This window comes from Ranitomeya variabilis, chromosome 1, assembly GCF_051348905.1.
Source record: "Ranitomeya variabilis isolate aRanVar5 chromosome 1, aRanVar5.hap1, whole genome shotgun sequence".
Taxonomy (NCBI): Eukaryota; Metazoa; Chordata; class Amphibia; order Anura; family Dendrobatidae; genus Ranitomeya; species Ranitomeya variabilis.
In genome coordinates, this window is record NC_135232.1 from 659,686,982 (window position 1) to 659,831,160 (window position 144,179).

The 144,179-nt window shown below is 47.6% G+C and overlaps 2 protein-coding genes across 4 annotated transcripts; one reads left to right on the plus strand and one right to left on the minus strand.

Annotated features, from left to right (window-relative positions):
• The first annotated feature begins 14,551 nt into the window (after window positions 1-14,551).
• LOC143775208 (exonuclease 3'-5' domain-containing protein 2-like) lies at window positions 14,552-120,863 on the plus strand. 2 transcript variants are annotated; one of them, XM_077263090.1, is made up of 4 exons: window positions 14,552-14,983; window positions 16,494-16,842; window positions 21,228-21,502; window positions 120,586-120,863. In XM_077263090.1, exons 2-4 carry the CDS (start codon window positions 16,507-16,509, stop codon window positions 120,590-120,592), a joined length of 618 nt encoding a protein of 205 aa, XP_077119205.1. In that variant the 5' UTR covers window positions 14,552-14,983; window positions 16,494-16,506; the 3' UTR covers window positions 120,593-120,863. The 2 variants fall into 2 exon arrangements, with proteins under 2 accessions (XP_077119205.1, XP_077119196.1); XM_077263081.1 differs by lacking the exon at window positions 120,586-120,863 and having other exon boundaries at window positions 14,554-14,983; window positions 21,228-21,603.
• On the minus strand, window positions 51,520-119,531 carry LOC143775185 (exonuclease 3'-5' domain-containing protein 2-like). Of its 2 annotated transcripts, XM_077263038.1 has the most exons (5): window positions 119,083-119,531; window positions 63,798-64,146; window positions 59,974-60,230; window positions 57,817-57,943; window positions 51,520-51,895 (listed from the first exon to the last, which is right to left on the minus strand). In XM_077263038.1, exons 2-5 carry the CDS (start codon window positions 64,131-64,133, stop codon window positions 51,581-51,583), a joined length of 1,035 nt encoding a protein of 344 aa, XP_077119153.1. In that variant the 5' UTR covers window positions 64,134-64,146; window positions 119,083-119,531; the 3' UTR covers window positions 51,520-51,580. The 2 variants fall into 2 exon arrangements, with proteins under 2 accessions (XP_077119153.1, XP_077119144.1); XM_077263029.1 differs by lacking the exon at window positions 119,083-119,531 and having other exon boundaries at window positions 63,798-64,840.
• Window positions 120,864-144,179: the final 23,316 nt, after the last annotated feature.

The window sequence follows — 144,179 nt, forward strand, 5'->3', positions numbered from 1 at the left end:
ATTTAGGGTTAGGGTTAGGGCTAGGGTTAGGGTTAGGCTACTTTCACACTAGCGTTTTTTGGCTTCCGTCGCAATGCGTCGTTGGAGAAAAAACGCATCCTGCAAAAGTGCTTGCAGGATGCGTTTTTTCTCCATTGGCTTGCATTAGCGACGCATTGCGACGGATTGCCACATGTCGCATCCATCGTGCGACGGATGCGTCGTGCTTCGGCGGACCGTCGACACAAAAAAAACTACATGTAACTTTTTTGTGCGACGTGTCCGCCATTTCCGACCGCGCATGCGTGGCCGGAACTCCGCCCCCGCCTCCCCGCACCTCACAATGGGGCAGCGGATGCGTTGAAAAAACAGCATCCGCTGCACCCGTTGTGCGGCGCTTACAACGCTAGCGTCGGTACGTCGGCCCGACACACTGCGATGGGCCGAGTACGACGCTAGTGTGAAAGTAGCCTTAGGCTTCTTTCACACTTGCGTCGGTACGGGGCGGTCGCAATGCGTCGGCCCGATGTACCGACGCACGTTGTGAAAATTGTGCACAACGTGGGCAGCGGATGCAGTTTTTCAACGCATCCGCTGCCCAGTCTATGTCCTGGGGAGGAGGGGGCAGAGTTACGGCCACGCATCCGCGGAAATGGCGGACGCAACGTACAAAAAAAAGGTTACATTGAACTTTTTTTGTGACGACGGGGGCTAAAGTTATGGTTAGGGTTGGGGCTAAAGTTAGGGTTGGGGCTAAAGTTAGGGTTAGAGTTGGGATTAGGGTTAGGGTTTGGATTAGGGTTGGGATTAGTGTTACGTTTGGGAATAGGGTTGGGATTAGGGTTAGGGTTGGGATTAGGGTTAGGGGTGTGTTGGATTTAGGGTTTTGATTAGGGTTATGGTTAGGGTTGAGATTAGGGCTGTTTTGGGGTTAGGGTTGTGATTATCGTTAGGGTTGTGATTAGGATTATGGATCGGGTTGAGATTAGGGTTAGGGGTGTGTTGGGGTTAGGGTTGGAGTTAGAATTGGGGGGTTTCCACTGTTTAGGTACATCAGGGGGTCTCCAAACACGACAGCCAATTTTGCGCTAAAAAAGTCAAATGGTACTCCCTCCCTTCTGAGCTCTGCCGTGCGCCCAAACAGTGGTTTACCCCCACATATGGGGCATCAGCGTACTCGGGATAAATTGGACAACAACTTTTGGGGTCCAATTTCTCCTGTTACCCTTGTGAAAATAAAAAATTGGGGGCTAAAAATCTTTTTTGTTGGAAAAAAATATATTTTTTTATTTTCACTACTCTGCATTATAAATTTCTGTGAAGCACTTGAGCTTTCAAAGTTCTCACCACATATCTAGATAAGTTCCTTAGGGGGTCTAGTTTCCAAAATTTGGTCACTTGTGGGGGTTTCTACTGTTTAGGTACATTAGGGGTCTGCAAACGCAACATAACGCCCGCAGACAATTCTATCAAAGTCTGCATTCCAAAATGGCGCTCCTTCCCTTCCGAGCTCTGCCGTGCGCCCAAACAGTGGTTTAACCCCACATATGGGGTACCAGCATACTCAGGACAAATTGGACAACAAATTTTGGGGTCCAATTTCTCTTGTTACCCTTGTGAAAATAAAAATTTGGGGGCTAAAAAAATCTTTTTTGTGGGAAAAAAAATATTTTTTATTTTCACTACTCTGCATTATAAACTTCTGTGAAGCACTTGGGCATTCAAAGTTCTCACCACATATCTAGATAAGTTCCTTGGGGGGTCTATTTTCCAAAATGGGGTCACTTGTTGGGGGTTTCTACTGTTTAGGTACATTAGGGGTCTGCAAACGCAACATAATGCCCGCAGACAATTCTATCAAAGTCTGCATTCCAAAATGGCGCTCCTTCCCTTCCGAGCTCTGCCGTGCGCCCAAACAGTGGTTTACCCCCACATATGGGGTACCAGCATACTCAGGACAAATTGGACAACAACTTTTGGGGTCCAATTTCTCTTGTTACCCTTGTGAAAATAAAATTTTGGGGGCTAAAAAAATCTTTTTTGTGGGAAAAAAAATATTTTTTATTTTCACTACTCTGCATTATAAACTTCTGTGAAGCACTTGGGCATTCAAAGTTCTCACCACATATCTAGATAAGTTCCTTGGGGGGTCTATTTTCCAAAATGGGGTCACTTGTTGGGGGTTTCTACTGTTTAGGTACATTAGGGGTCTGCAAAGGCAACATAACGCCCGCAGACAATTCTATCAAAGTCTGCATTCCAAAATGGCACTCCTTCCCTTCCGAGCTCTGCCGTGCGCCCAAACAGTGGTTTACCCCCACATATGGGGTACCAGCATACTCAGGACAAATTGGACAACAACTTTTGGGGTCCAATTTCTCTTGTTACCCTTGTGAAAATAAAAACTTGGGGGCTAAAAAATCTTTATTGTTAAAAAATATATATTTTTTATTTTCACGACTCTGCATTATAAACTTCTGTGATGCACTTGGGCATTCAAAGTTCTCACTACACATCTAGATAAGTTCCATGGGGGGTCTAGTTCCCAAAATGGGGTCACTTTTGGGGGGTTTCTGCTGTTTAGGCACATCAGGGGCTCTCCAAACGCGACATGGCGTCCGATCTCAATTCCAGTCAATTTTGCATTGAAAAGTCAAATGGCGCTCCTTTGCTTCCGAGCTCAGCCATGCGCCCAAACAGTGGTTTACCCCCACATATGGGGTGTCGGCGTACTCAAGACAAATTGTACAACAGCTTCTGGGGTCCATTTTCTCCTGTTACCCTTGGTAAAATAAAAATTTGGAGGCAAAAAGATCATTTTTGTAGAAAAAATGCGATTTTTTTATTTTCACGGCTCTACGTTATAAACTTCTGTGAAGCACCTGGGGGTTTAAAGTGCTCACCACACATCTAGATAAGTTCCTTAAGGGGTCTAGTTTCCAAAATGGTGTCATATGTGGGGGGTCTCTACTGTTTAGGCACATCAGCGGCTCTCCAAATGTGACATGGCGTCCGATCTCAATTCCAGCCAATTCTACATTGAAAAAGTAAAACGACACTCCTTCTCTTCCAAGCTCTGCGGTGCGCCCAAACAGTGGTTTACCTCCACATATGGGGTATCGACGTACTCAGGAGAAATTGCACAACAACTTTTGTGGTCTAATTTCTCCTGTTACCCTTGTGAAAATAAGAATTTGTGGGCGAAAAAATCATTTTTGTGAAAACAATGGTGCCCATAGGGAGTGTCCTTGCAGGGGTTTCACCAATGCCCACAGCATCTCCATTAACATTAGCATTCCCGCCGTTGCTGTCTGCTGCCTCCATTTGGTGACAGTACCCTGCTCGCAGCGCCACTTGAAGCGATGGCTGGGGTACCACCACGGTGCAGGAAGACTACTGTACACAAGATGAGGTGCAAAAACAACAAAGGGTAGATTTATTGGAAGGCAAGGAATTAAGTGGATAAGGAAGATGCAAACAGGGGTATGCAATGGCAAAAGATAATTTACAAGAGTTATGTTCTTTAGCTTGTCCGTAAAATAGCACGGTGCTCCAACTGTTACAAACTCAATATATGTCACACAAGTAAATGCAAACAATAAACAAAGAATGATGCTACTCTACGTATAACCTCCCTGGCCTTTACTAAGCAGGCCTCACGGCTGCCGTGTTCTGACTGTTGAAGCCTACACTAGGCCCTGACATGCACAAAACAGGAACAAACTCACAGTGATGTTGGGGACTCAGGTCCAGTCCCCGGGGCCCCCAACAGTCTAATACGGTGGAGCGCCTGGCTTTCTGTCAGCTCCGTGAAACGTGGTCTTCTCCTTGGTTCTGGGTCATAGTGGTGCTCCTGGAAACTGTAAATCCCTTTCTCGGTATCTTCGTGGCTCCTCCAACTAACACAGGACAGCCACCCTTGCTGCACCCGGAAAAGTCTGTCAAATCTCACAAGTCCACTTCGTTACAGGCTGGGGGTCTTCTCTTGCAGCTATATCAAGACACAGTTCTCCTCTCTTGCAGCTATCAGCACAAAGTTTTCTCTGCAGGAGCCTCAGCTCACACAGGCTGTTCAGGCTCCACCCCTGCCATCTGCACATTCCAGTTCATTCACACAGTCTATTGCAGGGGAGAAGCAAAACATTCCATCCTGCCAGACAAGGGGAAGCAGTCTCTTAAAGTAACAGCGTGTTCCTTACTGTCCATAACAGCTGCACCCTCCTACATACCCATGGTGAGTTTTTGTATGTAAGTAGCTTTTTGTTATTCCTGTTTGTCTTACAAGTTTATATACTAACATATGTCATAGGCCTCCTGGGGGAGGGGGCAGATTAGGACACTAACAGGAGCATAGTAAGGTCAGAGACTTGGGCTTTTCTTCCTTTTAAAGAATGCCCAGGACAGGGATACTTAGGGTCCCATTTCCAGGGTTAGTGTGAGGCCCCCCTTCCTTACCGAAGACCACAACAGCATGACAATTCACCAGCGTATCTAGTTAAATCTGCTAATGGAGCGCCCCCGTGGGCTATGGGTTACTCGGTACCTGGCCCATCGGTTCTCAAGGGGGATGTCACGGTGGCTGACCCGGTCCGTGGCCCTAGGGACGTGTGTTGTAAATGGGGGGGAAGGTCTTTAAAGGAATATGTTCGTGACGCCACCTGTGGTATTCGGTCAGAGTGACCGACGTTGCATTAAGGGGTCCACTGGGGTGATGTTATGGCAGCTAGATGGTATACCTTCCCACAGGTGACGTGTATCCCCAGGGCTTCCCAGTGTGTAGATGGAGGATGGTGTGAGGCGCAGTGAAAAACGAGGACACAAGGTTGCAGTCTCTTTACCTTTTTACTGAAGGATTCAGCATCCACAGTCCAGAGCACCAGATCACAGGGCAGGCAGAGTCCAGCCGGTCCGAAGGCAAATCCAGAGTCCCCTTATCCAGGTGGTAATCAGTAGCCTTTCTCTAGCACCTGGGTGTTGTAGTACCATATTGCTGAGCCTCTCATAAGGTCCTCACAACTGTTGTAGATGTTCTAGATGTTATGTCTCTTTCTCTGTCCCCCTGATGGTAAGGACAGGACAAACCCGTATGACTGATGGCCTGAGGCTTTTTACAGGGACTCTAGCACGCCCCGGCCCCCACAAGTTGCCACCGTGCCCAGGGCCGTATTTAGAGTTTCTGCTGCCCTAGGCACTTTTAGTGCTGCCTCCCCCTTTGGTGAGTATGACACTATCGGCAGTGACTTTGGCAAGAATCGCTGATGTGAAAGTCGCCTTTTGCAGCCGATCAGGCAGTTTTTCTGCATCTGCCGCGTAACGGATCACTTTACGGCAACACTGCGTTCAGCCTCATTCATTCCCTATGGGATTTGCGGCACCTTTTACAGCTCCTCTATCTTTTCATCGGTGTATGTGGCTGTGTTACCCCTGATGAACCCCCGTTATACCCTAAGAAAAAAGGGGGGGAAACGCGTCGGGCACTGTATGGGGACTGCTCGAGAGAGTTGATTACTGAGACCATCCTCATTTGAGGCAGTAGTGGGACGAACAAAATGGGAGCTTCCAGCATGCTGATAAGTATATTTTGTGCAATTGTTCTGATTTGCCTATATCAGCAGGATGATTGAGTCCTCTAATATTCATATGTAATTGAACTGGTAATAGTCTCCTTGATAAATGTTAACAATAAGTGGTGGATAGCATGTCCCTACTACCTGTAAATCGTCTCTCCCAACTACTTATACCCTTGTCTTGCTCTGACAGATTTGATTTTGGCCATTGAGCCAGTAGGCTATCAGACTATTAGAGAGTCTAGTGTTATATAATTTCCAGCTTTTCACTTTCTGGACACTATATTGCAAGATAAGGCTATACAAGGCTATACTTCTCTAAGACAATAGAGGAATGCTGATAGCATCTTTTATATTTGCATGTTATAAGGTATCCTTGTGCTATAATTATATATGATTATCTATTCGGATTAAGGTGTATTGATACACTCTGGTTACCCGTGATCCCTTATGGGACTTGTCAGTCTACTGTCTACTTAGCAGTATACTTTATAAATCATTTTTCTGGGCTGCAGTAGTCTGAAGTATATCTACATTTTTCTGTTAATTTTTGATTATTTTTTTTGTTATTTTTTCCATTTTTTTCTGTTTTTTGTTTCTTCACGGGTTCCTGTGGTGTATTGGGACATTTATCTTTTATCTTTCCTGAATACAGGGCGAGTAAGGGACCCTAGGGTCAGCCGCCGCTGAGTAGGGGCGCCTACCGCAACAACTTAGGGTGCCTACCTCCACTGCTAGGTAGGTGTCATTATAGTGTTCTGTTGTAGTGCTTACTAGGTTTCCTGCATTTTAGGGAGTCCTGAGGGCAATAACAGGGTTAGCCTTCGAGGAGTGGGGGCGCCTACCGCGGTAAAGTAGGGTGCCTACCTCCACTGTCAGGCAGGTTGCACTAGTATATTACACAGGGTGGTTCAGGTACATTTTATGCCTTCTTACCTTTTAAAATTTATTGATTAATAAAGTCTACTTTTAAATTGCCCTATTAAAGGTTATATTTTAGGGATCCTTGTTTGATTTAGGTTAGTTGTTGGTTCTAGGATTCCGAATTATAGTAGTTTGGTTTTTTGTTTGATTTGCGGCACTTGCCATGATCTGGCAAATGCGGTACCATACCTCCCAACTTTTGAAGAAGGGAAGGAGGTATAAAGTTTGCGGCGTGCGTTAGCAGCAAATTTTAGGCCACACCCATTTCACAACTAGTCACACCCATATCCACGTCCCAACCACAACCATTTAGCACTGCTGATCACACTGTTTTATATACAATAAATATAAACAAAAAAAAAATATGGCCACAGTGCTCTATACTGTATAATGACCGCACAAGATGCTCCATACTGTAAAATGGCCACACTGATGCTCCATCCTGTATAATGGCCCCACATGATGCTCAATACTGTATAATGGCCACCACACATGATGCTCCATACTGTATAATGGCCACACACAGTTCTCCATACTGTATAATGGCCACACATGATGCTCAATACTGTATAATGGCCACACATGATGCTCCATAGTGTATAATGGCCACACATTATGCTCCATACTGTATAATGGCCACACATAGTGCTCCATACTGTATAAAGGCCACACACAGTTCTCCATACTGTATAATGATCCCACATGATGCTCAATACTGTATAATGGCCAAAAATGATGCTCCATACTGTATAACGGCCACACATGATGCTCCATACTGTATAATGGCCATTGGCCACACATGATGCTCCATACTGTATAACGGCCACAGATGATGCTCCATACTGTATAATGGCCATTGGCCACACATGATGCTCCATACTGTATAACGGTCACACATGATGCTTAATACTGTATAACGGCCACACAGTTCTCCATACTGTATAATGGCCACACATGATGCTCAATACTGTATAATGGCCACACATGATGCTCCATAGTGTATAATGGCCACACATGATGCTCCATAATGCATAATGGCCACACAGTGCTCCATACTGTATAATGGCCACATGATGCTTAATACTGTATAATGACCACCCCTCCTGTATGCATGGCTCATATGCCCCCCCTGTATGCATGGCTCATATTCCCCCCTCCTCTATGCATGGCTCATATTCCCCCCTCCTGTATGCTTGGCTCATATCCCCCCCCTGTATGCATGGCTCATATTCCCCCTCTGTATGCATGGCTCATATTCCCCCCCTGTATGCATGGCTCATGTTCCCCCCCTGTATGCATGGCTCATATTCCCCCCCTGTATGCATGGCTCATATTCCCCCCTGTATGCATGGCTCATATTCCCCCCCCCTGTATGCATGGCTCATCTCTCCACTCCACCCCACCCCCTGCTGCCATCTTGAATGGCGCGGCTTACCGTCCTCCTTCATCCCCCCTCCCCTGTCCCCCCATCCCTCTGTCCCTCATACTCACCTGAAACTCACCGCGCGGCCGTGCCGACATCCCTCTGGCTCTGTCCCGACTCCCGGCGCCTCACCTTCTTCCTGCGTGAGTGGTCATGTGATACCGCTCATTAAGGTCATGAATATGCGCATATTCGTGACCTTAATGAGGGGTACCACGTGACCGCTCATTCAGGAGCACTGCAGAAGCCGAGACCAGGCATCGTTGGAGCAGGGTGAGTATCGTCTTCAAGGAGGGTGGGTGGGAAGCGGTTGGGAGGCGGGCGGGCAACCGGGGAGGCGGGGGGTTGGGCGAGGTCGGTCGGGAGGTGACCCAGCTTTTATAAAAAAAAAAAAACCTTGCTCAGGTGCCGCCCCCTGCATTGTCCCCGCCCTAGGCACATGCCCTCACGTGCCTAGTGGCAAATATGGCCCTGGTGACATTAACCCTTCATTACCCCATATCCCACCACTACACGGGAGTGGGAAGATAGTGGCCAAGTGCCAGAATAGGCGCATCTTTACAGATGTGCCTTTTCTGGGGTGACTGGGGGCAGATGTTTGTAGCCAGGGGGGGCTAATAACCATGGACCCTCTCTAGGCTATTAATATCTGCCCTCAGTCACTGGCTTGAGAGCGTGGGAGCCCACGCCAATTTTTTCCGCCATTTCACCCTTTATTTTACAAGCTACAGTGCCCAAATTTTGCACATACACTACTAACATTAGTAGTGTGGAATTTTTCCAAAAAAAAAGGGATATGAGATGGCTTACTGTATGTAAACCATGTCTCATATCCTGTCGGGTTTGTGAAGGAGAAATGAAAAGCCGGCTATTGAATTACCGGCTTTTCACTAACACCGCTGCGTATTTCTCGCAAGTCACACTGCTGGTCCGTGTGGAATCCGTATTTTTCTCGCCCCCATAGACTTTCATTGGCGATTGTTTTGCGCATTACGGTGACAAACGCAGCATGCTGTGATTTTCTACGGCCGTAGAAGACCGTATAATACGGATCAGTAAAATACGGCTGATAGGAGCTGGGCCATAGAGAATCATTGGGCCGTGTGTTATGCGTATTTTACGGGTGTATTTTCTGCGCTCATACGTCCGTAAAACTCGCCAGTGTGACGCCAGCCTTAGGGTATGTGTCCATGGGCCGTTTTACATCCGGAATAGCAGCGGATTGAGCGCTGCGTGGAGCCGCAGCATTCAATCCGCCGCATCCAGATGTTACAGCATAGTGGAGGGGATTTTATGAAATCCCGTCTCCACTATGCATGCTAACACGCACCCGACGGCCCTGCGATTTCGGACATGCGGCGTGTCTTTTTAGATCGCAGCATGTCCGTTTACCTCGCTGCGCCGCTGCAAGGTAAATCACAGGGCCCTATGTGTGGGGTGCGATGATGCCGGATGTGTGCAATGAACACATCCGGCATCATCGCGTCTCCAGAAGGGGGCGGGGCTTAGGGCAGAGCGAGTTTTCCGCTCCGTCCAAAGCGCCGGCCATCCTGAACGTGGACACGCACCCTTAGGATCTTCTTGTGTTTTTAGGGGGTTGATTTGTGGTCTGTTTATTTTATACTTATTATTGGTAATTGTCATGATTTCCCAATGGCAAGGAAATAAAAAATAACAAAACGGACTAGCTCTCGGGTGATGGAAACTAAAGTTGACCGTGACCTGAACCTGACACAACACTTGAAGCAGCCAGGGAGTGTTCCTACGATGCCCTAGACACCACGCGCCAGCCGGAGATCTAACTACCCCTATCAGAGGAATATACAGGCCTGTCTCACCTCCAGAGATGTACCCCAAAAGGAGATAGCAGCCCCCCACAGATATTGACGGTGAGTTAAGAGGAAATGACATACGTAGGATGAACAGCAGGTTTAGCACAGAGAGGTCCGCTTTCTAGATAGCAGAAGGATAGGAAAGTGTTACTTCACGGTCAACTTAAAACTCTACACAAAAACACCATCCTGAAATTACTTTAAAACTCCAGTGACAACTCATGCCACTGGAGTGGCAATTACAGTCCACAAGAGCTTCCGGCTGCAAAGAGTCACATTACTGCAAGCTGGACAAGAAGTTAGCATAAACTCAAAACAAAATTCAACTTAGCTGAACAGGAACTTGAGGCAGGAGAATGCAACAGAATGCTACTGATACATTGTTGGCCGGCATAGGACTAACAGCCAAGCAGCCTTAAATAGGAAACTCCCCTAATGGGTGGCAACAGGTGAGCAGGGATAGCAGAAAGCACACAAGTGACACTACCATCAAACACCACCGGGGGAGCCCACAAACAGAATTCACAACAGTACCCCCCCCTTAAGGAGGGGGCACCGAACCCTCACCAGAACCACACCCCAAAAATACACTTTGAGCCCTTCACAAAAAGAGAATTAGCCCGCAAAACCTGAAAAACTCTCCTGACCTGTTGAACATGAGATTCCCAGTCCTCCGAAAAAATCAGAATATCATCCAGATACACAATCATAAATTTATCCAGATATTCACGGAAAATATCGTGCATAAAGGACTGAAAAACGGAAGGGGCATTCGCGAGACCGAAAGGCATTACCAAATACTCAAAATGGCCTTCAGGCGTATTAAATGCGGTCTTCCACTCATCCCCCTGCTTAATCCGCACCAAATTATACGCACCACGAAGATCGATCTTAGTGAACCACTTAGCCCCCTTTATGCGAGCAAACAGATCAGTCAGTAAGGGCAAAGGGTACTGGTATTTAACTGTAATCTTATTCAGAAGTCGATAGTCGATACAAGGTCTCAATGAACCATCCTTTTTACCCACAAAGAAAAAACCTGCCCCTAGTGGAGACAAAGAGGGGCGAATATGACCCTTTTCCAAAGATTCTCTGATATACTCCCGCATAGCAGCATGTTCAGGTACAGACAAATTAAACAAACGACCCTTAGGAAATTTACTACCGGGAATCAACTCAATAGCGCAGTCACACTCCCTGTGAGGAGGGAGAGAATCAATTTTAGGCTCCTGAAAGACATCATGAAAATCTGACAGAAATGCTGGGATCTCAGAGGGAGTAGATGAAGAAATGGGAACCAAAGGAGCATCCCCATGAATCCCCCGACATCCCCAGCTCAACACAGACATTGATCTCCAGTCCAAGACTGGATTATGAATTCGTAACCAAGGTAATCCAAGCACTAAAACATCATGTAAATTGTATAACACAAGGAAACGAATAATTTCCTGATGGTCTGGGGTAAGATGCATAGTCACTTGTGTCCAGTATTGTGGTTTATTGCTAGCCAAAGGTGTAGAATCAATACCCTTCAGGGGTATAGGAACTTCCAGAGGCTCCAAATCAAACCCACAACGCTTGGCAAAGGACCAATCCATGAGATTCAGAGCGGCGCCAGAATCCACATAAGCATCCACGGTAACAGATGATAATGTACAAATCAATGTCACGGACAAAATAATTTTAGACTGCAAGGTACCCATAGAAAAAGATTTATCAACCTTTTTATCAACCTTTTTTATGCGTTTAGAGCATGCTGATATAACATGAGCTGGATCCCCACAGTAGAAGCACAACCCATTTTTATGCCTGTGATTCTGTCGCTCGCCTCTAGACAGAACACTATCACATTGCATATGCTCTGGTGCCTCTTCATAGGTCACCGCCAAATGGTGCACAGGTTTTTGCTCAGAAGATACCGCCAAATGGTGCACAGGTTTGCGCTCCCGTAAACGCCGATCAATCTGGATAGCCAATTTCATGGCATCATTCAGACGTGTAGGCACAGGGAACCCCACCATGACATCCTTCACGGCATCAGAGAGACCCTCTCTGAAATTTGCTGCCAGAGCGCACTCATTCCATTTAGTAAGCACCGACCATTTATGAAATTTTTGGCAGTAAATCTCAGCTTCGTCTTGCCCTTGGGAAAGGGCTATTAAGGCTTTCTCAGCCAAAATCTCTAAATTAGGTTCTTCATAAAGCAACCCCAAAGCCAGAAAAAACGCATCCACATTTAGTAACGCAGGATCCCCTGGCGACAATGCAAATGCCCAATTTTGTGGGTCACCCCGCAGTAGAGAAATAACAATTTTAACCTGTTGTGCAGGATCACCAGCGGAGTGAGATCTCAGAGACAAAAACAATTTGCAATTCTCTCTGAAATTCAAAAAACGGGATCTGTCTCCGGTAAAATGTTCAGGCATAGGGATCTTAGGTTCAGACATTGGAGCACGTATAACAAAATCTTGTAAGTTCTGAACCTTTGTAGCAAGGTTATTCAAACCTGCAACCAGACTCTGTGGATCCATGATTCAAACAGGTGTAACCAAAGCCATTCAGAGATTAAGAGGAGAGAAGAGAGAAAAAAAAAAAGGCTGAAGACTGCAGTTTAAGCAAGAAGTACAAATGAACAAACTAAGGAGCAGTTTCAAACACAATAGGAAAAAAAAAACTTTTCTTATCCTTTCCTGCTTTAGTGCATGGTTTTAACACATGGCCGGCCAAACTGTCATGATTTCCCAATGGCAAGGAAATAAAAAATAACAAAACGGACTAGCTCTCGGGTGATGGAAACTAAAGTTGACCGTGACCTGAACCTGACAACACTTGAAGCAGCCAGGGAGTGTTCCTACGATGCCCTAGACACCACGCGCCAGCCGGAGATCTAACTACCCCTATCAGAGGAATATACAGGCCTGTCTTACCTCCAGAGATGTACCCCAAAAGGAGATAGCAGCCCCCCACAGATATTGACGGTGAGTTAAGAGGAAATGACATACGTAGGATGAACAGCAGGTTTAGCACAGAGAGGTCCGCTTTCTAGATAGCAGAAGGATAGGAAAGTGTTACTTCACGGTCAACTTAAAACTCTACACAAAAACACCATCCTGAAATTACTTTAAAACTCCAGTGACAACTCATGCCACTGGAGTGGCAATTACAGTCCACAAGAGCTTCCGGCTGCAAAGAGTCACATTACTGCAAGCTGGACAAGAAGTTAGCATAAACTCAAAACAAAATTCAACTTAGCTGAACAGGAACTTGAGGCAGGAGAATGCAACAGAATGCTACTGATACATTGTTGGCCGGCATAGGACTAACAGCCAAGCAGCCTTAAATAGGAAACTCCCCTAATGGGTGGCAACAGGTGAGCAGGGATAGCAGAAAGCACACAAGTGACACTACCATCAAACACCACCGGGGGAGCCCACAAACAGAATTCACAACAGGTAATTTTTTAAATATATTTATTTGTGTTAATCATTTTTGAGATATTATATTACTACTTTATTTTTAATACAGATTGTTATATGGAAAAAAATACATTGAAGAAAAAAAAACCTGCTATAAACAATAGGTCATTTTGTCATGAGGCCTTCAGCGTAACCTCATTATAATGTGAATTTTGCAGGTGATTCATGTTCCGTCCTGAAGGTTTAGAGCTGGAGTGGCCTCTGCTGGTAACAACTAGTACTGCACAACAGATGGAAGCATTTTATTGGTTTCGCCAGTAGGTGTCAGTAGCGCTCAGTGTAACGGCATCACAGAGAGATAAGGAGACGTAATATCAGAATCTGGGGAGATAGGGAGAAAGTACAAATACAGGAGGAATATATATATATATATATATTTACATTTTCATGTTTTGCATAGTTCATTATTTTTACCTTCAAAGCAGCAACCGAATAATAATTATTGCAGATGTGACTGAGGGTTAATAATGATCTGTTGAAAAAAGAAAAAACAGCTCCGACTCTAGGGGCATTGTAGCACGGAAGCCAAGGGATCAAATGTAGAAAACATTCAGCGTCTTAAAATGTCGATGTTTATTAGAAAATGAAGTACAAAGTTCAATGCATAGACAGTCTTGAATGTTTGCATTGAATTTTCTAATAAACATCACAATTTTAAGAAATTGGATCTTTTTCTACATTAATAATGATTTCCCGATGTAAAATGAATATTTTCTGTGTGTATAAAAAGTGGATGTCACGCTGTATTGTCCAGTCCTGCCCTGCATTGTAGACTAGTCTACAACGTGGTGCTATCACAGGCGCGGCTACACACGTCGGTCGGCATGGGGTCTCTTGGGCCGTCCCGGGCCGGCCTCCTCCCACTTTAGGACACTGGTTCGCTCTAGTTCCCCCAGTGTCACAAATACCGAACCTAGTGCAGCGCCCCGAACGGATTGGCACAGAGCAGTCTAGAACCCCTAGACTCAAAGCGATCCAACACTCAGCCTCCCTTGGTGGCCGGGATTACAGGCGCACGCCACTGCGCTCGGCGACGTCACATGCTGCTATTACTGCCTAGAGGCTGCAAGGAGCCGTGACGTCATCGGGAGCCACAGCGCCATCTAGTGTCTGCAGGATGAAACTGCCATAAAGTCAGTAACATAAGTGTAGAGCTGCATGTGTTAGTTTATACCTGTTAGCATGTACACACCGTCACTGAGTGTGAGATTGGTGGGGGCAGACACCCATTCATGTGAATTTCAGCTGATCGGTGGCTGTGACCCCAACTCATCTCATATATCGATGACGTAACCTGTGATCTCGTCCCTGGAAGCCCCCTTAACCGATACAGATAACTCTCCCACCCCATCCCGCCCAGCACCATGACCGACAGTTGTCAGGATCCGCTGCTACCAGGCCACATAGAGCCCACATTATGGCTTCTGCACAGATTGCTACTCAGCTCTCCCAACTTCCTGAGTGGCATCTGTAACAGATCTCTACCCACTTAGTGACAGTAATGGTGGGCATATTAGTCGTCACCCAGCTTTCTGAGAAACAAATGTGAAAATCCATATAGTTTAATGTGTTCAGGCGGTGAGTTTCTTCTATGGCAGCGCTCGGGTCTTATCTCCAGAGAAGACAGTGCTCTGCTCTATGGAGCAGGTTCGGTTCCGGCCCTGCGTGACAGGAAGGGGTTAAACAAGAACGCCGGTCTGTATAAGAGGATCACTAGGGTGCGTGCTGACGTCACCCCGGAAGAGGAAGTGTATGAAGTGGTGGAACGCAGGCGGCGTGCAGGTACTGCTCCTCCGTGTATGGCGCTGGTTATGGCTGCTGCTGCGGCGGCTCTCTGCGGACGGCTGTGTGTGGGGTTTATCTTTGTGGCCGCCATTACCGGAGACCATTGGATTGTGAGGGATTTCTTTCAGTGTTTAGTGCTGCTTAATCCCCCCTGCTGTGTGTTTGCTCCTTGCATACAAACCATCGGTATGAAATCCAGCTCTGTGACCTGGCCTCCTTATGTAGGCCTGAAAGCTGCCTATGGTCTGCCAAATACAAAGCTACTTCTACTACTACTACTAGCGAGTGCTGGTCTCCTGGGTTGTAATGGTGGAGATGGAGTGATGAGCACATCCAGACTTCCTATCTAGCCCTTTATAATGCTTCAGGTATCGGTGGGAATAAGTAACATGATGGTTTTAGGAGCAATGTTAATGGATTCCAGGTTGCTGTACAGTTCTGTAATAGTGTGGATATAAACTACCTTCTCAGATCCAGATACCCTGTCTTTGACAAACCAAACAAACCCCTTGTCAAGTGTACAGGTTTTGTCCAGTGCTATGGATCCTGCTTAGGAGGGTGGTTGGGAATAGCACAAGGAAGCCATTCATTTACTAGTGTCTCACGGAGTCATGGTTTTTGCACAAGACCTTAGATATATGCATCAAAATCTCTTTTTACCACTCTGTGGGGTTATAAAGAGTCGGCTTATAAATAAGTCTTGTATGAGAGGATTTAACCCCAACTGAAACACGGGGGGGGGGGGGGGGGAGAATCCTAGTCAAAAATACATCATGTTAAATGTGCTATCATATGCTGAAGCTCTTTACAGATAATTACAGTCCCCATTGGAGATCCTGGAGGAAACACACTCAAGCACGGGGAGAACATACAAACTCCTTGCAGATGTTGTCCTTGGTGGGATTTGAAACCTGTGCTGCAGAGCTAACCACTGTCACCATGCTGTGATTTTTCAAATATCACAGTTCACCGACTGTGAACATACCTTAAGCCTCAACTTCCTTTCTCTCACCTGTTATTCCTATATGAAGTTTGAAGCACAGGAGAGCAGTAGCTGAGACGAAGGGCAGGTGCAGATGACTATGCTCTCATCTCAGAGAATTGGGTGACACTGATCAGACTGTGATTAGAGTGTGATCTGATTCTTTTGGAGGGCAGCAGGACACCTGCTAGAGTCTGTATATTCTCCTTGTGCTTGTGTGGGTTTTCTCCCACACTCAAAGGACACACTGATAAGGAATGTAAAGAGCTGTGTAGTTAATGGAGCTAAATAAATTATATAAATGAGAAAAACCCTTTCATTCTATGGTTTCCACGGGCCCATTGATTTGCATGGATGAATATGATCCAAATACCGGATCAAATGTTTTGTTTTTTTTCCTTTACACCGCCCCCCATCCCCCGGTTGGACTGGATTTAGATACAACTTTTCAAAAATTGTGATTGGTCTGTACTTAAAAGCAAAATGAGACACTGTTTTCATAATTCTGTCTTGACTCTTTACCAGGTCTTGCAGCAGAATGCCCAGACATGCAGGTATAACCCTTGGTGTCGCCTCTCTGGTGGGTACTACAGTTGGATGTCTTGTTCTGTGGAAGCTTATCAATCGCCGGAGGCAGCAGCTGTGTACTAATGTTGACCACAAAGACTTGTGTACTGCGTTGGCCGCAGAGATCCATGGATCGGATCAGAAAGTGCATCAATCTTTAGAAAGAGAACGATCTGTGTTTTCTGTGGAAAAACTTCTGCAGGCTCCAATAAAAATAGTCTCTAAGGCTGAAGAATGGGAGGCGGTGTGGCCTTCATTACAGCGAGACCTTGACGAATACCCAGTACTTGGGGTGGACTGCGAGTGGGTACGTTTTCAGATGTTTGGGCTCTCCTAGCCATTGTTGCTACCGTACATCTAAAAGTTTTGAAACTTTCGAGTATAAAATATTTATCTTCAATTCCCCAGCACGTGAACTTTGACTTGCTTACAAGTTCATTTCTAATAGTGCCTGCTTTGCCCACTTTATATTAGTCATGCAGTTTTCCCCCACCCCTCTGTAGTAATCTGGCTGCATTTACTGGGCACATGTTATCTAGACAAATTAGGCCAACTTCGTAGTCGGCGTTGTCATCAGCGATGTCCCTTTTCTTGGCATGTCAGTATGCAGTTGGAAAGGTGCATGCGTAGACAAGGCACATTATTCCAGAAAACTGGAAAAACTGATTTGTGGCCAGATCACAACTGAGGGGATACGTGACTGCTGTAAAGTGAGCAGAGAAGGCATGTCTGCAAATGTAAGTTAAGTTAATTGATGTGATGAATGCTGCCCATTTCAAGATGTTACTTTATCCTTTACTATACCTCCTTTTAAAGGTAATCTGTCAGTTTGACAAACCCTCCTAAGCCGTGTGTGTTCTGTTCTTCCCTCCCCAACACTGCCTATGAGATCAGCTGAAGGTATTGGTTGTAATGGTGCCATCAGCTGTGCCTGGAGAACAAAAGTGCTGCTGGAGATGAGACTAAGCTAATTTCTGCTTTACTATGCAGTGAGAGTAGACTGTCAGTCATTACATGTCTCACCCTGGTAACATCGCTTTCATATAAAATGAGCTCTGGAGGCAGATTTTCTGGCGATCTGTGTTCAGTCCATGGATCCCGAACAACTCATCTAAATACTAGGAAGATGTCCTTTTATTCATCTTCTATGACAATATAGACACCTTAACTCTTTCGACCATAGGTATTTTCATTTTTGCATATTCCTCTTCTGCTCCCCTTCCCAGAGCCATAACAATTTTGTATTTTAAATCTTGGTTAGTATGGTCATTTCAGGGCTTTTTTTTTTTTTTTTTTTACCTTTTGCATGCTTCAATAGCCTCTATGGGAGACTAGAAGCTGCACTACTTCAATTGCCTCTACACACAGGTGATGATCACATCGCCTGTGTAGCAGAAATGCTCACTAGAAGTCTTATAGTTAAAAATGTTTTAGTTAGGGTGCCAAAGGGACAAGAGGGTAAAGGGTTCTACTCTCCGTTATTTTTAATCCCTAAACCCGATGGTTCATTTCGAACAATTATAAATCTTAAAAAACTCAATACGTTTATTAAAAATTATACGTTTAAAATGGAGTCTATTAGATCGGCCATTAAGCTCCTTTTTCCAAATTGTAGAATGGGCGGCATTGATTTAAAAGATGCCTACTACCATCTCCCTATCCATAGTAGGTATCAAAAATACTTAAGAGTGGCAGTAACTCTTGAGGGGGAGATTCATCATTTCCAGTATACAGCCATGCCCTTCGGTCTCTCCACGGCACCCAGGATCTTCACGAAGGTAATGTTAGAAGTAATGGCCTACCTTCGCCAGAGAGACACATTAATCATTCCCTACTTAGATGATTTTTTAGTTGTAGGAAATTCATCCCTTCAGTGTGCGGAACGATTAGCTGACACTGTCTCGTCCTTAGAAAGCCTGGGCTGGATCGTCAACTATAAAAAATCCAGACTCATCCCACTTTCTCTTCAGACATTTTTGGGATTTAATCTAGATTCCATAAAGCAAAAATGTCTACTTCCCCAAGAAAAAATATCTCTTATAGAGGGTAAAGTTGTGGCGGCCATTCACAAACCTCAAATGTCCCTGAGAGCAGGAATGTCCTTGCTAGGATCCCTCTCCTCCTGTACTCCAGCCGTTCAGTGGGCACAACTTCATACTCGAACATTACAACATCAGATACTTCGGGAACAGAGAAAATTTCTGGGGCACCTTGAATCGAAAATAACTTTATCCGAGAAAGTCTTATCCTCCTTAGAATGGTGGCTAAATAAAGACAACCTAGCGGGGGGTGTCCCTTGGGTAATATCACCATCCCACACGATAACTACGGACGCTAGTCCCCACGGGTGGGGCGCACACATGGGAGATAGATTCTGCCAGGGAACCTGGGATAAGAATGAGGATTTATATTCATCAAACCTGAAAGAATTGAATGCGGTAAACTATGCACTGCGTCAATTTCTCCCACAGCTACGAGGAAACCACGTCAGAATCTGTTCAGACAACAGTACGACAGTGGCGTATTTAAACAAACAAGGCGGCACAAGATCAGACGCTCTAATGTCTTCCGCAAACAGTACCTTAATCCTGGCCGAAAAGCATCTGTTGTCCCTCTCGGCAGTCCACATCAAAGGAGAGGACAATCAACAAGCGGACTTTCTAAGTCGACACACTCTTCATCAAGGAGAATGGTGTCTCAATCCTCACATTTTCCACAAGATAACATTGTTATGGGGCAAACCCCAAATAGACCTGTTCGCTACAAAACAAAACAAACAAGTCCACAAATTCGCATCTCGGTCCCGTGCAGATCACCCGGACATTCTAGATGCTCTTCAAACACCATGGCAATTCAAGCTGGCGTATGCTTTCCCTCCGATAATTCTGCTTCCACAAGTAATACGGAAAATCAGGGAAGAGCAGGCCAGGATAATACTGATAGCGCCATTCTGGCCCAAGAGACCATGGTTCTCGTGCCTGCGGTCAATGTCGGTGACGGATCCTTGGGTCCTTCCCTCAATTCCAAACCTTCTCTCTCAGGGACCTTTCTTCCACCCTCAGGTGGACAGCCTCCACCTGACGGCCTGGAATTTGAAAGGCAGATATTAAATTCCAGGGGGTTTTCAAAAGGCCTAATTGATACACTCCTGCTTAGCAGGAAACCATCTACGACAAAAATTTACACCAAAGTATGGAAGAAATTTCTACAGTTCCATACTAGTTCAAACCCCTCTGAAGTCCCAATAAAATCTATATTAGAATTTCTACAGAAAGGGAAAGAGTTAGGTCTGTCAGTTAACACATTAAAGGTCCAGGTGTCTGCTCTGGGTGCCCTCTATGGCCATAATATTGCTGGTAATAAATGGGTATCCCGCTTCATCACGGCCTGTGAACGAGTTACTCCTGTCCACATACCTAGGGTAGCTCCTTGGGATCTAAATCTAGTCTTAGACTCTCTAACAGAATCTCCGTTTGAGCCTATAGACACAGCATCTTTAAAACACTTGTCGTTAAAAACAGCCTTCTTAGTAGCCTTAACATCGGCTAGAAGAGTCAGCGACATTCAGGCCTTGTCGATAGATCAACCTTACCTTCTCACATTTCATGACAGACTAATCTTAAAACCGGACCCCCTATACCTTCCTAAGGTAGCAGGGAAGTTCCACAGGAGATACATCTTCCTACCTTCTTTAAAGACCCCTCTACTCCTGAAGAACAAAAATTCCATACTCTAGACGTCAGGAGAGTAGTTTTGCAATATATTGAGAAAACTAGTAGTTGGAGGCAGAGTAGGGCTCTGTTCATATCCTTCCAGGGCAAAAAGAAAGGATATGGAATCACAAGAGCAACATTATCCAGGTGGATAAGAGACGCTATCCGGTTGGCCTATTCCATGAAAAATGAAGAACCTCCGGAGGGCATCAAAGCACATTCCACCAGAGCCATGGCTTCTTCCTGGGCCGAAAAAGGGAACGTGCCAATCGAAGATATATGTAAGGCTGCAACTTGGTTGGCTCCTTCCACTTTCTATAATCACTACAGGCTCGACCTGTCTTCCGACTCTGACCTACACTTTGGCAGGACTATCCTCAGCACGGTGGTCCCCCCCTAGGTGTTGGTCTCTGGAAATCTCTCCAGTGGGTGCTGTCATGGCGAAGGGTAAATAGCCGGATTACTTACGGTAATGCTCTTTTAATGAGTCCATGACAGCACCCAGTCACATCCCTCCCTAATAAAAGCCAATGTAATTACTTCTATGAAGTTTATATTCTGATGATACATTGTGATGATTGACTAACACTGGCGGTCCTCCGGGTACTCTGAAATTAAACTGAGGAGGAGAGGGGGACCGCCCCCTTTTATGTCTCTGTAGGTTTCCTGTTCCTTGGGGCGGATCCCTATCTCTCCAGTGGGTGCTGTCATGGACTCATTAAAAGAGCATTACCGTAAGTAATCCGGCTAATTTTTTTTATGAAAATGACAGCAAGCAGCTCAATGACATTGCTGTTATCGGGGTCTGTACCTCTTACATTATGTTGCTCTAATGGGGTAGCAAAAACCTGGTGACAGATTCCCTTTAAGCTTTTCAACAGTGTGGGTGAGAAACTTTAAGCATCTTAAAACTGCAGCCGAGTTGGTCAACTAGGATCCTCTAACATTTTTATTTTTTTTGTTTTGTTTTGTTTTTCAGGTGTTTTATGCTGCCAGAGATGCCCAGGTTTCTGTAGCACTTTTCCTACAGCTACTTGGCTTCTTCTCCTCTGATGATTCGACCCCATGGGATTTCATTCTGAGCAAATGCCAAGGGCTGATTGATGTTCCGTTTAAAGGAAAAGGTGTAAATGGAGATATAAACATCATTCCCAGACAGAAGAAGGAAGGTCTTCTAGAACAGTCCAGCACAAATTCTCAGGGCGATCCCCGCAAAAATAAGAAGAAACCTCTGGGAGTGGGATATTCTGTGAGGTATTTCAGTTTGACTATCACAGAAGAATTTGATGGTTGATAAGTCCTATACTAACCCTTGTATAAGTTTATGTACATAAAGAAAATCTTGCTTGTCCAGATTTGGTGACCCCTCTCCAATGACAATGTCCATTCCTAGATGCAGACAAGCTCAGTACACCTCTGTTCCTTACTCTGTAACAAGGGGTACTGCTACTGCCATATGACTACTTGTGCATGCACTATTTTGCTGTATGAGAGGCCTCAACACAGAGTAAGGGCTCATTTCCACTTGCTAGAGAAAAAACGGTCCGTAATCTGGACCGAAAAAAAACGGATGTAATGTATGCGATTGTTATGCGAGTGCAAAATTATTATATATATATATATAATGAATAAATAAAATTCGCGCTGGTAAACCCCCAAAAAATCCCAAGAGCACTAGAAATACAAACTAGATCAGTGTGGTTGCTTCACACAATGTATGATCTAGTGTGGAATAATATTCAGGACACAAGGTCCATAATAGACTCAATCTGTACAGAGGGCTATAGGGAAGTACTCCGCTGCCCTTGGCACTGGTAACGCATTCAGTGAACTAAAAACAAATCATGATTAATACCTTTGGGAGTTGAAACAGATGATCTGTTGCCTCTGTCGATTTTCCGGGAGGGCAAGATGATGCGGTGAGAAATCTTCAGAGGGTGGTAGTCCTAGAGGGCTGTTCCGGCCGGTAACAGCAACTCCGAGTGTGGAAGTCCAGCAGAGGGCGGAGATGCACCGTCTATGGCCGGCGGCGCTACAACGTGTGAGCGGTGTGAGCGGCGCATACAGGACCTGCGTGACGTGTGAACCAGGTGACCGCCCCACGTGACCGCTGGGTTAGGTACGGATCGCGGTAAGGACCAAAACAAACCAACGCGTTTCGAAAACAACTGGTTTTTCTATTCGCCACGACAGCACCCACTGAGAGAGGGGATCCGCCCCTAGGAACAGGAAACCTACAGAGAGATAAAAGGGGCGGCCCCCCCTCGCTCCTCAGTTGGTTTCCTGTTCCTAGAAGGAAGCCCACAGAGAAGATCTCTGTAGACACTGTACAGCGGTGTCTGAGAAGAGGAAAACTCGCCTGGATGCCGCCTGTACGTCTCTGCTGAGCGGCAGGGGCTCCAGAGCGAGTAAAAGCAGAGTCGGGGATTCCTGATGCTTCCCTCCTCGTCTGCACCGGCCGAATAGTGGGGCCTGAAAAGTTCCAACGATCTCCCTGCTGGGACATCGTTGTTGAAGAACGACCATGGCAGTGTAAAGTTACCTGGTCGAACCCGGTCTGGAACGGTGTGGCGCTGAACAGCTGTGGCTCCCCCCGGTCCCTCAGGTACGATGCGTGGGGTTGCAGTGCCGGAAAAATGCGGCAGACGCCGGCGCATGCGCAGTGCGTCCGGAATCCCGGATGTAGTATGGCCGACCCCCTGAGGTCCATTTCCGGGGGAACCGCCATGTTGGATTCCTCCTGGCGGTGTTCGCAGGTCTCCTGATGCAGGTAATTAAAAAAAAAAAAAAAAAGGGGGATTGCAGCTGCGGGGGCTGGGATTGATAGTCTGCACTATAAAAGTCCGTTAGGAAGGGAAAACAGTGTGCATTATGTCGTCCCACGAGGAAGTCAGTGAGCACCCTGTAGAAGAGCCACTAATGCAAAGTGGTAATGCTGCAAAAAGGAATAGTGGACACTCCAGGAAGAGTGATTCCACTGATAAATCGGGAAGGAAATCATCCCGTTCCACACCCCAGACCGGACGATCCACCCAACAATCGGTATAGTATGCTTCAGAATGTTTGGGTATACAGCTCCTTCAGAGCTTATATTGGTCTCCTCTGCTTATGTCCCTCTAGGCAAAAAGCAAGGACAAGACCAAGCACAAGCAGTGTGCTATATGTATTGAGCCCCTGCCTGACCCTTATTCTAAAAGGTTGTGTCAGGCATGCATAGATAACACCCTGCGGCAGGAGGAGTCCGTTAAAATGGACGAAATACGGCTTATGATTCGGGAGGAACTCCAATCGTTGAGTGGTGGTCCCTCAGGCAGTGTTGAAAAGAGGAGTAGGAGAAAATCCTCACCTAATGCTGACACGTCGGCGGAAAGTGGGGAGATTGATTCAGACGTCTCCCACTTGTCTGGTTCTTCAGATGAGGAGGAACATGTCTGTTTCCCGACTGAGGGAGTAAATAGTCTAGTCAAATCAGTGAGGAAAACGATGGGGGTGTCGGAGGTTAAAGAACCCCAAACGGCCCAGGAGGTTATGTTCGCAGGTCTATCTCAGCGAAAGGGCCACGTATTCCCAGTAGACCAGACTATAAAAGACCTCATTAAAAAAGAATGGAGCAAGGGGCAGAAGGGGTTTACACCAGTATCCTGTAAAAGACGTTACCCCTTTGAGGACGAAGATTTAAATACCTGGACTAAAGTTCAAAAGGTTGATGCGGCTGTCGCATCCACTTCCCGCCGTTCTTCCCTACCAGTGGAAGATGCAGGCTCCTTATCTGATCCCATGGATAGGAAATCGGATGCACTTTTGAAAAAATCGTGGGAGGCCTGTGTCACTGCGTTTAGGCCGGCAATCTCGACCACATGTACCAGTAGATCTATGCTGGTTTGGTTAGAGCAGCTGGACCAGAATATCAAGAGTGGTATATCTAGGGAGAAATTGCGAGCATCCATCCCCTTAATTAGGAGCGCTGCGGCATTTATATCCGATGCCTCCGTGGATTCTCTCCGCCTGGCGGCCAGGACAGCTAGCCTCGCAAATACTGCCCGCCGAGCCTTATGGTTAAAGAACTGGAAGGGGGATGCCCAGTCCAGATCCAAGTTGTGTGCCATACCCTGTCAGGGTGAGTACCTCTTTGGAACTATTCTGGATGAGATACTCACTAAGGCGGGTGAACGTAAAAAAGGTTTTCCTAATCCCTTTGTTCCTGCTTACAGAAGGGCATTTAGGAGGCCAACATTTGGCAGAAAGGGAAGCTTTAAAGAGCAATGGAGGAACAAAGACTTCAGGCAGAAAGGCAATTTGTTTAACAAACGTCCCTTCAAACCAGCCGAAAAATTCCGGGAACCCTATTCCACCAGTGGGCGGTAGACTACTGGGATTTATCAATCAGTGGAGAGAAATAACTGTCAACCCATGGGCCATAAAATTAATATCCTCAGGCCTCACCCTAGACTTCATCCGAAAACCTCCGGATTACTTTCTGCTCACCTCCCTAAAATCCAAACTACAACAAGAAGCATTGGAAGTAGAAGTTAAGTCCCTTCTTGCAAAACGGGTCTTAATAGAGGTTCCGTCATCTCAAACGGGGCAGGGGTTCTACTCCCCCTTGTTTCTGATTACAAAACCTGACGGATCCTATAGAACTATATTTAATTTGAGAAAACTAAACATGTTCATAAAACCCACAACATTTAAAATGGAATCCATTCGATCAGCCATTAAAAATTTGTTCCCTAACTGTTACATGGTAGTACTTGATCTCAAAGATGCTTATTACCATCTTCCTATACACCAGTCACACCAGCAGTTTCTTCGGGTAGCAGTGGTTATAGACGGTCAAGTTCGTCATTTTCAATATAGAGCAATGCCCTTTGGTCTATCTATGGCTCCTAGGGTCTTTACTAAGTTACTTTTGGAAGTAATGTCCTTTCTACGATTAAAAGACACGTTAGTCATCCCATATCTGGATGACCTACTAATTGTGGGGAAAAATCTCTTACAGTGTGAGCAAAGGTTGGAGGAGGTAGTATCCTCTTTGCATAAGCTTGGATGGATTGTTAACTGGGAAAAATCCAGACTCCAACCCGTCACTTGTCAGAGATTTTTAGGTCTCCTTCTGGATTCAGTAGACCAAAAATGTTGGTTGCCTGATGATAAAAAGTTTTCGATCATTAGCAAAGTGGATTTAGCTATCAAAAAGCGTAATATGTCACTGAGAAATGCCATGTCATTGTTGGGTTCACTATCATCATGTATCCCTGCGGTTAAATGGGCTCAATTCCATACTAGGCATCTCCGAAAATTGGTATTACAGGAGGACACTAAAAATAGGGTACATTTAGATCGAACAATTTTCTTAATGGCAGAGGTAGTACACTCCCTTACATGGTGGTTAGATTGGGGTAATCTGTCAGAGGGGGTACCATGGGTCATTACCCCTTCTACCGTAGTAACCACAGATGCTAGTCCGGAGGGCTGGGGAGCACATTTTGGTGATCAGGTGGTTCAGGGCCTTTGGTCCAGGTCAGAATTGGCTAATTCCTCTAATGTAAAAGAATTAAGAGCCATATATTATTCCCTACTCCACTTTCTTCCCCAGCTACGAGGCTCTCACACAAGGGTCCTCTCAGACAACACCTCGGCAGTAGCCTATTTAAATCATCAAGGAGGTACACGGTCAGAAAATCTTATGGAAATCTCATCGGACATCATGACGTTAGCCGAAAGTCATCTGTTGTCCTTATCAGCGGTACACATCAGAGGTATAGACAACATTCGTGCCGATTTCCTCAGTCGCCATACCCTTCATCAAGGGGAGTGGATGCTCAGCAGAGATATTTTCCGGCTGATAACAGACCGATGGGGCGTGCCACAAATAGACCTATTCGCAACAAGGTCCAACCGTCAGGTCAAAACATTTGCTTCCCTTTGCAGACTGGACAACCCCGACATAGTCGATGCCCTTCAGGTGCCATGGACATACGACCTGGCCTATGCATTCCCTCCATGGAATCTATTACCTATAGTAATAAGAAAAATAAGGGAGGAGGGGGCAAGAGTTCTGTTGGTAGCCCCATTCTGGCCCAAAAGGCCATGGTTCTCCTGGCTCAGGGCGATGTCAACTACAGACCCTTGGATCCTGCCTCAGACCAAGGACCTGTTGTCTCAGGGACCGTTTTTCCATCCTCGGGTAAAAGGCATGAATCTGACTGTATGGAATTTGAGAGGCACTTACTAACTCTAAGGGGTTTTACCAGTGGGCTTATAGATACTCTTATGAAGAGTAGAAAGCCTTCCACTACCCAAATCTATGTCAGGGTTTGGAAAAAATTCCTTCAATTTCATACTGCACAACTTTCCGCTGAAGTACCTATATTTCCAATATTGGAGTTCTTACAAAAAGGACTTGAATTGGGACTGTCTGTAAATACTCTAAGAGTCCAGGTTTCAGCTCTAGGAGCCCTCTTTAGTTATGATGTGGCGGGAGATAGATGGGTTTCTCGTTTTATATCAGCATGTGAACGATCAAAACCTATTCATATACCACAGGTGCCTCAGTGGGATCTATCTCTGGTCCTAGATGCCTTGACACAAAGCCCGTTTGAGCCTCTACATGCGGCCTCATTAAAGAACATCTCGCTAAAAACAATACTGTTAGTAGCGTTAGTATCCGCTAGAAGAGTGAGTGATCTCCATGCCTTGTCAATTGACCCTCCTTATCTATCCGTGACATCTGATAGAATAATTTTAAAAACGGACCCTTGTTATCTCCCTAAGGTAGCCACTAGTTTTCATAGATCCCAGGAGATCTTGTTACCTACCTTCTATAAAGACCACTCGACTCCAGAAGAAGCCAGGCTTCATACCCTAGATGTTAAGAGAACTATTCTAGCCTACTTAGAGAGGACTAGGGACTGGAGGAAGAGTGGGGCTCTCTTTGTCTCTTTCCAGGGAAAAACCAAAGGTTCCAGAGTTACAAAGAACACGCTATCACACTGGATTAGAGATGCCATAGTCCTGGCGTATAAAGCTGGAGGAAGAGATCCTCCAATGCATGTGGGAGCACACTCCACAAGAGCAGTGTCGACCTCCTGGGCAGAGAGGGCGAATGTGCCGATAGACCTTATATGTAAGGCTGCGACTTGGTCTTCACCAAATACCTTCTATAGACACTATAGATTAGATCTATCTGCTGCTTCTGACCTAACCTTTGGGGTTTCGGTTCTTGATTCAGTTAACCCACCCAGTATATAGTCTCTGAAAATCTCTCAGTGGGTGCTGTCGTGGCGAATAGAAAATATCGGATTACTCACCGGTAATGCTCTTTTATAGAGCCCACGACAGCACCCATTCACATCCCTCCCTTTTCTTTATTTAGTCGCACGTGGTGTCTTAATAGGGAGATGTATATAATAGAGTAATATGGTATGAAGTTGTAAATATGTATATATGCCTAAACCTGTTAAAACTAAAAAACCTGGCGGCGGTTCCTCCTTTTTCTCTGTAAAACAACTGAGGAGCGAGGGGGGCCGCCCCTTTTATCTCTCTGTAGGTTTCCTGTTCCTAGGGGCGGATCCCCTCTCTCAGTGGGTGCTGTCGTGGGCTCTATAAAAGAGCATTACCGGTGAGTAATCCGATATTTCTTCCTCAGGGCTGGTCCTTGCCCGGGTTGAAGTTCCTTTTATAGCCTCCGCGATCTCATTTGCTAGTAGAAGCCGAACAACTCGACTCCACAATTGAGTCCTCTAGGGGTCAGTGTGTCCAATAGAAAAATCCATTTACTTTCAGTCCTAGACATGGATTTTATATAATTACCCCCTCTCCAATGTGGATGTACTATTTCAATACCAAAAACCTCCATTGCTTGAACCGTTCCTCCATGTATTTCAATAAAGTGCTTGGACAATGGATGACCAATAGTTATTGATGTTCCGTATATGCTCATTAATCCTAACTCTTAGGGGCCTTTTTGTACGCCCCACATACATTTTCTGGCATGGACATTTGATAATATAGATTACTCCTGTTGTGGAGCAGGTGATGAAGTCATTTATCTTATGTTTGAAATCCCCTTTGTTTATACTATCAGTTTTATGTGTCAATTTGTTTACACATGCTACACTTGCGGCACGGAAAGAAACCTTTTAGTGAGCTGTGAAAAAAAGAATTATGAGCACAAGGGGGTTTGTTCTGAATAGTTGGAGCAACCATATTTCCCAGGTTAACGGCTTTCTTATATATAAACCTGGGACCATCAGATATTTTGTCACCAATAATCTTGTCGTCTTTTAAAAGGTGCCAGTGTCTATTTACTATTTTCCGTAATAAATAAGAGTTGGTGTTATATTGAGTAATTATAGGGATGGATTCATTTTTTGCCTTCTGTTTTCCAGTTAAATTAATCAAATCCAGACGTGGTTTTGTAAGAACACTGTCTTTGGACATCCCCAATAAATCTTGTTTGTACCCTTTTTGTAAAAAATTTTGTCATGATTTCGGCCTCAGAATTGAAATCTTCAGTTCTTGAACAGTTACGGTAAATTCGCATAAACTGACTTTTAGGAATGTTGAGCAACCATGTTGGGTGGTGGCAACTGTCTAGGGGGATAAAACTATTTGTATCTCTTGGTTTAAAAAACGTACGAGTCTGGATGGCGCCATTATCAATAAAAATTTGCAAATCTAAAAAGTTGATGACATTGGTGCTAGTATTCGCAGTGAAATTTAAAAAGAACTCATTTTTATTTAAATTACTTAAGAAACTGTTAAGAGTGTGCGGTCCGCCGGACCAAATAAAAACAATGTCATCAATGAAACGTTGCCAGAGGACCAGGTCCGCCCTAAGTCGCCCCTCGGGGTAGATCACGGTCTCTTCCCACCTACCCACATAGAGGTTGGCGTAACTCGGCGCGAATCTGGTCCCCATAGCAGTACCCCACTGCTGGGAGTAGTAGTCCTTCCCGTATATAAAATAATTGTGCGTTAAAATAAATTGCATAGTCATATAAAAATTCGATCTGTTCATTGGGAATAGTAGACAACTTACTCAAAAAATGTTTAGCAGCATTGCACCCTTTGTTGTGGTCTATAGTTGTATATAATGAGGTAATATCCAGTGTGCCAAGTATATAGTGGTCTTGCCACTGGATATTTTGTAGCAATTTTAAAATATGGGCGCTGTCCTTCAGGTAGGCTGGTAACAGTGATACAATTCTCTGCAGATGACAATCAACATATTTTGACAGGTAGGCAGTTAAACACTGAATACCAGATATAATTGGTCTACCCGGTGGATTAGTCTGATTTTTATGTATTTTCGGTAGATAGAAGACAGCCAGTCTAGGTGTAAAGTTATTGATAAAATCATATTCGTGTTTATTTAACAGCCCCATATCAAACCCTTTATTGGTTAGATCTTTCAGGTCTCTAATATACTCCTCTGTAGGGTCTTTACTTAGTTTTTTATATGTTATTTGGTCATTAAGGAGGCGCATAGCCTCTAAATTATATGCTTCCTGATCTAGAATAACAATTCCCCCACCTTTATCGGCCGGACGTATGACTACCGTATATACTCGAGTATAAGCCGACCCGAGTATAAGCCGACCCCGCTAATTTTGCCACAAAAAACTGGGAAAACTTATTGACTCGAGTATAAGCCTAGGGTGGAAAATGCAGCAGGTACCGGTGAATTTCAAAATTAGAAATAGATACTCCATACCATTCATTATGGCCCCATAGATGCTCCACATAAAGCTGTGCCATATATAATGCTCTGCACCATTCATTATGGCCCCATAGATACTCCACATAAAGCTGTGCCATATATAATGCTCTGCACCGTTGCCCCATAGATAGCTGTGCCATATATATAATGCTCTGCACCGTTGCCCCATAGCTGTGCCATATAGTGCTCTGCACCGTTGCCCCATAGCTCTGCCATATAATGCTCTGCACCGTTGCCCCATAGCTCTGCCATATAGTGCTCTGCACCATTGCCCCATAGATGCTCCACATAAATCTGTGCTGCTGCTGCTGCAATAAAAAAAAAAAAAAAAAACATACTCACCTCTCTTGCTTGCAGCTCCTCGGCGCCATCTTCCCGGCGTCTCTCCGCACTGACTGATCAGGCAGAGGGCGGCGCGCACACTATATGCGTCATCGCGCCCTCTGCCTGAACAGTCAGTGCAGAGAGACGCCGGGAAGATGGCGTGACGCCCGGCGTGTGGAACGAGGACAGGTGAATATGTAATACTTACCTGCTCCCAGCGTCCCGCTCCTTCCCCCTGCCTGTCTTCGGTGCCGCAGCCTCTTTCTCTATCAGCGGTCACCGGCACCGCTTCATTAGAGAAATGAATATGCGGCTCCGCCCCTATGGGAGGTGGAGCAGCCTATTCATTTCTCTAATGAGCGGTCCCATGTGACCGCTCAGGGGAAGAGGCTGCGGCACCCGGAGACAGTGGGACGTGCAGGGGGGGCGACAGGAGCCCCGGAAGCAGGTAAGTATATGATAGTGCTCACCCGCCGACCCCACCACCGATCATGACTCGAGTATAAGCCGAGGGGGCACTTTCAGCCCAAAATTTTGGGCTGAAAATCTCGGCTTATACTCGAGTATATACGGTAATTTTTTATTTTGCTGTAGCGATTAAATGGCCTTTTTTTCTTTCATGGTTAAATTATATTTATATTTTTGGCATTTTTTATCATTTAGTTGCCGGATGTCCTCTGTTACATTCCTTTGAAATGCTTCCATCTGTTCGGAGTATTCATTGGTGGGGTGAAACTTGGATTTGTTCCTCAGATCTGTATGCACATAGAGGTTAGGTGGTACTTCTTCAGAGTTCTTAATGGTAGGATTTTTTATGTAGTATTTTTTAATAGCGAGTTTCCTCATAAAGAGCTTAATACCAATATAGGCGTCGAATTTGTTAAATTGACTGGCTGGGGCATATTTTAGACCTTTTTGTAATAGGGACATTTCATCAGGGTCAAGGATATGTTTGCTTAAGTTGAAGATCTTTTGGGAGTTAGTTGGTAACTCATTTATTGTTTTTTTCTTTTTGGTGAGTTTCCCACCTCGACAACCCCTTTTACGTGTTTTTTTGTTCCCACTTGAAAAAAAGGGTGTCTTATGGTGGTTTTTTTCCCAATGTAAGATATGGCTGGATGCTTCCCTTTCCCTTTTTTTGATTTATTTCCAGAAACTCTTTCATTATGAGACATGCCGTGCATTTCTGAGTTTGGCTCGCTAGATGTTTCTGGATTGGTACTGGTCAGGGCCAGAAAACGATTGTGAGTACTGGTTGAAGTAGAGGGGAGAGCTACAGGTGACTGACACTGAATGTGGATACTTTCCGTTGGGGTGTTTAATTGATCAGCACCGCTCACCTCAGTTAATGACTCTGCCCTTCTTGGTGATGGGGAGGGAGTTGGATGTAAGGAGAATATCTCAGAGATGCTCCCATCAACTTGGTCAATAGTTTCAAAGTCCAGTTCAAGTTGTGGGGTATCTTTGAATGTGCATACAGGAACTGCGTCTCTACCAAATTTTTTCTTTTTCTTGTCTATAATTTCCTGTTCTTTATTGTAGATCCTACTCTGGATGCTACTTGATAATTTTATAATATCAGGATGTTTTTTAAAAGGTCTGAGTTTCAAATAGTTTGGAGATCTTTTCCTTACTAATCACCAGTTGTTTTTTCCTTTTTTCTATGATAAAGTCCACTGCTTGTTTAGAGAATGAGTGAAACATGGCGTTCCACTGTAGTAATGTATCGGGGTCCCCAATATCTCCTGAAAGGGTTTTATGGACTGTGAGACCTTTAGGGATACAGTCAAATGCAATGTATCTTTCAAGTGCAGCCACCTCCCACATGTCTCGCATTTCTTTAATCTAAGTGCTCTAATACTTTTAATGCTTCCTTTATATGTGAGATGTCCTCCCTATTGGAGCTAGGTATATTGGGTTGGTACGATAAATTAAAAAATCTGTGTATATTGTTGATCCTGTCTTTCCTGTCAGTCCATAAATCAGTCATTTTAGGAATAGCGGTGAAGGATGACCCCTGAGTGAAAGGTAAACAGAACCTCCGCTGCCTGCTTAACAGTGTGGCAAAGATAAAAACGTCTATATAGAGAATGAAAGCGGCGCTGGAGGTACCGGGTATAATTACCTGCTGCAGAATTTAAACAATCCCCACAAGATTGTAGAAAAATGAGTATAATAAATAAATAAAATTCGCGCTGGTAAACCCCCAAAAAATCCCAAGAGCACTAGAAATACAAAATAGATCAGTGTGGTTGCTTCACACAATGTATGATCTAGTGTGGAATAATATTCAGGACACAAGGTCCATAATAGACTCAATCTGTACAGAGGGCTATAGGGAAGTACTCCGCTGCCCTTGGCACTGGTAATCATGATTTGTTTTTAGTTCACTGAATGCGTTAATACCTTTGGGAGTTGAAACAGATGATCTGTTGCCTCTGTCGATTTTCCGGGAGGGCAAGATGATGCGGTGAGAAATCTTTAGAGGGTGGTAGTCCCGGAGGGCTGTTCTGGCCGGTAACAGCAACTCCGAGTGTGGAAGTCCAGCAGAGGGCGGAGATGCACCGTCTATGGCCGGCGGCGCTACAACGTGTGAGCGGTGCATACAGGACCTGCGTGACGTGTGAACCAGGTGACCGCCCCACGTGACCGCTGGGTTAGGTACGGATCGCGGTAAGGACCAAAACAAACCAACGCGTTTCGAAAACAACTGTTCTTCCTCAGGGCTGGTCCTTGCCCGGGTTGAAGTTCCTTTTATAGCCTCCGCGATCTCATTTGCTAGTAGAAGCCGAACAATCTTGTGGGGATTGTTTAAATTCTGCAGCAGGTAATTATACCCGGTACCTCCAGCGCCGCTTTCATTCTCTATATAGACGTGTATATATATATATTTTTTTAATCAGATTGCACTCGTCCGTTTTCCTCGCAAGTGAAAATGAGCCCTAAAGCTTGAAAACTGTTGCTCACAAACATCCAGATTTTTGCTATAGGCATGTTTTGGAACACTAAAGCCCAGCTACGTATCCATATGTTGGTTTGGTGTCTAGAATCCCTCTCGACATCACAATCCCATGTGGCTGATTTCCCCCCCAATCTCACTTGTTTTTTCTTTTTCTTTGGCTTCTTTCCTGCCAAGAGATCATCAGGTTTTGCTGCAGAAAAAAATGCTGAGAACACCTGGTGTGAAATTGCCCTAAATGCAGCTCTTTAGGTCAATTCTCCTAGATCTGCACACATTTAACAAAGCGTAAAGTGATGGCCTGTCCTAAAGTTATAATCACTTTAAAACCAATCTTGTTCTCTTAAACAGGTTTTTCCAAAATTGAAAGTGATTTTTAAATTAATATGATATATATATATACACAGGTGCTTCTCACAAAATTAGAATATCAAACATAATTTATTTCAGTTCTTCAATACAAAAAGTGAAACTCATAGTCATTACAAACAGTGATGTATTTCAAGGGTTTTTCTGTTAATGTTGATTATTATGGCTTACAGCCAATGAAATCCCAAGTCATTATCTCAGTAAATTGGAATAATTACCAAACATCTGCAAAGGTTTCCTAAGCATTTAAAAAGGTTCCTTAATCTGTTTCAGAACCCTCCCCAATCATGGGGAAGACTTCTGACTTGACAGATGTCCAGAAGGCAGTCATTGTCACACTCCACAAGGAGCGTAAGCCATAAGAGTTCATTGCTAAAGAAGCTGGCTGTTCAGAGTGCTGTATCCAAGCATATTAATGGAAAGTTGAGGGGAAGGAAAATATGTGGTAGAAAAAGGCACACAAGCAATTGGGATTACCACTTTCTGGAAAAGATTAAGAAAAGGCCATTCAAAAATTTGAGGGAGATTTACAAGGAGTGGACTGCTGCAAGAGTCATAGCTTCAAGAGCCACCACACACAGACGAATCCAGGACATGGGCTACAAGTGTCGTATTCCTTGGTCAAGCAACTCATGACCAATAGACAACGCCAGATGTCTTACCTGGGCCAAGGAGAAGAACTGTACTGTTGCTTAGTGGTCTAAGGTGGTTTTTTTCAGATGAAAGTAAACTTTGGGACCTAGATTACCAAATGAAAAGCAGAGTCTGGAGGAAGAGTGGAGAGGCCACAATCCAAGCTGCTTGAGGTCTAGTGTGAAGTTTCCACAATCGGTGATGGTTTGGGGAGCCATGCCATCTGCTGGTGTAGGGCCACTGTGTCTTATCAAGACCAAAGTCAGCACAGCCGTCTACCAGGAAATTTTAGAGTACTTCGTACTTCCCTCTGCCGACAAACTTTTTGGAGATAGAAATTTCTTTCTCCAGCAGGACTTGGCACCTGTCCACACTGCCAAAAGTGCCAATACTTGGTTTAAAAACCGTATCACTGTGCTTAATTGGCCAGCAAACTTGCCTGACCTTAACCTCAGAGAATCTATGGGGTTTTGTCAAGAGGGAGATGAGACACCAGACCCAATAATGCAGACAAGCTGAAGGCTGCGTTCAAAGCAACCTTGGGCTTCCATAACGCCTCAGCAGTGCCACAGGCTGATCGCCTCCATGCCACACCACATTGATGCAGTAATTGATGCAAAAGGAGCCCTGACTAAGTATTGAGTGCATTTACTGAACATACATTTATTCAGACTCCCATGACAGCACCACGAGAGAGGGGATCCGCCCTTCAGGAACAGGAAACCTACAGATACAAAAGGGCGGCACCTCTCCCACGTATCAGTTGGTTTCCTGTTCCTATAGGGACTGGATCCTACAGAAGGCCCAGGCCGACTCCGGTAGCGAGGGGGTCTCCTACCTAGACCGGTGCGGAGTTCCTGGAGGCATCACGGTGGTCCTGGCAGGGCTGCACGTCAGTGATGCAGGGAGCGGTGGGCCAGCGGTCTCTGTCTCCAGCCGGCGCCAGGTAAGTATGTGCCCCTCGCTGTGTTCCCAGGGTGTGGGAATGCGATTCCGGGGGGCCGTCCGGGACACCGCTGTCTGTCCGGATGTCCCGCGCTGCTCTCGGCACCGACAGGAAGCGCTGGGTGCCGCGGTCTCGTCTAGGGGCGGAGTCGGCGTGTGTTGTCGGGGTTGCCTCGCATGCGCGGTGGCTCCAATATGGCGGCGCCCACCGGTAATTGTAAGGCAGGTCCTGCCTGTCACCTGCACCTGGGGGGCGGCGAATCAGGGGGCAGCGCCAGGCAAGTCTGCTGAACCGGAAGAGGGGGATATAAGCAGGCTCCAGGTCGGACCCTTGCTTCTGCCATTAAGCGTCAGGATGGAGAGTGACCATGAGCAGCAGGGCCTGCTGCCGGAAGAGACTCGTCAGAAGCCCAAAGCCAAGGACCATGCCAGGAAAAGTGACAATTCCGGTCGTAAAAGCTCCTCCAAGCAAGGATCGGACGCATCATTCAGAAAGGACCCCCCCTCGTATTCCGGTATCTTTTTTTGTTTAATTTTTTTTCTCTGCAGCCACTGGTAAGTGATCTACGAGAGAGTGCACTTAGTGACGCAGTCCCCCTCATATCATTTATTTTAGGGGAAAAAGTGTATCGGTAAGGCTAAACAAAAGGAATGCGCCCTCTGTGGAGTTCCCTTACCAGATTCATGCCCGAAAAAATTATGTGGCCCCTGTATCCAGCAGACGGTGAGGTCTCAGGGGAAGGGTGGAGTGGCACTAAGTCTAGGAAGACTACATTGCCTTGCTATACTCCCTCAGGTAGCGGAAGAATCTTCCAATATGGCGACAAGCCTGAAGGAAATGATTAGGGCAGAAGTTAAGCAGAGTCTTAAGTCCCTATCTCAAGCCGGACCCTCAAAATCCAAAGGTTCCCGGGTCTCTGATTCTTCAGGGAATGATGATGGAGATGAGGGCTCCTACGATTCATGTTCCTCGACCTCCTCGTCGGGAGAAGATTCGGGCCGCTTTTGTTTACCTCTTGATAGTTGACAAATTGGTCAAGTCAGTCAGGGGAACAATGGGCATTGCAGATCCCAAGCCGCAGTTATCCAAGGAAGAGATTATGTTCAGTGGACTGGATCAGAAAAGACGTACATCATTTCCATTAAATGAGAACATTCAGGAACTTATTCTTTAACCCCTTCCCGACCCATGACGCCTATGTGGCGTCATGGAATGATCGCGTCCCTGCAGATCGGATGAAGGGGTTAACTCCTATTTTACCCGATCTGCAGGGAGAGGGGGAGTGGTACTTCAGCCCAGGGGGGGTGGCTTCACCCCCCCGTGGCTACGATCGCTCTGATTGGCAGTTTCACTTTCAACAGCCAATCGGAGCGATTTGTAATATTTCACCTAAAAAACTGGTGAAATATTACAATCCAGCCATGGCCGATGCTGCAATACCATCGGCCATGGCTGGAAAACCTGAAGTGACCCCCCCCAGTGCTCCGTTATGGGGTCCGGTCCCCTCCGTCCTGTGCTCCGCTCCCCCGTCCTCCTGCCCGCTCCCCCCCCTGCTCCTATGTCACCCCCCGGTGCTCCGACGCCCCCCCCGTGCCCCGATCTCCCCCCCCTTATACTTACCGAGGCTCCCGGTGTCGGTCCGTCTCCTTGCTGGGCGCCGCCATCTTCCAAAATGGCGGGCGCATGCTCAGTGCGCCCGCCGAATCTGCCGGCTGGCAGATTCATTACAAGTACATTTTGATCGCTGTGGTAGGTTCTATCACAGCGATCAAAATAAAAAAATAATAAATAAAACCCCCCCTTATCACCCCCATAGGTAGGGACAATAATAAAATAAAGAAAATATTTTTTTTTCTTTTTCCACTAGGGTTAGAACTAGGGTTAGGGGTAGGGTTAGGGTTACGGGTAGGGTTAGGGGTAGGGTTATGGCATGTGCACACAGAGCAGATCGGCCGCGGATCCGCAGCGGATTGGCCGCTGCGAATTCGAAGCAGTTTTCCAACAGGTTTACAGTACCATGTACACCTAAGGAAAACCAAATCCGCTGTGCCCATGGTGCGGAAAATTCCGTGCAGAAACGCTGTATTGTATTTTCCGCAGCATGTCAATTCTTTGTGCGGATTCCGCAGCGTTTTACACCTGTTCCTCAATAGGAATCCGCAGGTGAAATCCGCACAAAAAAACACTGGAAATCTGCTGTAAATCCGCAGGTAAAACGCAGTGCCTTTTACCTGCAGATTTTTCAAAAATCGTGCGGAAAAATCTCACACGAATCCGCAACGTGGGCACATAGCCTTAGGGTTAGGGTTGGAATTAGGGCTAGGGTTTGAAATGGGGTTAAGATTAGGCTTGTGGTTAGGGTTACGGATAGGGTTAGGGGTGTGTTGGGGTTACAGTTGTGGTTAGGGTTGGGATTAGGGTTACGATTGGGATTAGGGTTAGGATTAGGGTTGGAATTAGGGTTACGGGTGTGTTGGGGTTAGGGTTGTGATTAGGGTTATGGCTACAGTTGGGATTAGGATTAGGGGTGTGTTGGGGTTAGTATTGAGGGGTTTCCACTGTTTAGGCACATCAGGGGTCTCCAAACGCAACATGGCGCCACCATTGATTCCAGCCAATCTTGCGTTCAAAAAGTCAAATGGTGCTCCCGCCCTTCCAAGCCCCGACGTGCGCCCAAACAGTGGTTTACCCCCACATATGGGGTATCAGCGTACTCACAACAAACTGGGCAACAAATATTGGGGGTCCAAATTCTCCTGTTACCCTTGTGAAAATAAAAAATTGCTTGCTAAAACATCTTTTTTGAGGAAAGAAAAATGATTTTTTATTTTCACGGCTCTGCGTTGTAAACTTCTGTGAAGCACCTGGGGGTTGTAAGTGCTCACTATGCATCTAGATAAGTTCCTTGGGGGGTCTAGTTTCCAAAATGGGGTCACTTGTAGGGGAGCTCCAATGTTTAGGCACACAGGGGCTCTCCAAACGCGACATGGTGTCCGCTAACGATTGGAGCTAATTTTCCATTCAAAAAGTCAAATGGCACACCTCCCCTTCCGAGCCTTGCCGTGCACCCAAACAGTGGTTTACCCCCACATATGAGGTATCGGCATACTCAGGAGAAATTGCCCAACAAATTTTAGGATCCATTTTATCCTGTTGCCCATGTGAAAATGAAAGAATTGAGGCTAAAAGAAATTGTGTGAAAAAAAAAAAGTACTTTTTCATTTTTGCGGATCAATTTGTGAAGCACCTGGGGGTTTAAAGTGCTCACTATGCCTCTAGATGAGTTCCTTGGGGGGTCTAGTTTCCAAAATGGGGTCACTTGTGGAGGAGCTCCAATGTTTAGGAACGCAGGGGCTTTCCAAACGCGACATGGTGTCCGCTAACGATGGAGATAATTTTCCATTCAAAAAGTCAAATGGCGCTCCTTCCCTTCCGAGCCTTACCATGTGCCCAAACAGTGGTTTACCCCCACATGTGAGGTATCAGCGTACTCAGGACAAATTGGACAACAACGTCCGTGGTCCAGTTTCTCCTTTTACCCTTGGGAAAATAAAAAAATTGTTGCTAAAAGATCATTTTTGTGACTAAAAAGTTAAATGTTCATTTTTTACTTCCATGTTGCTTCTGCTGCTGTAAAACACCTGAAGGGTTAATAAACTTCTTGAATGTGGTTTTGAGCACGTTGAGGGGTGCAGTTTTTAGAATGGTGTCACTTTTGGGTATTTTCAGCCATATAGAACCCTCAAACTGACTTCAAATGTGAGGTGGTCCCTAAAAAAAAAATGGTTTTGTAAATTTTGTTGTAAAAATGAGAAATCACTGGTCAAATTTTAACCCTTAACTTCCTAGCAAAAAAAAAATTTGTTTCAAAAATTGTGCTGGTGTAAAGTAGACATGTGGGAAATGTTATTTATTAACTATTTTGTGTCACATAACTCTCTGGTTTAACAGAATAAAAATTCATAATGTGAAAATTGCGAAATTTTCAAAATTTTTGCCAAATTTCCATTTTTTTCACAAATAATTTCTGAGTTTATCGACCTAAATTTACCACTAACGAAGCCCAATATGTCACGAAAAAACAGTCTCAGAATCGCTAGGATCCGTTGAAGCGTTCCTGAGTTATTACCTCATAAAGGGACACTGGTCAGAATTGCAAAAAACGGCAAGGTCATGAAGGGGTTAAAGAATGGAAGAAGCCTGAGAACAAAGGTTCCCTGCCACTAGCTCTAAAGTGTAGGTATCCTTTTGACGATCCAGCAGTCAATACTTGGGACAAGGCCCCTAAACTAGATGCAGCTGTGGCCAAAGTCTCCAAAACGAGCTTCGCTGCCTTTTGAAGATTTGGGATCTCTTAAGGATCCACTTGACAGGAAGGCAGATTCCTTCCTGAAGGGAGCCTGGGAAATGGCGGCTGGTTCCTCAAGGCCAGCAGTAGCATCTACCTGTACAGCAAGATCAATGATGGTCTGGCTGGACCAGTTGGAATCCCAGTTAAAGGAAGGTGCTTCTAGAGACGTTACGTTAAATGCTCTACCAGTCATCCAGGAGGCCGCTGCCTTCTTATCAGATGCTTCTGTCGACTCAGTGAAGATGGCGGCTAGAGCGGCAGGTCTATCTAATGCTGCGAGAAGAGCCCTATGGTTGAAATGCTGGTCAGGGGACATTCAGGCGAGATCAAAGCTCTGCGCCATTCCATGCAAAGAAGAGTATTTATTCGGTCCAGCATTGGATGAATTACTAGAGAATGATGGCGATAAGAAGTTCCCCAATCTATACACGTCTTATCGTCGTCTCTTCAAGAAAAGATTTGGTCGGGGAAGAAAACGTACATTTTCACCCACTAGGGACCGATTTAGAGGGGAAGAAAGGCGTAGAAGAGGTACGGGATTTATGTTCCGTCGTTCCTCAAGGGAAAGGAAGAAGCCAGAACAATGACTAGAGTTGCCGGTAGGGGAGAGGTTGTTGGCCTTTTCTGCTGTATGGTCAGAAATCACAAATAGTAACTGGGTGCGATGCGTTCTCAGGGACTCAAACTTGAGTTTAATTGTATCCCAGGTTATAGCTTTAAACTTGCTCCCCTGTGTGCTTCTCCCATTGAACAGTCGGCGTTAGAATCGGAAGTCAAATCTTTGTCTGAAAAATGTACTGATAAAAATCCCAGATTCTGAAAGAGGTAGAGGATTTTACTCTCCTCTGTTTCTTATCCAGAAACCCGATAAAACTTTTAGGACCATTATAAATCTTAGGTCCCTCAATAGTTTTTTGGTCAAACATACCTTTAAAATGGAATCTATTAGTTCAACAATAAAGATGCTGTTTAAAGACTGTTTCATGGTAGTAGTGGCTTTATAACATGCTTACTATCATGTACCTATTCATACGGATTTCCAACAACTCTTAAGGGTGGCGGTTTTTATGGGGGGAATAGTTTGCCACTTTCAATATAAGGCACTTCCCTTTGGGTTATCGGCTGCCCCCAGAGTATTTACAAAAATAGTTGCGGAGGTTATGGCACATTTGCGAGAATCCAATATTCTCATTGTCCCATACTTGATGACTTTCTCATAGTGGGGAATTCAGCGGATCATTGCCTATCGCAATGGGAGGTGGCTAGGAGAAAACTAGAACATTATAGGCTGGATAATAAATTATGCTAAATTCCGGTTACAGCCCCTAAAAAGTTCAAAAGTTCCTAGGTCTGCTGTTGGATTCAGATACCCAGCAGTGCTGTCTTCCCCCGGATAAGTCAATTCAAATTCAGCATCTGGTGTTAAAAGCAATTGATAAACCCACCATGACCCTTAGACAGGCCATGTCCCTTTTTAGGGTCCCTGACATGTATTCCGGCTGTCATGTGGTCTCAGCTTCACACTAGACCTCTTCAAAAAGATGTTTTGAGGAATGATAGGGCCATAGGAGGGTCCTTAGATGAAAAAATAACATTGAACCCATTAACCCTTAGGTTGCTTAGATGGTGGCTAGACAGGGATAAATTAGCCGTAGGTGTTCCTTGGGTAGTAGATATAACTCGAGTGATAACCACAGATGCTAGCCCCTCAGGGTGGGGGGGGGGCTCACATGGGTGACATCGTGGTTCAGGGACAATGGGACTCCCTTACAACGACTTCATCCAACCAAAAGGAGTTAATGGCCATTGAATTATCGGTTAAACTCCTCATATACCTACAGGGTCACCACTTCAGGATCCTTTCGGACAGCCAGTTGGCGGTGGCCTATATAAACCATCAAGGTGGGACACGTTCCGAGGCTCTGATGCAGGTGGCAGATCGCCTTTTCCAGACAGCAGAGACACATTTTCTATCTTCAACTTCGCTCCACATCAGGGGAAAAGAAAATATAAAGGCAGACTCTCAGCCGCAATACCCTAAGGCAAGGCGAATGGTCTTTAAACAGGGACATCTTCAATCTGATTGACCCCATTTGCAGACAATCAGAGGTAGACCTCTTTGCCACCAAATGCAACAGAAAAGTGAGAATTTTGTTCCTTGAATCCCAGGGAGAATCCTCTGGCAGTGGATGCCTTCTGATAAAATGGGATTTTCAGTTGGCCTACGCTTTCCCGACACTGAACCTGTTGCCTCTAGTGGTGAGGAAAATCAGGGAGGATGGGGCAAAAGTTACACTGATTGCCCCGTTCTGGCCCATTAGGACCTGGTTCGTATGGCTCAGGACAATGTCGGTGGACGATCCTTGGGTGCTTCCAGACATTCTGGACTTGCTTTGCCAAGGTCCGATCAGCCATCCACAAGTGAAGGGACTCCATTTAACGGCATGGAGTTTGAGCGGTCGTTGTTAAAGGACAGAGGCTTCTCCCTGAATTTAGTAGATACTCTCAAGAAGAGTAGGAAGCAGGTTACAACTAAGATCTACTCTAGAACTTGGAACAAGTTCCTAGCCATATCAGACTTCGATATAAAAAATGGCTTGCCAAATTCTAGAATTTTTGCAGAAGGGATTGGAATTAAATCTTTCCACGAGTACACTAAAAGTACAAATCTCAGCCCTGGGAGCCCTATTTTCTTGTAATATTGCCAACAATTATTGGGTTTCGAGGTTTATTAAGGACGTGGGTAGAGCTAGGCCCATACATAAGAGTATGTGGGATCTTAATCTAGTCCTTTCATCTTTGACAAATGAGCCCTTCGAACCCCTACAAATCAGCCTCAATAAAACTACTATCCCTCAAAACAGCTTTTCTGGTAGCGATAACATCTGCATGTAGGGTAGGAGATATTCAAGCACTTCCCAGGCTTCCCCCTTACACTGAATTCTTGCAGGATAGGGTAATCCTCAGGCCGGACCCAGCTTACTTGCCAAAAGTATCACATTTCCACAGGGCTCAGGAAATGGTTCTACCATTATTTCTCCCTAATCCTTCTAACTCTAAAGAAGAGTCTCCATAACTTAGATGTCAGAAGATGTCTTCTGCATTATATCTCAGTCACTGATACTTGGAAAAAAGAGAATGCACTATTCTTATCCTTTCAGGGTCCTAGGAAAGGGTATAGGGTATCGAAATGCACACTAGCTAGATGGATTAGGGAGGCTTTCTCTGGCTTATACAGCAGGTGGGGGTCCGGCTCCGCAGAATCTGAGGGTGCATTCCACCCGGGCCATGGCATCATCCTGGGCAGAGAGATGTGGAGTATCAATCGAACAGATATGTAAGGCAGCCACATGGTCATCCCCTTCCACCCTTTTCAAACACTATTGGTTGGACTTGGGGTGCTCCTCAGATCTCACCTTCCGGTTAAGGGTGCTGCAGGCTATAGTCCCTCCCAAAGGTAGCTTACATCTCTGTAAATCTCTCGTGGTGCTGTCATGGGAGTCCGAATAAAGCATTAAGCTACTTACTGGTAGCAGCGTTTTTCGGAGGCCCATGACAGCACTACGAGAGAGGGGGTCTGCCCTTCAGGAACAGGAAACCTACAGATACAAAAGGGCGGCACCTCTCCCACGTATCAGTTATATTCCAGAGATTGAGAGGACTACCACGGTTAGTAGCGCATGATAGATATAGATAGATATAAAGTGGGGCAAAACACCGGATTACGTACCGGTAATGCTCTTTTATAGAGCCACGACAGCACCCACTTGAGAGAGGGGATCCGCCCCTAGGAACAGGAAACCCTATGGAGAGATAAAAGGGGCGGTCCCCCTCGCTCCCACAGTTGGGTTACAGAGATTGCGAGGAACCGCCCACCAGATTTAGTAGGCAATATGATTTCATCAATTATCATTAGTTAATTTAGTATGGCTAACTATAAGAACCAAAAACACCCTTAATCGTGCTTTTATAAAAATAACTTAATAGGGTGGGAAGTGAAGGGGTGCTGTCGTGGCTCTATAAAAGAGCATTACCGGTACGTAATCCGGTGTTTTCTCTTCGCCACGACAGCACCCACTTGAGAGACTTTCAGAGATAGTCATTTGGGAGGGATCACAGTGTTAAGAACTGATCTACCAAAGGACAGGTCAGATGAGGAAGACAAATCCAATCTATAGTGATTATAGAATGTAGTAGGAGAAGCCCAGGTTGCGGCCTTACATATCAGTTCTATTGGAACTTCCGCACGCTCGGCCCAGGATGATGCTATCGCCCGAGTGGAATGTGCTTTTACAGTCTCAGGCGGGTTCTCCCCTTTGGATGAATAGGCCAGACATATTGCATCCCGAATCCACCGAGATAAAGTACCCTTCGTGATTCCATCTCCTTTCCTATGGCCCTGGAAGGAAATAAAGAGAGCCCTGCTCTTCCTCCAGGTGCTAGTTCTGTCTAAATAGGCTAATATGGCTCTCCTCACATCTAATGTGTGGTATTTTTGTTCTTCCTGATTCGTAGGGTTATCATAGAAGGAGGGAAGAAAAATTTCCTGTGATCTATGGAATTTAGTACATACTTTGGGCAAGTAGGAAGGGTCTGTTTTCAGGACAATTCTATCTGGATATACAGACATAAATGGTGGATCTATCGATAATGCCTGTATGTCACTTACTCTTCTAGCTGACACCAAAGCAACAAGGAGAGCTGTCTTGATGGAGACATGTTTTATGTGAGCTGAATGTAGTGGCTCAAAGGGGTGGTCTGTTAGAGCTTCGAGGACCAAATTAACATCCCAAGGTGGTACATGGGGAATTTGGACTGTTTCTGATCTTTGGCAAGCTGCGATAAATCTAGCTACCCACCTGTCACCTGCAATATCGTGACCATATAAAGCACCAAGCGCAGAAATGTGTACTTTTAAGGTACTGACTGCCAGACCTAAATCGCGTCCTTTTTGAAGAAATTCTAGAATCATAGGGATATGAATTTTGTTTGATAGTGCTGTTGGGTAGAGGTTTAAAAAATTTTTTTCCACACTCACATAAATGGATGTGGTGGATTTCTTCCTACTCAGTAGCAGAGTGTCAATTACTTTGTTAGAGAACCCTCTCATTTTTAGCAGCTGCCTCTCAAATGCCAGGCTGTCAACCGCAGACCCTTCACCTGAGGGTGGTTGAAGGGGCCTTGAGAGAGAAGATCCTGATCCTCCGGAAGGATCCATGGGTCTGAGATTGACATGGCTCTCAGCCAGGAAAACCATGGCCTCTTGGGCCAAAATGGAGCTATTAAGATCACATGAGCTCTGTCTTCCCTTATCTTCCTGATTACCGTTGGAAGAAGTATTAGAGGGGGAAAGGCATATGCTTTCTGGAATGTCCATGGGACTTGCAGAGCATCGAAGATATCTGGATTGTCGGATCGGAACAATGAAGCGAACCTTTTGACTTGTCTGTTGCGTCTCGTCGCAAAAAGGTCTATCTCGGGAGTGCCCCATTTTTTGACTCATTAAAAAGATACGTCGGCTGAGAACCCACTCTCCTTGGCGAAGAGTGTGGCGGCTGAGGAAATCCGCTCTTGGATTGTCGACTCCTCTTACGTGCAGTGCTGACAAGGATAGAAGGTGCTCCTCTGCTATGGATAGAATGTTGCCAGTTATAAACATGAGAGCTTCTGATCTCGTTCCCCCTTGGTGATTTAAGTATGCCACCGCTGTCATGTTGTCTGAAAGGATTCTTGTATGCTTTCCGTGTAGCTGTGGAAGAAATTTACATATGGCATAATAGATAGCCTTCAGTTCTTTTTTATTAGAAGAATCGTTCGATTCTTCAAGAGACCACAGACCTTGAGCTATTTGATCTCCTAAGTGTGCTCCCCAACCACTAGGACTGGCATCGGTAAAGATTGTTTTTGAAGGTTTAATCACCCAGGGAACCCCACTGGTAAAATGATTGTGATCTAACCACCAGGTAAGGGAATTTAACACGTCTGTTGGTAAAGATAATCTGCTATCTAATTGGCCTTGTAACCTCTCTTCTTGTTGCAGAATGTTGTACTGTAATTTTCTACTATGGTATTGAGCCCATGGGACAGCTGGGATACACGATGTGAAAGAACCCAGAAGGGACATCCCTTCTCTTAGGGAAATTAGGGGGTTATTAATCACCGATTGTACTTTGTTTATGATTGCTATTTGTTTAGAGTCAGGAAGAAAGCACCTCTGACTTGTAGAGTCTAGAATAAGGCCTAGGAATGTTTGTCGAGTTGTGGGGGATAATCTGGATTTTTCCCAGTTTACTAACCACCCTAATTCCTGCAGGGATGAAATTGTATCAAGTACTCGCTGATGGCATTGGGAAAAGGAGTTACCCACTATCAAAAGGTCATCTAAATATGGTATTACAAGTGTGTCTTTTAATCTCAAGTATGACATTACTTCCGACATTAATTTTGTGAAGACTCTCGGGGCTATCGACAGTCCAAAGGGCATTGCTGTATATTGATAATGCCTTACTTGACCTCCCATCATAACTGCCACCCGAAGATATTGCTGATGCTCAATGAAGATTGGTAGATGATAATACGCATCTTTAAGGTCAAGCACTGCCATAAAGCAATGGGGAAACAGAAGCTTAATAGTTGATCGTATAGATTCCATTTTAAAGGTTTGGTTTTCTAGAAAGACGTTTAGTCTTTTCAGGTTAATTATTGTTCTAAACGATCCGTCTGGTTTCGGAATCAAAAATAAAGGGGAATAAAAACCTCTTCCTCTTTGATGAAAAGGGACTTCCACTAGTACCCCTTTGGACAGGAGATTTATTATTTCTTGTTCCAAGGCCTCTTGTTGTGATTGAGACCTTAAGGAAGTCAATAGAAATGAGTCCGGAGGGACTCGGGCAAATTTCAATTTTAGACCCGTAGAAATGAGGCTAGTTGCCCACGGATTAGAAGTTATTGTCAGCCATTGTGACGAAAAGAAAGACAACCTACCACCAACGGGTAGATCTGTCCTAACGGGGTTTATCCTCAGGCTTAAATGGACGCTTTCCGAAGAACGCTCCTTTCTGTTTAAAGTCTTTATTAGCCCAGCGGTCTTGGTTTTTATAGTCCTTTTTCCTATTAAACATGGGCTTTCGGAACGCTCTCCTGTAGGATGGAAGATAAGTGTTATTGGGGAACCCCTTCTTCCTCTCACCTGCTTTAGTTAATATTTCGTCTAACTTAGTACCAAAAAGGTACTCACCCTGGCAGGGAAGACCGCATAACTTAGACTTTGTTTGGGGATCTCCTTTCCACCCCTTTAGCCATAAGGCTCGACGAGCCGCGTTAGTCAGACCTGCCGATTTGGCCGCTAGCCGTATGGAATCAGCTGAGGAATCCGCTAAAAAGGCTGTAGCTCCTCTAATTAACGGCAAGGAAGAGATTAATCTATCTCGGGAAAGGCCGCTTTTTAATCCTTCTTCTAAATCGTTCAACCAGACCAACATGGACCTGGCAGTGCATGTGGCTGATATAGCCGGCCTGAAGGCTCCAGTACAGGATTCCCATGCCCTCTTTAGGAGGGTATCGGCCTTCCGGTCAAGCGGGTCTTGCAAGGAACCGGAATCTTCCACGGGCAATAAAGATTTTCTAGAAGTGGAGGCCACTGCTGCATCCACCTTCGGGGCTTTTAACCATATGGAGAAATCTTCATCGTTAAAGGGATAGCGTCTTTTTGATGAAGACGGTAATCCTCTTTGTCCCTGGCTTTCCCACTCCTTTTTGACTACATTCTTTATTGCTGGAATCACAGGAAAAGAAGGTTTTTTTCTTCTCTGACAGGCCTGCAAACATCACGTCCTGTGGAGTTTTAGGGGTTTTTGTTTCCTCAATACCCATGGTGTTACAAACTGATCTTACTAAATTATCAATACTATCTGTGGGAAAGCATGTATCTCTCTCATCATCTGAGGAAATGATCTTTTGGGAACCATCCGAATCTTCAATATCAGAGGACTGTTCAGACCTAGGGGAATTATATTTTCTCCTACTCTCGGGAATTTTATCCGAGCTTTGGAAGGCCCGCAATTCTTCTCTAATCATACTCCTAATATCTTCCGACCTTACTGAAGATTCCTCACGTAAGGTGGATTCGATGCAAGGTTGGCACAGTTTCTTTAAATAATTATCAGGGAGCGGCTGAGAGCATAATGCACATTGTATGTGTTTTGTTTTCCCCGTTCTTTTTGCCTAGGAAATATAGACAAAGAGGGGAAGTGTAATCAGCGTAAAAGGGCACAGACACACACTCACCCAGTGAGGTTGTTTTTTACAATACCGGCTGATGAGGAGGAGACGGAGGCACAGATGGAACTGACCGGCCCGACTTCTTTTCTCTGGCGCTTTTAGAAGAAGACCTGCGGCTGCTGCTTGTGCGGCTGACAGGTGTAATAGCGGTGACTTCGGATGAAGCCATCGCTGGGTCCTGTGGAGATGCCATGATGGACGCCGGAGGATCAGTGCCGGCGTCCTTTTCTAATGGGGGCCGCCATCTTGCTTCCTGCCGTACCCGGAAGTGACTGCTACATCCGGGTTGCGGCCATTCTGTATGCGCCTGCGCAGCCACCAGCATCAGCGCAGGCGCCGTCTCTCCTGAGTCACCCCGGAAGTTTGCGGTACTGCTTCCGGGGGATAATACACCGGACCCACGCTGCCTGCGCACCATCCGAGATGGCGCCGCAGGATCACCTTACCCCAGCGTTTCGGTCCCTGCAGGTCGGCTGGGTGAATTTTCGTGAGCCAGGCGACTCCCCGGACCTGGCCTCACGGTACCTGCCAGCAGAGGGGGGAAGCTACCATAGGACCCCCGACGCTGCTTCCAGCTTCTGGAGCCCTTGCCGTCCCATAAAGGTAAACCGCGCAAGCGGCATCCAGGCTGGGTATCCTCTTCTCTCCACGCGTCTCCCGTAGGAACAGGAAACCAACTGTGGGAGCGAGGGGGACCGCCCCTTTTATCTCTCCATAGGGTTTCCTGTTCCTAGGGGCGGATCCCCTCTCTCAAGTGGGTGCTGTCGTGGCGAAGAGAAAAAAGTATTTAGTCAGTCAGCAATAGTGCAAGTTCCACCACTTAAAGATGAGGAGGCGTCTGTAATTTACATCATAGGTAGACCTCAACTATGGGAGACAAACTGAGAAACAAAAATCCAGAAAATCACATTGTCTGTTTTTTTTTATCATTTTATTTGCATATTAGGGTGGAAAATAAGTATTTGGTCAGAAACAAAATTTCATCTCAATACTTTGTCATTGCCAACAAAGGATGTATTACAGAGGTCAAACGTTTTCTGTAAGTCTTCACAAGGTTGCCAACCACTGTTGTTGGTATGTTGGCCCATTCCTCCATGCAGATCTCCTCTAGAGCAGTGATGTTTTTGGCTTTTCGCTTGGCAACACGGACTTTCAAATCCCTCCAAAGGTTTTCTATAGGGTTGAGATCTGCATGGAGGAATGGGCCAACATACCAACAACAGTGTGTGGCAACCTTGTGAAGACTTACAGAAAACGTTTGACCTCTGTCATTGCCAACAAAGGATGTATTACAAAGTATTGAGATGAAATTTTGTTTCTGACCAAATACTTATTTTCCACCATAATATGCAAATAAAATGATAAAAAAACAGACTGTGATTTTCTGGATTTTTGTTTCTCAGTTTGTCTCCCATAGTTGAGGTCTACCTATGATGTAAATTACAGACGCCTCCTCATCTTTTTAAGTGGTGGAACTTGCACTATTGCTGACTGACTAAATACTTTTTTGCCCCACTTTATATCTATCTATATATATCATGTGCTTCTAACCGCGGTAGTCCTCTCAATCTCTGGAATATAACTGATACGTGGGAGAGGTGCCGCCCTTTTGTATCTGTAGGTTTCCTGTTCCTGAAGGGCGGATCCCCTCTCTCGTGGTGCTGTCATGGGAGTCCGAATAAATGTATGTTCAGTAAATGCACTCAATACTTAGTCAGGGCTCCTTCTGCATCAATTACTGCATCAATGTGGTGTGGCATGGAGGCGATCAGCCTGTGGCACTGCTGAGGCGTTATGGAAGCCCAAGGTTGCTTTGAACGCAGCCTTCAGCTTGTCTGCATTATTGGGTCTGGTGTCTCATCTCCCTCTTGACAACACCCCATAGATTCTCTATGAGGTTAAGGTCAGGCAAGTTTGCTGGCCAATTAAGCACAGTGATACGGTTTTTAAACCAAGTATTGGCACTTTTGGCAGTGTGGACAGGTGCCAAGTCCTGCTGGAGAAAGAAATTTCTATCTCCAAAAAGTTTGTCGGCAGAGGGAAGTACGAAGTGCTCTAAAATTTCCTGGTAGACGGCTGTGCTGACTTTGGTCTTGATAAGACACAGTGGCCCTACACCAGCAGATGGCATGGCTCCCCAAACCATCACCGATTGTGGAAACTTCACACTAGACCTCAAGCAGCTTGGATTGTGGCCTCTCCACTCTTCCTCCAGACTCTGCTTTTCATTTGGTAATCTAGGTCCCAAAGTTTACTTTCATCTGAAAAAAACCACCTTAGACCACTAAGCAACAGTACAGTTCTTCTCCTTGGCCCAGGTAAGACATCTGGCGTTGTCTATTGGTCATGAGTTGCTTGACACAAGGAATACGACACTTGTAGCCCATGTACTGGATTCGTCTGTGTGTGGTGGCTCTTGAAGCTATGACTCTTGCAGCAGTCCACTCCTTTTGAAACTCCCTCAAATTTTTGAATGGCTTTTTCTTAACCTTTTCCAGAAAGTGGTAATCCCAATTGCTTGTGTGCCTTTTTCTACCACATATTTTCCTTCCACTCAACTTTCCATTAATATGCTTGGATACAGCACTCTGAACAGCCAGCTTCTTTAACAATGAACTCTTATGGCTTACGCTCCTTGTGGAGTGTGACAATGACTGCCTTCTGGACATCTGTCAAGTCAGAAGTCTTCCCCATGATTGGGGAGGGTTCTGAAACAGATTAAGGAACCTTTTTAAATGCTTAGGAAACCTTTGCAGATGTTTGGTAATTATTCCAATTTACTGAGATAATGACTTGGGATTTCATTGGCTGTAAGCCATAATAATCAACATTAACAGAAAAACCCTTGAAATACATCACTGTTTGTAATGACTATGAGTTTCACTTTTTGTATTGAAGAACTGAAATAAATTGTTTGATAATATTTTAATTCTGTGAGAAGCACCTATACATATATTAATTTAAAATCACTTTCAATTTTGGAAAAACCTGTTTAAAAGAATAAGATTGGTTGGTTTTAAAGGGATTATAACTTTAGGACAGGCCATCACTTTACGCTTTGTTAAATGTGTGCAGATCTAGGAGAATTGACCTAAAGAGCTGCATTTAGGGCAATTTCACACCAGGTGTTCTCAGCATTTTTTTCTGCAGCAAAACCTGATGATCTCTTGGCAGGAAAGAAGCCAAAGAAAAAGAAAAAACAAAACAAGTGAGATTGGGGAAATAATCAGCCACATGGGATTGTGATGTCTTTAGGGATTCTAGACACCAAACCAACATATGGATACGTAGCTGGGCTTTAGTGTTCCAAAACATGCCTATAGCAAAAATCTGGATGTTTGTGAGCAACAGTTTTCAAGCTTTAGGGCTCATTTCCACTTGCGAGGAAAACGGACGAGTGCAATCTGATTAAAAAAAATAAATAAATTATATATATTTTGCACTCGCATAACAATCGCATACATTACATCCGTTTTTTTCGGTCCAGATTACGGACCGTTTTTTCTCTCGCAAGTGGAAATGAGCCCTTACTCCATGTGTTGAGGCCTCTCATACAGCAAAATAGTGCATGCACAAGTAGTCATATGGCAGTAGCAGTACCCCTTGTTACAGAGTAAGGAACGGAGGTGTACTGAGCTTGTCTGCATCTAGGAATGGACATTGTCATTGGAGAGGGGTCACCAAATCTGGACAAGCAAGATTTTCTTTATGTACATAAACTTATACAAGGGTTAGTATAGGACTTATCAACCATCAAATTCTTCTGTGATAGTCAAACTGAAATACCTCACAGAATATCCCACTCCCAGAGGTTTCTTCTTATTTTTGCGGGGATCGCCCTGAGAATTTGTGCTGGACTGTTCTAGAAGACCTTCCTTCTTCTGTCTGGGAATGATGTTTATATCTCCATTTACACCTTTTCCTTTAAACGGAACATCAATCAGCCCTTGGCATTTGCTCAGAATGAAATCCCATGGGGTCGAATCATCAGAGGAGAAGAAGCCAAGTAGCTGTAGGAAAAGTGCTACAGAAACCTGGGCATCTCTGGCAGCATAAAACACCTGAAAAACAAAACAAAACAAAAAAATGTTAGAGGATCCTAGTTGACCAACTCGGCTGCAGTTTTAAGATGCTTAAAGTTTCTCACCCACACTGTTGAAAAGCTTAAAGGGAATCTGTCACCAGGTTTTTGCTACCCCATTAGAGCAACATAATGTAAGAGGTACAGACCCCGATAACAGCAATGTCATTGAGCTGCTTGCTGTCATTTTCATAAAAAAAATTAGCCGGATTACTTACGGTAATGCTCTTTTAATGAGTCCATGACAGCACCCACTGGAGAGATAGGGATCCGCCCCAAGGAACAGGAAACCTACAGAGACATAAAAGGGGGCGGTCCCCCTCTCCTCCTCAGTTTAATTTCAGAGTACCCGGAGGACCGCCAGTGTTAGTCAATCATCACAATGTATCATCAGAATATAAACTTCATAGAAGTAATTACATTGGCTTTTATTAGGGAGGGATGTGACTGGGTGCTGTCATGGACTCATTAAAAGAGCATTACCGTAAGTAATCCGGCTATTTACCCTTCGCCATGACAGCACCCACTGGAGAGATTTCCAGAGACCAACACCTAGGGGGGGACCACCGTGCTGAGGATAGTCCTGCCAAAGTGTAGGTCAGAGTCGGAAGACAGGTCGAGCCTGTAGTGATTATAGAAAGTGGAAGGAGCCAACCAAGTTGCAGCCTTACATATATCTTCGATTGGCACGTTCCCTTTTTCGGCCCAGGAAGAAGCCATGGCTCTGGTGGAATGTGCTTTGATGCCCTCCGGAGGTTCTTCATTTTTCATGGAATAGGCCAACCGGATAGCGTCTCTTATCCACCTGGATAATGTTGCTCTTGTGACTCCATATCCTTTCTTTTTGCCCTGGAAGGATATGAACAGAGCCCTACTCTGCCTCCAACTACTAGTTTTCTCAATATATTGCAAAACTACTCTCCTGACGTCTAGAGTATGGAATTTTTGTTCTTCAGGAGTAGAGGGGTCTTTAAAGAAGGTAGGAAGATGTATCTCCTGTGACCTGTGGAACTTCCCTGCTACCTTAGGAAGGTATAGGGGGTCCGGTTTTAAGATTAGTCTGTCATGAAATGTGAGAAGGTAAGGTTGATCTATCGACAAGGCCTGAATGTCGCTGACTCTTCTAGCCGATGTTAAGGCTACTAAGAAGGCTGTTTTTAACGACAAGTGTTTTAAAGATGCTGTGTCTATAGGCTCAAACGGAGATTCTGTTAGAGAGTCTAAGACTAGATTTAGATCCCAAGGAGCTACCCTAGGTATGTGGACAGGAGTAACTCGTTCACAGGCCGTGATGAAGCGGGATACCCATTTATTACCAGCAATATTATGGCCATAGAGGGCACCCAGAGCAGACACCTGGACCTTTAATGTGTTAACTGACAGACCTAACTCTTTCCCTTTCTGTAGAAATTCTAATATAGATTTTATTGGGACTTCAGAGGGGTTTGAACTAGTATGGAACTGTAGAAATTTCTTCCATACTTTGGTGTAAATTTTTGTCGTAGATGGTTTCCTGCTAAGCAGGAGTGTATCAATTAGGCCTTTTGAAAACCCCCTGGAATTTAATATCTGCCTTTCAAATTCCAGGCCGTCAGGTGGAGGCTGTCCACCTGAGGGTGGAAGAAAGGTCCCTGAGAGAGAAGGTTTGGAATTGAGGGAAGGACCCAAGGATCCGTCACCGACATTGACCGCAGGCACGAGAACCATGGTCTCTTGGGCCAGAATGGCGCTATCAGTATTATCCTGGCCTGCTCTTCCCTGATTTTCCGTATTACTTGTGGAAGCAGAATTATCGGAGGGAAAGCATACGCCAGCTTGAATTGCCATGGTGTTTGAAGAGCATCTAGAATGTCCGGGTGATCTGCACGGGACCGAGATGCGAATTTGTGGACTTGTTTGTTTTGTTTTGTAGCGAACAGGTCTATTTGGGGTTTGCCCCATAACAATGTTATCTTGTGGAAAATGTGAGGATTGAGACACCATTCTCCTTGATGAAGAGTGTGTCGACTTAGAAAGTCCGCTTGTTGATTGTCCTCTCCTTTGATGTGGACTGCCGAGAGGGACAACAGATGCTTTTCGGCCAGGATTAAGGTACTGTTTGCGGAAGACATTAGAGCGTCTGATCTTGTGCCGCCTTGTTTGTTTAAATACGCCACTGTCGTACTGTTGTCTGAACAGATTCTGACGTGGTTTCCTCGTAGCTGTGGGAGAAATTGACGCAGTGCATAGTTTACCGCATTCAATTCTTTCAGGTTTGATGAATATAAATCCTCATTCTTATCCCAGGTTCCCTGGCAGAATCTATCTCCCATGTGTGCGCCCCACCCGTGGGGACTAGCGTCCGTAGTTATCGTGTGGGATGGTGATATTACCCAAGGGACACCCCCCGCTAGGTTGTCTTTATTTAGCCACCATTCTAAGGAGGATAAGACTTTCTCGGATAAAGTTATTTTCGATTCAAGGTGCCCCAGAAATTTTCTCTGTTCCCGAAGTATCTGATGTTGTAATGTTCGGGTATGAAGTTGTGCCCACTGAACGGCTGGAGTACAGGAGGAGAGGGATCCTAGCAAGGACATTCCTGCTCTCAGGGACATTTGAGGTTTGTGAATGGCCGCCACAACTTTACCCTCTATAAGAGATATTTTTTCTTGGGGAAGTAGACATTTTTGCTTTATGGAATCTAGATTAAATCCCAAAAATGTCTGAAGAGAAAGTGGGATGAGTCTGGATTTTTTATAGTTGACGATCCAGCCCAGGCTTTCTAAGGACGAGACAGTGTCAGCTAATCGTTCCGCACACTGAAGGGATGAATTTCCTACAACTAAAAAATCATCTAAGTAGGGAATGATTAATGTGTCTCTCTGGCGAAGGTAGGCCATTACTTCTAACATTACCTTCGTGAAGATCCTGGGTGCCGTGGAGAGACCGAAGGGCATGGCTGTATACTGGAAATGATGAATCTCCCCCTCAAGAGTTACTGCCACTCTTAAGTATTTTTGATACCTACTATGGATAGGGAGATGGTAGTAGGCATCTTTTAAATCAATGCCGCCCATTCTACAATTTGGAAAAAGGAGCTTAATGGCCGATCTAATAGACTCCATTTTAAACGTATAATTTTTAATAAACGTATTGAGTTTTTTAAGATTTATAATTGTTCGAAATGAACCATCGGGTTTAGGGATTAAAAATAACGGAGAGTAGAACCCTTTACCCTCTTGTCCCTTTGGCACCGTAACTAAAACATTTTTAACTATAAGACTTCTAATTTCCAGTTCAAGGGCCTTCTGTTGCACAGGTGAGGAAAGGGCTGTTAAAATAAAGGAATCATGGGGAATTTGGAGGAATTCTATTTTCATTCCTTCCTTAAAATTTTTCTTTCCCCAATGGCGAAAAATCACGTCAAGTTCCTGGGTGCTAAATATTATTAACCTGCCCCCTACTGGGGTGTCTGGTGTTTCAAAATTTGTTATCTCTACGGAAGGGGGGGCCTTTGAACATAGTGCCACCCTGTTTTCCCTCTCTTGTGGCCCATCGTGACGATCTTTCATTTTGTGTTCTTTTCCCGAACGGCCTCTTCCTAAAGGTCTTCCTATAGAAAGGAATTGAGGGGTCAGGGAAGGCTTTTTTCCTCTCTTTTGCTTTTTTGAGGATCTCGTCTAATGCTTTCCCAAACAAAAACTCACCCTCACACGGAATAGCGCAGATCTTAGCCTTTGACTGCGTATCCCCCTTCCAGCTCTTCATCCATAACGCACGTCTGGCATTATTAATTAGACCGGCTGATCTTGCTGCAAGGCGAAGAGAGTCAGCTGAAGCATCGGCCATGAATGCTGCTGCACCTCTAATTAGTGGTATCGCATCCCGCAATTTTTGTCTGGAGACCCCCTGTTCGATCTGTTGATCCAGCTGATCAATCCAAACAAGCATGGATCTAGCAGTGCACGTGCTGGCAATTGATGGTTTAAATATGCCCGTGGAAGCCTCCCATAATCGTTTCAGTGACGATTCTGCCTTCCGATCTAGAGGATCAGAAAGTAGGCCCGCATCCTCGACTGGTAGAGCTGACTGTTTTGAGGTGGAGGCGACTGCAGCGTCCACCTTAGGGATTTTAGTCCATGAAATTAACTCCTCATCATTAAAGGGGTACTTCCTTTTGGAGGCTGACGGGAGAAAACCTCTCTGGTCCTGTTTCTCCCACTCCCTCTTTATCAGTGCCTTAACCGCAGGAATTACTGGGAATGCTCTTCTCTTCCTCTCCGCCAACCCTGCAAACATGATGTCTTGTGCAGTTTGGTCGTCTTTTGTATCCTCACAACCTATAGTATTCCTGATGGACTTTACTAGGTTGTCCACCCCATCAAGGGGAAAACAAGCTCGACCCTCAATGTCGGAATGTGTTGAGGAAGAGGATGACGCCTGCGAGGAATCTGAGTGGATAACGCCTTCCTCCTCGGACTCAGAGCTGGATATAGCCTTTTCTTTCCCGGATTTTTTAGGGGGGGTACTGGCTTGTGAGATGGCCTATAATTCCTCTCTAATTATGGCCCATATATCTGTGACCGACATAGATGGACTCTGCATTGTTTCCGCCATACACTGATTGCAGAGTTTTTTGGGGTGGGAATCTGGGAGAGGCTCGTCACATAACGCACATTGCTTGTGCTTAGATTTCTGTCTCTTTTTGGCCTGGGAGAAGAAGACATTTGTGGAAAAGGGTGTCAGCTTTATAGGCAGAGGGGAAATCACACTCACCCAGTGAAGCTGTACGGTACCGAAATAGGAGGCTGCGACTTTCTGGATCTTGAATCCTTGGTCTCACTCCTGTGGCTGGCATCTGAGGACCTTCTGCTGGCTGGCTCACCTGCTGGGTCCACAGTCTTGCCTGGGGACGACATGTTGCATCGCCTGTGCGTTTGCAACTTCCCCCTTTTTATAGGCCAGGATCCGGTCAGTAAACTTTTTTTTTTTTTTTTTTTCTTTTCTCCCACAGCGGTGCACTGCGCATGCGCGAAACCGCGCTTTCCCCCACCGCTGTGTGAGTGACCCGGAAGTGCTCCTCTACCTCCGGGTCATTCTGGGGATTCTTACACCGCTCCACGCATGTGCGGCCGCCATTATCCCGGCCTGCGCTATGGAGCGGTGTACCGGCTGCCGCTGCAGCTGTGCCGCAGATCCCGGACCCTTTACCTGGTGGTCCGCGTCTGGAGCCTCTTCAAGGCCGCACCTCTGCAGCGTTGCTCCTGTGGAATCGGCGTCTCTCCCGGACTCAGCCATCCCACATGCCGGCCAGACGAGGGGGGAGCCGTCTAACGGAATCTCCCCCGACGCTGCATCTGGACTGCATCCCCTGCCGTTCCCGCAGAAACCGCACAGGCGGATGCTCCTAGCCCAGGTAAGATCTTCTGTAGTCTTCAGAGATCCTGTCCCCTGGGAACAGGAAACCTAAACTGAGGAGGAGAGGGGGACCGCCCCCTTTTATGTCTCTGTAGGTTTCCTGTTCCTTGGGGCGGATCCCTATCTCTCCAGTGGGTGCTGTCATGGCGAAGGGTAAAAAAATCACTGGTCTATTTGCTGCAGATCTAGCAGTGCTCTGAATGCCACTGTGCAAAGGCAAAAGACTGCTAATCTGTGGTGGGGTTATACCGAGCTCATGAATATGGAGAACTATACAGCAGCAAGTTTACTAGTCCTCTAGTGACAAACATCAGTTTTACCAGCAGGAAATCAAAATTACCCTATGCAGCCCAGTAAGGGACATGAATCAGTCTCTGCCTCTACATTATGCTGCTCTAAGATTAGATGGCAATTCTGGTGACAGTCACATCAAAGGCAAGATGACAAAAAAAAAAAATAAAATAATTGATAGATGTATTATGCAAGGGGTATATAAACACATACCTGGTCCTGTGTGAATTCCTCGGCGTCCCAGTTACTGCAACGAAGCTGAAAAGATTTGGCCAGAGGATAGCACAGGATAGTTTCAGACAGCGATTTAAGACTCAGGCTGTTTTGAAAAATGTCCCTCCTGAAAATAAAAAGGTAAAATATAAAATAATTATATATATATTTATATTTTTAAGGGGTAAAACAAACAGAACTTCGTTTTGTCACAGTGTAGAAAGATTGCCAGTGACACCTGTTACTTAAAAACCTATTCTCACAGAGTGAGTCCTTTTAAGAGGCATGGATCAGGCTTGGTTTGAGTGTCCAGTTACTATGTGACTGTACCCACAAGCTCTCAGCATTCTCGGATTCCGGCGACAAAGGGCAGTCATTTGACTACAAGTATGATTTACCGTATTTTTCGGACTACAAGACGCACTTTTTCCCCCCCAAAAAAAGGGGAAAATTGGGGGGTGCGTCTAATAGTCGCAATGCATGCTTACCGGCAGTGGTGTGGTGGCGGCGGCAGAGGTGCGGTATGGCGTGCACAGGGTCCCTTCCACCGGTCAGGTGACGCAGCGGCCCGGAATGCAATGTGAGCAGCAGAGCCGGGTTGATCACCGGTTTATCGGTGGTGGCGGCCATCTTCCCGAGGCCACGCGTGCGCAGATGGAGTGCTCTGCTTCACGGGGCTTCAGGAAAATGGCCGCGGGAGGCCGTGCGTGTGCAGATGGAGGAGATCGTGGCGGCCATTTTCCTGAAGCTGAGTTTGCAGATTTAGATCTCGGCTTCAGGAAAATGGCCGCCGCGATCTCCATCTGCACACGCACGGCCATTTTCCTGAATCAGAGCACTCCATCTGCGCACGCGCGGCCTCGGGAAGATGGCCACCGCCACCGATATTCAGCCCGGCTCTGCTGCTCACATTGCATTCCGGGCAGCTGCGTCACCTCACCGGTGGAAGGGACCCAGCGAACGCCATACCGCACCTCTGCCGCCGCCACACCACTGCTGGAACCCCCCCATGGACACCAGGCCGTGGCGTCACCCACCTAAGCAGGAAGGGACCCTGCTCAGGTGCACGCCACACCGCATCACCCCACCTCTGCCGACACCATGCCTCCTGTGACCCTGCTCTGCCACCGCCAGCCCTCAGGTAAGATACTGTAAATTCGGACACTAAGACTGACCCCATCTTATAAAAAAAAAAAAAAATCTGCAATTTTCACCCCAAATTTGGGGTGTGCCTTATGGTCCGGTGTGTCTCATAGTCCGAAGAATACGGTACATACAGGCTCATACCAACTAGACCATCTAGTAGGAATGTGGCCATAAAGTCTGAAAATCACATGCTTGCTTATCACCAGAAAATCCTGACAGGCTGTGGCAACTGTAAGGCTTCAGAAGTCTGCAGTCAGACTACATACTCATAGCAAGTCTGGAAAGCCCTTTAAGATCTTTCAGTGTTACATTATATACTGTATTTTGCAGACTAAGAGGCACTCTTCCTACAAACAGTGGAGGAAAATGGAGGGGGGGGGGGGGGGTGCAACTCCTGTACCTGCTGCTGAAGAGAAATGAATACTCATTATATTAATCCCCTTTGGTAGCTGGCACACATATGCCAGGAAGCTGCAGCCAACACTGTGCCCACTATTGAAGCTCAGTGAATATTCACTGCTCTCCATACACACTCCAGGCGTGGGGAGCAGCAAGTATTCCAGCAGCTGTCCTTGGCTTGTAGGCAGGGTATGACATCACTGCCATGTGATGCTTAGAAGCATAAATCAGCTGTTGCCATCAGAACAGGACGCTGCGAGGGAGCGTAGGGAAGGCAAGCAGAATGGTTTGTGGGTTTTTTTATGTTTTTTTCTGAAAGGGGCCATGTATGCCAGGATGGGGATGAGGGAGACCATGCCTACCAGGATTGGGGATATTAGTACAGAACTGACCACATTTTGATTTCATTTTTTTTTCTCCTGTAGTTTCCTCCTCTAAAACCCAAGTGTGTCTTATGGTCCAGTGTGTCTCAATCTGAAAAATCTGGTAGTTTGTGTCTGAACAAAAGATACTTGCCACATTTAAATTGATAACCAGTTATGTAACTGGCTAATCCCAATTTACACAATTGCTTGGATCAATAGTGAATACAAATCTGTAAAAGACACCTACCTATGTCTCATTGCAAGATAGCGTATGTCAACAATGCCCTTCACAGAGAGCCCATACTCATTCATCAATTTGGAGGCATCTTCCCAACAACCTACACCGACTTTCAGAACATTAGTGGACGCCAGAAGAGCCACTAAGGTGTTGGGAATGTTGCAGCTAGTGCTGACCAAGCGAGGCAGACGGACCAGTACACAGAAGCCACTGTGGGAGGCCATCTGTAGCAGGGAAATCGGGTTTGCTCTCCCATCTACAGACACCTGAAAAATAAATAGATAAGATGAAGGGTCACAATGGGCCGTTAGCATAAGTTACTATTTGAGATTCATTCTAAAGGTACCGTCACACTAAACGATATCGCTAGCGATCCGTGACGTTGCAGCGTCCTGGATAGCGATATCGTTGTGTTTGACACGCAGCAGCGATCAGGATCCTGCTGAGATATCGCTGGTCGTTGATTAAAGTTCAGAACTTTATTTGGTCGTCAGATCGCCGTGTATCGTTGTGTTTGACAGCAAAAGCAACGATACCAGCGATGTTTTACAATGGCAACCAGGGTAAATATCGGGTTACTAAGCGCAGGGCCACGCTTAGTAACCCGATGTTTACCCTGGTTACCAGTGTAAAAAGTAAAAAAACAAACAGTACATACTCACCTTCGCGTCCCCCGGCGTCCGCTTCCTGCACTGACTGAGCGCCGGCCCTAAAGTGAAAGCACAGCACAGCGGTGACGTCACCGCTCTGCTGTTAGGGCCGGCACTCAGTCAGTGCAGGAAGCGGACGCCGGGGGACGCGAAGGCGAGTATGTACTGTTTGTTTTTTTACATTTTACACTGGTAACCAGGGTAAACATCGGGTTACTAAGCGCGGCCCTGCGCTTAGCAACCCAATGTTTACCCTGGTTACCCAGGGACCTCGGCATCGTTGGTCGCTGGAGAGCGGTCTGTGTGACAGCTCTCCAGTGACCAAACAGCGACGCTGCAGCGATCAGCATCGTTGTCTGTATCGCTGCAGCGTCGCTTAGTGTGAAGGTACCTTAAGAAGCATACCACGTATTCATGTAGTACAGAGTTTCCATACAAAGCCAGTTACTACAGCTGAGCAAATCATCTCTAGAGGCAGTGTCCACATTTAGGTCTTTAACAAAAAACAAAAACAAACAAACACAACCACACACACACGTAGGGGCCTAGTAATCAGAAGAGGCACCAAGAATACCAGAATTTGAGGTCCAGCTGAAGTTCACACTGCCCTGAGAGCTGCCACAGTTTACATGTGAATTTTCAGACTAGAATCATTTAAGACTTTTGCTATACAATCCTGCAGAAGAGTCATCGCCAAGTTGGATAACCCCCTTTAAAAATAAGTTTAGTTTCATCTTCATAGATGGATATTGTCAGAACGCTTTAACAAGCACTATCGCAATTCACTGCCATTAATATCTCACCAACTTCTTTTACAATTGTAGCTTTTTAGACAGACCACTACTGCTATCACTCTCCTGAAGCAATAGGGATCGTAAATAGTGCACGTGTTCTGCTGCCTAGCAGGGGAGGTCGGTCTCCAAGGCACCAAGCCATAAACAATGTTAAGGGTGTTTTTAGGGCATGACCAATTTCACTACCTGCAGAGAAAATAAACTCCCTTCCAGTCTCTATACTGTGAGACTGAGTGCGCTGCAATCACTGCCAGCACTGAGAGCCTGCCCTCCACATACAGGCTGCCTAGTAGTGTGCAGGGAGTACAGCCACGCTCACCATAACTCCCTGTACCCAGATATGACTGGGAAAGAACAGCTGCAGGGAGGATACTGGTTAATTTTATCCCTGTAGCCACTACTGGGGTGAAGAAATCCTTCTTGTGGTTCTTGTGTAATCAGCGTTAGAAGTTTTCAGCTAATGAGATGCCTGTGCTTCTGGGAAGGACTGTAGGCAGAGTGATCTTCCTGCTCTAAGCAAGAGAAACCATGGAGAGACCTGCCCACAGGCCGCCTTGAAGCACAAACATGTTCCTCATCATAGAGACAGACTGTGCTTTGGGGCAGCCTGTGGGCAGGACTCTTCTTGGTTTCTCTGGTTTAGAGTAGGAAGATCAGACTGCCTACAGTCCCGCCCAGGAGCACGAAAACTTCTAACACAAAAACCACAAGACTGATTTCTTCACGCCAGGTATCATTTTAATCAGTATAACACTGCCAACCTGACAGTCAAAATCCTGCAGACAGGTTCGCTTTTATGCATTTTACCATCAAATTAAGCCTATATCTGCAAGTAGGTAGTATTTCTGGGCATGAACGGCATTCAATCTCTCAATAACGGCGGAAAGTTTTAATAAGCAGAAAATTGCTTGCATTTACAAGCACTTGCAGTACTCATTTATGAAGATTGGAATAATCCTTTAAAAGGGAGTGTCAGTAGGATCAACCCGACATCGGGTGTAACAGTATGCCGATGTTGGACTCCCCCTGTTTGTTGTGGGCTCTGGCGCCGAGTCTGCACCTTTCCGGGCTCATGTCAGCTGACATGTGCCTGCAACAGCCTCAGGTGGAATAGTGTTCCACTTGCGGCTGATAACTAGTTAAATGCTGCTGTCAATTTCTGACAGCGTCATTTAACGTGCTTACCAGAAGCACATCACTAATCCTGCCCATGGGTGACCCCGTCACATGATCGTGGGTCACCGATGGTTTGTCATAGCTGGATTGCTATGAGAACCGGGTGGCGCTCATAGCAAGTGAGCATTTCTGCTACACAGGCGATGTGATCATCACCTGTGTGTAGAGGCAATTGAAGTAGTGCAGCTTCTAGTCTCCCATAGAGGCTATTGAAGCATGCAAAAGGTAAAAAAAAAAAAAAAAAAAAGCCCTGAAATGACCATACTAACCAAGATTTAAAATACAAAATTGTTATGGCTCTGGGAAGGGGAGCAGAAGAGGAATATGCAAAAATGAAAATACCTATGGTCGAAAGAGTTAAGGTGTCTATATTGTCATAGAAGATGAATAAAAGGACATCTTCCTAGTATTTAGATGAGTTGTTCGGGATCCATGGACTGAACACAGATCGCCAGAAAATCTGCCTCCAGAGCTCATTTTATATGAAAGCGATGTTACCAGGGTGAGACATGTAATGACTGACAGTCTACTCTCACTGCATAGTAAAGCAGAAATTAGCTTAGGCTCATCTCCAGCAGCACTTTTGTTCTCCAGGCACAGCTGATGGCACCATTACAACCAATACCTTCAGCTGATCTCATAGGCAGTGTTGGGGAGGGAAGAACAGAACACACACGGCTTAGGAGGGTTTGTCAAACTGACAGATTACCTTTAAAAGGAGGTATAGTAAAGGATAAAGTAACATCTTGAAATGGGCAGCATTCATCACATCAATTAACTTACATTTGCAGACATGCCTTCTCTGCTCACTTTACAGCAGTCACGTATCCCCTCAGTTGTGATCTGGCCACAAATCAGTTTTTCCAGTTTTCTGGAATAATGTGCCTTGTCTACGCATGCACCTTTCCAACTGCATACTGACATGCCAAGAAAAGGGACATCGCTGATGACAACGCCGACTACGAAGTTGGCCTAATTTGTCTAGATAACATGTGCCCAGTAAATGCAGCCAGATTACTACAGAGGGGTGGGGGAAAACTGCATGACTAATATAAAGTGGGCAAAGCAGGCACTATTAGAAATGAACTTGTAAGCAAGTCAAAGTTCACGTGCTGGGGAATTGAAGATAAATATTTTATACTCGAAAGTTTCAAAACTTTTAGATGTACGGTAGCAACAATGGCTAGGAGAGCCCAAACATCTGAAAACATACCCACTCGCAGTCCACCCCAAGTACTGGGTATTCGTCAAGGTCTCGCTGTAATGAAGGCCACACCGCCTCCCATTCTTCAGCCTTAGAGACTATTTTTATTGGAGCCTGCAGAAGTTTTTCCACAGAAAACACAGATCGTTCTCTTTCTAAAGATTGATGCACTTTCTGATCCGATCCATGGATCTCTGCGGCCAACGCAGTACACAAGTCTTTGTGGTCAACATTAGTACACAGCTGCTGCCTCCGGCGATTGATAAGCTTCCACAGAACAAGACATCCAACTGTAGTACCCACCAGAGAGGCGACACCAAGGGTTATACCTGCATGTCTGGGCATTCTGCTGCAAGACCTGGTAAAGAGTCAAGACAGAATTATGAAAACAGTGTCTCATTTTGCTTTTAAGTACAGACCAATCACAATTTTTGAAAAGTTGTATCTAAATCCAGTCCAACCGGGGGATGGGGGGCGGTGTAAAGGAAAAAAAACAAAACATTTGATCCGGTATTTGGATCATATTCATCCATGCAAATCAATGGGCCCGTGGAAACCATAGAATGAAAGGGTTTTTCTCATTTATATAATTTATTTAGCTCCATTAACTACACAGCTCTTTACATTCCTTATCAGTGTGTCCTTTGAGTGTGGGAGAAAACCCACACAAGCACAAGGAGAATATACAGACTCTAGCAGGTGTCCTGCTGCCCTCCAAAAGAATCAGATCACACTCTAATCACAGTCTGATCAGTGTCACCCAATTCTCTGAGATGAGAGCATAGTCATCTGCACCTGCCCTTCGTCTCAGCTACTGCTCTCCTGTGCTTCAAACTTCATATAGGAATAACAGGTGAGAGAAAGGAAGTTGAGGCTTAAGGTATGTTCACAGTCGGTGAACTGTGATATTTGAAAAATCACAGCATGGTGACAGTGGTTAGCTCTGCAGCACAGGTTTCAAATCCCACCAAGGACAACATCTGCAAGGAGTTTGTATGTTCTCCCCGTGCTTGAGTGTGTTTCCTCCAGGATCTCCAATGGGGACTGTAATTATCTGTAAAGAGCTTCAGCATATGATAGCACATTTAACATGATGTATTTTTGACTAGGATTCTCCCCCCCCCCCCCCCCCCCGTGTTTCAGTTGGGGTTAAATCCTCTCATACAAGACTTATTTATAAGCCGACTCTTTATAACCCCACAGAGTGGTAAAAAGAGATTTTGATGCATATATCTAAGGTCTTGTGCAAAAACCATGACTCCGTGAGACACTAGTAAATGAATGGCTTCCTTGTGCTATTCCCAACCACCCTCCTAAGCAGGATCCATAGCACTGGACAAAACCTGTACACTTGACAAGGGGTTTGTTTGGTTTGTCAAAGACAGGGTATCTGGATCTGAGACGATGCTGAAGTTGGTTTCTTATTCGTTCAGTTTCTTATTCGGGCTGAAGTTGGTTTCTTATTCGGCTATTTTTTATTTTCTGTTTTTTTTCAGGTTTTTGTATTAAAATAAACCATTCTGAGTATATAATAATATGCGGTCATGTGTCCTTTTGTGAATACACTTAAAAACAGATACAAAATTTAGAAGGCTGGCACAAAAATGGGCATCAAAGTGGGCACTGAGGTATGGTATTGAAGGGGTTAAATGCCTTTGTGCCACTAATCTAACACCTGATTTACATACCTACTGGTACCCCACATGAAATCCATGTCACTGCAGCCTGGCACAAATGGGTTCTGGGCATCAGAACTGGCATCAAATTGGGCAAATTGCACATTTTCACAGATTTGAATAAGTAACAGCTATTTTTAAAGGGTTAAATGCCTTTGTGCCACTGATCTAACACCTGATTTACATACCTACTGATGCCCCACATGAAATCCATGTCACTGCAGCCTGGCACAAATGGGTTCTGGGCATCAGAACTGGCATCAAAGTGGGCAAACTGCACATTTTCACAGATTTGAATAAGTAACTGCTATTTTTAAGGGGTTAAATGCCTTTGTGCCACTAATCTAACACCTGATTTACATACCTACTGATGCCCCACATGAAATCCATGTCACTCCAGCCTGGCACAAATGGGTTCTGGGCATCAAAACTGGCATCAAAGTGGGCAAATCGCCCATTTTCACAGATTTGAATAAGTAACAGCTATTTTTAAGGGGTTAAATGCCTTTGTGCCACTGATATAACACCTGATTTACATACCTACTGATGCCCCACATGAAATCCATGTCACTCCAGCCTGGCACAAATGGGTTCTGGGCATCAGAACTGGCATCAAAGTGGGCAAATTGCACATTTTCACAGATTTGAATAAGTAACAGCTATTTTTAAGGGGTTAAATGCCTTTGTGCCACTAATCTAACACCTGATTTACATACCTACTGATGCCCCACATGAAATCCATGTCACTCCAGCCTGGCACAAATGGGTTCTGGGCATCAAAACTGGCATCAAAGTGGACAAATCACCCATTTTCACAGATTTGAATAAGTAACAGCTATTTTTAAGGGGTTAAATGCCTTTGTGCCACTAATCTAACACCTGATTTACATAGCCCGCAACATTTTTTCCCCCCAAAATAATCTTTTATTAATTACATACATGTCCTCTAATTTGCACACACACTATACTAATTGTATTGATCACTGACATATACAGTACATATCTAACTATTCTGCATCTACTTAGTGTATGTAAACCATGTCTTCTATCCTGTCGGCTCCAGCAGTGATTTTAGAGAGGCTGACAAATGAATTACCGGCTATTCTTCTATGTATCTCTCTCTGCAATATAAAGACTATATATATATACACAGTGTATATATATATATATATATATATCCATATGCAAGAAGAAAGAGAAGGCACTCACCGATCTAAATTTCCCAACTTTATTTCATCTTAATGTTAAAAAAATTCCATGGCCGGGGGAGTGAGGAGCGGAGTTCTTGTGAGCAGGGATAGACGACGGCCGTTTGTGCTTGCGCTTCCACGGGTCAGTATTTTCTTAACATGAAGATGAAATAAAGTTGGGAATTTTAGATCGGTGAGTGCCTTCTCTTTCTTCTTGCATATGGTTATATATATATACATATACACACACCCACTAGCTATTGAACCTGTTCTACGCCCGGGTGGCGAGCATTTATATTGGTATATGGTCTCCATCCTGGTATGCGCCTCTTCCATCCTGCCCCCTAATCTTGTCCTGTGCTGCTACCATCTTGCACCCCCATCCTGTCATACGCTGCTCCCATCCTGTGCCCCCTTCCTGTCATGTGCAGCCCCATCCTGCGCCCTCATCCTGTTTTGTGCGCCTCCATCTTGTCATGTGCTACTCTTTTCCTGTGCCCTCATCCTGTCATGTGCTGCTCCCATCCTGCGCCCCCATCCTGTCATGTGCTGCTTTCATCCTGCGCCCCATCCTGTCATGTGCTGCTCCCATTCTGCGCCCCCATTCTGTCATGTGCTGCTCCCATCCTGTGCCCCCATTCTGTCATGTGCTGCTCCCATCCTGCGCCCCATTCTGTAATGTGCTGCACCCATTCTGCGCCCCCATTCTGTCATGTGCTGCTCCCATCGTTGATGGCCCCCATAAGATGCTCCATAGCATAATATGCCCCGTATGCTGATGCTGCGATTTAAAAAAAAAAAAAAATGACAGACTCACCTCTCGTCGCTGGGCGCCGAGTGCCTAAGCAGGCGGGAACACCAGCGCACTATGGGGGTCAGGTGCTGGAGTCGCCGCTGGCTAAGGCCCCCGGTGTAACAGCGTGTCCCTCCCCCGGCCTGTGTCCCTGGACTGCTATGTAATCAGGCTTGAGTCAACAACCAGAAGGGGGAGCTTTCCCTCATGGAGGGATGGATCCCAGGACACAGAACAATAGACTCATGTGTTGGCTGATTCAATTGTGTGGTGACTTGCGAAGGGCTGGGATCGTATGCTGAGGCGAGATCCTGGTGCCCGTGTGTGGAGGATTAAAAGCTGCCACGTGGAATGGTGTTGTGTCCCTCATCTGCTGGATCCAGTAAACCCATCCCAGGATTAATTTTTCTTTTCCCTGGCTTCGGATTGCCAGGTGGCGCCCCCGGATCTGCTCCCTTTGTGTGGACTCATTGTAGACTAATTACGGACGCTGCAGAATTACTTTGATTTGTGTTGTCCCAGTTTCCTGTTCCGATAAATTTTATTGGATTGATTACTGTCGTGGTGTCTCTTCCTGCTCTGTCGCATGCCACGTCACACCCGGCACTTGCGATATTCACCTGTCCCTGTTCCACCGCCGCGCGCCACTCTGTCATCCGTGTCCTCTGGCTGTGACTGTTGAGGCAGGGGGCGCGCACTGACCACGTCATCGCGCCCTATGACCTGAACGTCACAGCCAGAGGATGCGGAAGACCCGGCGGTGGAACGGGGACAGGTGAATATAGCATGGCTCACCCTCCCCCTTCATACTCACCCTCCTGGTGCGTCTCTGCTTCTCCGTTGGAGATAGCGGTATGCGTTCAGTGCTTACTCATACCGCGATCTCCTGGGCCACAATCCTCCTCCCCGGATGCGTCACACTGTGGGATCCAGACTGTGCAGACGCGTCGCGCTTGCGCAGTCTATAAAGGCTTTGGACAGAGTGACGCTATCAGCGTTAATATATATATATATATATATATATATATATATATATATATATATATATATATATATATATATATATATATACATATATATATACATATATACACATATATATATACTGTATATATGTATACACACACACCACACATTTATTCTATGTGTATATCTCTATTCTATCGTAATCTAACCTGTCACTCTGATTAAAATGTACGTGGCTGATCATTTGCCGGCTTTTAATCTATCTATCTATCTATCTAGAATATATATATATATATATACACATTTTGAAGAATATTACGTTTTAAAACTATGTGTAAATGATTAATAACATTTCTGTATGTAAAATCTCATGTTAAAAATCGCCCCCCCCCCGTGTTTCAGTTGGGGTTAAATCCTCTCATACAAGACTTATTTATAAGCCGACTCTTTATAACCCCACAGAGTGGTAAAAAGAGATTTTGATGCATATATCTAAGGTCTTGTGCAAAAACCATGACTCCGTGAGACACTAGTAAATGAATGGCTTCCTTGTGCTATTCCCAACCACCCTCCTAAGCAGGATCCATAGCACTGGACAAAACCTGTACACTTGACAAGGGGTTTGTTTGGTTTGTCAAAGACAGGGTATCTGGATCTGAGACGATGCTGAAGTTGGTTTCTTATTCGTTCAGTTTCTTATTCGGGCTGAAGTTGGTTTCTTATTCGGCTATTTTTTATTTTCTGTTTTTTTTCAGGTTTTTGTATTAAAATAAACCATTCTGAGTATATAATAATATGCGGTCATGTGTCCTTTTGTGAATACACTTAAAAACAGATACAAAATTTAGAAGGCTGGCACAAAAATGGGCATCAAAGTGGGCACTGAGGTATGGTATTGAAGGGGTTAAATGCCTTTGTGCCACTAATCTAACACCTGATTTACATACCTACTGGTACCCCACATGAAATCCATGTCACTGCAGCCTGGCACAAATGGGTTCTGGGCATCAGAACTGGCATCAAATTGGGCAAATTGCACATTTTCACAGATTTGAATAAGTAACAGCTATTTTTAAAGGGTTAAATGCCTTTGTGCCACTGATCTAACACCTGATTTACATACCTACTGATGCCCCACATGAAATCCATGTCACTGCAGCCTGGCACAAATGGGTTCTGGGCATCAGAACTGGCATCAAAGTGGGCAAACTGCACATTTTCACAGATTTGAATAAGTAACTGCTATTTTTAAGGGGTTAAATGCCTTTGTGCCACTAATCTAACACCTGATTTACATACCTACTGATGCCCCACATGAAATCCATGTCACTCCAGCCTGGCACAAATGGGTTCTGGGCATCAAAACTGGCATCAAAGTGGGCAAATCGCCCATTTTCACAGATTTGAATAAGTAACAGCTATTTTTAAGGGGTTAAATGCCTTTGTGCCACTGATATAACACCTGATTTACATACCTACTGATGCCCCACATGAAATCCATGTCACTCCAGCCTGGCACAAATGGGTTCTGGGCATCAGAACTGGCATCAAAGTGGGCAAATTGCACATTTTCACAGATTTGAATAAGTAACAGCTATTTTTAAGGGGTTAAATGCCTTTGTGCCACTAATCTAACACCTGATTTACATACCTACTGATGCCCCACATGAAATCCATGTCACTCCAGCCTGGCACAAATGGGTTCTGGGCATCAAAACTGGCATCAAAGTGGACAAATCACCCATTTTCACAGATTTGAATAAGTAACAGCTATTTTTAAGGGGTTAAATGCCTTTGTGCCACTAATCTAACACCTGATTTACATACCTACTGATGCCCCACATGAAATCCATGTCACTCCAGCCTGGCACAAATGGGTTCTGGGCACCAGAACTGGCATCAAAGTGGGCAAATCACCCATTTTCACAGATTTGAATAAGTAACAGCTATTTTTAAGGGGTTAAATGCCTTTGTGCCACTAATCTAACACCTGATTTACATACCGACTGGTACCCCACATGAAATCCATGTCACTGCAGCCTGGCACAAATGGGTTCTGGGATCAGAACTGGCATCAAAGTGGGCAAATTGCACATTTTCACAGATTTGAATAAGTAACTGCTATTTTTAAGGGGTTAAATGCCTTTGTGCCAGTAATCTAACACCTGATTTACATACCTACTGATGCCCCACATGAAATCCATGTCACTCCAGCCTGGCACAAATGGGTTCTGGGCATCAGAACTGGCATCAAAGTGGGCAAATCACCCATTTTCACAGATTTGAATAAGTAACAGCTATTTTTAAGGGGTTAAATGCCTTTGTGCCACTAATCTAACACCTGATTTACATACCTACTGATGCCCCACATGAAATCCATGTCACTCCAGCCTGGCACAAATGGGTTCTGGGCATCAGAACTGGCATCAAAGTGGGCAAATCACCCATTTTCACAGATTTGAATAAGTAACTGATGTTTTTAAGGGGTTAATTGCCTTTGGGCCACTGATCTGACACTTAAAATACACAGACAGTGATGCCCTGCATCAAACCCAGGTCCCTTCAGCCTGGCCCAAATGGGTTCTGGGCATCAGAACTGGCATCAAAGTGGGCAAACAGCCCATTTTCACAGATTTGAATAAGTAACTGATGTTTTTAAGGGGTTAATTGCCTTTGGGCCACTGATCTGACACTTAAAATACACAGACAGTGATGCCCTGCATCAAACCCAGGTCTCTCCCGCCTGGCCCAAATGGGTTCTGGGCACCAGAACTGGCATCAAAGTGGGCAAACAGCCCATTTTCACAGATTTGAATAAGTGGTGTTTTTAAGGGGTTAAATTCCTTTGTGCCACTGATACCAGAGTGCATACATATAGAACAGGGAGCCCCACAATAAAACCAGGTCTCTTCAGACTGGCCCTAATTAGTTCTGGCCATCAGAACTGTCATCAAACTGGGCAAACAGCCAATTTTAACAGATTTGAATAGGGACCTGCTGTTTTTAAGGGGTTAAATGGCTTTGGGCCACTGATCTGACACTTAAAATACAAATAGCGATGCCCTGCATCAAACCCAGGTCCCTCCAGCCTAGCCCAAATGGGTTCTGGGCACCAGAATTAGCATCAAAGTGGGCAAATATAGTGGATTGGTGTCGGGAATGCCTTGGTTACAGCATCAAAACCCTGTTATTAACTGGGTTACTGAGGAAATTGTTCAATGGTCCTTATCTAAGTCCTTGAAGTCTGTATCTGTGTTGTCTGTCGGTCTGGAAGCTATTCCGGAGTATCTGAAGGTCTTTGAAGACGTGTTCTCTGAAAGCGAGGCTGAGGTTCTACCGCCACATCCATCTTTTAATTGTGCCATCAATTTAATCTGTCTTGTCCTGAGCGGCTGGCCATGAAGGAGTATATTGCCGAGAGTCTTCGTAAGGGGCATATCCGCCCTTATGTTTCTCCTATGGCAGCTGGCTTTTTCTTTGTAAAGAAAAAAGATGGTGGTTTGAGTCCTTGCCTCGACTTTCGGGAACTCAACAAAATCACTGTGAGAAACACTTACCCACTTCCTCTCATTCCTGACTTGTGTAACCAGTTGTCTGGGGCCAAATGATTTTCAAAGTTGGATTTGTGGGGAGCCTATAATTGGATAAGTGTTTGAGAGGGAGACGAGTGGAAGACGGCGTTTCTCACGTGAGAAGTTATTTTTGAGAATCTTTTTACGTCCTTCGGGCTAACAAACACCCCTGGCCATTTTTCAAAATTTTATTAATATTGTGTTTGCTGATCTGATCGGTCACTTTGCGATTATTTACCTTGACGACATCTTGGTTTACTCCCCTGACAGTGAAACCCATTTTCACTATTCGCGTACTGTCCTTCATAGACTCAGGGAAAAACTACTTTTTTCAAAATTTGAAATGTTAATTTTTTGTACAGGAGTTATCATTTTTGGGTTTGATTGTTTCCAATGAGGGGTTTCACATGGATCCCAAGAAGGTGCAGGCTATTAGTGATTGGGTTCAGCCCCGTGACTTGAAGGGTTTGCAACTAGTGATGAGTGAGTATACTCGTTACTTGGGTTTTCCCGAGCACACTCGGGTGGTCTCCAAGTATTTGTCTGATCAGAGATTTAGTTTTCCTTGCCGCAGCTGCATGATTTACAGCTACTAGACAGCTTGATTACATGTGGGGATTCCCTGGCAAACAGGCAACCCCCACATGTACTCAGGCTGGCTAGCAGCCATACATTATGCAGCTGCATCAACAAAAACTAAATCTCTGAGCAGTCACAAATACTCGGGAGACCACCCGAGCGTGCTCGGGAAAGCCCGAGCAACGAGTATACTCGCTCATCACTATTTGCAACGCTTCTTGGGGTTTGCAAACTACTATCGAAAGTTCATCAAGTGTTTTTTGCAGGTAGTTAATAGTGATGAGCGAATATACTTGTTGCTCGGGAAATCTCCGAGTATTTGTGACTGCTCAGAGATTTAGTTTTTGTTGACGCAGCTGCATGATTTATGGCAATTATGGCACTTAGCCTCTCTCTTCCCACTGCCCTGTAGCGGTGGCAATGGGGTAATAGTTGGGTGGTTGATGTGACCTTTGAATTGTAAGGTCACATCAAGCCCGGCTTAGTAATGGAGAGGTGTCAATAAGACAGCTATCCATTACTAATCCTATAGATCTCCTGTAATGAATAAAAAAAAACAAAACAATATACCTGTCCGTTGTTCTGTCCCACGCAGTAATCCATATCTGGGGAAAATACAGTTTGCAACCAGGACTGTGCTAAGATGCTACCAGCCCAGCTGCAAACTACTGGGGAATGAGGAGATGCTGCCAGCGCAGCCTCAGTGACTAGCGGTGAAGTCACTGAGTCTACCCTCCCTGCTTGCCTGACCCACGCTGAACTCTGGAGCTTGGGAAAATGCCAGTTCATTTTCCCACGCTGCAGAGTTCATTGCAGTTCAAGCCGGAAGGGAGGGCAGACTATGTGACATCAGCACTAGTCTCTGTAGCTGCACTGGCAGCATCTCCTCATTCCCCAGTAGTTTGCAGCCATGGCGGTTGCATTTCAGCACCGCTCCTAGTTGCAAACTGTATTTTCCCCAGATATTGATTACTGCGTGGGACAGAACGACTGACAGGTATGGTATATTGTTGGGTTTTTGTTTTTGTTTTTTTTTAATTACAGGAGAACAAGGGCGTTGTATGTATTAGCTGCATAATAAGGATGAAAAACTATGTTTAGTGTTTTATTTCATTAAAAGACTTTATCCTGGCTGCGTCTTTATTAAACCTGTAACAACTATAGGATTAGCAATGGATAGGTGTCTTATTGACACTTCTCCATTACTAAGCCGGGCTTGATGTGACCTTACAATATAAAGGTCACATCAACCCCCAAACTATTACCCCATATACCACCGATACAGGGCAGCGGGAAGAGAGAGGCTAAGTGCTGAAATTGGTGAATCTTAAAAATGCGACATTTCTGGGGAGGCTGAGAGCTAGTGTTTGTAGCCATGAGGGGTCAATATCCATGGCCCCTTCCTAGGCTATGAATATCAGCCCGCAGCTGTCTGCATAGCTTTTTCTGGAATTTAATTATAAGGGTACCCCATGTCATTTTTGGGGGGCCACCCTATTTTAATAGCCAGTAAACACTAAAAATACAGCTGTGGGCTCATATTCATAGCCTGGGGAGATCCATGGGTATTAACCCCTTCTTAGGCTATAAATATTGGCCTCCAGTCGCTGGCTTTCCCTCTCTGGATTGGAAAATTATGCGGGAGCCCGCAACATTTTTTCCCCCCAAAATAATCTTTTATTAATTACATACATGTCCTCTAATTTGCACACACACTATACTAATTGTATTGATCACTGACATATACAGTACATATCTAACTATTCTGCATCTACTTAGTGTATGTAAACCATGTCTTCTATCCTGTCGGCTCCAGCAGTGATTTTAGAGAGGCTGACAAATGAATTACCGGCTATTCTTCTATGTATCTCTCTCTGCAATATAAAGACTATATATATATACACAGTGTATATATATATATATATATATATCCATATGCAAGAAGAAAGAGAAGGCACTCACCGATCTAAATTTCCCAACTTTATTTCATCTTAATGTTAAAAAAATTCCATGGCCGGGGGAGTGAGGAGCGGAGTTCTTGTGAGCAGGGATAGACGACGGCCGTTTGTGCTTGCGCTTCCACGGGTCAGTATTTTCTTAACATGAAGATGAAATAAAGTTGGGAATTTTAGATCGGTGAGTGCCTTCTCTTTCTTCTTGCATATGGTTATATATATATACATATACACACACCCACTAGCTATTGAACCTGTTCTACGCCCGGGTGGCGAGCATTTATATTGGTATATGGTCTCCATCCTGGTATGCGCCTCTTCCATCCTGCCCCCTAATCTTGTCCTGTGCTGCTACCATCTTGCACCCCCATCCTGTCATACGCTGCTCCCATCCTGTGCCCCCTTCCTGTCATGTGCAGCCCCATCCTGCGCCCTCATCCTGTTTTGTGCGCCTCCATCTTGTCATGTGCTACTCTTTTCCTGTGCCCTCATCCTGTCATGTGCTGCTCCCATCCTGCGCCCCCATCCTGTCATGTGCTGCTTTCATCCTGCGCCCCATCCTGTCATGTGCTGCTCCCATTCTGCGCCCCCATTCTGTCATGTGCTGCTCCCATCCTGTGCCCCCATTCTGTCATGTGCTGCTCCCATCCTGCGCCCCATTCTGTAATGTGCTGCACCCATTCTGCGCCCCCATTCTGTCATGTGCTGCTCCCATCGTTGATGGCCCCCATAAGATGCTCCATAGCATAATATGCCCCGTATGCTGATGCTGCGATTTAAAAAAAAAAAAAAATGACAGACTCACCTCTCGTCGCTGGGCGCCGAGTGCCTAAGCAGGCGGGAACACCAGCGCACTATGGGGGTCAGGTGCTGGAGTCGCCGCTGGCTAAGGCCCCCGGTGTAACAGCGTGTCCCTCCCCCGGCCTGTGTCCCTGGACTGCTATGTAATCAGGCTTGAGTCAACAACCAGAAGGGGGAGCTTTCCCTCATGGAGGGATGGATCCCAGGACACAGAACAATAGACTCATGTGTTGGCTGATTCAATTGTGTGGTGACTTGCGAAGGGCTGGGATCGTATGCTGAGGCGAGATCCTGGTGCCCGTGTGTGGAGGATTAAAAGCTGCCACGTGGAATGGTGTTGTGTCCCTCATCTGCTGGATCCAGTAAACCCATCCCAGGATTAATTTTTCTTTTCCCTGGCTTCGGATTGCCAGGTGGCGCCCCCGGATCTGCTCCCTTTGTGTGGACTCATTGTAGACTAATTACGGACGCTGCAGAATTACTTTGATTTGTGTTGTCCCAGTTTCCTGTTCCGATAAATTTTATTGGATTGATTACTGTCGTGGTGTCTCTTCCTGCTCTGTCGCATGCCACGTCACACCCGGCACTTGCGATATTCACCTGTCCCTGTTCCACCGCCGCGCGCCACTCTGTCATCCGTGTCCTCTGGCTGTGACTGTTGAGGCAGGGGGCGCGCACTGACCACGTCATCGCGCCCTATGACCTGAACGTCACAGCCAGAGGATGCGGAAGACCCGGCGGTGGAACGGGGACAGGTGAATATAGCATGGCTCACCCTCCCCCTTCATACTCACCCTCCTGGTGCGTCTCTGCTTCTCCGTTGGAGATAGCGGTATGCGTTCAGTGCTTACTCATACCGCGATCTCCTGGGCCACAATCCTCCTCCCCGGATGCGTCACACTGTGGGATCCAGACTGTGCAGACGCGTCGCGCTTGCGCAGTCTATAAAGGCTTTGGACAGAGTGACGCTATCAGCGTTAATATATATATATATATATATATATATATATATATATATATATATATATATATATATATACATATATATATACATATATACACATATATATATACTGTATATATGTATACACACACACCACACATTTATTCTATGTGTATATCTCTATTCTATCGTAATCTAACCTGTCACTCTGATTAAAATGTACGTGGCTGATCATTTGCCGGCTTTTAATCTATCTATCTATCTATCTAGAATATATATATATATATATACACATTTTGAAGAATATTACGTTTTAAAACTATGTGTAAATGATTAATAACATTTCTGTATGTAAAATCTCATGTTAAAAATCGCACTGCAGTCGGATGTAGATCGGGTGTTAGGTGTGAAAAGTCAGATTGTACTCGCACAAGAAACGCCTGACACTCACATGACACTTGCATTACACTCGTCCGACTTTCCTGCAATAAATAGAACTGATTTTTAAATCGCTCGTGTGTCTCCAGCCTGTGTATGTAATAGTGGTGTGAGATCAGTGGCCAAGGTCATTTAACCCCTTAAAATCCAGTTACTTATTCAAATCATTAAAATCAATGCCAACTTTGATGCCAATTCTCACGGCCAGAACCCATTTGGGAAAAGCTAAAGTGACATGAATTTCATGCAGGGCATCAAAATGCATGTAATAATGGTGTCAGATCAGTGGCCCAAAGTCATTTAACCTCTTAAAAAAATCACTTACTTATTCAAATATGTGAAAATGGGCTGTTTGCCCACTTTAATGCCAGTTCTGATGCCCAGTACCCATTTGGGCCAGGCTAAAGGGACCTGAGTTTGATGCAGGGCATCACTATCTGTGAATTGTAATCGTCAGATCAGTGGCCCAAAGTAATTTAACCCCTTGAAAACACCAGTTGCTTATTCAAATCTGTGAAAATGGGCTGTTTGCCGACTTTGATGCCAGTTCTGGTGCCCAAAACCCATTTGGGCCATGCTGAAGGGACCTGGGTTTGATGCAGGGCATCACTTTCTGTGTATCTTAAGTGTCAGATCAGGGGCCTAAAGGCATTTAACCCCTTAAAAACATCAGTTACTTATTCAAATCTGCGAAAATGGGCTGTTTGCCCACTTTGATGCCAATTCTGGTGCCCAGAACGTATTTGGGCCAGGCTGGAGGAACCTTGGTTTGATGCAGGGCATCACTGTCTGTGTATTTTAAGTGTTGTATCAGTGGCCCAAAGGCATTTAACCCCTTAAAAACATCAGTTACTTATTCAAATCTGCGAAAATGGCCTGTTTGCCTAAATTGATGCCAGTTCTGATGCCCAGAAAACATTTGGGCCAGGCTGAAGGGACCTGGGTTTGATGCAGGGCATCACTTTCTGTGTATTTTAAGTGTCAGATCAGTGGCCCAAAGGCAATTAACCCCTTAAAAACATCAGTTACTTATTCAAATCTGTGAAAATGTGCAATTTGCCCACTTTGCCAGTTCTGATGCCCAGAACCCATTTGTGCCAGGCTGCAGTGACATGATTTCATGTGGGGTACCAGTAGGTATGTAAATCAGGTGTTAGATTAGTGGCACAAAGGCATGCATTTAACCCCTCAAAAATAGCTGTTACTTATTCAAATCTATGAAAATTGGTGATTTGAGTACTTTGATGCCAGTTTTGATGCCCAGAACCCATTTGTGCCAGGCTGTATTGACATGCATTTCATGTGGGGCATCATTAGGTATGTTAATCAGGTGTTAAATCAGTGGCACAAAGGCATTTAACCTCTTAAAAATAGCTGTTACTTATTCAAATCTGTGAAAATGGGTGATTTGTCCACTTTGATGCCAGTTTTGATGCCCAGAACCCATTTGTGCCAGGCTGCAGTGACATGGATTTCATGTGGGGCATCAGTAGGTATGTAAATCAGGTGTTAGATTAGTGGCACAAAGGCATTTAACCCCTTAAAAATAGCTGTTACTTATTCAAATCTGTGAAAATGTGCAATTTGCCCACTTTGATGCCAGTTCTGATGCCCAGAACCCATTTGTGCCAGGCTGTATTGACATGCATTTCATGTGGGGCATCATTAGGTATGTAAATCAGGTGTTAGATCAGTGGCACAAAGGCATATAACCTCCTCAAAATAGCTGTTACTTATTCAAATCTGTGAAAATGTGCAATTTGCCCCCTTTGATGCCAGTTCTGATGCCCAGAACCCATTTGTGCCAGGCTGCAGTGACATGGATTTCATGTGGGGTACCAGTAGGTATGTAAATCAGGTGTTAGATTAGTGGCACAAAGGCACTTAACCGCTTAAAAATAGCTGTTACTTATTCAAATCTGTGAAAATGGGCGATTTGCCCACTTTGATGCCAGTTTTGATGCCCAGAACCCATTTGTGCCAGGCTGGAGTGACATGGATTTCATGTGGGGCATCAGTAGGTATGTAAATCAGGTGTTAGATTAGTGGCACAAAGGCATTTAACCCCTTAAAAATAGCTGTTACTTATTCAAATCTGTGAAAATGGGTGATTTGCCCACTTTGATGCCAGTTCTGATGCCCAGAACCCATTTGTGCCAGGCTGGAGTGACATGGATTTCATGTGGGGCATCAGTAGGTATGTAAATCAGGTGTTAGATTAGTGGCACAAAGGCATTTAACCCCTTAAAAATAGCTGTTACTTTTTCAAATCTGTGAAAATGGGTGATTTGAGTACTTTGATGCCAGTTTTGATGCCCAGAACCCATTTGTGCCAGGCTGTATTGACATGCATTTCATGTGGGGCATCATTAGGTATGTTAATCAGGTGTTAAATCAGTGGCACAAAGGCATATAACCTCTTAAAAATAGCTGTTACTTATTCAAATCTGTGAAAATGGGCGATTTGCCCACTTTGATGCCAGTTTTGATGCCCAGAACCCATTTGTGCCAGGCTGGAGTGACATGGATTTCATGTGGGGCATCAGTAGGTATGTAAATCAGGTGTTAGATCAGTGGCACAAAGGCATCTAACCTCCTCAAAATAGCTGTTACTTATTCAAATCTGTGAAAATGTGCAATTTGCCCCCTTTGATGCCAGTTCTGATGCCCAGAACCCATTTTTGCCAGGCTGGAGTGACATGGATTTCATGTGGGGCATCAGTAGGTATGTAAATCAGGTGTTAGATCAGTGGCACAAAGGCATTTAACCCCTTAAAAATAGCTGTTACTTATTCAAATCTGTGAAAATGGGTGATTTGCCCACTTTGATGCCAGTTCTGATGCCCAGAACCCATTTGTGCCAGGCTGGAGTGACATGGATTTCATGTGGGGCATCAGTAGGTATGTAAATCAGGTGTTAGATTAGTGGCACAAAGGCATTTAACCCCTTAAAAATAGCTGTTACTTATTCAAATCTGTGAAAATGGGTGATTTGCCCACTTTGATGGCAGTTCTGATGCCCAGAACCCATTTGTGCCAGGCTGGAGTGACATGGATTTCATGTGGGGCATCAGTAGGTATGTAAATCAGGTGTTAGATTAGTGGCACAAAGGCATTTAACCCCTTAAAAATAGCTGTTACTTATTCAAATCTGTGAAAATGGGTGATTTGCCCACTTTGATGGCAGTTCTGATGCCCAGAACCCATTTGTGCCAGGCTGGAGTGACATGGATTTCATGTGGGGCATCAGTAGGTATGTAAATCAGGTGTTAGATTAGTGGCACAAAGGCATTTAACCCCTTAAAAATAGCTGTTACTTATTCGCATGTGTGAAAATTGGTTCTCTGCCCACTTTGATGCCAGTTCTGATGCCCAGAACCCATTTGTGCCAGGCTGGATTGACAGGAACTTGATGTGTGGCATCACGAGGTATGCAAGTCAGGTGTCAGATCAGTGGCACAAAGCCATTTAACACCTTTAATACCATACCTCAGTGCCCACTTTGATGCCCATTTTTGTGCCAGCCTTCTAATATTTTTATCTGTTTTTAAGTGTATTCACAAGAGGGCACATGACCGCATAATATTATATACTTAGAATGGTTTATTTTTATTGAAAAACCTGAAAAAAACAGAAAATAAAAAATAGCCGAATAAGAAACTGCTGAATAAGAAACCAACTTCAGCCCGAATAAGAAACTGAACGAATAAGAAACAAACTTCAGCATCGTGGATCTGAGAAGGTAGTTTATATCCACAGTATTACAGAACTGTACAGCAACCTGGAATCCATTAACATTGCTCCTAAAACCATCATGTTACTTATTCCCACCGATACCTGAAGCATTATAAAGGGCTAGATAGGAAGTCTGGATGTGCTCATCACTCCATCTCCACCATTACAACCCAGGAGACCAGCACTCGCTAGTAGTAGTAGTAGAAGTAGCTTTGTATTTGGCAGACCATAGGCAGCTTTCAGGCCTACATAAGGAGGCCAGGTCACAGAGCTGGATTTCATACCGATGGTTTGTATGCAAGGAGCAAACACACAGCAGGGGGGATTAAGCAGCACTAAACACTGAAAGAAATCCCTCACAATCCAATGGTCTCCGGTAATGGCGGCCACAAAGATAAACCCCACACACAGCCGTCCGCAGAGAGCCGCCGCAGCAGCAGCCATAACCAGCGCCATACACGGAGGAGCAGTACCTGCACGGTAGAGGCTAGATTGGAGTTGATTTCTTGAGGGGGAGGAGTGATTCCTTGAAATCATGATGTCACCGGAAGGGGCGGGGCCTCCTTTATTGACGAGCCGAGAGCAAGGAAGTTACTGCTGGAGAAGAGACGCGGGAAATGAGAGGCTGGCTGCAGCATGGAGCCGTGTGAGGAGAGGACCGAGGGGCTGCAGCATGGAGCCGTGTGAGGAGAAGACCGAGGGGCTGCAGCATGGAGCCGTGTGAGGAGAGGACCGAGGGGCTGCAGCATGGAGCCGTGTGAGGAGAAGACCGAGGGGCTGCAGCATGGAGCCGTGTGAGGAGAGGACCGAGGGGCTGCAGCATGGAGCCGTGTGAGGAGAAGACCAAGGAGCTGCAGCATGGAGCCATGTGAGGAGAGGACCGAGGACCCGCAGCATGGAGCCATGTGAGGAGAGGACCGAGGACCCGCAGCATGGAGCCGTGTGAGGAGAGGACCGAGGGGCTGCAGCATGGAGCCGTGTGAGGAGAAGACCGAGGGGCTGCAGCATGGAGCCATGTGAGGAGAGGACCGAGGGGCTGCAGCATGGAGCCGTGTGAGGAGAAGACCAAGGAGCTGCAGCATGGAGCCATGTGAGGAGAGGACCGAGGACCCGCAGCATGGAGCCATGTGAGGAGAGGACCGAGGAGCTGCAGCATGGAGCCGTGTGAGGAGAGGACCGAGGAGCTGCAGCATGGAGCCGTGTGAGGAGAGGACCGAGGAGCTGCAGCATGGAGCCGTGTGAGGAGAGGACCGAGGGGCTGCAGCATGGAGCCATGTGAGGAGAGGACCGAGGACCCGCAGCATGGAGCCATGTGAGGAGAGGACCGAGGAGCTGCAGCATGGAGCCATGTGAGGAGAGGACCGAGGAGCTGCAGCATGGAGCCGTGTGAGGAGAGGACCGAGGAGCTGCAGCATGGAGCCGTGTGAGGAGAGGACCGAGGGGCTGCAGCATGGAGCCATGTGAGGAGAGGACCGAGGACCCGCAGCATGGAGCCATGTGAGGAGAGGACCGAGGAGCTGCAGCATGGAGCCGTGTGAGGAGAGGACCGAGGAGCTGCAGCATGGAGCCGTGTGAGGAGAGGACCGAGGAGCTGCAGCATGGAGCCATGTGAGGAGAGGAGCATCCAGGGTGCCTTGTGGCTATTGTGAGGAGGCATGGGGTATGTAGAGGGGCATCCAGGGTGCCTTGTGGCTGATGTGAGGGGCATGGGGTATGTAGAGGGGCATCCAGGGTGCTTTGTGGCTGTTGTGAGGGGGCATGGGGTATGTAGAGAGGCATCCAGGGTGCTTTGTGGCTGTTGTGAAGGGGCATGGGGTATGTAGAGGGGCATCCAGGGTGCTTTGTGGCTGTTGTGAGGGGGCATGGGGTATGTAGAGGGGCATCCAGGGTGCCTTGTGGCTGTTGTGAGGGGGCATGGGGTATGTAGAGGGGCATCCAGGGTGCCTTGTGGCTGTTGTGAGGGGGCATGGGGTATGTAGAGGGGCATCCAGGGTGCCTTGTGGCTGTTGTGAGGGGGCATCCAGGGTGCCTTGTGGCTGTTGTGAGGGGGCATGGGGTATGTAGAGGGGCATCCAGGGTGCCTTGTGGCTGTTGTGAGGGGGCATGGGGTATGTAGAGGGGCATCCAGGGTGCCTTGTGGCTGTTGTGAGGGGGCATGGGGTATGTAGAGGGGCATCCAGGGTGCCTTGTGTCTGTTGTGAGGAGGCATGGGGTATGTAGAGGGGCATCCAGGGTGCCTTGTGTCTGTTGTGAGGAGGCATGGGGTATGTAGCTGGCATCCAGGGTGCCTTGTCTCTGTTGTGAGGAGGCATGGGGTATGTAGCGGGGCATCCAGGGTACCTTGTATCTGTTGTGAGGAGGTATGGGGTATGTAGCGGGGCATCCAGGGTGCCTTGTGTCTGTTGTGAGGAGGCATGGGGTATGTAGAGGGGCATCCAGGGTGCCTTGTGTCTGTTGTGAGGAGGCATGGGGTATGTAAAGGGGCATCCAGGGTGCCTTGTGGCTGTTGTGAGGGGGCATGGGGTATGTAGAGGGGCATCCAGGGTGCCTTGTGTCTGTTGTGAGGAGGCATGGGGTATGTAGAGGGGTATCCAGGGTGCCTTGTGTCTGTTGTGAGGAGGCATGGGGTATGTAAAGGGGCATCCAGGGTGCCTTGTGTCTGTTGTGAGGAGGCATGGGGTATGTAGCTGGCATCCAGGGTGCCTTGTCTCTGTTGTGAGGAGGCATGGGGTATGTAGCGGGGCATCCAGGGTACCTTGTATCTGTTGTGAGGAGGTATGGGGTATGTAGCGGGGCATCCAGGGTGCCTTGTGTCTGTTGTGAGGAGGCATGGGGTATGTAGAGGGGCATCCAGGGGGCCTTGTGGCTGTTGTGAGAGGGTATGTAGAGGGGCATCGAGGGGGCTGTTGTGAGGGGATCATGGGGTATGTAGAGGGGGCATCCAGAGTGCTGTGTGGATGGTGTGAGGGGGCATGAGGTATGTAGAGGGGCATCCAGGGGGCTGATGTGAGGGGGGTATGTAGAGGGGGCATGGGGCATCCAGAGTGCTGTGTGCATGGCGTAAGGGGGCATAGGGTATGTAGAGGGGCATCCAGGGGGCTGGTGTGAGAGGGCATCCAGGGGGCCTTGTGGCTGTTGTGGGGGGCATGGGGTATGTAGAGGGACATTCAGGGGTCTGGTGTGATGGGTCATGTAGTGGGGCATCCAAGGGGCTGGTGTGAGGGGGCATGGGGTATGTAGAGGGGCATTTGGGGGGCTGTGTTGCATAGTGTAAGAGGGGGCATCCAGGGAGCCTTGTGGCTGTTGAGGGGGCATGGGGTTTGTAGGTGAGGGGGCATCCAGGGGCTGTGTTTCATAGTGTCAGGGGGCTGGTGTGAGAAGGGGCATCCAGGGGGCCTTGTGGCTGCAGAGGGTCATCCGGGGGGGGGGGGGGGGGGGGGCTGTTTTGCATAGTGTGAGGGGGTATGTAGAGGGGCATTCAGCGGGCTGGTGTGAGGGGGAAAGGGGTATGTAGGGGGGGCATGGGGCATCCAGGGGGCTGTTGCATGGGGTATGTAGGTGAGGGGGGCATGGGGCATCCAGGGGGTCTAGTGGCTGTTGAGGGGGCATGGGGTATGTAGGGGAGCGGGCATGGGGCATCCAGGGGGCTTGTGACTTGTGAGGGGGCATGGGGTATGTAGAGGGGCATCCAGGGTGCTTTGTGGCTGTTGTGAGGGGGCATGGGGTATGTAGAGGGGCATCCAGGGTGCTTTGTGGCTGTTGTGAGGGGGCATGGGGTATGTAGAGGGGCATCCAGGGTGCCTTGTGGCTGTTGTGAGGGGGCATGGGGTATGTAGAGGGGCATCCAGGGTGCCTTGTGGCTGTTGTGAGGGGGCATGGGGTATGTAGAGGGGCATCCAGGGTGCCTTGTGGCTGTTGAGGGGGCATGGGGTTTGTAGGTGAGGGGGCATCCAGGGGCTGTGTTTCATAGTGTCAGGGGGCTGGTGTGAGAAGGGGCATCCAGGGGGCCTTGTGGCTGCAGAGGGTCATCCGGGGGGGGGGGGGGGGGGGCTGTTTTGCATAGTGTGAGGGGGTATGTAGAGGGGCATTCAGCGGGCTGGTGTGAGGGGGAAAGGGGTATGTAGGGGGGGCATGGGGCATCCAGGGGGCTGTTGCATAGTGTAAGGAGGCATGGGGTATGTAGGTGAGGGGGGCATGGGGCATCCAGGGGGTCTAGTGGCTGTTGAGGGGGCATGGGGTATGTAGGGGAGCGGGCATGGGGCATCCAGGGGGCTTGTGACTTGTGAGGGGGCATGGGGTATGTAGAGGGGCATCCAGGGTGCTTTGTGGCTGTTGTGAGGGGGCATGGGGTATGTAGAGGGGCATCCAGGGTGCCTTGTGGCTGTTGTGAGGGGGCATGGGGTATGTAGAGGGGCATCCAGGGTGCCTTGTGGCTGTTGTGAGGGGGCATGGGGTATGTAGAGGGGCATCCAGGGTGCCTTGTGGCTGTTGTGAGGGGGCATGGGGTATGTAGAGGGGCATCCAGGGTGCCTTGTGGCTGTTGTGAGGGGGCATCCAGGGTGCCTTGTGGCTGTTGTGAGGGGGCATGGGGTATGTAGAGGGGCATCCAGGGTGCCTTGTGGCTGTTGTGAGGGGGCATGGGGTATGTAGAGGGGCATCCAGGGTGCCTTGTGGCTGTTGTGAGGGGGCATGGGGTATGTAGAGGGGCATCCAGGGTGCCTTGTCTGTTGTGAGGAGGCATGGGGTATGTAGAGGGGCATCCAGGGTGCCTTGTGTCTGTTGTGAGGAGGCATGGGGTATGTAAAGGGGCATCCAGGGTGCCTTGTGTCTGTTGTGAGGAGGCATGGGGTATGTAGCTGGCATCCAGGGTGCCTTGTCTCTGTTGTGAGGAGGCATGGGGTATGTAGCGGGGCATCCAGGGTACCTTGTATCTGTTGTGAGGAGGTATGGGATATGTAGCGGGGCATCCAGGGTGCCTTGTGTCTGTTGTGAGGAGGCATGGGGTATGTAGAGGGGCATCCAGGGTGCCTTGTGGCTGTTGTGAGGAGGCATGGGGTATGTAAAGGGGCATCCAGGGTGCCTTGTGGCTGTTGTGAGGGGGCATGGGGTATGTAGAGGGGCATCCAGGGTGCCTTGTGTCTGTTGTGAGGAGGCATGGGGTATGTAAAGGGGCATCCAGGGTGCCTTGTGTCTGTTGTGAGGAGGCATGGGGTATGTAGCGGGGCATCCAGGGTGCCTTGTGTCTGTTGTGAGGAGGCATGGGGTATGTAGAGGGGCATCCAGGGTGCCTTGTGTCTGTTGTGAGGAGGCATGGGGTATGTAAAGGGGCATCCAGGGTGCCTTGTGTCTGTTGTGAGGAGGCATGGGGTATGTAGCTGGCATCCAGGGTGCCTTGTCTCTGTTGTGAGGAGGCATGGGGTATGTAGCGGGGCATCCAGGGTACCTTGTATCTGTTGTGAGGAGGTATGGGGTATGTAGCGGGGCATCCAGGGTGCCTTGTGTCTGTTGTGAGGAGGCATGGGGTATGTAGAGGGGCATCCAGGGGGCCTTGTGGCTGTTGTGAGAGGGTATGTAGAGGGGCATCGAGGGGGCTGTTGTGAGGGGATCATGGGGTATGTAGAGGGGGCATCCAGAGTGCTGTGTGGATGGTGTGAGGGGGCATGAGGTATGTAGAGGGGCATCCAGGGGGCTGATGTGAGGGGGGTATGTAGAGGGGGCATGGTGCATCCAGAGTGCTGTGTGGATGGTGTGAGGGGGCATAGGGTATGTAGAGGGGCATCCAGGGGGCTGGTGTGAGAGGGCATCCAGGGGGCCTTGTGGCTGTTGTGGGGGGCATGGGGTATGTAGAGGGACATTCAGGGGTCTGGTGTGATGGGTCATGTAGTGGGGCATCCAAGGGGCTGGTGTGAGGGGGCATGGGGTATGTAGAGGGGCATTTGGGGGGCTGTGTTGCATAGTGTGAGGGGGCATCCAGGGAGCCTTGTGGCTGTTGAGGGGGCATGGGGTTTGTAGGTGAGGGGGCATCCAGGGGCTGTGTTTCATAGTGTCAGGGGGCTGGTGTGAGAAGGGGCATCCAGGGGGCCTTGTGGCTGTAGAGGGTCATCCGGGGGGGGGGGGGGGGGCTGTTTTGCATAGTGTGAGGGGGTATGTAGAGGGGCATTCAGCGGGCTGGTGTGAGGGGGAAAGGGGTATGTAGGGGGGGCATGGGGCATCCAGGGGGCTGTTGCATAGTGTAAGGAGGCATGGGGTATGTAGGTGAGGGGGGCATGGGGCATCCAGGGGGTCTAGTGGCTGTTGAGGGGGCATGGGGTATGTAGGGGAGCGGGCATGGGGCATCCAGGGGGCTTGTGACTTGTGAGGGGGCATGGGGTATGTAGAGGGGCATCCAGGGGGCTGGTGTGAGGGGGCATGGGGTATGTAGAGGAGCATCCAGGGTGCCTTTTGTCTGGTGTGAGGAGGCATGGGGTATGTAGAGGGGCATCCAGGGGGCTGTTGTGAGGGGGGGGCATGGGGTATGTAGAGGGGGCATGGGGAATCCAGAGTGCTGTGTGGATGGTGTGAGGAGGCATGGGGTATGTAGCGAGCATCCAGGGTGCCTTGTGTCTGTTGTGAAGGGGCATGGGGTATGTAGAGGGGTATCCAGGGTGCCTTGTGGCTGTTGTGAGGGGGCATGGGGTATGTAGAGGGGCATCCAGGGTGGCTTGTGGCTGGTGTGAGGGGGCATGGGGTATGTAGAGGGGCATCCAGGGTGCCTTGTGGCTGTTGTGAGGGGGCATGGGGTATGTAGAGGGGCATCCAGGGTGCCTTGTGGCTGTTGTGAGGGGGCATGGGGTATGTAGAGGGGCATCCAGCGTGCCTTGTGGCTGTTGTGAGGAGGCGTGGGGTATGTAGAGGGGCATCCAGGGTACCTTGTATCTGTTGTGAGGAGGTATGGGGTATGTAGCGGGGCATCCAGGGTGCCTTGTGGCTGGTGTGAGGGGGCATGGGGTATGTAGAGGGGCATCCAGGGTGCCTTGTGTCTGTTGTGAGGAGGCATGGGGTATGTAGCGGGGCTTCCAGGGTGCCTTGTGGCTGTTGTGAGGAGGCATGGGGTATGTAGAGGGGCATCCAGGGTGCCTTGTGGCTGTTGTGAGGAGGCATGGGGTATGTAGCGGGGCTTCCAGGGTGCCTTGTGGCTGTTGTGAGGGGGCATGGGGTATGTAGAGGGGCATCCAGAGTGCCTTGTGGCTGTTGTGAGGGGGCATGGGGTATGTAGAGGGGCATCCAGGGTGCCTTGTGGCTGTTGTGAGGGGGCATGGGGTATGTAGAGGGGCATCCAGCGTGCCTTGTGGCTGTTGTGAGGAGGCGTGGGGTATGTAGAGGGGCATCCAGGGTACCTTGTATCTGTTGTGAGGAGGTATGGGGTATGTAGCGGGGCATCCAGGGTGCCTTGTGGCTGGTGTGAGGGGGCATGGGGTATGTAGAGGAGCATCCAGGGGGCTGTTGTGAGGGGGGGGCATGGGGTATGTAGAGGGGCATCGGGGGGGGGGGGGGGGGCTGTGTTGCATAGTGTGAGGGGCTGGTGTGAGGGGGTATGTAGAAGGGCATTCAGGGGGCTGGTGTGAGGGGGAAAGGGGTATGTAGGGGGGGCATCCAGGGGGCTGTTGCATAGTGCAAGGGGGCATGGGGTATGTAGGTGAGAGGGCATGGGGCAATTAGGGGGCCTTGTGGCTGTTGAGGGGGCATGGGGTTTGTAGGTGATGGGGCATCCAGGGGCTGTCAGGGGGCTGGTGTATGGGGGGGCATCCAAGGGGCCTTGTGGCTGTTATGAGGGGGCATGGGGTATGTAGAGGGGCATCCAGGGTGGCTTGTGGCTGGTGTGAGGGGGCATGGGGTATGTAGAGGGGCATCCAGGGTGCCTTGTGGCTGTTGTGAGGGGGCATGGGGTATGTAGAGGGGCATCCAGGGTGCCTTGTGGCTGTTGTGAGGGGGCATGGGGTATGTAGAGGGGCATCCAGGGTGCCTTGTGGCTGTTGTGAGGGGGCATGGGGTATGTAGAGGGGCATCCAGGGTGCCTTGTGGCTGTTGTGAGGGGGCATCCAGGGTGCCTTGTGGCTGTTGTGAGGGGGCATGGGGTATGTAGAGGGGCATCCAGGGTGCCTTGTGGCTGTTGTGAGGGGGCATGGGGTATGTAGAGGGGCATCCAGGGTGCCTTGTGTCTGTTGTGAGGAGGCATGGGGTATGTAGAGGGGCATCCAGGGTGCCTTGTGTCTGTTGTGAGGAGGCATGGGGTATGTAAAGGGGCATCCAGGGTGCCTTGTGTCTGTTGTGAGGAGGCATGGGGTATGTAGCTGGCATCCAGGGTGCCTTGTCTCTGTTGTGAGGAGGCATGGGGTATGTAGCGGGGCATCCAGGGTACCTTGTATCTGTTGTGAGGAGGTATGGGGTATGTAGCGGGGCATCCAGGGTGCCTTGTGTCTGTTGTGAGGAGGCATGGGGTATGTAGAGGGGCATCCAGGGTGCCTTGTGTCTGTTGTGAGGAGGCATGGGGTATGTAAAGGGGCATCCAGGGTGCCTTGTGGCTGTTGTGAGGGGGCATGGGGTATGTAGAGGGGCATCCAGGGTGCCTTGTGTCTGTTGTGAGGAGGCATGGGGTATGTAAAGGGGCATCCAGGGTGCCTTGTGTCTGTTGTGAGGAGGCATGGGGTATGTAGCTGGCATCCAGGGTGCCTTGTCTCTGTTGTGAGGAGGCATGGGGTATGTAGCGGGGCATCCAGGGTGCCTTGTGTCTGTTGTGAGGAGGCGTGGGGTATGTAGAGGGGCATCCAGGGTACCTTGTATCTGTTGTGAGGAGGTATGGGGTATGTAGCGGGGCATCCAGGGTGCCTTGTGGCTGGTGTGAGGGGGCATGGGGTATGTAGAGGGGCATCCAGGGTGCCTTGTGTCTGTTGTGAGGAGGCATGGGGTATGTAGCGGGGCTTCCAGGGTGCCTTGTGGCTGTTGTGAGGAGGCATGGGGTATGTAGAGGGGCATCCAGGGTGCCTTGTGGCTGTTGTGAGGAGGCATGGGGTATGTAGCGGGGCTTCCAGGGTGCCTTGTGGCTGTTGTGAGGGGGCATGGGGTATGTAGAGGGGCATCCAGGGTGGCTTGTGGCTGGTGTGAGGGGGCATGGGGTATGTAGAGGGGCATCCAGGGTGCCTTGTGGCTGTTGTGAGGGGGCATGGGGTATGTAGAGGGGCATCCAGGGTGCCTTGTGGCTGTTGTGAGGGGGCATGGGGTATGTAGAGGGGCATCCAGGGTGCCTTGTGGCTGTTGTGAGGGGGCATGGGGTATGTAGAGGGGCATCCAGGGTGCCTTGTGGCTGTTGTGAGGGGGCATCCAGGGTGCCTTGTGGCTGTTGTGAGGGGGCATGGGGTATGTAGCTGGCATCCAGGGTGCCTTGTCTCTGTTGTGAGGAGGCATGGGGTATGTAGCGGGGCATCCAGGGTACCTTGTATCTGTTGTGAGGAGGTATGGGGTATGTAGCGGGGCATCCAGGGTGCCTTGTGTCTGTTGTGAGGAGGCATGGGGTATGTAGAGGGGCATCCAGGGTGCCTTGTGTCTGTTGTGAGGAGGCATGGGGTATGTAAAGGGGCATCCAGGGTGCCTTGTGGCTGTTGTGAGGGGGCATGGGGTATGTAGAGGGGCATCCAGGGTGCCTTGTGTCTGTTGTGAGGAGGCATGGGGTATGTAAAGGGGCATCCAGGGTGCCTTGTGTCTGTTGTGAGGAGGCATGGGGTATGTAGCTGGCATCCAGGGTGCCTTGTCTCTGTTGTGAGGAGGCATGGGGTATGTAGCGGGGCATCCAGGGTACCTTGTATCTGTTGTGAGGAGGTATGGGGTATGTAGCGGGGCATCCAGGGTGCCTTGTGTCTGTTGTGAGGAGGCATGGGGTATGTAGAGGGGCATCCAGGGGGCCTTGTGGCTGTTGTGAGAGGGTATGTAGAGGGGCATCGAGGGGGCTGTTGTGAGGGGATCATGGGGTATGTAGAGGGGGCATCCAGAGTGCTGTGTGGATGGTGTGAGGGGGCATGAGGTATGTAGAGGGGCATCCAGGGGGCTGATGTGAGGGGGGTATGTAGAGGGGGCATGGGGCATCCAGAGTGCTGTGTGGATGGTGTGAGGGGGCATAGGGTATGTAGAGGGGCATCCAGGGGGCTGGTGTGAGAGGGCATCCAGGGGGCCTTGTGGCTGTTGTGGGGGGCATGGGGTATGTAGAGGGACATTCAGGGGTCTGGTGTGATGGGTCATGTAGTGGGGCATCCAAGGGGCTGGTGTGAGGGGGCATGGGGTATGTAGAGGGGCATTTGGGGGGCTGTGTTGCATAGTGTGAGGGGGCATCCAGGGAGCCTTGTGGCTGTTGAGGGGGCATGGGGTTTGTAGGTGAGGGGGCATCCAGGGGCTGTGTTTCATAGTGTCAGGGGGCTGGTGTGAGAAGGGGCATCCAGGGGGCCTTGTGGCTGTAGAGGGTCATCCGGGGGGGGGGGGGGGGGCTGTTTTGCATAGTGTGAGGGGGTATGTAGAGGGGCATTCAGCGGGCTGGTGTGAGGGGGAAAGGGGTATGTAGGGGGGGCATGGGGCATCCAGGGGGCTGTTGCATAGTGTAAGGAGGCATGGGGTATGTAGGTGAGGGGGGCATGGGGCATCCAGGGGGTCTAGTGGCTGTTGAGGGGGCATGGGGTATGTAGGGGAGCGGGCATGGGGCATCCAGGGGGCTTGTGACTTGTGAGGGGGCATGGGGTATGTAGAGGGGCATCCAGGGGGCTGGTGTGAGGGGGCATGGGGTATGTAGAGGAGCATCCAGGGTGCCTTTTGTCTGGTGTGAGGAGGCATGGGGTATGTAGAGGGGCATCCAGGGGGCTGTTGTGAGGGGGGGGCATGGGGTATGTAGAGGGGGCATGGGGAATCCAGAGTGCTGTGTGGATGGTGTGAGGAGGCATGGGGTATGTAGCGAGCATCCAGGGTGCCTTGTGTCTGTTGTGAAGGGGCATGGGGTATGTAGAGGGGTATCCAGGGTGCCTTGTGGCTGTTGTGAGGGGGCATGGGGTATGTAGAGGGGCATCCAGGGTGGCTTGTGGCTGGTGTGAGGGGGCATGGGGTATGTAGAGGGGCATCCAGGGTGCCTTGTGGCTGTTGTGAGGGGGCATGGGGTATGTAGAGGGGCATCCAGGGTGCCTTGTGGCTGTTGTGAGGGGGCATGGGGTATGTAGAGGGGCATCCAGCGTGCCTTGTGGCTGTTGTGAGGAGGCGTGGGGTATGTAGAGGGGCATCCAGGGTACCTTGTATCTGTTGTGAGGAGGTATGGGGTATGTAGCGGGGCATCCAGGGTGCCTTGTGGCTGGTGTGAGGGGGCATGGGGTATGTAGAGGGGCATCCAGGGTGCCTTGTGTCTGTTGTGAGGAGGCATGGGGTATGTAGCGGGGCTTCCAGGGTGCCTTGTGGCTGTTGTGAGGAGGCATGGGGTATGTAGAGGGGCATCCAGGGTGCCTTGTGGCTGTTGTGAGGAGGCATGGGGTATGTAGCGGGGCTTCCAGGGTGCCTTGTGGCTGTTGTGAGGGGGCATGGGGTATGTAGAGGGGCATCCAGAGTGCCTTGTGGCTGTTGTGAGGGGGCATGGGGTATGTAGAGGGGCATCCAGGGTGCCTTGTGGCTGTTGTGAGGGGGCATGGGGTATGTAGAGGGGCATCCAGCGTGCCTTGTGGCTGTTGTGAGGAGGCGTGGGGTATGTAGAGGGGCATCCAGGGTACCTTGTATCTGTTGTGAGGAGGTATGGGGTATGTAGCGGGGCATCCAGGGTGCCTTGTGGCTGGTGTGAGGGGGCATGGGGTATGTAGAGGAGCATCCAGGGGGCTGTTGTGAGGGGGGGGCATGGGGTATGTAGAGGGGCATCGGGGGGGGGGGGGGGCTGTGTTGCATAGTGTGAGGGGCTGGTGTGAGGGGGTATGTAGAAGGGCATTCAGGGGGCTGGTGTGAGGGGGAAAGGGGTATGTAGGGGGGGCATCCAGGGGGCTGTTGCATAGTGCAAGGGGGCATGGGGTATGTAGGTGAGAGGGCATGGGGCAATTAGGGGGCCTTGTGGCTGTTGAGGGGGCATGGGGTTTGTAGGTGATGGGGCATCCAGGGGCTGTCAGGGGGCTGGTGTATGGGGGGGCATCCAAGGGGCCTTGTGGCTGTTATGAGGGGGCATGGGGTATGTAGAGGGGCATCCAGGGTGGCTTGTGGCTGGTGTGAGGGGGCATGGGGTATGTAGAGGGGCATCCAGGGTGCCTTGTGGCTGTTGTGAGGGGGCATGGGGTATGTAGAGGGGCATCCAGGGTGCCTTGTGGCTGTTGTGAGGGGGCATGGGGTATGTAGAGGGGCATCCAGGGTGCCTTGTGGCTGTTGTGAGGGGGCATGGGGTATGTAGAGGGGCATCCAGGGTGCCTTGTGGCTGTTGTGAGGGGGCATCCAGGGTGCCTTGTGGCTGTTGTGAGGGGGCATGGGGTATGTAGAGGGGCATCCAGGGTGCCTTGTGGCTGTTGTGAGGGGGCATGGGGTATGTAGAGGGGCATCCAGGGTGCCTTGTGTCTGTTGTGAGGAGGCATGGGGTATGTAGAGGGGCATCCAGGGTGCCTTGTGTCTGTTGTGAGGAGGCATGGGGTATGTAAAGGGGCATCCAGGGTGCCTTGTGTCTGTTGTGAGGAGGCATGGGGTATGTAGCTGGCATCCAGGGTGCCTTGTCTCTGTTGTGAGGAGGCATGGGGTATGTAGCGGGGCATCCAGGGTACCTTGTATCTGTTGTGAGGAGGTATGGGGTATGTAGCGGGGCATCCAGGGTGCCTTGTGTCTGTTGTGAGGAGGCATGGGGTATGTAGAGGGGCATCCAGGGTGCCTTGTGTCTGTTGTGAGGAGGCATGGGGTATGTAAAGGGGCATCCAGGGTGCCTTGTGGCTGTTGTGAGGGGGCATGGGGTATGTAGAGGGGCATCCAGGGTGCCTTGTGTCTGTTGTGAGGAGGCATGGGGTATGTAAAGGGGCATCCAGGGTGCCTTGTGTCTGTTGTGAGGAGGCATGGGGTATGTAGCTGGCATCCAGGGTGCCTTGTCTCTGTTGTGAGGAGGCATGGGGTATGTAGCGGGGCATCCAGGGTACCTTGTATCTGTTGTGAGGAGGTATGGGGTATGTAGCGGGGCATCCAGGGTGCCTTGTGTCTGTTGTGAGGAGGCATGGGGTATGTAGAGGGGCATCCAGGGGGCCTTGTGGCTGTTGTGAGAGGGTATGTAGAGGGGCATCGAGGGGGCTGTTGTGAGGGGATCATGGGGTATGTAGAGGGGGCATCCAGAGTGCTGTGTGGATGGTGTGAGGGGGCATGAGGTATGTAGAGGGGCATCCAGGGGGCTGATGTGAGGGGGGTATGTAGAGGGGGCATGGGGCATCCAGAGTGCTGTGTGGATGGTGTGAGGGGGCATAGGGTATGTAGAGGGGCATCCAGGGGGCTGGTGTGAGAGGGCATCCAGGGGGCCTTGTGGCTGTTGTGGGGGGCATGGGGTATGTAGAGGGACATTCAGGGGTCTGGTGTGATGGGTCATGTAGTGGGGCATCCAAGGGGCTGGTGTGAGGGGGCATGGGGTATGTAGAGGGGCATTTGGGGGGCTGTGTTGCATAGTGTGAGGGGGCATCCAGGGAGCCTTGTGGCTGTTGAGGGGGCATGGGGTTTGTAGGTGAGGGGGCATCCAGGGGCTGTGTTTCATAGTGTCAGGGGGCTGGTGTGAGAAGGGGCATCCAGGGGGCCTTGTGGCTGTAGAGGGTCATCCGGGGGGGGGGGGGGGGGGGCTGTTTTGCATAGTGTGAGGGGGTATGTAGAGGGGCATTCAGCGGGCTGGTGTGAGGGGGAAAGGGGTATGTAGGGGGGGCATGGGGCATCCAGGGGGCTGTTGCATAGTGTAAGGAGGCATGGGGTATGTAGGTGAGGGGGGCATGGGGCATCCAGGGGGTCTAGTGGCTGTTGAGGGGGCATGGGGTATGTAGGGGAGCGGGCATGGGGCATCCAGGGGGCTTGTGACTTGTGAGGGGGCATGGGGTATGTAGAGGGGCATCCAGGGGGCTGGTGTGAGGGCATGGGGTATGTAGAGGAGCATCCAGGGTGCCTTTTGTCTGGTGTGAGGAGGCATGGGGTATGTAGAGGGGCATCCAGGGGGCTGTTGTGAGGGGGGGGGCATGGGGTATGTAGAGGGGGCATGGGGAATCCAGAGTGCTGTGTGGATGGTGTGAGGAGGCATGGGGTATGTAGCGAGCATCCAGGGTGCCTTGTGTCTGTTGTGAAGGGGCATGGGGTATGTAGAGGGGTATCCAGGGTGCCTTGTGGCTGTTGTGAGGGGGCATGGGGTATGTAAAGGGGCATCCAGGGTGGCTTGTGGCTGGTGTGAGGGGGCATGGGGTATGTAGAGGGGCATCCAGGGTGCCTTGTGGCTGTTGTGAGGGGGCATGGGGTATGTAGAGGGGCATCCAGCGTGCCTTGTGGCTGTTGTGAGGAGGCGTGGGGTATGTAGAGGGGCATCCAGGGTACCTTGTATCTGTTGTGAGGAGGTATGGGGTATGTAGCGGGGCATCCAGGGTGCCTTGTGGCTGGTGTGAGGGGGCATGGGGTATGTAGAGGGGCATCCAGGGTGCCTTGTGTCTGTTGTGAGGAGGCATGGGGTATGTAGCGGGGCTTCCAGGGTGCCTTGTGGCTGTTGTGAGGAGGCATGGGGTATGTAGAGGGGCATCCAGGGTGCCTTGTGGCTGTTGTGAGGAGGCATGGGGTATGTAGCGGGGCTTCCAGGGTGCCTTGTGGCTGTTGTGAGGGGGCATGGGGTATGTAGAGGGGCATCCAGGGTGCCTTGTGGCTGTTGTGAGGGGGCATGGGGTATGTAGAGGGGCATCCAGGGTGCCTTGTGGCTGTTGTGAGGGGGCATGGGGTATGTAGAGGGGCATCCAGCGTGCCTTGTGGCTGTTGTGAGGAGGCGTGGGGTATGTAGAGGGGCATCCAGGGTACCTTGTATCTGTTGTGAGGAGGTATGGGGTATGTAGCGGGGCATCCAGGGTGCCTTGTGGCTGGTGTGAGGGGGCATGGGGTATGTAGAGGAGCATCCAGGGGGCTGTTGTGAGGGGGGGGCATGGGGTATGTAGAGGGGCATCGGGGGGGGGGGGGGGCTGTGTTGCATAGTGTGAGGGGCTGGTGTGAGGGGGTATGTAGAAGGGCATTCAGGGGGCTGGTGTGAGGGGGAAAGGGGTATGTAGGGGGGGCATCCAGGGGGCTGTTGCATAGTGCAAGGGGGCATGGGGTATGTAGGTGAGAGGGCATGGGGCAATTAGGGGGCCTTGTGGCTGTTGAGGGGGCATGGGGTTTGTAGGTGATGGGGCTGTCAGGGGGCTGGTGTATGGGGGGGCATCCAAGGGGCCTTGTGGCTGCTGTGAGGGGGCATGGGGTATGTAGAGGGGCATCCAGGGGGGGCTCTGTTGCATAGTGTGAGGGGCCGGTGTGAGGGGGTATGTAGAGGGGCATTCAGGGGGCTGGTGTAAGGGGGCATGGGGTATGTAGGTGAGGGGGCATCCAGGGTGTTGTGTGGATGGTGTGAGGAGGCATGGGGTATGTAGGTGAGGGGGCACGGGGCATCCAGGGGGCTTGTGACTGTGAGGGGGCATGGGGTATGTAGAGGGGCATCCAGGGGGCTGGTGTGAGGGGGCATGGGATATGTAGAAGGGCATCCAGGGGGCTGGTATGAGGGGGTATGTAGAGGGGCTTCCAAGGGGCTGGTGTGAGGGGGCATGGGGTATGTAGAGGGGGCAGGGGGCTGGTGTGAGGGGGGGGTATGTAGATGGGCATCCGGGCATCCAGGGGGCTGTGTTGCATAGTGTGAGGGGGGCATGGGTTATGTAGAGGGGCATCCAGGGGGCTGGTATGAGGGGGTATGTAGAGGGGCTTCCAAGGGGCTGGTGTGAGGGGGCATGGGGTATGTAGAGGGGGCAGGGGGCTGGTGTGAGTGGGGGGGGGGTATGTAGATGGGCATCAAGGCATCCAGGGGGCTGTGTTGCATAGTGTGAGGGGGGCATGGGTTATGTAGAGGGGCATCCAGGGGGCTGGTGTGAGGGGGCATGCATCACTGCTGCATCACCACAACCCCCCTCAGTAATTTTTTTTTTTTTTTTTAAAGGTTCAGATTATAAGATGCACCCTGTTTTCGCACCAATTTGGGGGGGGATGTGTGTTAGGGTATGTGCACACGTTGCAGTTCTGCCTGTGGAATTTTCTGTGCAGATTTGGCATCTCTTGGCAGAAAAATCCGTGCAGATCTGATGCTGATTTTCATGCGGCTTTGTGTGCGTTTTTGTAAGCTAAATAAAGATCTATTATTTAACCCCCAAAAAAAGTGATGTAATTTTTTGTTCAACCTTTTCCTTTATATACTCCATTGAAGAATAATGTTTACACACACATAGATAGATAATAGATGAATCTATAGATAGATAATACCAAGCCCGAAGTGTAGTATTGAATAGAGTTGAGCGACTTTTACTTTTTTTGGATCGAGTCGGTTTTCGCGAAACCCGACTTTGTCAAAAGTCAGGTCGGGTGAAATAGGCCGATTATTGCGAAAAGTCGGGGTCCGACTGAAACACGAAACCCAATGCAAGTCAATGGGGAATCAAAGTAGGCAGTAAGTGGAGGACAGGAAAACACCAACAGTACCCATTTTAATGCCAAAAACTTTTAATTCTTATTACTGAAGCTTGTCAATCTTAATTTACTTTATAATAGGCATTGAAAACTGGTGGTCATTTGGCTAAAGTTGGGGGGTAGGGCTGGCTCAAGATTTTCTTGGGTCCAGGAAAGCGGAATACGTCATGGCAGTGGAGCAGGGAGAGGTAAGTATTTCAACTTTGCAAGTGCTCTGATCCTGAGCAAGCAGTGGGGGCCCACTCATTGGCACAGGGCCCCTCATAGTACGGCGGTGTGTTTGACGGGTGGCGCCTCCCACCGACAGAGACACTTTTGCATACTATGAGGGGCCCTGTGCCAGTGACGTTGCCAACGAGTATGCCCCCCCACACACACACCTGATGAAGGAACCTGCACTTTCATCTGCACCTTCCTCTTTGTCCCCGTGTAAGGTGGTATAGTATGCGGGAAGGGGAACCTGACTTTCAGCAGGGTCAGATTCTGGCTGTGTAGAGTGCAAGGGGAATGTAGTGGTCTGGGTCAATGTACCAGCAGACTCATCTAATGGGCATGATGAGGAGGAAACATAGGCCCAAATAATTATGTAGGCTAAATGCAGTTCAAAATTGGTAACAGGACTAAACAGGCGGCATTGCTTTGTTCAGTGGAGGAAAATTAATGAGTGGCTGACACAGTTTGTAGGCCCAAATAATAAAGTGGGCTAAATGCAGTTCAAATGTGTTAACAGGACTAAACAGGCGGCATTGCTTTGTTCAGTGGAGGACAACTGTAATGAGTGACTGACACAGTTAGTAGGCCCAAATAATTAAGTAGGCTAAATGTCTGCCAAAAAATTGTTTATAAATAAACAGGTGGCATAGCTAGGTACAGGGGTGGGCTCCTCTGCTGAGTAGCAGACAGTGGTAGTAGGCGCAAAGTATTAACTGGTCTAAATGGAGGCCAGGGCCCCTGTATATTTTAACTATCATCTATGATTTCAACAAATTTGTATTGGCAGTGCCATTGAAGGATTTATCAGCACAGCTTACACAGTGGAGCAGGGAGAGGTAAGTATTGCAAGTGGTAGAGCACTGTTCGAGCTGGGGGGAGCACTCTCGTGGGCGGCGGTACTGGCACAGGGCCCCTCATATTACGACGGTGTGTCTGACGGTTGTGCACCACCACCTTCAGAGACACTTCATTGTACTAGGAGGGACCCTGTGCCAGTGCCATCGCCCAAGAGTGGGCACACCCACCTGTCCAGGCAAACGGCACTCGCATGGGTGCTTGCGCCAGGTGGTGACCACGGCCCTGTGGGGGTAGTTAGCCCATTTAGAGAGGTATAAAAATGGCCTATGGTGGACATTCAGCAGCTGCAAATGGAGGAATTGGAGCAGTCAGTAAGAGGAGGCCAAAAGCAAGACATTTTTCAGGCAAGCTACGTGTCAGCAGGGGAAGGTGGGGCCAAATAATTTTAAATCCATGATTGGTTCATTTTAATGAAGGTTAGATCATCGACATTTCGGGTAGCCAGACGTGTCCTTTTTTTCGGTCAGTATTGAACCAGCAGCACTGAAGACTTTCGGATAGCACACTAGCAGCAGGGCAAGCGAGCTCCTGTAATGCATAGTCTGCCAATTCACGCCAGGTGTCTATTTTAGATGTCCATTAATCAAAGGCGAATGACCTGTGAGGGAGAAGATCGATAAGGGAGGAAAAGTAGCATAATAATCTAGCTGTGGCTATGCATCAGTGCACTCCATGTCCGATTCGTCTTGTAATGGGCAGTTAACAATTTCCCTTTCTAACCCAGGCACGGTATGTGTAATGAGCTCCATGGAGTAAACTGTAGTGTTGCCTGACTCATCCTTCACTTTTGGTTTGGGTGAAGGACACAAGGAAGCGACTTGTTCCTGACCTGGAGCATCCACTGACGACTCGCTGCTTTTATATTTGGAACTTTCTGAAGAGGAGGCGAAAGAGCTAGAGGCTGAGTCAGCAAGGAAAGCCAAAACTTTTTCCTGCTGCTCCGGCTTTAAAAGCTGTTTTCCAGGACGTCATCCTGACAGCACTATGGAGGACGTCCTCCCCCTTGCTGGGACAGGAAACACACGAGAGTTCAAAAAGTCTGGTCCCACCCCCAATCCTCAGTGTTTTTCCTGTCCCTGCAAGGGACGCACGAGAAGAAGCTGCGCAGCTTACCGGAGCTCAGGGGGATCGTGCGGCTTGCCAGATCCTTCCCCCTGTCAAGAGGCTCAGGGCAGAAACCCTCCAGAGGGGGGTCCCTCTGCTCCAAAGACCAGCAGCCGCTCCTCCCGGTGGGGGGGGCTCTCGGCTGCGGACGCGGTTCCCGAGGTCAGCAGCATCCATCAGCGTGAACGCCGGGCTCTGACTCTTCCGGCGGAAGTTCCGGGGACCGCGTCACTTCCGGTTTGCGGCATCCGTTACCGTCACTTCCGGTAACGCTGGATGTACAGGGGAGGCGTGCGTTCCAGCGTGGAGCTCAGGTATCGTAGCGCTTTGCAGACGCTGCAGCGGCAAGGAGCCTGACACCGTGGAACATGGAGAGCATGCCACCTGAGGATGGGGTAAGTGCGCAGTGCGCAAACTCCCCTAAGCACCCTGGTAAAAGACAGCCACCCTGTTACGTTCCCTATCTTATGTCATTTAAGGATAAGGGAACCCCAGCCGTCCCCCCCTGGTCAAGTTAAGAGATCCGGAAAGGCCTCGGGGAAGTCCAGTAGATGTCCATTATGTAACGCAAAACTCCCGGACACCCATGGCAAAACCTTATGTGCGGATTGCACATCTAAGGTCATGAGAGAGGAGCAGCCCACCTTATTATCTGAGATGAGGTCCTTAATCAGAGAAGAGGTCCAGGCTTCCTTAGCTACCATGGTGGAAAAGCCCAGCCCTATGCCCAGTCGCAAAAGGGCCAGGCGGGAGCTGGAATATACTTCTGATGACAGGTCCGACTCTGAGGACCTAGTCTCTGAGGACGAGGGTGAGCTTCCTTCTGGAAGCCAGGACCATCAGAGGAAGTACCTTTTCCAGGCAGAGGACATGAACGAGCTGGTGCAAGCGGTGCGATGCACCATGCAGGTAGAAGAGACATCTAAGCCGCAATCCAGGCAGAACCTGATGTTTGGGGGACTTGTGTCACGTCGGCAGACAGTCTTCCCGGTTAGTGAGCATATCAAGGCCATGGTGCTCGAAGAATGGAAAGAGGCGGAACGTCGGCTGTCTTTGTCTAAAGACTTTAAGGCGCGTCTACCCTTTGAGCCGGACGATGTTAAGCTATGGGACGAGATACCCAAGGTGGACGTCCCGGTGGCGAAGGTCGCCAAAAAGACAGCTATCCCATTTGAGGACTCATCGACCTTGCGCGATCCGATGGATCGTAAGGCGGACATATTACTAAAGAGAGCCTGGGAGTCTTCTGCGGCTCCAATTAAGACCAACATTGCTGCCACCTCGGTAGCTCGGTCTATGCACCTTTGGATGGGGCAATTAGAGGAGCACCTCTCTAATAAGACCCCAAGGTCAGAGATACTAAGCTCTCTCCCCATAATGAAATCGGCTACCGCTTTTCTATCTGACATGACGGCTGAGTCAGTCAGATTTTCAGCCAGAAACGGATCATTGTCTAATGCGGCTAGAAGAGCGGTCTGGCTAAGGTCTTGGTCGGGGGATAATGCGTCCAAGACAAAATTGTGTTCAATCCCCTTCTCCGGTGCAAGGGTGTTTGGTCCTTCCCTCGATACTATCTTAGTCGGCTTCAGACAAGAAAAAAGGGTTCCCAGAGGACAAGCCTAAGAGGCCTCAGTCCTTTCGGAGAGGGTTTCCCTTTAGAAGACAGTCCGACTACAGGTCCGACTTCAGAGGGGGAAGGTCCAATAGAGGTTTTAATAGGGGCGCCCGTGGCCACGGTAGCAAGAACAGGAGTTTCTTCTTCAGCCCCTCCTCTAAATCTAAATCACAATGACGCCACTCTTATAGGGGGAAGGCTTCGCCATTTTGCGGTAAACTGGAGCAGAGTCACTCAAAATCAATGGGTCCTTCGCACTGTGTCAGAAGGCTACAGTATAGAGTTCTACTCCCCTCCACCAGACAGGTACATCGTACCTACGGTGGTTATGCAAGACTCTCCCATGGTAAAAGACTTAATGGACATGCTTTCCTCAAGAGTCATAATACCAGTACCACCGCTAGAGCTAGGCCAGGGACACTACTCTTCCCTGTTCTCCATAACAAAACCGTCCGGCGACTCACGCACAATTGTAAATTTGAAACCTCTGAATGCCTGGGTCAGGTACAAGAGGTTTCGTATGGAGTCCATCCGTTCTGCAATCCTCCTCATAGATCAGAACGCGGTAATGTGCACTCTCGATTTGAAGAGTGTCTATTATCAGGTCCCTGTCCACCATCTATCTCAGAGGCTTCTGAGGTTCGCGGTAGTTCTGCCGTCCGGGACCTGTCACTACCAATTTCAGTGCCTGCCGTTTGGACTTGCCTCAGCACCTCGTGTATTTACAAAACTGGTGTCGGAGATAGTAGCGTTCCTAAGAAACCAGGGGATTATAATAGTCCCGTATCTCGACGACTTTCTCCTGATAGCAAGAACACCAGAGATCCTATTGGATCACAGGAACCGAACCATCGCGGTAATTGAGCACTTGGGATGGATCATAAACTGGCAGAAATCAGACCTAATTCCGGAGCACAAGAAGGTCTTCCTGGGTGTCTGTCTAGATTCTGCAAACAGAATATCCCTACTACCCGAATCCAAGCTGGAGGCAATTCAGATTCAGATCAGACTCCTACTAGAACGCAGAGTCTTGATAAGGATGGCCATGAGAGTGCTAGGCCTAATGACGGCATGCATACCATGCGTAAGATGGGCACAGTTCCATTCAAGACCACTACAGAGCCTAATCCTCTCCAAGTGGGACCGTCGTCAGTCTTCTCTAGACAGTACTTTACATCTACCAGATCCAGTACGAAGATCTCTCCTGTGGTGGACAGACCCGGAGAAGCTAAGAACAGGAGTACTATGGACTACCGATCCCTACGTAGTAGTTACTACAGATGCCAGCGCCTGGGGCTGGGGAGCTCACTTAGAAGGAAGGATCCTCCAGGGAAGGTGGCCTCCAGACGTCGCTCGCAACTCATCCAACTTCAGAGAGCTGTATGCTGTCTGGGAAGCCCTGAGAAGGAATCGGCGCACTCTGGAGAATCATCACGTCAGAGTATTGTCCGACAATGTGACAACTGTTTCCTTCCTAAAACACCAAGGAGGCCCAAGACACCATCTTCTCCAGGAGCTGGCAGGGAGAATATTTCGCTGGGCAGAAAGGTCGATCCTTTCCATCTCTGCAATCCACCTAGAAGGCTCCCAGAATGTCATAGCGGATTACCTGAGCAGAAGAGTGTTTGCAACAGAGTGGGAACTCAACCAGGACATCTTCCAGGAGCTGTGCCGGCGTTGGGGCACTCCCAGTATAGACCTCTTCGCAAACAGGAGAAACTCGAAGGTCTCAAGGTTCTTCTCGCTGAACCCTCGAGATCTGCCGGAAGGAATAGATGGTCTAAGTCACAGTTGGACGGAGCCCCTCTCATATGCTTTCCCTCCTCTAGCTCTAATCCCGGCTGTTCTCAGGAAGATCAAGGAAGAACAGGCTCGAGTGATTTTGATAGTTCCATACTGGCCAAGGAGGAGTTGGTTCTCCCTGCTGGTAGACCTGGCGATAGAGAGTCCAGTGGAGCTCCCTCACAGACCAGATGTAATCCACCAGGGCCCAGTGTACCATCCGGACCCAGAGAAGCTACATCTCTCAGCCTGGATCCTGAAAGGAACATCCTGAAGGCAAGAGGCTTGTCTGACCAGGTCATATCCACTATCAAGGCTAGCAGGAAGCCGGTCACGTCAGCAATCTACCTGAAGATCTGGAGGCGTTTCTGTCTGGAGGGTGGCAGGTCCGAGGTTGCGGCAGGCACTCCCGACTTACCCAGAATTCTGGATTTTCTGCAAGCTGGGTTTGATAAGGGGCTTAGGCCGAGTACCTTGAAGGTGCAGATCTCGGCACTTAGCTCCTTTCTAGACTATCCCCTGGCAACACACCCTTGGATAGTTAGATTTATCAGAGCCCCACCCAAAGGTTGCGCCCCACCATCAGACAAATATCTCCTCCTTGGGACCTTAACCTCGTCCTGAGATTCCTCTGCAAAAATAATTACGCTTCGGCAGATAACATGTCCATTTCGGCCCTGACACGTAAGACGGCATTCCTAGTGGCGATCACCACGGCTAAGAGGGTGGGGGAAATTCAAGCCCTGTGCACACGGGACCCGTACCTCCAGATTAGAGATGATAGTGTGGTCCTTAAACTAGATCCTTCGTTCGTTCCAAAAGTGGGTACTCTAAAAAATAGGAATCAGGAGATAGTGTTACCATCCTTTTGCTGTAACCCTTCCAATTCTAAAGAGGAAGCTCTGCATTCCCTGGATGTCAGACAGGCGGTCATCGACTACCTGTCAGCCACCAACCCATGGCGAATCGACCCAAATCTGTTTATTTTGTTCGGCGGTAAAAATAGGGGAAAAAAGGCCTCTAAGGCCTCCATTGCTCGATGGATCACTTCCGTGATCTCTGAGGCCTACCAGTCGGAGGGCATCCCTCCTCCAAGGGGTCTCCATGCACACTCTACTAGAGGGATGGCTACTTCTTGGGCCGAGAGGGCAGGTGCCTCTAGAGCAAATTTGTAAGGCCGCTACATGAGCTAGTGCGAATACCTTTTGCAAACATTATAAGCTTGATGTGTTGTCTGGTCAGCATACTGCATTCGGGAGAAAAGTTCTCCAAGCGGTAATCCCACCCTGAGGAGGTGCTTTGGTACTCTCCATAGTGCTGTCAGGATGACGTCCTGGAAAATAGGTATTAAGCTTACCGTTAATGATGTTTCCAGGAGTCCATCCTGACAGCACGGGTAATTCCCTCCCTGTTAATTTAGTTATGCTAATGTAATATGAACCTGACATGTCTGTACTATGTTCTTAACATATGATGTAATATGTTCCTAAATATATGGTGTTATGTTCTTTACCATTAAATATAATTTTTTGCAACTCCCTTGAGGCGGTTCTTGTTACAACACTGAGGATTGGGGGTGGGACCAGACCTTTTGAACTCTCGTGTGTTTCCTGTCCCAGCAAGGGGGAGGAGGACGTCCTCCATAGTGCTGTCAGGATGGACTCCTGGAAACATCATTAACGGTAAGCTTAATACCTATTTTCCTACTCCCAGACAAATGAGCCTTCGAGGCCTTGTGTAGCCAGACGATGACGCTGGCTCAACACCTCCAGCCTTAGGCGCTATTTTGCTTTTCCCACTACCACCAGATGCGCCACCACCACCATCAGTAACAGCTGGCAATGACCGCCCACGGCCTCTTCCACCGGACTTACTCATTTTTGGGAAAATCTAACCAAAATAACAACCGTTACATGGTACTGTAAAACAAGGTAGAAGGTGTATATAAACTTGTTGAGAATTTAAATCTCCCTTTTTTTTGGGGGGGAGACTGCACCAAAACTCAGGCCCAGTGTATAACACAACACTGTGTAAGTGGCAGAAAGTGGCTGACTGATATACGACAAACTAACAGGACTTAAGTACATCCACTTTATGACAATTTGAATCTCACTTTTTTGGGGGGGAGACTGCACCAAAACTCAGGCCCAGTGTATAACAACACAATGTAAGTGGCTGGAAGATATATGAAAAAATACAAGGACTGTAGTACAATTTCAATTTCCCTACAATGATCTCAGGACAATTATGGCAGCAATAAAAAGGACTGCTGCACACAAAAGTGTGGACAGATAAACAAGATAACTGTGCAGAAAGGAGCAACAGGATTTTTGCTTTTAAAAAAGCAGTCGGTTTGCACAACAGCGTGCAAACAGCAATGCAGCTATCAGGGAGCCTTATAAGGCAGACTAATAAGCTACAGAGCTGATGCACAAAAATATAGCCTCCACTGTCACCAAACAAAAGGTGGTGTTGGACAGTGGAAATCGCTACAGCACAAGCGGTTTGGGGGTTAATCTTCCCTCCCTAACTATACCCCTTCTGATGAAGCTGCAGCAACCTCTCCCTATGCTAAGATCAGCAGAAGTAAGATGGCGGTCGGCGTGCACGCCCCTTTATAGCCCCTGTGACGCCGCAGAAAGCAAGCCAATCACGGTCATGCCCTTTTCTAAGATGGTGGGGACCGAGACCTATGTCATCACACTGCCCACACTCTGTCTCCATCTTCATTGGCTGAAAAATGGCGCTGAACGCGACTTTGGCGCGAAGATTGCCGACCTCATGGCCGATCCCACACTAGGGTCGGGTTTCATGAAACCCGACTTTGACGAAAGTCGGTGATTTTTGAATTTGTCCGATCCGTTTCGCTCAACCCTAGTAATGAACATAATAAAATGGTACATAGAGAGTTAATCCGACCTGTGACGCCTATGTGGCGTCATGGCAGGATCGCATTCCTGTATATCGGGTGAAAGGGTTAACTGAGAATTGGTGAAATATTACAATCCAGCCGATGCTGCAATATCATCAGCCATGGTTGGAGACCACGATCTGCCCCCTCCACTGACTGACAGCGGCGATCCGCCGCCATCAGTCTTCTCTCCGTCCGTGCCCCCCCGCTTTCCGATCCCACCCCCCCATACTTACCAAGTCCGGGTGTCCGTCCGTCTTCTCCATGGGTGCCGTCATCTTCCAAAATGGCGGGCACATGCACAGTGCGCCCGCCAAATCGGCCCGCAGATTCATTAAAGGTACATTTTGATCACCGTGATAGGTTGTATCACAGTGATCAAAAAAAAAATAGTAAATGTCCCCCTCCCCTTTATCACCCCCATAGGTAGGCAAAATAATAAAATAAAGAAAATATATATTTTTTTCCACTAGGGGTAGGGTTGCAATTAGGGTTAGGTGTTATGACCTGGTGATTACGGAGCAGTACTGAGATGACCTGGTGGGTAAAACCAATCATGGACAAGCTCAGAGGAGGTGGCAGCTCCACCGACAGTAATCACTGTTATGACCTAGTGATTACGGAGCAACACTGAAATGACCTGGTGGGTAAAACAAATAATGTACTAGCTCTGAGGAGGTGGTTGCTTTACTGACCGCAATCCCTACTCCTAACACCAACACTGGAGATAGCCGTGGAGCGTTCCTATCTCTGCCTAGACACCTTCACAGCCTAAGAACTAGCTACCCCTGAAGATGGAAACGGAAAACTATCTCGCCTCAGAGAAACCCCCAAAGGAAAGATAGCCCCCCACAAATATTGACGGTGAGTGGAGAGGGAAATGACAAACTCAGAAATGAAACTAGATTTAGCAAAGGAGGCCAATACTATCTAAATAGACAGAGATAGAAAAGGCTACTGTGCGGTCAGTATAAAAAACTGAATGTCCACGCAGAGTTTACAAAAATAACCTCCACACCGACTCACGGTGTGGAGGAGCAAATCTGCAACCCCAGAGCTTCCAACTAGCCGGAATAATTCATAATGACAAGCTGGACAAAAGAGACATAACTTAAACTGAACAGAAGGTCATAAGCAGGGAAACACCCAAAAACTAGCTGAACTTATCTTAAGCTGAAATGGACTGGCCAACAGAGAGCTTCCAGGAAAGGACTGAATCCACAGGAAGAAACATTGACAGCTGGCATCAACTACAGCCTAAAGCCCAGTTAAATAACAAGGCCAGGGCACCGATTAGTGAAAGCAGCTGCTAAGTTCCACTCGAAACCACCAGAGGGAGCCCAAGAGCAGAACTCCCAAAAATACCATTCATGACCACAGGATGGAGCCCAAGAACGGAATTCACAACAGTTAGGGTTGCAATTAGGGTTAGAATTAGGGTTGGGGTTAAAATTAGGCTCTGTGCACACAGTGTGGATTGGCCGCTGCGGATTCATAGCAGTTTTCCATCACGTTTACAGTACCATGTAAATCTATGGAAAACCAAATCCGCTGTGTCCATGGTGCGGAAAATACCGCGCATTTTCCGCAGCATGTCAATTCTTTGTGTGGATTCTGCAGCGTTTTACACCTGTTCCTCAATAGGAATCCGCAGGTGAAATCAGCACAGAAAACACTGTAAATCCGCAAGTAAAATGCAGTGCGTTTTGCCTGCGGATTTTTCAAAAACTGCGGAAAAATCCGCAACGTGGGCACTTAGGGTTAGGGTTGGAACTAGAGTTAGGGTTAAGGTTAGGGTTAGGCTTGTGGTTAGGGGTGTGTTGGGGTTAGGGTTAGGCTTGTGGTTAGGGTTATGGTTGGTATTAGGGTTAGGGGTGTGTTAGGTTTGGGATTAGGGTTACGAGTGTGATGGGGTTAGTGTAGGAGTTAGAATTGAGGGGTCTCCACTGTTTAGGCACATCAGGGGCTCTCCAAACGCGACATGGCACCACCATTGATTCCAGCCAATCTTGCATTCAAAAAGTCAAATGGTGTTCCCTCCTTCTGAGCCCCGACGTGCGCCCAAACAGTGGTTTACCCAAACATGGGGCATAAGTGTACTCAGGAACAATTGCACAACCACTTTGGGGGTCTAATTTCTCCTGTTACCCTTGGGAAAATAAAAAAATCTGGACTAAAATTTTTGTAGGAAAAAAATGATTTTGTATTTTCACGGCTCTGCGTTATAAACTGCAGTGAAACACTTTGGGCTTCTTAGTGCTCTCCACACATCTAGATAAGCTCTTTGGGGGGTCTAGTTTCCAAAATGGGGTCACTTGTGAGGGGTTTTTACTGTTTAGGAACATCAGGAGCTCTGCAATTCTGCATTGAAAAAGTCAAATGGTGCTCCTTCTCTTCTAAGCCCTGCCGTGCGCCCAAACAGTTGTTTACCCCCACATATGGGGTATCGGCGTATTCAGGAGAAATGCACAACACATTTTGTGGTTCATTTTCTCTTTTTATACTTGTCAAAATAAAAAAAAAATGGTTCTGAAGTAAAATATTTGCAAAAAAAAAGGTAAATGTTCATTTTTTCCTTCCACATTGTTTCAGTTCCTGTCAAGCACGTAAAGGGTTAATAAATGTCTTGAATGTGGTTTTGAGCACCTTGAGGGGTGTAGTTTTTAGAAGGGTGTTAAGTTTGGGTATTTTCTGTCATGTACACACCTCAAAGTGACTTTAAATGTGAGATGGTCCCTAAAAATGTATTTATTAACTTTTTTGTGTGACATATCTTTCTGATTTAAGGGCATAAAAATTCAAAGTTTGAAAATTGCGAAAATTTTAAAAATTTTAGCCATTTTTCCGTTTTTTTTTTAATTAATAATGGCAAGTAATATTGAATAAATGTTACCACTAACATGAAGTACAATATGTCACCAAAAAACAATCTCAGAATCAGCGGGATCCGTTAAAGCGTTCCAGAGTTATAACCTCATAAAGGGACAGTGGTCAGAATTGTAAAAATTGGCTCGGTCATTAAGTACCAAATTGGCTCTGTCACTAAGGGGTTAATTAAACAGTTTGAGAAAAGCTTGTTGGGGCATTAATGACAGGTTACTGGCTGTTTGATCTCTATCAAGGTATGTAAACGTGTTTTCTTGCAAAATCTTTATAAAAAAAAATCCAGAAGTATTTACACAAATAGCCACAATAATAGGTCTGCAATAATGTAGATCTTTTTCCTCCTACAGACTATTTTATTAGGTCACAGCTGTGTTTCTATGGCAATTTTGGGGCATCCTACATCATTCCCTATAGCCCAAATAGCTAATAAAGAATTTCTATTAACCCCCGCTCTTTCATATCCCAACAATGTTGATTACAGTAGCACTATAACACCCCCAATGCTAAACAGCACAACGTTACCTATAATGGCCAGTAACCCACCCCTGGCTGCCGATTCAATTACCCCCAACATACCCCATAGCCACAGCGGACGCAAGCGTAGATGCCACACGCCTTCCCAATCATTTAATAATTCCTGCCAACATTTCTCCTATCCCTCTAAAAGTCATTCCTCCCTATACCACCACATACGAGCCGCCGCAGATCTCGGCCTCTGGATGCCTCTCCACATCTTCATCAGAAGGCTCAGACGCGTCACAAAGTCCCGATAGGCAAAATCAGGCACACAACAAATGGCAAAAGTCGCATGCTCCTTCAGAGGTTGTCAGCCGGTCTAGATCCACCCACTCCAGGAATGTCGGAGCTGGGACTGGTTGGAATACAGTAAAAGTTAAATTCGGCCAAAACTGAACAATAAATGCTGTGTGTAACTATTCTTTTTACAAAAACTGACAATACATACATGCATACATTTATAATTCGTATGCCACTAGATTGGAATCTAGGAGGAGCTCCTGGAATTAACTCCATTCTGGAAGTTTCAGTCATGAGCCGTCTAGATTAGATTTGATCCTATGAGGACATCACTCCAGCAACTCCATTCTAGTCATGTCAAGCAATGAACTATACAGAATAGAGGCTACAAGGAAAAACTCTGCTTACTGTTTGAAAAACTCAATTCCAGTCACCTCAGCACCAAACTACAGAATAGAGGCCAGTCTAGACAGTTCATCATGTCCTATCCTGCTCCCACCTTCTAATGCTCTTTCTGCTACTCCTCGTTGCTGGCGACGTATCCCCAAATCCTGGCCCTCAACACATCCCCACACTCATTTCGAACACCCTACCACGATCCTCTACATGTTTTCTCAATGATGGTAACCTCATACCCACTCATCTGGTCCCCTTAGCTGGCGCTCTATGGAACGCACGCTCTGTCTGCAACAAACTGCCGTTTATCCATGACCTCTATCACCAACAAACTCTCCTCCCTTGCCATCACTGAAACCTGGCTTACTACCTCTGACTCAGCCTCTCCAGCTGCACTTTCCTATGGCGGATTCCACCTCTCACACCCCTCGTCCCAGCAACAAACACGGTGGAGGAGTTGGCTTGCTTTTGTCCGATACCTGCTCCTTTACCCCAATTCCACTACCACACTCAGCTACTCTTCCCTCGTTTGAGGTGCACTCCGTCCGCATCGACTCCCCCTCCAACCTCCAGCTGGCCTTCATCTGCCACCCCCCAGAACTAGCCATCTCCACCTTTCTCGACCACTTCACCACCTGGCTATTTAATTTCCTTTCTGCTGACATCCTCACTATCATCATGGTCTACTTCATCCCCATTGATGCTTCCACCCCAGCTGCCTCTAAACTTCTATCACTCACTGCCTCCTTTGTCCTCACTCAATGGTCCTCCGTGGCCACTCACAAAGATGCTGGACCTTATCTCCACCCGCCTCTGTTCCCTTACTTATCTCACTAACCCCTCCCCCTGTCTGTCCACAACCTACTGACATTCTCTTCTCTCTCCTCTCCTAGTGTGCAACCCCTACTCCACAAACTCACCCTCGCAGAAATCTAACACCTCAATTTACAATCACTCTGAGTCCCTTCTCCCTCTAACAGACATAGCTTCCCTTCATGACACAGATACTACTGCCACTTTTTATATCACAGCACAATGACAGCAACACTTGACTCCGCTGCCCCCACACTCATAGCAAAACTCGTACAATCAACAGGCAGCCCTGGCTGACCAGCCTGACCACAGAACTGAGGCGGGCTTCCAGGGTCACTGAGCAGAGATGGAAGCGATCCCCCTCTCCGGAGAACGTCATCGCATACAAGCAGTCCCTTGCCAGCTTTAAGTCAACGCTCACGCAAACTTCTCATCTCTCATATTCTCCCTGTCCCACAACCCTAAACAGCTTTTCAACACTTTCAATTCTCTACTACGTCCCCCAGCACCTCCCCCTCTCCTCTCATTTCTGCTGAAGACTTTGCCTGTTTAAGCAGAAGATTGTTATGATCAGAGAAAGCTTTGGCCCGCAGCCCCCAATACTCCTCTTAGCTGCTTAACACTGTTCCCCCCAAACCAGCTTCTCCATGACAGAAGATGTTGTGAAGAAACCAGATTGTATCTTAATTTCCCAGACAACCATGTTTTTGCAAAACCAAAAGAACTGGCTTTTTATCTGTATATTGGCTTGTGAATTTAAGTGTTTATGTCTGGTGGGTCAAGAAGACAGACTTGCCAAATGATATACTATCTAACATACTGTGTAAAGGTACCGTCACATTAAGCGACGCTGCAGCGATATAGACAACGATGCCGATCGCTGCAGTGTCGCTGTTTCGTCGTTGTGTGGTCGCTGGAGAGCTGTCACACAGACAGCTCTCCAGCGACCAACGATGCCAAAGTCCCCGGGTAACCAGTGTAAACATCGGATTACTAAGCGCAGGGCCACGCTTAGTAACCCGATGTTTACCCTGGTTACCAGTGTAAATGTAAAAAAAACAAACACTGCATACTTACATTCCGGTGTCTGTCGCGTCCGCTTCCCTGCACTGTGTAAGCGTCGGCCCTAAAGCAGAGCGGTGACATCACCGCAGTGCTGTGCTTTACGGCCGGCCGGCGCTGACACAGTGCAGGGAAGCGGACGCCGGGGGACGCGAGAGACACCGGAATGTAAAGCCCCCGTCACACTAAGCGAGGTCGCTAGCGAGATCGCTGCTGAGTCACAAGTTTTGTGACGCAACAGCGACCTCAGTAGCGATCTCGCTATGTTTGACACGTACCAGCGACCAGGCCCCTGCTGTGAGATCGCTGGTCGTGTCGGAATGGCCTGGACCTTTTTTTGGTCGTTGAGGTCCCGCTGACATCGCTGAATCGGTGTGTGTGACACGGATTCAGCGATGTCTTCACTGGTAACCAGGGTAAACATCGGGTTACTAAGCGCAGGGCCGCGCTTAGTAACCCGATGTTTACCCTGGTTACCATCGTAAATGTAAAAAAAAACAAACACTACATACTCACATTCCGGTGTCCGTCAGGTCCCTTGCCGTCCGCTTCCCGCACTGACTGACTGCCGGCCGTAAAGTGAAAGCACAGCACAGCGGTGACGTCACCGCTCTGCTGATAGGGCCGGCGCTCAGTCAGTGCAGGAAGCGGACGCCGGGGGACGCGAAGGTGAGTATGTACTGTTTGTTTTTTACATTTTACACTGGTAACCAGGGTAAACATCGGGTTACTAAGCGCGGCCCTGCGCTTAGCAACCCGATGTTTACCCTGGTTACCCGGGGACCTCGGCATCGTTGGTCGCTGGAGAGCTGTCTGTGTGACAGCTCCCCAGCGACTAAACAGCGACGCTGCAGCGATCGGCATCGTCTGTATCGCTTCAGCGTCGCTAAGTGTGACGGGGCCTTAAGTATGTAGTGTTTGGGTTTTTTTACATTTACAATGGTAACCAGGGTAAATATCGGGTTACTAAGCGCAGCCCTGCGCTTAGTAACCCGATGTTTACCCTGGTTACCAGTGAAGACATTGCTGAATCCACGTCACACATGCCGATTCAGCGATGTCTGCGGGAGATCCAGCGATGAAATAAGGTGCTGGCCTTCTAGCTCCGACCAACGATGTCACAGCAGGATCCTGATCGCTGCTGCGTGTCAAACACAACGATATCGCTATCCAGGACGCTGCAACGTCACGGATCGCTATCGTTATCGTTGTTAAGTTGTTCAGTGTGAAGGTACCTTAAATTAGTCTGTAATAGTGACTGTACATTGAGAGTGTTAAGCTTTGTTTATTGATGTGTGCTTATATGCTAATATTGCTACTTAATCCCATCACCATTGTTCACCTTATCTTGATGTTGGACTGAAAGACCCTGGGTAATTCTAAAAATAGCTTGCATGCCTTGGGTATAAAAAGACTCAGAGAACACATCCTGGGGGACGGAAGTAACACAGAGCTACCAGCCAGATATTCTGCAAACCACCCAACAGACAAGAGAAAGGACTGCAGCCAATCCATCATGGCACCATCACGAGGGACACTGATCTAGGATTCTATAGGAAACAACCTAGGGGTTTTCGGCTCCAGTTGGAAGGACACAGATCTGATCCAGTGACCATCTCTGAACCATGGATATGTTTGGAGAAAGCCAGGTTTGGGACCCGCTGGTCGCCTGGTTTCATGGAGATGGTCAGATAAGCCAGGTGGTGACTTGTGTCAACTGGCTTTGGACCTTGTATGGACTCTATAGACAGTTCTTGGTCATCTCCCTATGCTTGTCGTTACCCCTTATCTGTGCGTGCATCCACAGATGGAGTAGTGACCCTGGGAGCTCTGACATCATGTAAACTGGCTTTGGACCTTGTATGGACTTTATAGACAGTTCTTGGTCATCTCCCTATGCTTGTAATTATCCCTTCTCTGTGCGTGCATCCACAGATGGAGTAGCGACCCTGGGAGCTCTGACTTAACATCTACCATTGTCTTGGCGAGTCAGCGGAAGGGTGAGGCCCTGTAATGTGCACCATCTTGGGGTAATTGGTGGGAGTGTTCTGTTGGCTATTGTGTGCTGTGGTTCAATAAAGTATTGCCACACTGTTTTACCTTAACCCTGTGTTGTCTGTGTAGTGTATTGCCCACTGGGAGATAGAGCGGGCGTTCAGTGGTATGAGCCGTGGTCCATGCAGTCTTGCTAAAGACAGCCGGGCCAGTGGACGAGAGCACCCACTGACCCCGTATCTCCACAGACGTGCTCTCCACCCTCCTGTCAAGATCGCATCTCACCACTTGCACGCTTGACCCGCTCCCGTCCCACCTCATCCCTAACCTCGCCACAGTCTTCATCCCAATCCTAACACACCTTCAATCTCTCACTCAAATTCCCCTCATCCTTCAAGCATGCCTCGATCACATCCATCCTCAAAAAGCCCTCCCTTGACCCATCCTCTGTGTTTAGCTATCACCCAATATCTCTTCTCCCTTATGCCTCAAAACTACTTGAACTGCATGTCCATCTTGAACTGTCCTCCTGCCTCTCATGCTCCCTCTTTGTCCGGTTACAATATGGCTTTTGACTGCATCACTCATCTGATACTGCCCTAACTAAAGTCACCAACGACTTACTAACTGCCAAGAGCAAGTGACACTACTCTGTCCTCCTTCTCCTGGACAGTGGTCTGCCTTCGATACTGTCGACCATTCCCTCCTGCTACAGATTCTTTAATCTCTTGGCATCACAAACTTGGCTCTATCCTGGATCTCGTCATATCTAACAGACCGAACATTCAGTGTCTCCCTCTCCCACACCACCTCCTCACCTTGCCCCCTGTCTGTGTTCCCCAAGGCTCAGTCCTAGGACCCCTACTCTTCTCCATCTACACCTTTGGCCTGGGACAGCTCATAGAATCCCACAGTTTGCAGTATCACCTCTACGCCGATGAAACGCAGATCTACCGATCTGGACCCGACCTCACATCCTTACCAAAATCCCACAATGTCTGCTATTTCAGCTTTCTTTTCTGCTTGCTTTCAAAAACTGAACATGGACAAAACAGAATTCATCATCTTTCCCCATCTCAATCTGCCCCTCCACGAGACCTATCCATCAATGTCAATGGCTGCTCACTTTCCCCAGTCCCGCATGCTCGGTGCCTCGGGGTGATCCTCGACTCTGCCCTCTCTTTCAAGCCTCATAGCCAAGCCCTTGCCTCCTCCTTTTGACTTAAACTCAGTAATATTTCCCAGATCCGTGCATTCCTTGACCATAAAACCACAAAAACGCTACTGAACGCCCTTATCATCTCCCGCCTTGATTACTGCAACCACCTACTCTCTGGCCTCCCTCTAGGACTCTGGCACCTTTCCAAGCCATCCTACACTCTGCTGCCCGACTAATCCACCTGTCTCCCCGTTATTCCCCAGCCTCTTCTGTCTGCCAAGCCCTTCACTGGCTTCCTATTGTCCAGATGCTTCAGTTCAAAACCCTAACTATGACATACAAAGCCATCCACAACCTGTCTCCTCCATATATCTGTGACATGGTCTCCCGGTACTTACCCCCACACAACCTTTGATCCTCTCAAGATCTCCTTCTCTACTCCCGTATTATCTCTTCTTCCCACAACTGCATACAAGACTTCTCCTATGCCTTTCCATGCTCTGGAACTCTCTACCCCAACACATCAGACTCTCGCCTACCACGGAAACCTTCAAAAAGAACCTGAAGATCCACCTTTTCTGACAAGCCTACAACCTGCAGTGATCCTTAGTCTGCTGAATCGCCGCACGACCAGCTCTACCCTCTCCTACTGTATCCTCACTCATCCCCTTTGGACTGTGAGCCCTCGCGGGCAGGGTCCTCCTTCTGTACTTGTGTGTGCCTTGTTTTGCTCATGCTTATTGTGCTTGTCTATATCTGCCCCTTTCACATGTAAAGCCCTGTGGAATAAATGACGTTATAACAATCTATATATATAATTGTCTAAGGGTTTTTCCGTCTGTCTGTCCTGGAAATCTCGCATCTCTGATTGGTCGAGGCCGTCTGGGCCTCGACCAATCAGCGACGGGCACAGCATGGCGACGATGATGTCATAAAGGTTGCCTCGACCAATCAGCGACAGGCACAGTCTGCCGCGAATTCGCCTCGACCAATCAGCGACGGGCACAGTATCGACGTAGATGTCATAATGGTTGCCATGGCGACGATGATGTCATAAAGGTTGCCTCGACCAATCAGCGACGGGCACAGTCTGCCACGAATTCTGGAATCATCATTGTCCATATACTACGGGGACATGCATGTTCTAGAATACCCGATGCGTTAGAATCGGGCCACAATCTAGTGTATTATAATCTACTATATAATTGTCTAAGGGTCACTTCCGTCTTTCTGTCTGTCACGGAAATCCCAAGTCGCTGACTGGTCACGGCCAAACAGCCACGACCAATCAGCGATGGGCACAGTCCGGCAGCGAAATGGCCGCTCCATACTCCCCTCCAGGCAGCGCTCACACAGGGTTAATAGCAGTGTTAACGGACCGCGTTATGCCGCGGTGTAAGGCACTCCGTTAACGCTGCTATTAACCCTTTGTGACTAACTTTTTTACTATTGATGCTGCCTATGCAGCAAATGTTAAAAATAATTAAAAAAACTAAAGAATCATTATATTCTCACCTTCCGGCGCCTTTCCCGCTCCTCGCGACGCTCCGGTCCATGCATTGCGGTCTCGCGAGATGATGACAAAGCGGTCTTGCGAGACCGCTACGTCATCATCTCGCGAGACCGCAATGCATTCTTGGGACCGGAGCATCGCGAGGAGCATCGCTGAATGCCTGGGCTGTATCCGTGGGCCGTCTGAGGGTGAAAATATAATGATTTTTTATATTAATTCTTTTTTTAACAGTGATATGGTGCCCACATTGCCATATACTACGTGGGCTGTTATATACTATGTCGGCTGTGCAATATACTGTGTAGCTGTGCAATATACTGTGTAGCTGTGCAATATACTACGTGGGCTGTGCAATATACTACGTGGCTGTGCAATATACTACGTGGCTGTGCAATATACTACGTGGCTGTTCAATATACTACGTGGACTGTGCAATATACTACGTGGGCTGTGCAATATACTATGTGGCTGTGCAACATACTACGTGGCTGTGCAACAAACTACGTGGCTGTGCAATATATTACGTGGCTGTACTATATATTATTTGGGCTGTGTTATATACTACGTGGCTGTGCTATATACTACGTCGCCGGCCGCGAATAATCAGCCACAGGCGCAGTCCGGCCGCAAATTGGCGTGGGATTTGAACAATGCTTCGCTAATTGGTCGCGCCCAGCCAGCCGAATCCTGTGTCTTCATTGTATTATTCTAAAATCTTCATAAATAAACTACATACATATTCTAGAATACCCGATGCGTTAGAATCGGGCCACCATCTAGTATTAAATAATTAGTAAATCAGCTAGAATGGAGTTACTAAAAGGAGGTCCTCAAAAAATCCACTCCGATCTAGACTGCTCAATGGTGAGTCAGCTAGAATGGAGTTGCTAAAATGAGGTCCTCAAAAAATCCACTCCGATCTGCACGGCTCAATGGTGAATCAGCTAGAATGGAGTTGCTAAAATGAGGTCCTCCAAAAATCCACTAGGATCCAATGTTATAAATTATGAGGACTCTGTTGCTGTGCTATGTTATGTTTCTCCCTGCGAAGCTCCGCTCACTCTTTGAAAAACTCGATTCCAGTCACCTCAGCATCAAACTGTACAGATTAGAGGCTACAGGGAGGTCCTCAAACAATCCACTCCGATCTAGACAGCTCACTAATGAATCAGCTAGAATGGAGTGGCTAAAATGAGGTCCTCAAAAAATCCACTCCGATCTAGACGGTTCACTAATGAATCAGCTAGAATGGAGTGGCTAAAATGAGGTCCTCAAAAAATCCACTCCGATCTAGACGGCTCAATGGTGAATCAGCTAGAATGGAGTTGCTAAAATGAGGTCCTCAAAAATCTACTCCAATCCAATATTGTAAATTATGAGGACTCTGTTGCTGTGCTGTGTTATGTTTCTCCCTGCAAAGCTCCGCTCACTCTTTCAAAAACTTGATTCCAGTCACCTAAGCATCAAACTGTACAGATTTGAGGCTACAGGGAGGTCCACAAACAATCCACTCCGATCTAGACAGCTCACTAATGAATCAGCTAGAATGGAGTGGCTAAAATGAGGTCCTCAAAAAATCCACTCCGATCTAGACGGTTCACTAATGAATCAGCTAGAATGGAGTGGCTAAAATGAGGTCCTCAAAAAATCCACTCCGATCTAGACGGTTCACTAATGAATCAGCTAGAATGGAGTGGCTAAAATGAGGTCCTCAAAAAATCCACTCCGATCTAGACGGCTCAACGGTGAATCAGCTAGAATGGAGTTGCTAAAATGAGGTCCTCAAAAATCTACTCCAATCCAATATTGTAAATTATGAGGACTCTGTTGCTGTGCTATGTTGTTTCTCCCTGCGAAGCTCCGCTCACTCTTTGAAAAACTCAATTCCAGTCACCTCAGCATCAAACTGTACAGATTTGAGGCTACAGGGAGGTCCTCAAACAATCCACTCCGATCTAGACAGCTCACTAATGAATCAGCTAGAATGGAGTGGCTAAAATGAGGTCCTCAAAAAATCCACTCCGATCTAGACGGTTCACTAATGAATCAGCTAGAATGGAGTTGCTAAAATGAGGTCCTCAAAAATCCACTCCGATCCAATGTTAATTATGAGGACTCTGTTGATGCGCTATGTTACGTTTTTCCCCGTGAGGCTCCGTCCACTCTTCCAATGTCGGTGCTGCGGCCAGGACTGGTAATACAGCAAAAGTAAAATTCAGGCAAAAATCAACAAACCGCGCTATGTGTAATTATTTATATTATAAAAAGCAATAATAAAATGTCAGTTTGATTAATCATGAAAAAAAAAATTGGCCCTTTGGAAATACATAACAAATATAACAGTTTAAGCAAGTATCTAAAAAATAGAAGTATTATATTATTACAATTATAAAGCTGAGATATATATATATATACACACACACGCACGCACGCACACGCACACACACACAATGTGTATGTATACATTCCAATTCCACTACATTGCAGTCTATGAGGCTCCTGGAATCAGCTCCATTCTGAACATTGGAGCTGATTTTTTGAGGGACATCACTGTAGTAACTGAACTGTCTAGAATGGAGAAGCTGCAGAGAGATCATCAAAAAATCCACTCCGATCTAGTCACCTCACTAGTGAATTGTCTACAGTGGAGTGGCTAAAATGAGGTCACCAAAGGCATGTGACTGCAGTGAGGCCTCAAAAATTCAACTCCAATCTAGTCACCTCACCAGTGAACCGACTAGAGTGGAGTGGCTGGAATGAGGACCACAAAATATCCACTCCGATCTAGTCACTTCAGTAGTGAGCCGTCTAGAGTGGAGTTGATAAAATGAGGCCTCAAAAAATCAACTCCAAACTAGACGCAACCGTACCTGCACGCCGCCTGCGTTCCACCACTTCATACACTTCCTCTTCCGGGGTGACGTCAGCACGCACCCTAGTGATCCTCTTATACAGACCGGCGTTCTTGTTTAACCCCTTCCTGTCACGCAGGGCCGGAACCGAACCTGCTCCATAGAGCAGAGCACTGTCTTCTCTGGAGATAAGACCCGAGCGCTGCCATAGAAGAAACTCACCGCCTGAACACATTAAACTATATGGATTTTCACATTTGTTTCTCAGAAAGCTGGGTGACGACTAATATGCCCACCATTACTGTCACTAAGTGGGTAGAGATCTGTTACAGATGCCACTCAGGAAGTTGGGAGAGCTGAGTAGCAATCTGTGCAGAAGCCATAATGTGGGCTCTATGTGGCCTGGTAGCAGCGGATCCTGACAACTGTCGGTCATGGTGCTGGGCGGGATGGGGTGGGAGAGTTATCTGTATCGGTTAAGGGGGCTTCCAGGGACGAGATCACAGGTTACGTCATCGATATATGAGATGAGTTGGGGTCACAGCCACCGATCAGCTGAAATTCACATGAATGGGTGTCTGCCCCCACCAATCTCACACTCAGTGACGGTGTATACATGCTAACAGGTATAAACTAACACATGCAGCTCTACACTTATGTTACTGACTTTATGGCAGTTTCATCCTGCAGACACTAGATGGCGCTGTGGCTCCCGATGACGTCACGGCTCCTTGCAGCCTCTAGGCAGTAATAGCAGCATGTGACGTCGCCGAGCGCAGTGGCGTGCGCCTGTAATCCCGGCCACCAAGGGAGGCTGAGTGTTGGATCGCTTTGAGTCTAGGGGTTCTAGACTGCTCTGTGCCAATCCGTTCGGGGCGCTGCACTAGGTTCGGTATTTGTGACACTGGGGGAACTAGAGCGAACCAGTGTCCTAAAGTGGGAGGAGGCCGGCCCGGGACGGCCCAAGAGACCCCATGCCGACCGACGTGTGTAGCCGCGCCTGTGATAGCACCACGTTGTAGACTAGTCTACAATGCAGGGCAGGACTGGACAATACAGCGTGACATCCACTTTTTATACACACAGAAAATATTCATTTTACATCGGGAAATCATTATTAATGTAGAAAAAGATCCAATTTCTTAAAATTGTGATGTTTATTAGAAAATTCAATGCAAACATTCAAGACTGTCTATGCATTGAACTTTGTACTTCGTTTTCTAATAAACATCGACATTTTAAGACGCTGAATGTTTTCTACATTTGATCCCTTGGCTTCCGTGCTACAATGCCCCTAGAGTCGGAGCTGTTTTTTCTTTTTTCAACAGATCATTATTAACCCTCAGTCACATCTGCAATAATTATTATTCGGTTGATGCTTTGAAGGTAACAATAATGAACTATGCAAAACATGAAAATGTAAATATATATATATATATATATATATATATATATATATATATATATATATATATATATATATATTCCTCCTGTATTTGTACTTTCTCCCTATCTCCCCAGATTCTGATATTACGTCTCCTGATCTCTCTGTGATGCCGTTACACTGAGCGCTACTGACACCTACTGGCGAAACCAATAAATTGCTTCCATCTGTTATGCAGTACTAGGTGTTACCAGCAGAGGCCACTCCAGCTCTAAACCTTCAGGACGGAACATGAATCACCTGCAAAATTCACATTATAATGAGGTTACGCTGAAGGCCTCATGAGAAAATGATCTATTGTTTATATCAGTTTTTTTTTCTTCAATGTATTTTTTTCCATATAAAAATCTGTATTAAAAATAAAGTAGTAATATAATATATCAAAAATTATTAACACAAATAAATATATTTAAAAAATTACCAATAATAAGTATAAAATAAACAGACCACAAATCAACCCACTAAAAACACAAGAAGATCCTAAGGGTGCGTGTCCACGTTCAGGATGGCCGGCGCTTTGGACGGAGCGGAAAACTCGCTCTGCCCTAAGCCCCGCCCTCTTCTGGAGACGCGATGATGCCGGATGTGTTCATTGCACACATGTGCACACATTGCCGCATGTCCGGAATCCCCTCCACTATGCTGTAACATCTGGATGCGGCGGATTGAATGCTGCGGCTCCACGCAGCACTCAATCCGCTGCTATTCCGGATGTAAAACGGCCCATGGACACATACCCTAAGGCCGGCGTCACACTGGCGAGTTTTACGGACGTATGAGCACAGAAAATACACCCGTAAAATACGCATAACACACGGCCCAATGATTCTCTATGGCCCAGCTCCTATCAGCCGTATTTTACTGATCCGTATTATACGGTCTTCTACGGCCGTAGAAAATCACAGCATGCTGCGTTTGTCACCGTAATGCGCAAAAAAATCGCCAATGAAAGTCTATGGGGGCGAGAAAAATACGGATTACACACGGACCAGCAGTGTGACTTGCGAGAAATACGCAGCGGTGTTCTATAGAAAAGCCGGTAATTCAATTGCCGGCTTTTCATTTCTCCTTCACAAACCCAACAGGATATGAGATATGGTTTACATACAGTAAACCATCTCATATCCCTTTTTTTTTTGAAAAATTCCACACTACTAATGTTAGTAGTGTATGTGCAAAATTTGGGCACTGTAGCTTGTAAAATAAAGGGTGAAATGGCGGAAAAAATTGGCATGGGCTCCCGCGCAATTTTCTCCGCCAGAGTGGTAAAGCCAGTGACTGAGGGCAGATATTAATAGCCTAGAGAGGGTCCATGGTTATTAGCCCCCCTGGCTACAAACATCTGCCCCCAGCCACCCCAGAAAAGGCACATCTGTAAAGATGCGCCTATTCTGGCACTTGGCCACTATCTTCCCACTCCCGTGTAGTGGTGGGATATGGGGTAATGAAGGGTTAATGTCACCAGGGCCATATTTGCCACTAGGCACGTGAGGGCATGTGCCTAGGGCGGGGACAATGCAGGGGGCGGCACCTGAGCAAGGTTTTTTTTTTTTTTATAAAACCTGGGTCACCTCGGGACCGACCCCGCCCAACCCCCCGCCTCCCCGGTTGCCCGCCCGCCTCCCAACCGCTTCCCACCCACCCTCCTTGAAGACGATACTCACCCTGCTCCAACGATGCCTGGTCTCGGCTTCTGCAGTGCTCCTGAATGAGCGGTCACATGGTACCCCTCATTAAGGTCACGAATATGCGCATATTCATGACCTTAATGAGCGGTATCACATGACCACTCACGCAGGAAGAAGGTGAGGCGCCGGGAGTCGGGACAGAGCCAGAGGGATGTCGGCACGGCCGCGCGGTGAGGATCAGGTGAGTATGAGGGACGGAGGGATGGGGGGACAGGGGAGGGGGGATGAAGGAGGACGGTAAGCCGCGCCATTCAAGATGGGAGCAGGGGGTGGGGTGGAGTGGAGAGATGAGCCATGCATACGGGAGGGGGGGGAATATGAGCCATGCATACAGGGGGGGGGGGGAATATGAGCCATGCATACAGGGGGGGGGGAATATGAGCCATGCATACAGGGGGGGAATATGAGCCATGCATACAGGGGGGGAATATGAGCCATGCATACAGGGGGGGGAATATGAGCCATGCATACAGGGGGGGGAATATGAGTCATGCATACAGGTGGGGAATATGAGCCATGCATACAGGGGGGGAATATGAGCCATGCATACAGGGGGGATATGAGCCAAGCATACAGGAGGGGGGGGAATATGAGCCATGCATACAGGAGGGGGGGGTCATTATACAGTATTAAGCATCATGTGGCCATTATACAGTATGGAGCACTGTGTGGCCATTATGCATTATGGAGCATCATGTGTGGCCATTATACACTATGGAGCATCATGTGTGGCCATTATACAGTATTGAGCATCATGTGTGGCCATTATACAGTATGGAGAACTGTGTGGCCGTTATACAGTATTGAGCATCATGTGTGGCCGTTATACAGTATGGAGCATCATGTGTGGCCAATGGCCATTATACAGTATGGAGCATCATGTGTGGCCGTTATACAGTATGGAGCATCATGTGTGGCCAATGGCCATTATACAGTATGGAGCATCATGTGTGGCCGTTATACAGTATGGAGCATCATGTTTGGCCATTATACAGTATTGAGCATCATGTGGGATCATTATACAGTATGGAGAACTGTGTGTGGCCTTTATACAGTATGGAGCACTATGTGTGGCCATTATACAGTATGGAGCACTATGTGTGGCCATTATACAGTATGGAGCATAATGTGTGGCCATTATACACTATGGAGCATCATGTGTGGCCATTATACAGTATTGAGCATCATGTGTGGCCATTATACAGTATGGAGAACTGTGTGTTGCCATTATACAGTATGGAGCATCATGTGTGGTGGCCATTATACAGTATTGAGCATCATGTGGGGCCATTATACAGGATGGAGCAACATGTGTGGCCATTATACAGTATGGAGCATCATGTGCGGTCATTATACAGTATAGAGCACTGTGGCCATATTTTTTTTTTGCTTATATTTATTGTATATAAAACAGTGTGATCAGCAGTGCTAAATGGTTGTGGTTGGGACGTGGATATGGGTGTGACTAGTTGTGAAATGGGTGTGGCCTAAAATTTGCCGCAAACTTTATACCTCCTTCCCTTCTTCAAAAGTTGGGAGGTATGGTACCGCATTTGCCAGATCATGGCAAGTGCCGCAAATCCCATAGGGAATGAATGAGGCTGAACGCAGTGTTGCCGTAAGTGATCCGTTACGCGGCAGATGCAGAAAAACTGCCCGATCGGCTGCAAAAGGCGACTTTCACATCAGCGATTCTTGCCAAAGTCACTGCCGATAGTGTCATACTCACCAAAGGGGGAGGCAGCACTAAAAGTGCCTAGGGCAGCAGAAACTCTAAATACGGCCCTGGGCACGGTGGCAACTTGTGGGGGCCGGGGCGTGCTAGAGTCCCTGTAAAAAGCCTCAGGCCATCAGTCATACGGGTTTGTCCTATCCTTACCATCAGGGGGACAGAGAAAGAGACATAACATCTAGAACATCTACAACAGTTGTGAGGACCTTATGAGAGGCTCAGCAATATGGTACTGCAACACCCAGGTGCTAGAGAAAGGCTACTGATTACCACCTGGATAAGGGGACTCTGAATTTGCCTTCGGACCGGCCGGACTCTGCCTGCCCTGTGATCTGGTGCTCTGGACTGTGGATGCTGAATCCTTCAGTAAAAAGGTAAAGAGACTGCAACCTTGTGTCCTCGTTTTTCACTGCGCCTCACACCATCCTCCATCTACACACTGGGAAGCCCTGGGGATACACGTCACCTGTGGGAAGGTATACCATCTAGCTGCCATAACATCACCCCAGTGGACCCCTTAATGCAACGTCGGTCACTCTGACCGAATACCACAGGTGGCGTCACGAACATATTCCTTTAACCCCTTAGTGACAGAGCCAATTTGGTACTTAATGACCGAGCCAATTTTTACAATTCTGACCAGTGTCATTTTATGAGGTTATAACTCTGGAACGCTTTATCGGATCCCGCTGATTCTGAGATTGTTTTTTCGTGACATGTTGTACTTCAAATTAGTGGTAACATTTCTTCGATATTACTTGCGATTATTTATGAAAAAAATGGAAATATGGCGAAAATTTTTAAAATTTTGCAATTTTCAAACTTTGTATTTTTATGCCCTTAAATCAGAGAGATATGTCACAAAAAATAGTTAATAAATAACATTTCTCACATGTCTACTTTACATCAGCACAATTTTGGAAACAATTTTTTTTTTTTGTTAGGGAGTTATAAGGGTTAAAAGTTGACCAGCAATTTCTCATTTTTACAACACCATGTTTTTTTTAGGGACCACATCACCTTTGAAGTGATTTTGAGGGGTCTATATGATAGAAAATAACCAAGTGTGACACCATTCTAAAAACTGCACCCCTCAAGCTGCTCAAAACCACATTCAAGAAGTTTATTAACCCTTTACGTTCTTCACAGGATCTAAAACAATGTGGAAGAAAAAAATGAACATTTAACTTTTTTTTGCAAACATTTTACTTCAGAACCATTTTTTTTAATTTTCACAAGTGTAAAAACAGAAATTTAACCACAAATTTTGTTGTGCAATTTTTCCTGAGTACGCCGATACCCCATATGTGGAGGTAAACCACTGTTTGGGCGCACCGCAGAGCTTGGAAGTGAAGGAGCACCGTTTGACTGTTTCAATGCAGAATTGGCTGGAATTGAGATCGGACGCCATGTCGCGTTTGGAGAGCCCCTAATGTGCCTAAACAGTGGAAACCCCCCACAAGTGACACCATTTTGGAAACTAGACCCCCCAAGGAACTTATCTAGATGTGTGGTGAGCACTTTGAACCCCCAAGTGCTTCACAGAAGTTTATAACGTAGAGCCGTGAAAATAAAAAATCGCATTTGTTTTCACAAAAATGACTTTTTCACCCACAAATTCTTATTTTCACAAGGGTAATAGGAGAAATTAGACCACAAAAGTTGTTGTGCAATTTCTCCTGAGTACGTCGATACCCCATATGTGGAGGTAAACCACTGTTTGGGCGCACCGCAGAGCTTGGAAGTGAAGGAGCACCGTTTGACTTTTTCAATGCAGAATTGGCTGGAATTGAGATCGGATGCCATGTCGCGTTTGGAGAGTCCCTGATGTGCCTAAACAGTGGAAACCCCCACAAGTGATACCACTTTGGAAACTAGACCCCTTAAGGAACTTATCTAGATGTGTGGTGAGCACTTTAAACCCCCAGGTGCTTCACAGAAGTTTATAACGTAGAGCCGTGAAAATAAAAAAAATCGCATTTTTTCTACAAAAATGATCTTTTTGCCTCCAAATTTTTATTTTACCAAGGGTAACAGGAGAAAATGGACCCCAGAAGCTGTTGTACAATTTGTCTTGAGTACGCCGACACCCCATATGTGGGGGTAAACCACTGTTTGGGCGCATGGCTGAGCTCGGAAGCAAAGGAGCGCCATTTGACTTTTCAATGCAAAATTGACTGGAATTGAGATCGGACGCCATGTCGCGTTTGGAGAGCCCCTGATGTGCCTAAACAGCAGAAACCCACCAAAAGTGACCCCATTTTGGGAACTAGACCCCCCATGGAACTTATCTAGATGTGTAGTGAGAACTTTGAATGCCCAAGTGCATCACAGAAGTTTATAATGCAGAGTCGTGAAAATAAAAAATATATATTTTTTAACAATAAAGATTTTTTAGCCCCCAAGTTTTTATTTTCACAAGGGTAACAAGAGAAATTGGACCCCAAAAGTTGTTGTCCAATTTGTCCTGAGTATGCTGGTACCCCATATGTGGGGGTAAACCACTGTTTGGGCGCACGGCAGAGCTCGGAAGGGAAGGAGTGCCATTTTGGAATGCAGACTTTGATAGAATTGTCTGCGGGCGTTATGTTGCCTTTGCAGACCCCTAATGTACCTAAACAGTAGAAACCCCCAACAAGTGACCCCATTTTGGAAAATAGACCCCCCAAGGAACTTATCTAGATATGTGGTGAGAACTTTGAATGCCCAAGTGCTTCACAGAAGTTTATAATGCAGAGTCGTGAAAATAAAAAATATTTTTTTTCCCACAAAAAAGATTTTTTTAGCCCCCAAATTTTTATTTTCACAAGGGTAACAAGAGAAATTGGACCCCAAAAGTTGTTGTCCAATTTGTCCTGAGTATGCTGGTACCCCATATATGGGGGTAAACCACTGTTTGGGCGCACAGCAGAGCTCGGAAGGGAAGGAGCGCCATTTTGGAATGCAGACTTTGATAGAATTGTCTGCGGGCATTATGTTGCGTTTGCAGACCCCTAATGTACCTAAACAGTAGAAACCCCCAACAAGTGACCCCATTTTGGAAAATAGACCCCCCAAGGAACTTATCTAGATATGTGGTGAGAACTTTGAATGCCCAAGTGCTTCACAGAAGTTTATAATGCAGAGTAGTGAAAATAAAAAATATTTTTTTTCCCACAAAAAAAATTTTTTTAGCCCCCAAATTTTTATTTTCACAAGGGTAACAAGAGAAATTGGACCCCAAAAGTTGTTGTCCAATTTGTCCTGAGTATGCTGGTACCCCATATGTGGGGGTAAACCACTGTTTGGGCGCACGGCAGAGCTCGGAAGGGAAGGAGCGCCATTTTGGAATGCAGACTTTGATAGAATTGTCTGCGGGCGTTATGTTGCGTTTGCAGACCCCTAATGTACCTAAACAGTAGAAACCCCCACAAGTGACCAAATTTTGGAAACTAGACCCCCTAAGGAACTTATCTAGATATGTGGTGAGAACTTTGAAAGCTCAAGTGCTTCACAGAAATTTATAATGCAGAGTAGTGAAAATAAAAAAATATATTTTTTTCCAACAAAAAAGATTTTTAGCCCCCAATTTTTTATTTTCACAAGGGTAACAGGAGAAATTGGACCCCAAAAGTTGTTGTCCAATTTATCCCGAGTACGCTGATGCCCCATATGTGGGGGTAAACCACTGTTTGGGCGCACGGCAGAGCTCAGAAGGGAGGGAGTACCATTTGACTTTTTTAGCGCAAAATTGGCTGTCGTGTTTGGAGACCCCCTGATGTACCTAAACAGTGGAAACCCCCCAATTCTAACTCCAACCCTAACCCCAACACACCCCTAACCCTAATCTCAACCCGATCCATAATCCTAATCACAATCCTAACGATAATCACAACCCTAACCCCAAAACAGCCCTAATCTCAACCCTAACCATAACCCTAATCAAAACCCTAAATCCAACACACCCCTAACCCTAATCCCAACCCTAACCCTAATCCCAACCCTAATCCCAAACGTAACACTAATCCCAACCCTAATCCAAACCCTAACCCTAATCCCAACTCTAACCCTAACTTTAGCCCCAACCCTAACTTTAGCCCCAACCCTAACTTTAGCCCCAACCCTAACCATAACTTTAGCCCCCGTCGTCACAAAAAAAGTTCAATGTAACCTTTTTTTTGTATGTCGCGTCCGCCATTTCCGCGGATGCGTGGCCGTAACTCTGCCCCCTCCTCCCCAGGACATAGACTGGGCAGCGGATGCGTTGAAAAACTGCATCCGCTGCCCACGTTGTGCACAATTTTCACAACGTGCGTCGGTACATCGGGCCGACGCATTGCGACCGCCCCGTACCGACGCAAGTGTGAAAGAAGCCTAAGGCTACTTTCACACTAGCGTCGTACTCGGCCCATCGCAGTGTGTCGGGCCGACGTACCGACGCTAGCGTTGTAAGCGCCGCACAACGGGTGCAGCGGATGCTGTTTTTTCAACGCATCCGCTGCCCCATTGTGAGGTGCGGGGAGGCGGGGACGGAGTTCCGGCCACGCATGCGCGGTCGGAAATGGCGGACACGTCGCACAAAAAAGTTACATGTAGTTTTTTTTGTGTCGACGGTCCGCCGAAGCACGACGCATCCGTCGCACGACGGATGCGACATGTGGCAATCCGTCGCAATGCGTCGCTAATGCAAGCCAATGGAGAAAAAACGCATCCTGCAAGCACTTTTGCAGGATGCGTTTTTTCTCCAACGACGCATTGCGACGGAAGCCAAAAAACGCTAGTGTGAAAGTAGCCTAACCCTAACCCTAGCCCTAACCCTAACCCTAAATTTAGCCCCAACCCTAACCCTAACTCTAACCCTAACCCTAACCCTAACCCTAACCCTAATTTTAGCCCCAACTTGTCTTCTCCTGCCGGCCGGCAGATGGCAGCAGATGGCGGGCGCACTGCGCATGCGCCCGCCATGATGAAAAAGCCGGCTGGCAGGAGAAGACAGAAGAGGACCCAGGGACCCCGGGTGAGTATGATAGGGTCCCCGAATCCCCCTATTTCTCTGTCCTCTGATGTGCGATCACATCAGAGGACAGAGAAATAACTGATCGCTTTTTTTTTTTTTTTGCAGTCGCCGGTAAACTGTTAATTACCGGCGATCGCAAAGCAGGGGTCGGTGCAAACCGACCCCGATCATGTTCTTTGGGGTCTCGGCTACCCCCGGCAGCCGAGACCCCAAAGAACATCCGGGTGCCGGGCGGCGGGCGCACTGCGCGTGCGCCCGCCATTTTTTCCCGGAAAAAAGATGGCGGCACCCATGGGGAGACACGAGGAGCACCGGGGGAGGTAGGTAAGTATTGGGGGGCTATTGGGGGCCATCGGGGACCACATTTCTCTGTCCTCCGATGTGCGATCACATCGGAGGACAGAGAAATTAAACGGCAAATCGCGTTTTTTTTTTTTTTGTTGCGACCGCCGGTAAACGGTTAATTACCGGCGATCGCAACTCGGGGGTCGGTAAAAACCCCCCGAATCATGTTCTCTGGGGTCTCGGCTACCCTCGGCAACCGAGACCCCAGAAAAAATCCGACTCTGGGGGGCGCTATTCACTTTTTCCACAGCGCCGTTAATTAACGGCGCTGTGGATTAAGTACCCTTAGCGGCCGCCGTTAAAAGGCGTATCGGCGGTCGTTAAGGGGTTAAAGACCTTTCCCCCCATTTACAACACACGTCCCTAGGGCCACGGACCGGGTCAGCCACCGTGACATCCCCCTTGAGAACCGATGGGCCAGGTACCGAGTAACCCATAGCCCACGGGGGCGCTCCATTAGCAGATTTAACTAGATACGCTGGTGAATTGTCATGCTGTTGTGGTCTTCGGTAAGGAAGGGGGGCCTCACACTAACCCTGGAAATGGGACCCTAAGTATCCCTGTCCTGGGCATTCTTTAAAAGGAAGAAAAGCCCAAGTCTCTGACCTTACTATGCTCCTGTTAGTGTCCTAATCTGCCCCCTCCCCCAGGAGGCCTATGACATATGTTAGTATATAAACTTGTAAGACAAACAGGAATAACAAAAAGCTACTTACATACAAAAACTCACCATGGGTATGTAGGAGGGTGCAGCTGTTATGGACAGTAAGGAACACGCTGTTACTTTAAGAGACTGCTTCCCCTTGTCTGGCAGGATGGAATGTTTTGCTTCTCCCCTGCAATAGACTGTGTGAATGAACTGGAATGTGCAGATGGCAGGGGTGGAGCCTGAACAGCCTGTGTGAGCTGAGGCTCCTGCAGAGAAAACTTTGTGCTGATAGCTGCAAGAGAGGAGAACTGTGTCTTGATATAGCTGCAAGAGAAGACCCCCAGCCTGTAACGAAGTGGACTTGTGAGATTTGACAGACTTTTCCGGGTGCAGCAAGGGTGCCTGTCCTGTGTTAGTTGGAGGAGCCACGAAGATACCGAGAAAGGGATTTACAGTTTCCAGGAGCACCACTATGACCCAGAACCAAGGAGAAGACCACGTTTCACGGAGCTGACAGAAAGCCAGGCGCACCACCGTATTAGACTGTTGGGGGCCCCGGGGACTGGACCTGAGTCCCCAACATCACTGTGAGTTTGTTCCTGTTTTGTGCATGTCAGGGCCTAGTGTAGGCTTCAACAGTCAGAACACGGCAGCCGTGAGGCCTGCTTAGTAAAGGCCAGGGAGGTTATACATAGAGTAGCATCATTCTTTGTTTATTGTTTGCATTTACTTGTGTGACATATATTGAGTTTGTAACAGTTGGAGCACCGTGCTATTTTACGGACAAGCTAAAGAACATAACTCTTGTAAATTATCTTTTGCCATTGCATACCCCTGTTTGCATCTTCCTTATCCATTTAATTCCTTGCCTTCCAATAAATCTACCCTTTGTTGTTTTTGCACCTCATCTTGTGTACAGTAGTCTTCCTGCACCGTGGTGGTACCCCAGCCATCGCTTCAAGTGGCGCTGTGAGCAGGGTACTGTCACCAAATGGAGGCAGCAGACAGCAACGGCGGGAATGCTAATGTTAATGGAGATGCTGTGGGCATTGGTGAAACCCCTGCAAGGACACTCCCTATGGGCACCATATTTAGTGTGCTACCAAAGTTTGACGGCACTAATATACCACTTTCCGACAGGGTGTCCCGGCTGCAAAGCACCCTGAAGATTTATAACATCAGCCCAGACCTTGAAGCGGACATTGCTTTAACTGCCCTAAAGGGAAAAGCCTGTAGAAACGTCTGCCTACAACCTGAACTCACCTGCAGTACGCTGAAGGAGCTAGTGAAGTTCCTGGAAGAGATCTACGGCGAGACTGCTAGCGCCGGACACCTTCGCGCCAAAGTTTTCTCTAGGCTGCAGCTGGAAAAACAAGGAATTTCTCAGTATGCAACAGCACTGCAAGAAGTGTTAGCGGAGGTGCAGAGAAAGAAGGGGGATGGATTTGGTGGCATGGGCTCTAAAGACTGGATACTCTAGGAGCAATTCATTCTGGGGCTGCACAACACGTCCTTGAGGCGAGCACTGTCAGAACAGGTCCGGGCAGATCCGACTCTTATGTTTCGTCAAATCCTGGCGGAAACAGTGGCCCGAAGTAAAGAAGAGAGCTACGCGTCTGGGGTGAAGCACCAATACCAGAGGGGACCCAAACCATCAGGAGGTGCTTGTCCAGGTGGTGCCAGACTTGCAGCGGTCCCTTGTCAACGTGCAAGAGAAACTGACCCAGTTGGAGCGAAGAGTGGGGGAAAAACAACAGTCTGACCCACCGTACTCATGCAATCATTCTTCGGCTTGACCGATACGGGATCAGTGGGAGCAAGCCCCTCTCCCGTCAGGCATCGGAGGCATGAGGACAGGCTCGAGGTGCCCCCCGGCGAGAAGGAGGCATCCAATGCTGGGAATGTGGAGGACGGGGGCACCTTGCCAGAGACTGTCAGAACTATACCCAAGGCCAGCAGAAGCCGCCGTTAAATTACCAACCCCCGCAGTAGTGCGGCAGTCTGCAGGGGAGGCGAGGAGAGAGGCCGCTCCATATCATAACGAACACTTGATTGCTGCCAACCAACAACCGATCCCGGTCACAGGGGTCGTGTGGATGAATAATCGAATCTGTGGGCAAGAAGTGGCGAGAAAAGGGATCCTCCTGCTAGTCCCTGAGCCTATCAAAGAAGATGTGCCTGTAGTACTGAGAATGAATATCTTACATGAATTCGATCATATTATGTTTACCAAACAGGGACCTGGATATTGGAAGAAGGCTACTACACATAAGCCTACTCAAGAAGCCCTGATCCACGTCTGTGGGGCGCAGAAGAGTGTGCCATCGTATCAGACAGTAAGCGTCATCAGGGCTCCTGGTAAAGAACCTGTAATCTTGCCTCCCGGGCGAGAAACTATAGTATACCTTCCAGTGGGGACTCATCACAACCTAGACGGGTTGGAAGTGATTTTTCAGCCTGTGGTTGGCGGAGGATTGGACCAAGAAGTCATAATAGCTCGTACAATAGCTGTGGTCCAGCGAGGACATGTCCCCATAACAGCTTTGAATGTGGGCCCCGGGGAGGTCACCTTGCCACGAGGGACAGATCTGGCCCTGGTGTACCTACATAAGGGTGAAGTGGTGAGTCAGAAGGAGATGTGTTATGAACTGGTGGTTTAGGAGCAACATGGGACGAGCTCTGGAGGAGATGGTACCTGTACTAACCGCAGTTCCTGAGCTTATCACAACACTAGAAGTAGCCGTGGGATGTTCCTGTCACTCCCTAGACACCTCGTCACAGCCGGAGGACTAATTACCCCTAAAGATGGAAACAGGAAAGCTATCTTGCCTCAGAGAAAATCCCCAAAAGAAAGGCAGCCCCCCACAAATATTGACTGTGAGTGGAGAGAGAAATGACATACGCAGAATGAAATCAGAATGTAGCAAAGGTGGCCAGTCTAGCTAGATATATAGAACAGGACAGAATACTGTGCGTCAGTATAAAAAACTAGAAAAATCCACCACAGAGTTTACAAAAATCTCCACACCTGACTAAAGGTGTGGAGGGTAAATCTGCTTCCCAGAGCTTCCAGCTTAACTGAATAAATCCATATTGACAAGCTGGACAAGAAAAAACATAGAAAGAGCTGAACGAGTAAGTCCATAATATGTGGACAGCAAAAGAACAAGCAAGGACTTATCTTTGCTGAATTCGTCAGAATATCAGGGAAATCCAAGCAGAGATGTGAATCCAACCAGGAACCATTGACAACTGGCCCAGGCTGAAGGATAGAGCCAGGATAAATAGCCGAGCCAGAAAGACGATCAGTGGAAGCAGGTGCTGACTGCTAAATCCAAGGAGCAGCAGTACCACTCAAAACCACCGGAGGGAGCCCAAGAGCAGAACTCACAAAAGTGCCACTTACAACCACCGGAGGGAGCCCAAGAGCGGAATTCACAACAGTACCCCCCCTTGAGGAGGGGTCATCGAACCCTCACCAGAGCCTCCAGGCCGATCAGGGCGAGCCAAGTGAAAGGCACGAACCAAATCGGCGGCATGGACATCGGAGGCAACAACCCAAGAATTATCCTTCTGGCCATAACCCTTCCACTTGACAAGATACTGAAGCCTCCGCCTCGAAAAACGAGAATCCAAAATTTTCTCCACCACATATTCCAACTCCCCCTCAACCAACACCGGGGCAGGAGGATCAACCGAGGGAACAACGGGCACCACATATCTCCGCAACAAAGATCTATGGAAAACATTATGGATGGCAAAAGAGGCTGGAAGGGCCAAACGAAAAGACACCGGATTGATAATCTCAGAAATCTTATAAGGACCAATAAACCGAGGCTTGAACTTAGGGGAAGAAACCTTCATAGGAACATGACGAGAAGACAACCAGACCAAATCCCCCACCCGAAGCCGGGGACCAACACACCGACGGCGGTTAGCAAAACGTTGAGCCTTTTCCTGAGACAACGTCAAATTGTCTACCACATGTGTTGTGAATTTGGATTCTGGGCTCCCCCGGTGGCTACTGGTGGAATTGAACTGGTGTCTTCATCTTCTCTGTTCACCTGTTCCCATCAAGATGTGGGAGTCGCTATATAACCTTGCTGCTCTGTTAGTTGCTTGCCGGTCAACAATGTTATCAGAAGCCTCTCTGTGCTTGTTCCTGCTCCTAGACAACTACTAGATAAGTTGGACTTTTGTCCATGTTTGTTTTTGCATTTTGGTTCCAGTTCACAGCTGTAGTTTCGTTACTGTGTCTGGAAAGCTCTTGTGAACAGGAATTGCCACTCTGGTGTTATGAGTTAATGCCAGAGTTTTAAAGTAATTTCTGGATGGTGTTTTTGATTAGGGTTTTCAGCTGACCATGAAAGTGTCCTTTCTGTCTTCTGCTATGTAGTAAGTGGACCTCAAATTTGCTAAACCTATTTTCATCCTTCGTTTGTTATTTCATCTTAATTCACCGCCAATACATGTGGGGGGCCTCTGTCTCCTTTTGGGGTATTTCTCTAGAGGTGAGCTAGGACTAATATTTTCCTCTGCTAGCATTATTTAGTCCTCCGGCTGGTGCTGGGCATCTAGAATCAACGTAGGCATGCTACCCGGCCACTGCTAGTTGTGTGTTAGGTTTAGTTCATGGTCAGCTCAGTTCCCATCTTCCAAGAGCTAGTTCCTATATATGCTTATGCTATGATCTCTTGCCATTGAGATCATGACAGTTTGACCGGCCCACTAAAGGGTTAAAATCCTTGGCTGAGAAAGGAGAGAAATAAGTAGTCTGCTGAAATTTTTATTTTTTTTTTCTCTCCTTTGAATGGCTCTGTGTCCACCTGTTTGTAATGGATCTTCAGAGTGTAACTGCAGGTTTGAATAATCTCGCCACGAAGGTACAAAATTTGCAAGATTTTGTTTGTCATGCACCTGTATCTGAGCCGAGAATTCCTTTGCCGGAATTTTTCTCGGGGAATAGATCTGGGTTTCAGAATTTTCGAAATAATTGCAAATTATTTTTGTCCCTGAAATCTCGCTCTGCCGGAGACCCTGCACAGCAGGTCAGGATTGTGATTTCCTTGCTCCGGGGCGACCCTCAAGACTGGGCTTTTTCATTGACACCAGGGGATCCTGCGTTGCTCAATGTGGATGCGTTTTTTCTGGCCTTGGGGTTGCTTTATGACGAACCTCATTTGGAGCTTCAGGCAGAAAAAACTTTGATGTCCCTATCTCAGGGGCAAGATGAAGCGGAAATTTACTGCCAAAGATTCCGTAAATGGTCTGTGCTTACTCAGTGGAATGAGTGCGCCCTGGCGACGACTTTCAGAGAGGGTCTCTCTGATGCCATTAAGGATGTTATGGTGGGGTTCCCTGTGCCTGCGGGTCTGAATGAGTCCATGACAATGGCTATTCAGATCGATAGGCGTTTGCAGGAGCGCAAACCAGTGCACCATCTGGCGGTGTCCACTGAGAAATCGCCAGAGAGTATGCAGTGTGATAGAATTCTGTCCCGAAGCGAGCGGCAGAATTTTAGACGGAAAAATGGGTTGTGTTTCTATTGTGGTGATTCTACTCATGTTATATCAGCATGCTCTAAGCGCACTAAAAAACTTGATAAATCTGTTTCCATTTGCACCTTACCGTCTAAGTTTATTCTATCTGTGACCCTGATTTGCTCTTTGTCATCTATTACCACGGACGCCTATGTCGACTCTGGCGCCGCTTTGAGTCTTATGGATTGGTCCTTTGCCAAACGCTGTGGGTATGATTTAGAGCCTTTGGAGACTCCTATTCCTCTGAAGGGGATTGACTCCACCCCATTGGCTAATAATAAACCACAATACTGGACACAAGTAACTATGCGTATTAATCCGGGTCACCAGGAGATTATTCGCTTTCTGGTGCTGTATAATCTACATGATGATTTGGTGCTAGGATTGCCTTGGCTGCAATCTCACAACCCAGTCCTCGACTGGAGAGCTATGTCTGTGTTGAGCTGGGGATGTAAGGGGGCTCATGGGGATGTACCTGTGGTTTCCATTTCATCATCTATTCCCTCTGAAATTCCTGAGTTCCTGTCTGACTATCGTGACGTCTTTGAAGAATCCAAGCTTGGTTCGTTACCTCCGCACCGAGAGTGCGATTGTGCCATAGACTTGATTCCGGGTAGTAAATATCCTAAGGGTCGTTTATTTAATCTGTCTGTGCCTGAACACGCTGCTATGCGAGAATATATAAAGGAGTCCTTGGAAAAGGGACATATTCGTCCATCGTCATCTCCCTTAGGAGCCGGTTTTTTCTTTGTGTCAAAAAAAGACGGCTCTTTGAGACCATGTATTGATTATCGGCTTTTGAATAAAATCACTGTTAAATATCAATACCCATTGCCGTTGCTGACTGATTTGTTTGCTCGCATAAAGGGGGCCAAGTGGTTCTCTAAGATTGACCTTCGTGGGGCGTATAATTTGGTGCGAATCAGGCAGGGGGATGAGTGGAAAACCGCATTTAATACGCCCGAGGGCCACTTTGAGTATTTAGTGATGCCTTTTGGTCTTTCTAATGCTCCGTCAGTTTTCCAGTCCTTTATGCATGATATTTTTCGCGATTATTTGGATAAATTTATGATTGTGTATCTGGATGATATTCTGATTTTTTCGGATGACTGGGACTCTCATGTCCAGCAAGTCAGGAGGGTTTTTCAGGTTTTGCGGTCTAATTCTTTGTGTGTGAAGGGTTCTAAGTGTGTTTTTGGGGTACAGAGGATTTCCTTTTTGGGATATATTTTTTCCCCCTCTTCCATTGAAATGGATCCTGTCAAGGTTCAAGCTATTTGTGATTGGACGCAGCCCTCTTCTCTTAAGAGTCTTCAGAAATTTTTGGGCTTTGCTAACTTTTATCGTCGATTTATTGCTGGTTTTTCGGATATTGCTAAGCCATTGACCGATTTGACTAAGAAGGGTGCTGATGTTGCTGATTGGTCCCCTGATGCTGTGGAGGCCTTTCGGGAGCTTAAGCGCCGTTTTTCCTCTGCCCCTGTGTTGCGTCAGCCTGATGTTGCTCTACCTTTTCAGGTTGAGGTCGACGCTTCTGAGATCGGAGCTGGGGCAGTGTTGTCGCAGAAAAGTTCTGACTGCTCCGTGATGAGGCCTTGTGCCTTCTTTTCCCGTAAATTTTCGCCCGCTGAGCGGAATTATGATGTTGGGAATCGGGAGCTTTTGGCCATGAAGTGGGCTTTTGAGGAGTGGCGCCATTGGCTTGAGGGGGCCAGACATCAGGTGGTGGTATTGACTGACCACAAAAATTTGATTTATCTTGAGACCGCCAGGCGCCTGAATCCTAGACAGGCGCGCTGGTCATTATTTTTCTCTCGGTTTAATTTTGTGGTGTCCTACCTGCCGGGTTCTAAGAATGTTAAGGCGGATGCCCTTTCTAGGAGTTTTGAGCCTGACTCACCTGGTAACTCTGAGCCCACAGGTATCCTTAAGGATGGAGTGGTATTGTCAGCCGTTTCTCCAGACCTGCGGCGGGCCTTGCAGGAGTTTCAGGCGGATAGACCTGATCGTTGCCCACCTGATAAACTGTTTGTTCCTGATGATTGGACCAGTAGAGTCATCTCTGAGGTTCATTCTTCTGCGTTGGCAGGTCATCCTGGCATTTTTGGTACCAGGGATTTGGTGGCAAGGTCCTTCTGGTGGCCTTCCCTGTCACGAGATGTGCGAGGCTTTGTGCAGTCTTGTGACGTTTGTGCTCGGGCCAAGCCTTGTTGTTCTCGGGCTAGTGGATTGTTGTTGCCCTTGCCTATTCCTAAGAGGCCTTGGACGCACATCTCGATGGATTTTATTTCAGATCTGCCTGTTTCTCAGAAGATGTCTGTCATCTGGGTGGTGTGTGACCGTTTCTCTAAGATGGTCCATTTGGTTCCTCTGCCCAAGTTGCCTTCTTCTTCCGAGTTGGTTCCTCTGTTTTTTCAAAATGTTGTTCGTTTGCATGGTATTCCTGAGAATATCGTTTCTGACAGAGGGACCCAATTCGTGTCTAGATTTTGGCGGGCATTCTGTGCTAGGATGGGCATAGATTTATCTTTTTCGTCCGCTTTCCATCCTCAGACGAATGGCCAGACCGAGCGGATTAATCAGACCCTGGAGACATATCTGAGGTGTTTTGTGTCTGCTGACCAGGATGATTGGGTTGCTTTTTTGCCATTGGCGGAGTTCGCTCTCAATAATCGGGCCAGCTCTGCCACTTTGGTGTCCCCGTTTTTCTGTAATTCGGGGTTTCATCCTCGATTTTCCTCTGGTCAGGTGGAATCTTCGGATTGTCCTGGAGTGGATGCTGTGGTGGAGAGATTGCATCAGATCTGGGGGCAGGTGGTGGACAATTTGAGGTTGTCCCAGGAGAAGACTCAGCTTTTTGCCAACCGCCACCGTCGTGTTGGTCCTCGGCTTTGTGTTGGGGATTTGGTGTGGTTGTCTTCTCGTTTTGTCCCTATGAGGGTCTCTTCTCCTAAGTTTAAGCCTCGGTTCATTGGCCCGTATAAGATATTGGAGATTCTTAACCCTGTTTCCTTCCGTTTGGACCTCCCTGCATCCTTTTCTATTCATAACGTTTTTCATCGGTCATTATTGCGCAGGTATGAGGTACCGGTTGTGCCTTCCGTTGAGCCTCCTGCTCCGGTGTTGGTTGAGGGTGAGTTGGAGTACGTTGTGGAGAAAATCTTAGACTCTCGTGTTTCCAGACGGAGACTCCAGTATCTGGTCAAGTGGAAGGGATACGGCCAGGAGGATAATTCTTGGGTGAATGCATCTGATGTTCATGCCTCTGATCTGGTTCGTGCCTTTCATAGGGCCCATCCTGATCGCCCTGGTGGTTCTGGTGAGGGTTCGGTGCCCCCTCCTTGAGGGGGGGGTACTGTTGTGAATTTGGATTCTGGGCTCCCCCGGTGGCTACTGGTGGAATTGAACTGGTGTCTTCATCTTCTCTGTTCACCTGTTCCCATCAAGATGTGGGAGTCGCTATATAACCTTGCTGCTCTGTTAGTTGCTTGCCGGTCAACAATGTTATCAGAAGCCTCTCTGTGCTTGTTCCTGCTCCTAGACAACTACTAGATAAGTTGGACTTTTGTCCATGTTTGTTTTTGCATTTTGGTTCCAGTTCACAGCTGTAGTTTCGTTACTGTGTCTGGAAAGCTCTTGTGAACAGGAATTGCCACTCTGGTGTTATGAGTTAATGCCAGAGTTTTAAAGTAATTTCTGGATGGTGTTTTTGATTAGGGTTTTCAGCTGACCATGAAAGTGTCCTTTCTGTCTTCTGCTATGTAGTAAGTGGACCTCAAATTTGCTAAACCTATTTTCATCCTTCGTTTGTTATTTCATCTTAATTCACCGCCAATACATGTGGGGGGCCTCTGTCTCCTTTTGGGGTATTTCTCTAGAGGTGAGCTAGGACTAATATTTTCCTCTGCTAGCATTATTTAGTCCTCCGGCTGGTGCTGGGCATCTAGAATCAACGTAGGCATGCTACCCGGCCACTGCTAGTTGTGTGTTAGGTTTAGTTCATGGTCAGCTCAGTTCCCATCTTCCAAGAGCTAGTTCCTATATATGCTTATGCTATGATCTCTTGCCATTGAGATCATGACACACATGAGTCCAAATCTGCTGTAACCTGTCCACCACAGAATCCACACCAGGACAATCAGAAGGCTCAACCTGCCCCGAAGAAAAACGAGGTTGAAAACCAAAATTACAAAAGAAAGGCAAAACCAAAGTAGCCGAACTAGCCCGATTATTAAGGGCAAACTCGGCCAACGGCAAGAAAGCCACCCAATCATCCTGATCAGCAGACACAAAGCATCTCAAATAGGTTTCCAAGGTCTGATTACTTCGCTCAGTTTGGCCATTTGTCTGAGGATGGAACGCCGAAGAAAAAGACAAATCAATGCCCATCCTAGCACAAAAGGCCCGCCAAAACCTAGAAACAAACTGGGAACCTCTGTCAGACACAATATTCTCCGGAATGCCATGCAAACGAACCACATGCTGAAAAAACAATGGAACCAAAATCAGAGGAGGAAGGCAATTTAGGCAAAGGTACCAAATGGACCATTTTAGAGAACCGGTCACAAACCACCCAGATAACAGACATCTTCTGGGAAACAGGAAGATCCGAAATAAAATCCATAGAAATATGCGTCCAGGGCCTCTCAGGGACAGGCAAAGGCAAAAGCAACCCACTAGCGCGGGAACAGCAAGGCTTGGCCCGGGCACAAGTCCCACAGGACTGCACAAAAGAACGCACATCCCGCGACAAGGAAGGCCACCAAAAGGACCTAGCAACCAAATCTCTGGTACCAAAAATCCCAGGATGACCAGCCAACACTGAAGAATGAACCTCAGAAATTACCTTACTAGTCGATCTATCAGCAACAAACAGCTTCCCCACTGGACAGCGGTCAGGTTTATCAGCCTGAAATTCCTGAAGCACCCGCCGCAAATCAGGGGAGATGGCAGAAAGAATCACCCCTTCCTTAAGAATGCCAACCGGCTCAAGGACTCCAGGAGAATCAGGCAAAAAACTCCTAGAGAGGGCATCAGCCTTAACATTCTTAGATCCAGGAAGATACGAGACCACAAAATCAAAGTGGGAGAAAAACAGGGACCATCGAGCTTGTCTAGGGTTCAGCCGCTTGGCCGACTCAAGGTAAATCAGATTCTTATGATCGGTCAAGACCACAACGCGGTGCTTGGCTCCCTCAAGCCAATGTCGCCACTCCTCAAATGCCCACTTCATAGCCAACAACTCCCGATTGCCAACGTCATAATTGCGCTCCGCAGGCGAAAACTTTCTGGAAAAAAAAGCACACAGTTTCATCAAAGAACCATCAGAATTCCTCTGAGACAAAACGGCCCCTGCCCCAATCTCAGAAGCGTCAACCTCAACCTGAAAAGGAAGAGAAACATCCGGCTGACGCAACACAGGGGCAGAAGTAAATCGGCGTTTAAGCTCCTGAAAGGCCTCAACAGCCGCAGAGGACCAATTCGTCACATCAGCGCCTTTCTTCGTCAAATCGGTCAGGGGCTTAACCACACTGGAAAAGTTGGCAATGAAACGGCGATAAAAATTAGCAAAGCCCAAAAATTTCTGAAGGCTCTTCACCGATGTGGGTTGAATCCAGTCATGAATGGCTTGGACCTTAACAGGATCCATTTCTATAGACGAGGGAGAAAAAATAAAACCCAAAAAAGAGACCTTCTGAACTCCAAATAGGCACTTAGACCCCTTCACAAATAAAGCATTATCACGAAGGATCTGGAATACCATCCTGACCTGCTTCACATGAGACTCCCAATCATCGGAAAAAATCAAAATATCTGTTATGATTCCAATGGCAGAGGATCTCTGATATTCCGGCAAGATAGCAAAAATATAAATACTGCTCTAGGGAGGTGGAAACTGGGCTAACCGCATACCTGATCCTGACACAAACAACTAAAAGTAGCCGGTGAACGTGCCTACGTTGGTTCTAGACGTCTCGAGCCAGCCGGAGAACTGACTACCCCTAGAGGGAAAAAATAAGACCTCGCTTGCCTCCAGAGAAATTGAACCCCAAAGATATAGAAAGCCCCCAACAAATAATAATGGTGAGGCAAGAGGAAAACACAAACGTAGAGATGAACTAGATTCAGCAAAGTGAGGCCCAATAGTCTAGATAGCAGAAAATAGATAGTGGACTATGCGGTTAGCAGAAAACCCTACAAAACATCCACGCTGAACATTCAAGAACCCCCACATCAACTGACGGTGTGGAGGGAGAATATCAGCCCCCTAGAGCTTCCAGCGAGTCAAAAAATCAAATGTAAAGCAAGCTGGACAAAAACACTGAATAATGCAAACGATCCAAATTGTACAAAACAGACTTAGCTTTTCTTGCATGAGGCAGACTGAAAGGAATCCGGAGGAGACCAAATAGGTCTGGATACAACGATGCCAGGCAAGAGACTGAGTCCAGAGGAGACTCAAATAGGAAACACCCGCTGCTTAACGACACAGCTGGAGCTCAGGCCTGCAACAAGACATACCTAACACAATACCGTTAGTGACCACCAGAGGGAGCCCAGAAACACAGTTCACAACAGTACCCCCCCCCTTGAGGAGGGGTCACCGAACCCTCACCAAGACCCCCAGGGCGATCAGGATGAGCAGCGTGAAAGGCATGAACCAAATCAGCCGCATGAACATCAGAGGCGACAACCCAGGAATTATCCTCCTGACCATAGCCTTTCCACTTAACTAAATACTGGAGTTTCCGTCTAGCGATACGAGAATCCAGAATCTTCTCCACCACGTACTCCAACTCACCCTCAACCAAAACCGAGGCAGAAGGCTCAACAGCAGGAACCATAGGCACCACGTACCGCCGCAACAAGGACCTATGGAACACATTATGAATAGCAAAAGACGCTGGAAGGTCCAAGCGAAAAGACACCGGGTTAAGGATTTCCAAAATCTTATAAGGACCGATAAAGCGAGGCTTGAACTTAGGAGAGGAGACTTTCAAAGGAACATGCCGATAAGACAACCAAACCAAATCCCCAACACGAAGTCGGGGACCCACACCGCGGCGGCGGTTGGCAAACCGCTGGGCCTTGTCTTGTGACAATTTCAAATTGTCCACCACATGGTTCCAAATCTGCTGCAACCTATCCACCACAGAATCAACCTCAGGACAGTCAGAAGGTTCAACCTGACCCGAGGAGAAACGAGGATGAAAACCAGAGTTGCAGAAAAAGGGCGAAACCAAGGTGGCAGAACTAGCCCGATTATTAAGGGCAAACTCGGCCAGTGGCAAAAAGGTAACCCAGTCGTCCTGATCAGCAGAAACAAAACATCTCAAATAAGTCTCTAACGTCTGATTAGTTTGCTCGGTCTGGCCATTAGTCTGAGGATGAAAAGCCGACGAAAAAGACAAATCAATACCCATCTTAGCACAAAAGGATCGCCAGAATCTGGACACAAACTGGGATCCTCTGTCAGATACAATATTCTCAGGGATGCCATGCAAACGAACCACATTCTGAAAGAACAAAGGAACCAAATCAGAGGAGGAAGGCAACTTAGGCAAGGGCACCAAATGGACCATTTTAGAAAAACGATCGCACACCACCCAGATGACAGACATCTTCCGAGACACCGGAAGATCCGAAATGAAATCCATGGAAATGTGCATCCAAGGCCTCTTTGGGATAGGCAAGGGCAAAAGCAACCCGCTGGCACGAGAACAGCAAGGCTTAGCCCGAGCACAAATCCCACAGGACTGCACAAAAGAATGCACATCCCGCGACAAGGAAGGCCACCAAAAGGACCTGGCCACCAAATCTCTGGTACCGAAAATCCCAGGATGTCCCGCCAACACCGAAGAATGAACCTCAGAAATAACTCTGTTGGTCCATCCGTCAGGGACAAACAATCTCTCTGGTGGACAACGATCAGGCCTATCAGCCTGAAATTTTTGCAGCCCTCGTCGCAAATCTGGGGAAATGGCAGACAAAATTACTCCCTCTCTGAGAATACCAGCCGGCTCAGAGACTCCCGGAGAATCAGGCACAAAACTCCTAGAAAGTGCATCAGCCTTCACGTTCTTCGAACCAGGCAGGTACGAGACCACAAAGTCAAAACGGGAGAAAAACAACGACCAACGGGCCTGTCTAGGATTCAGGCGCTTGGCAGACTCGAGGTAAATCAGATTTTTATGATCAGTCAAGACCACCACACGATGTCTAGCTCCCTCGAGCCAATGTCGCCACTCCTCAAATGCCCACTTCATGGCCAACAACTCCCGATTACCAACATTGTAGTTCCGCTCAGCAGGCGAAAATTTCCTTGAAAAGAAGGCGCATGGCTTCATCACGGAGCCATCAGAACTTTTTTGCGACAAAACAGCCCCTGCACCAATTTCAGAAGCATCAACTTCAACCTGGAAGGGAAGAGAGACATCCGGCTGGCACAAGACTGGCGCTGAAGTAAACCGACGCTTCAGCTCCCGAAAGGCCTCCACGGCCGCAGGAGACCAATTCGCAACATCAGAACCCTTCTTGGTCATATCCGTCAAAGGTTTAACCACGCTGGAGAAATTAGCGATAAAACGACGGTAAAAATTAGCAAAGCCCAATAACTTCTGCAGGCTCTTAACAGACGTGGGCTGAGTCCAGTCATGAATGGCACGGACCTTAACTGGGTCCATCTCCACAGTAGAAGGGGAAAAAATAAAACCCAAAAAA

What these genes read in the sequence shown, in the direction of transcription:
- LOC143775185 (XM_077263038.1), bottom strand. Translation starts at nt 64,133, where the DNA reads ATGCCCAGACATGCAGGTATAACCCTTGGTGTCGCCTCTCTGGTGGGT. An exon ending in TTGGGGTGGACTGCGAGTGG is followed by an intron (nt 60,231 to 63,797) that starts GTATGTTTTCAG and finishes TTTATTTTTCAG; the next exon opens with GTGTCTGTAGATGGGAGAGC. An exon ending in TATCTTGCAATGAGACATAG is followed by an intron (nt 57,944 to 59,973) that starts GTAGGTGTCTTT and finishes TTTTATTTTCAG; the next exon opens with GAGGGACATTTTTCAAAACA.
- LOC143775208 (XM_077263081.1), top strand. Translation starts at nt 16,507, where the DNA reads ATGCCCAGACATGCAGGTATAACCCTTGGTGTCGCCTCTCTGGTGGGT. An exon ending in TTGGGGTGGACTGCGAGTGG is followed by an intron (nt 16,843 to 21,227) that starts GTACGTTTTCAG and finishes TTTGTTTTTCAG; the next exon opens with GTGTTTTATGCTGCCAGAGA.